Here is a 134,393-nt window from a genome sequence, read left to right as displayed (position 1 = left end):
CTAATGTGCTGTTCCTTTTTTGTTCAGCCTACCATTGACTATGTACAGACCCAGTGTTCGACAGAGCTTCACGAGCTGTACTCCATTTTTGTTTTTCAATTTGTCATAGTTGTTTCTGTGGGGGTATGTGGGGAGGGAAAGGTTGTTGCTTCCTGGTAGGTGTTTATCCCCATGACTGTTAATAGTGTCTTGTTCTTCTGCTGTTCTAGCATTCAGGTCTCCACAGACCAGTACGTTGCCTTGGGCCTGAAAGTGACTAATTTCCCCCTCTAGAATGGAGAAACTCTCTTCATTGAAGTAGGGTGACTCTGACGGGGGAATGTATGTGGCACAGAGGAAAACGTTTTTATCTGTCAAGATAGCCTCCTTGTTGATTTTTAACCAGATAAAGAATTCTCCTGTTTTGATCAATTCGATTGAATTAATTAGTTCAGATTTATACCATATTAGCACTCCCCCTGAGTCTCTGCCCTGTCTGATTCCGTTTAATTTAGTGGGTGGTATGATTATCTCCCTATAACCTAGTGGACAGCCAGTGGAAACATCACCTCTGCACCATGTTTCCTGTAGTACTACAATATCAATATCATCAATTTCTTTCAGGAAGTCTGGGTCTCTGCTCTTTAGCCCAAAAGCAGAGGACTTCAATCCTTGTAAATTCCAACATGCAACGTAAAAATATTTCCTAACTTTTTTTCTTTACCTTCAAAAAATGAGACAAACACTCACAATCCAACAAGAACTGTTAAAATAGGATTTTTCAATTAATGTAAACTCTTATTATGCAAATGTGATTTGTTTATCATTTGAGATAGCATTTGTGTCGTGCCACTTGGGTGGATGTAGTGTGAGGATGGTGGAGTTCTTGTGCTCATCTTACCATGACCCTCGGCCTATCACATGTGAGCATAGTAGACTCAGCATTTGTCACTCATTTCATTGGTGGGGCCTGGGCCAGTTGCTCCTCTCACAGCCTGTGCGTAGCTCTGCCTGCTGGGCTGTGGCTCCTCCAAGTGTGGGTCTGCGGTGGGGGGCAGGGGGTTGGGAGGCCTCGTCTGAGTGAGTCTGAAGCTGGGCTGGGGTGGTCTGTGCTGCGCTGGCTGTGGTGGGCATTGAGGTTGGTGGTGCTGTGGTCGTGGCTGGGGGTTCCAGGGTGCTGGTCCGGGGTGTTGCCTCGGTGATCTCGGCGGGGTGGAGATTGTTCCGCTGTTCCTGGGTGGAGAGGTCGGGCTGCGGTTTAAAGCGACGTCCTTGAGAGTCTTGGCAAGGATGGGGACTGTCTCCCTGTACAGGTGAACATGGTCATAGAGACAGTCCAGATTGAGGGTGGGATGGTGGGCCAGGTGTACAATGGGTCACAGGGCACAGTCCCGAGAGAGGCTGGCGTTTATTCTTTGGATTGTGGCAGGGTGGAAGTCCTTCCTCTGTAGAAGGGTTGACACCACGATTCTTGAGTTGGGGAAGATTGCGGAGGCCTTCTCAATCACTCCCCGTAGTGAAGTCGCCACCTTCTCCTGCTGAGCACGCAGGTCGTTGCTTCCGGTGTGTATGATTATGTGGCTTGGCGACCCAAGATGGGCCTTATCAAGCAGCTTCATGCCACTCTGCGTTGTTGGGCACCACACCTTTCTCGTTTTGTGTCTAGGGAAAAGTTTCTTCTCCTGAACAAACTTCCCATTTGAGTCCATCAACAGGACGATGTCAGCCAGTGTTTATTCTGGACTGGAGGGGGTAGAGGGGGGGGCTCGTGGGTGTTGGAGCTGGGGTGTGGCTGGTCTGTGCCGGTGCCACTGTCAGTGGGAGGCTGTTCTGTGGGCTGGGGAGGAGGCATGTAGCAAGCAGGGCTGGGGAGGCCTGGCTGGTTGAGGTGGCCTCTGCTGTGTGAGGGCAGGTCATAGGGTGGTGATCTAGCTGCTCCTGCAGCCTGTCCTCTGTTCTCTTTCTCTCCTGCAGCTCCTCTCTTAGTGTGGTCAGATCCTTATTACTGCTCAGCCTGTCTTTTTGGAGCTCTTTCACCTCCTTTGTTAGATCAGCCAGCTCTCTCTTGAGTCCGTCTCTCTCTTGCTGAACCTCTTTCAGTTGTGTTGCAAGGCTGCTGTCCTGCTCTATCCGCACCTTGGTTAGGAGCTCCTCTAAGGTGTGGTTGTCTGGTTGCTGTTTGCTCACGCTCTCCCTGAGCAGGACCACCTCCCCCTCCAGTTTGGTGAACTCATCCCTCATGGCAGCCATGGTGGTGAGGAGGGCCTGAGCCTGCTCTGCACTGAGGGGGTCGCTCTCCTCCTGGGGCGTGTCCTCCTCTATGGTGGGAAGAGAGGTGCTGGATGCGCCTTTTTGGGTGGGGCTAGTAGGGGTGAGGGTGGTACTGGTGGAGTTTGTCTTGTGGGAGGGCATGTCACTGGTGGTGTCCTTCTCTCTCTCCGCTATCTCCTTAATGGTCTGAAAGTCTGTTTCAAACAGCCTAAGATTACCTTGCACCATGACAGTCCCAGTCTTGTAGAGGTTGATTGTTATCATGGTGCTGTCAGGGTCGTCTTTCTCTTTGACTTTCAGCTTCCACCCATTACAGATTCCCTCTTTCTTTATGGATGGGTAGTGAGAGCAGACTGCTGAGCGCCATGCATTTGGCTTGTCAGTGAGAAAGATGAGATGACTCACATCACCGTTTTTGTAGTGGTCTGTGAAAAGGGTTTCTGGCCTCCTCTTTAGTAGTTTCTGTTTAAAAGCTTTCCTCGTTGTGTCATTTTTGACCTCTGGAGGGTAGAGAATGGATTCAGTGCTGAGGGGAAGTGGGGACATGGTGCCTGTGGGCTCTGTTTTGCTGCTCTGTTGCCATAGCAACCGGTTTGTTTGTTTGCTGCTGTTGCTAGCTAGCTCTAATTTAGTTTTTAAAAAACAGCAAAAAGAGTGACAAAAAACAGAAGATATGTTTAAAGTTAGTCCGTAATCCTTTTTGGTTTACTCACTCAGTTTGGTCGTTTGATGTAATTGTATTAGCTCCCCTTGCTAGGTTTGTTCCAGCTTATTTCTTCTGGCTAGCTTGTTAGTCTGTTGGCTAGGTTTTTGTTGTGTAGCTAACGTTAGCTAGCTAGAGTCAAAACTTCTTAACTTGAGGTGCAAAGTTACTTTTTTTCTAGTCTGAATGAGTAGAGTTGTTGTTGATCACTTGTCTGGAATTCTTTTTCGATTAGAGTGTTTATCTCATTCTAAAAACTAAAAAAATATGAAATATATCAGGAGCTCATATTGAGCATGTCTTCGCAGAGTACGACCCTGCCTCACGCAGGAAGCGGCGCAGGTCCTAATCCAGGCACTTGTCATCTCCCGTCTGGATTACTGCAACTCGCTGTTGGCTGGGCTCCCTGCCTGTGCCATTAAACCCCTACAACTCATCCAGAACGCCGCAGCCCGTCTGGTGTTCAACTTTCCCAAGTTCTCTCACGTCACCCCGCTCCTCCGCTCTCTCCACTGGCTTCCAGTTGAAGCTCGCATCCGCTACAAGACCATGGTGCTTGCCTACGGAGCTGTGAGGGGAACGGCACCTCCGTACCTTCAGGCTCTGATCAGGCCCTACACCCAAACAAGGGCACTGCGTTCATCCACCTCTGGCCTGCTCGCCTCCCTACCTCTGAGGAAGTACAGTTCCCGCTCAGCCCAGTCAAAACTGTTCGCTGCTCTGGCACCCCAATGGTGGAACAAACTCCCTCACGACGCCAGGTCAGCGGAGTCAATCACCACCTTCCGGAGACACCTGAAACCCCACCTCTTTAAGGAATACCTAGGATAGGATAAAGTAATCCTTCTAACCCCCCCCCTAAAAGATTTAGATGCACTATTGTAAAGTGGTTGTTCCACTGGATATCATAAGGTGAATGCACCAATTTGTAAGTCGCTCTGGATAAGAGCGTCTGCTAAATGACTTAAATGTAAATGTAAATGTCTGTCTGTCTCTCTCTCTCTCTCTCTCTCTCTCTCAATTCAAGGGGCTTTATTGCCAAACCAACTGAAATGGATAAAAAAAAGTGAAATAAACAATAAAAAGTGAACAGTAAATATTACACTCACAAATTTCAAAATAATCTCTCCCTCTCTCTCTCTGTCTACTGTGTTATAAGTGGCCCTAATTCCCATGTATTTATGCTGGAACAACAACAATGGGCCTTGTTACACCCAGATGTTCTTACATCAGATTAGCAACCCCAGTATTTCTGTTGTAAACACAATCACTTCATGTCCTGTATAGTTATGTGTTGGTTATGATGCTCTGTGGACACCTTAAGGGTCATAGAGGTTTAACACAAGATGAACTCTTTAATACTGTTTCCCTGAACTACTCAACTGTGTGTGTGTGTGTATGCATGTCTCCCCACAAGCCCTCATAAAAGGCTAGCGATCTCTTTCATCCTGACCGCCACACACGCACGCGCGCGCGCGCACACACACACACACACACACACACTGGAGATCAAACACAATGACCATTCCATATGAACAACTTTTTCCTCAGTTTGACCTTTAGTGGACCTTTCATGAGGGTCAAAGAGCCTCCCATCAAACCTTCTTCTGTAGGTGTGTGTGTGTGTGTGTGTGTGTGTGTGTGTGTGTGTGTGTGTGTGTGTGTGTGTGTGTGTGTGTGTGTGTGTGTGTGTGTGTGTGTGTGTGTGTGTGTGTGTGTGTGTGTGCGTGCGTGCGCAGCCAGGTCACCCATGATATAAGACAGTATTCAACGTCCATCCATGTCTGATGCCGTTGGGAGATGACGTTAAAACTGGCAACTGGGGTAACAGTTAGCGCTGTTACCTTCAAGTAGGTTTCTGTTTGGCTAGGGTGTTATGGACAGGGATGGTGGATAGGTTGAAAGTTGTTTTTAGAATGTGGGTTTGATCCTATCCCAAACCTTAACCCTTACCTCAACCAATCAGAGTTAATGTCTTAACTTAATCCTAACCTTAAAAATTCGGAGTTAATGCTTAAACTTAACCGTAAACACTTACACATTTTTTGGAACAACTTTGAAATTTGATGATTGAAAAACATGGATAAACGTCTAATTCTAAGAATGTGGCTTTGACTCTTGAGGTGTACCTCATAATAACATTGAGTGATCACATCAATGGAGTACAAGTAAAACCAAGGAGAGCTTTGTCCATAAGTACAACTACTTAACTAATTCCTGGCTTACATTTAGAAACATAGTAAGTTTTACAGCACTGAATACGTGAAACATGACAATTATGTCAGCAAATAAGTGCCTATGGTAGGTTACTAATCCTATTACTCAACTCTACTCCACACATATGCATATTAGGCTACGATGCAGCATATCATTCATATTTCATTCATCGTTCTCTACCACTGACTATAGGCCTACCTCCTTTTGAAGTCTCTGGTGTAGTTGGTGCATGGATGGGAAGGTTATAAGTGCATGCCAATCAGGATTATTTATTTTTTTAATTGTCTTTTAATTTATGCAGTAGCCTATATTTCAGACTAGTGGAATGATCAAAATACCCAAATAAATCAAAATAAATATACAATGTTCTTCTATTACAGACTGGAAATCCATATGCAAATGATGAATAGGCATAACGGAATAAATGCATGCCTACCTTTAAAGGTCAAACTACAAAACACAACTTCTTTGGTGTTGCGGTTCATTTAAAGCTAATGTCGATCTTGCTGCTTCAGAGTTTTGTAATAACTGTGTCTAAGTGGCCTTGCGGAGGCACCAATGATCAGAATAAGTGCACCTCTATTTTACCACCAGCAGCACCACCGCAGAAATCAAGGTAACGCCCATTTACTATAAATCGGATTAATTAATGAAGAATTCAATGATGCCCCCATGTGGAGTGAAGTGGTATTACAGGTGTGCAAAGCACAGGTAGGCTGGAATGGATTTCCGCAATGCGGAATAAATCGTTGTGCATCTATGGTTGAATATCCCAAAAAGTCAGAGTCTTTTCAGATCCTGAACTCCCTCCACTCAGGCTCGTCCGATTTACTACCAGTGTTTGTAGAAACATACCCCGTCGATCAGTTTATAATTGGGTAGGAAAATTCCCGAAAACCAGGGGTAAGCTATCACGCCAGAAAAGGTTCAACAGTAAAGGGTCATTGGAAGATGGACGATAATCCAGCTGTCACGCAGCTGTTGCGCTGCTCAAATTCCCATCCCAGCTGCAATTGTGTTAATTCCACTCATATCGTGCATGTCAGCTGCATCCACTAGATGGCGATACTTGACTATGGAGTAAATGGTGTGTCTGGCGAAAGCACAACACATTATCCACAATGCCTAATATCTGGATGCAGATACTTAAACCACGTGGGTGTGGAGTGGGAGTTATGGGGGGGTGTAAATATGAGGTTTTAGATATATTTCAATGTTGTCTTTTACTTGACAAAAACACTTGAAAGAAGGCTATTCTATCACTGGTACAAATGACTGTTAGTTGTCTTCCGCCCAGCCTGTTAGCCTGTTAGTCATGCAAACCAGTTCTCCCACTCTCTCCAGCCTGCGTGTTCAGCCCAGTCAGTCTCTGAGTCCGGAGATAGGAGATAAGAGAGATAGCCAGGCTGGTCTGTGTGACTCCCCTACTACAGCCAATGCCATGCGTAAACACAGTACTGCGCTGGCAGTTTCATATCCATTTCTTCTGTTGTTCGTTAGTCATGCTATTGTTATGAAAACCCTGCACAACGTCATATACCTTTTCTTTTTAATTTCCTATGACGTACTCTTATGGTGTAGGACATGGGAAAGGTCTCTCTATATCTCTTTCTCTCTCTCCATTTGTCTGTGGTATAACAAGAGATAGATTCTTTGGAAAAATAAAATACGAATAATTCTGCTCTACACTGGTAGTCAATGCCCCTTACTGTTAAACATGATACAGTACACTCTTAGAATAAAAGGTGCTATCTAGAACCTAGAAGGGTTTATCAGGTGTCCCAATAGGAGAACCCTTTGAAGAACCCTTTTGGGTTCCAGATATAAGCCTTTTGGGTTTCTTGTACAACCCTTTCTACAGATAGTTCTACATGGAACACAAAATGGTTCTCCCGAGAACCAAGAAGGGTTCTACCTGGAACCAAAAAGAGTTTTCCTATGGGGACTGCTGAATAACTCTTTTGGAACCGCTTTTTCTAAGAATGTAGACCTATGTCATTTTACAACATCATCATTAATTTGTAATTTCTCTTCTCTTCTTTATTTAATATGACGTAACATCTTGAAAAAAACATCTATTCATTATTAAATTCGTTCAATAAAATCCAAAAGATTCAGCAATTCAGTAGATTCTGTTCGATTGAAAGAGTCTACCTCATCTCTCTCTTCTCTGCTTTTCTGCAGTAGCCTATAGCTGGGGGAATCTATTTTGCATTGCCAGGAATCCTGTTTGCTAGTGACCCAGGTGTGTTAAACCCCTAGAACTCCCTACGCCATCAATGTCATAGTTTCCAGCTAAATGATACAGTCAGAGTTACATTACATGTGGATTTTGATGGAGTCATTTAGCTGACAAGATAGCATAAAACTCCTCAATCCTTTCCCTGTTTAACGATACATTGAATTACCATGTATTAATAAATGGTATTCTCAGAATCTCTCAACCAAAGCCTCACACCAAACTACACTTATTAACATGAACCTATAATGGGGCAACTCTTTCATGTGAGCAAATCTCTCTTTGAGTATGTGAATGAATGGGCAAAGAAATTATGCCTAGTGTGTGAGTCAGTGCACAGCAGTACGATAGAGCTATATTATCGACATGAGGAGAGTAAGGATGGGAAGATGGAGGACAGAGAGAGAGAGAGAGAGAGAGAGAGAGAAAGAGGGGAGGGGAGAGAGAGCAAGAGCGAGAGAGTGAGACAGAGAGAGAGAGACAGAGAGAGAGAGACAGAGAGAGAGAGACAGAGAGAGAGAGACAGAGAGAGAGACAGAGCGAGAGAGAGAGGGGAGAGGAATAGAGAGAGAGCGAGAGAGAGAGAGAGAGAGAGCGAGAGAGAGAGACAAAGAGAGAGAGAGACAGAGCGAGAGAGAGAGAGAGAGAGAGAGAGAGCGAGAGAGAGAGAGAGAGAGAGAGAGAGAGAGAGAGAGAGAGAGAGAGAGAGAGAGAGAGAGAGAGAGAGAGAGAGAGAGAGAGAGAGAGAGAGAGAGAGAGAGAGAGAGAGAGAGAGAGAGAGAGAGAGAGAGAGAGAGAGAGAGAGGAACGTGTGTGATTTCAAAGTGTTGTTCCTTTGTACGGCTCACAGATACGGTACTGAGGGAGCCAGCCTGTACCTCTTTTACACACGTTGCCATGGAAACCAGCCCAGCAGCCAACCAGCAGCTGTATGAATCCCAAGAAATTCCTCCACACATTCTCCCCCATACTACCCCACCCCCATGCACACACACATACATACCCCCACACACATTTCCCACCACATACACACATGTAATACACACATAAACATCTCCCCCCATCCACAATTAGGGTTTCACTAATCCGGTAACTTTCCCCAAACCCAGTAAATATCCCCAAATTCCCTGGTTTTCCAGAAAACAGGGTTGGAAACATTCCGGAATCTGGAGGGAATAAGCAGGAAATCCGGAATCCTCCAAGTAGGTTTCTGGAAAACCTGGGAATTATGGGAAACTTTTTTGTAACCCTATCCACAGCGCATTAAATTACCTTATTTAATAGTAAGCCCTCTATAGCAGAACCCCTGTAAAGGCTCTAGTAACCAGGGGCGCACCTCTATTAACCAGGGGCACACCTCTAGTAACCAGGGGCACTCCTCTAGTAACCAGGGGCACACCTCTATTAACCAGGGGCACACCTCTAGTAACCAGGGGCACTCCTCTATTAACCAGGGGCACACCTCTATTAACCAGGGGCACACCTCTAGTAACCAGGGGCACACCTCTATTAACCAGGGGCACTCCTCTAGTAACCAGGGGCACTCCTCTAGTAACCAGGGGCACACCTCTAGTAACCAGGGGCACACCTCTATTAACCAGGGGCACTCCTCTAGTAACCAGGGGCACTCCTCTAGTAACCAGGGGCTACCAGGGGCACACCTCTAGTAACCAGGGGCACTCCTCTAGTAACCAGGGGCACACCTCTATTAACCAGGGGCACTCCTCTAGTAACCAGGGGCACTCCTCTAGTAACCAGGGGCTACCAGGGGCACTCCTCTAGTAACCAGGGGCACTCCTCTAGTAACCAGGGGCACACCTCTATTAACCAGGGGCACTCCTCTATTAACCAGGGGCACACCTCTATTAACCAGGGGCACACCTCTATTAACCAGGGGCACTCCTCTAGTAACCAGGGGCACTCCTCTATTAACCAGGGGCACACCTCTATTAACCAGGGGCACTCCTCTAGTAACCAGGGCCACTCCTCTAGTAACCAGGGGCTACCAGGGGCACTCCTCTAGTAACCAGGGGCACTCCTCTAGTAACCAGGGGCTACCAGGGGCACTCCTCTAGTAACCAGGGGCACTCCTCTAGTAACCAGGGGCACTCCTCTAGTAACCAGGGGCTACCAGGGTCACTCCTCTATTAACCAGGGGCACTCCTCTAGTAACCAGGGGCACACCTCTAGTAACCAGGGGCACTCCTCTAGTAACCAGGGGCACACCTCTATTAACCAGGGGCACTCCTCTAGTAACCAGGGGCACTCCTCTATTAACCAGGGGCAATCCTCTAGTAACCAGGGGCACACCTCTATTAACCAGGGGCACTCCTCTAGTAACCAGGGGCACACCTCTAGTAACCAGGGGCACTCCTCTAGTAACCAGGGGCAATCCTCTAGTAACCAGGGGCACACCTCTATTAACCAGGGGCACTCCTCTAGTAACCAGGGGCAATCCTCTAGTAACCAGGGGCACACCTCTATTAACCAGGGGCACTCCTCTATTAACCAGGGGCACACCTCTATTAACCAGGGGCACACCTCTAGTAACCAGGGGCACTCCTCTATTAACCAGGGGCACACCTCTAGTAACCAGGGGCACACCTCTTTAACCAGGGGCACTCCTCTAGTAACCAGGGACACACCTCTAGTAACCAGGGGCACACCTCTAGTAACCAGGGGCACACCTCTATTAACCAGGGGCACTCCTCTATTAACCAGGGGCACTCCTCTAGTAACCAGGGGCACACCTCTAGTAACCAGGGGCACACCTCTAGTAACCAAGGGTACTCCTCTAGTAACCAGGGGCACACCTCTAGTAACCAGGGGCACACCTCTATTAACCAGGGGCACTCCTCTATTAACCAGGGGCACACCTCTATTAACCAGGGGCACACCTCTATTAACCAGGGGCACTCCTCTATTAACCAGGGGCACTCCTCTATTAACCAGGGGCACACCTCTATTAACCAGGGGCACTCCTCTAGTAACCAGGGGCACACCTCTATTAACCAGGGGCACTCCTCTAGTAACCAGGGGCACACCTCTATTAACCAGGGGCACTCCTCTAGTAACCAGGGGCACACCTCTATTAACCAGGGGCACTCCTCTAGTAACCAGGGGCACACCTCTATTAACCAGGGGCACACCTCTATTAACCAGGGGCAATCCTCTAGTAACCAGGGGCACACCTCTATTAACCAGGGGCACTCCTCTAGTAACCAGGGGCAATCCTCTAGTAACCAGGGGCACACCTCTATTAACCAGGGGCACTCCTCTAGTAACCAGGGGCAATCCTCTAGTAACCAGGGGCACTCCTCTATTAACCAGGGGCACTCCTCTAGTAACCAGGGGCACTCCTCTAGTAACCAGGGGCACACCTCTATTAACCAGGGGCACACCTCTAGTAACCAGGGGCAATCCTCTAGTAACCAGGGGCACACCTCTAGTAACCAAGGGTACTCCTCTATTAACCAGGGGCACACCTCTAGTAACCAGGGGCACACCTCTATTAACCAGGGGCACTCCTCTATTAACCAGGGGCACACCTCTATTAACCAGGGGCACACCTCTATTAACCAGGGGCACTCCTCTATTAACCAGGGCCACTCCTCTATTAACCAGGGGCACACCTCTATTAACCAGGGGCACTCCTCTAGTAACCAGGGGCACACCTCTATTAACCAGGGGCACTCCTCTAGTAACCAGGGGCACACCTCTATTAACCAGGGGCACTCCTCTAGTAACCAGGGGCACACCTCTATTAACCAGGGGCACTCCTCTAGTAACCAGGGGCACACCTCTATTAACCAGGGGCACTCCCCTCTAGTAACCAGGGGCAATCCTCTAGTAACCAAGGGTACTCCTCTAGTAACCAGGGGCACTCCTCTATTAACCAGGGGCACTCCTCTAGTAACCAGGGGCTACCAGGGGCACTCCTCTAGTAACCAGGGGCACTTGGTCACACCTCTATCTGAGTTTGTAGTTCAAGGGTATGTGGTTGACCTGCTGCTGCCTGCTGTGCTCATAGGCACAGGCACAGGCACACACACACACACACACACACACACACACACACACACACACACACACACACACACACACACACACACACACACACACACACACACACACACACACACACACACACACACACACACACACACACACACACACACACACACACCCTTAAGGTGCATAGAGAGCAGCAGATGCTTGCACTGTGACCATAGTTGTGTGCAGGGCCGTAGACAAGGTCATTTACTGCATTTATATACAATTTTAAAACACTAACATGCTATTAGGAGGAGAACAAAAACAAGCATAAATGACCCCAGCCATTATGACCTTGGCTGCTGTGGCTTCATTTACCACAGTCCATCTACAGACACATAGCCTATAAGCTATACAATTAGCCACTATACATTTCCTCAGCACAGGGACTAAAATCTATAATTCAACACGTACAGCGGAATCTGTTAGCAGAAATGAGCAGTTTTACAGCTAATTTACTGCAATTCTACCTATTTTGCCATGCGGTGGAAAGACATTTTAGCCGTTTTAAAAGCTAGTTTCCTGCAATTCTACACATTTTGCCATGACTTACGCCATGTTAATATGATATCTGAGTGAGAGTGACTAACAAAATCAGTGGGGGACCCCTGGAGGTCAAGGCCCCTTGGCAAATGCGCTGCGTGCCCGGTCGGTAATTCGGCCATGATTACTACATTTAGCTAGCTGGCTAGACTAACTACACTAATGAATCCAATCTAAAGAGTTTTAACTGACATGGTGCTAAATGAGAGACTGTCAGTGAGTGGCACATAACAAGAGGAAGACTGCTGATGCACAACCATATGTTGAAATTGCACCTTGTGTATTCTACTATTCTAACTCTCAATAGTAAGATGAGACCCCGACTGAGTACCCCCCCCAAAAATGCTCAAAATAAAACTGAAAGCTGCGACCCACAGACCTACAATGAAATGCACAGCGAGAACAGAGAGAGATAGACAAGCAAGGAAATGATTCAACAACGACAGAGAAAACAAACCGCAACCTTTGACTTCAGGGAAACCACTACCATCTAACCACGTTGCCTATGAGCAAAGACAGACCAATTAAGTACTTTCATTACTGTCATTTTCCACATGGAATGAAAAGTTACAAATGCACTTACAGTACTAGTCAAAAGTTTGGACACACCTACTCATTCAAGCGTTTTTCTTTATTTGTACTATGTTCAACATTGTAGAATAATAGTGAAGACATCAAAACTATGAAATAACACATATGGAATCATGTAGTACCCCAAAAAAAATTTAACAAATGAAAATATGTTTTATATTTCAGACTTCAAAGTAGCCACCCTTTGCCTTGATGACAGCTTTGCACACTCTTGGTATTCTCTCAACCAGCTTCATGAGGTTGTCACCTGGAAGGCATTTCAATGAACAGGTATGCCTTGTTAAAGGTTAATTTGTGGAATTTCTTTCCTTCTTAATGCGTTTGAGACAATCAGTTGTGTTGTGACAAGGTAGGGTTGGTATACAGAAGATAGACCTATTTGGTAAAAGACCAAGTCCATATTATGGCAAGAACAGCTCAAATAAGCAAAGAGAAATGGCAGTCCATCATTACTTTAAGACATGAAGGTCAGTCAATGAGGAAATTCAAAGAACTTTGAAAGTTTCTTCAAGTGCAGTTGCAAAAACCATCAAGCGCTATGATGAAACTGGCGCTCATGAGAACCGCCACAGGAAAGGAAGACCCAGAGTTAATAAGAAGAGACTTGCTTGGGCCAAGAAACACGAGCAATGGACATTAGACGGTGGAAATCTGTCCTTTGGTCTGATGAGTCCAAATTTGAGATTCTTGGGTTCAACCGCCGTGTCTTTGAGAGACGCAGAGTAGGTGAACAGATGATGTCCACATGTGCGGTTCCCACTGTGAAGCATGGAGGAGGAGGTGTGATGGTGTGGGTGTGCTTTGCTGGTGACACTGTCTGTGATTTATTTAGAATTCAAGGCACACTTAACCAGCATGGCTACCACAGCATTTCTGCAGCGATATGCCATCCCATCTGGTTTGCGCAAAGTGGGACTATCATTTGTTTTTCAACAGTACAATGACCCAAAACACACCTCCAGGCTATATGAGGGCTATTTGACCAAGGAGAGTGATGGAGTGCTGCATCAGGTGACCTGGCCTCCACAATCAACCGACCTCAACCCAATTGAGATTGTTTGGGATGAGTTGGACTACAGAGTGAAGGAAAAGCAGTGCTCAGCATATGTGGGAACTCCTTCAAGACTGTTGGAAAAGCATTCCTCATGAAGCTGGTTGAGAGAATACCAAGAGTGTGCAAAGCTGTCATCAAGGCAAAGGGTGGCTACTTTGAAGAATCTCAAATATAAAATATATTTTGATTTGTTGAACAATTCTTTGGTTGCTTCATGATTCCATATGTGTTTTTTTAATAGTTTTGATGTCTTCACTATTATTCTACAATGTACAAAATAGTAAAAATAAAGAAGAACCCTGGAATGAGTAGGTGTGTCCAAACTTTTGACTGGTACTGTAGGTACTGTGCGTACGCACCGACACACACATGAATGGAACATGTCTTGTGTTAAACATCTGGGCTGATTACTCCAATAGGATACAATACTGAGCAGCATGAGAGGGAAATGGGTTCAAAAAGGAACGTGGGAGAGGGGGATGAGATGGAGTAGAGGAAGAGAGGAGAAAAGAGGAGAAAAGAAGAGTAGACGCTCTGTAATGTCCTGTCAGCTCTCAGTCTTGCAGGCTTTGAATTTCACTGACGCAGCGTGAAGCCTTAGTGATCACCATGAACACTATGGCCTTAGAGGGACGGACAAAAACCTTCAACAGAGTTTGTCCTCCACTGTCCTTCTCCACTGGGTTCCATTGTATTGAGTTTGAAGCCTCCTTGACCTTCTCTGTGTATGATTTTATTTTATTGTTAGAGCTGAGGAAAGATGTGTTTGATATTTCTAATAATGGAGTGATGTATTTTTTTTGCCCCAAGAGGCTCACGACTCGTCTCTTTTCTCTGCTTGCTTTGCTTGGCTGGTTGGCAGTCAGCGGCGCATTAATAAATGATAATGGAAATCAAAGGCTTACCAACAGCATGATTGGATATCATTTGAGAATATTATTTTTGAAAAAAGATTCTACCTTTTTAACGCGTTTAATAAAAATTCACTTTGGTATGAAAGTCTAAAGACAAGCAGTGAAATTGAAATCCTTCTGACGCTTTCTTTCTTTCTTTCACCTTTACTACACTTCCCCCCTTCACACACACACCTCCCTCCCCCTCTAACACACTTCTGTTGTGCTTCTCTGCTAATTATTTTTCAAAGGAGCAATTTATTTCAATGTTTATCATTTCATCCATTCCCCCAAAGATAACATCAGTGAATTCATTATCTTTGAGAGAGAGAGAGAGAGATGATGGGGTCCAGAAAAAGATTCATATTGCATCTCTCTCTCTTTCTGTTTTCCCCATTTCAGATGCAACCTTCACTTTGTAAAGGCATATGGAAATGGGAGAGGAGCAGATGGTGATTTTGTCCCACGGGCAGTACAGATGACTTATGAATAATGAAGAATAGAGAGGAAATTGTTTGGCTGGTTACACAGAGGTGTGATGTTATAGATACAAAGTCGTTCCACACAGATAAACCTTAATCAATAGTGAATCATTTCTGAATGAGGATGCACCCACAGCGCCACTTCATATCTGTCTGCTTGAACTACTTGTTTATCAAATGGCTTCGTGACAGACAATTAACGGAAGACAAGGTTCATTTGAATTGCGCTGTTTTAAAAAAAAAACAACTACTGTAATGTACAAAGTCTATTCCCTTTGGAAAAGTCCATTACTTCAGCTTTATTGAGTGTGTATTTGACTAAATATTTACGTTTATTCAATCAAAACAAATCAAAATTGTATTTGGCACGTGCACCGCATACAACTGGTGTAGACTTTACTGTGAAATGCTTGCTTGCTTCCCAATGATGCAGAGTTTAAAAATACAATGAAATAGTAACACAAGAAGAATAAAATACATGAGAATGGAGCTATATCCAGTACCAGATCAATATGCAGAGGTACGAGGTATTTGAGATAGATACACTCTATGACCAAAAGTATGTGGACACCTGCTCGTCAAACATCTCATTCCAAAATCATAGCCCCTTTGCTGCTATTACAGCCTCTGCTCTTCTGGGAAGGCTTTCTACTAGATGTTGGAGCATTGCGTCGGGCACTTACTTCTATTCAGCCACAACAGCATAATGAGGTCGGGGACTGATGTTGGGCGATTAGGCCTGGCTCGCAGTCAGTGTTCCAATTCATCCCAAAGGTGTTTGATGGGGTTGAGGTCAGGGCGCTGTGCAAGCCAGTCACGTTCTTCCACACCGATCTCGACAAACCATTTCTGTATGGACCTCGCTTTGTGCATGGGGGCATTGTCATGATAAAACAGGAAAGGGCCTTCCCCAATCCATTGCCACAAAGTTGGAAGCACAGAATCGTCTAGAATGTCATTGTATGCTGTAGCGTTAAGATGTCCCTTCACTGGAACTAAGGAGCCTAGCCGAACCATGAAAAACAGCCCCAGACCATTATTCCTCCTCCACCAAAGTTTACAGTTGGCACTATGCATTCGAGCAGGTAGCGCTCTCCTGGCATCTGCCAAACCCAGATTCGTCCGTCGGACTGCCAGATGGTAAAGCTTGATTCATCCCTCCAGAGAACGCGTTTCCACTGCCCCAGAGTTCAATTGGGCCGAGCTTTACACCACTCCAGCTGACGCTTGGCATTGCGCATGGTGATCTTAGGCTTGAGTTCCGGCTGCTCGGCCATGGAAACCTATTTCATGAAGCTCCCAACTTAGTTCTTGTGCTGACGTTGCTTCAAGTGGCAGTTTAGAACTCATGCTGTGTTGCAACCGAGGACAGACATTTTTTTCAGCACCTGGCGGTCCAGTTCTGTGTGCTTGTCTGGCCTACCACTTCATGGCTGAGCCATTATTGCCCTAGACGTTTCCACTTCACAGTAATAGCACTTACAGTTGACCGGGCCATCTCTAGCAGGGCAGAAATTTGATGAACTCACTTGTTGGAAAGATGGCATCCTATGACAGTACCACATTGAAAGCCACTGAGCTCTTCAGTACGGCCATTCTACTGCCAATGTTTGTCTATGGAGATTGCATGGGTGTGTTCTGGATTTTATACACCTGTCAGCAACTGGTGTGGCTGAAATAGCCAAATCCACTAATTTGAAGGGGTGTCCAAATACAGTACACTATATAAACAAATGTATGTACATAAAGGCAGGGTAAAGTGACTAGGCATCAGGATAGATAAGAGTAAAATAGAGTAGCAGCAGCAAATTGTGTAAAACTGTGTGTGCGCGCGCGAGTGTGCGTAATGTGTATGTTGTGTCGTCCTGTGTGTGTGTGGGCGTATGTAGTTTACGTGAACGTGTGTGGGTTTTGTGTGCAAGTGTCAATGTAGTGTGTGTGCGAGTGTGTATCTTAACCAAGACGTTTACTGAAAACGGTCTAGCCTAATAATTCTCTCATTTGATCGTCGTCGCTCTCGCCGTCTTTATCTTTCTCTCTGAACGACCAGACCAGTGCTGTCGTGACCCAGATATCGGCCTGCTGCAATGGGATTGCTGTAGTGTGAGAGCACAGAGAGGTGGTTAACCACAAACACACATGGTTAACTCTTCTTCCTCTACGTGTTCTTTCCCAGGCCTGTACAGTCTAGCACAGCTGAGTCCTGACGCACAATACTACTGCTCTATATGAATGGAGTTACGTAGGTTAAGACATGGAAAAGATCAAAGCCATTTAGAAGATGACAAAATACTGTAGTTGTCTGTAGTTGCCAGCTCTTACGCTTAATATTGGGCTATTGTGTTCTCAAAAGATTTCCTGTTACATTCACTGTTAAAATACATTAAAATCATTGACTGACTTCAGAAGATCGCCTGAAATTGCCACTTGTACATGAGTTTAAACAATTCTGCATTTTTTTATTTAAACCAGGTAAATGGTTGTTTACTCCTCTGCAATCAAAATGTATCCCGTTTGTTTTCAGATACAGCTGGGAAAAGGGAAAATCATGCAAAACAGACGTTAGAAATTGGGTTGCCAAGCAACCCTTTGAGGTAGCAGTTGATTAAACTGCTTTTCAGACCGGCTCAATCGAAAGTGTCAGAGTTTGTGTGTGTATGTGCTATTAAATTAATTCAACTGTGCCGTAACAGAAAATTGGTGAAGCACGACTGGTCTTACTGCTGTGCAATACTCTCAACTGAATATGTACTGCCTGTGTTCAATTAAAAGTATATTACATTAAGAACATGCTACAGTCTTGGAAATACAACAGGCTGTATGAAGAAACAACAAAATCCAATCAGTAATGGAATGGTTATTACTACCTATGTACAGTACGTCCTGTGAGTTTATACATGGTTAAAAATAAAAACACACGCCTTGATGAATTCTTCACCTCTATATAAACACTAGAAAACAAAGCGTCATTACAAAAATCTGTAGAAATTTATTTTCTTATCAAAAATATCTTCACCGCATTTTGCATAGATGGTTACAATATATTTTACACGACTGCTTACATGATTGTTAAAACAACTTATTCAAAAGTGAAAAGGGTAAAAAGCTAATTCAGGACTTTGGTCACATTGTAGATACTATCAACAAACTATCTATTTCTAAGCAACAGACTATCTGTTGATAAGCAACTGCTTGCTAAGGTTACGGTTAGGGTAAGGTTTAGTTAAAATGTTACTGATAGTCCATCTGTAGATGCTCTACAGGCTATCCAAATAAAGTGTTACCAGGATTTTTTACAACAACAAAAAAATGCAGCGGACCTACTATTTCGCCTATGCACACAAGAAAAAAACAGATCATTTAATAACAGGACTAAATTACTATTGACTGGAATAACTCAAGAACATCCTTAAATACATATTTGAAACCAAAGACTTGAACATTTCAATCAACTCTAAATATATTTTTCGTACATCCAAATAAGATATCTATTCAATAAGAAATACAATAAATATTGCAAATATATTATTGTAGGTTACTAACCAATTTTCGTTAATCAAATATATTAACCTAATTCACTTAAATATAACAAAGAGGGAAAACATTGAACAAATATTTAATAACATTTGTTCATAACTTAAAACGCTGTCAGGGCCATTAGTCTCAAACAGCATGTAAAAAAAAAAATAGATTTTCCCAAAAAATAATCCTTGATTTCAAAATGTTCCAAGAAAATAATCCTCAATTTCCATCAGTTTCTTCACAGATCTGTATTCCATATGGATTGACTCATATGTATCGTACTCAACTATTCACAGTTGACTGATCCTTCCACACAGTACTATGGAAATCTGAACCTTCCAATCCATCTCTGCCTGTTGTCGCAGATGATGGTGACGTCCTGAGCTCCGTATGTGGGTAGCTCCTCCTCTCCTTCCTCTGACGTCACTTCCTTCTCTATGTGACATCAGTAATCCACGGAGAAGTGGCCAGGTAATCCTTGTCCAGAATTTAAGAATTCCTAAGCAACAGCATTACCAGTTTTCCCACTTTCCGCCCAGCCTTCCAGACCAGGTAATCCCAGACTTGGGATTAATCGAAATCATCTCTCCTCCTCTTCCTCAGATGAAGGTGTACTGGGTCATCTCCAGACAGCCTGTGCCCTACAGGGTAAAGGTGCCAGGTGAGATGCCCAGGATCAGTTGGCGTACTGGGCATAGAAGGCCACCTTGACCCTCTCTATCTGGTGACACAGCTTGATGGCTGGACCCAGCTTCAGCTCCATACACTCCTGGACTGTGGGCAGGGTCAGCAACAACAACGCCTGGCCATCTATGTCCTGCAGAGAGAATGTGAGAATAAGATAAGAAAGAGATAACAAGCAGAGAGACAGATAATACGGGCAGAGAGACAGAGAGAGGAACGGATGACAATGTTAACGATAATGTGAAGAGAGTCTGTATATCAAACAAGAAAGTGTGTTGTTTCGGGGACGTGTGTGTGTCTGCATGTATTTCAGAGCCTGGCCTGCTGAGGAGTGACGGACTCCATCCTAGCTGGAGGGGTGCTCTCATCATATATATGAACATAGTCAGGTCTCTAACTCCTCCAGCTCCACAATGAGAGAGGGTGCAGGCCAGGCAGCAGGCTGTTAGCCAGCTTAATGGAGTCTGCCACTAGCACAGTCAGTGTAGTCAGCTCAGCTATCCCCATTGAGACCGTGTCTGTGGCTCGATTTAGGTTGGGCAAAACTAAACATGGCGGTGTTTCGCCTTAGCAATCTCACTAGGATAAAGACCTCCTCCATTCCTGCCATTATTGAAAGAGATCGTGATATCTCACATCTCAAAATAGGGCTACTTAATGTTAGATCCCTCACTTCCAAGGCAGTTAGAGGCAATGAACTAATCACTGATCATAATCTTGATGTGATTCGCCTGACTGAAACATGGCGTAAGCCTGATGAATTTACTGTGTTAAATGAGGCCTCTCCTCCTGGTTACACTAGTGACCATATCCCCCGCGCAGCCCTCAAAGGGGGAGGTGTTGCTAATATTTACGATAGCACATTTCAATTTATCCCCCCCCCCCCAAAATGACTGTGTTTTCATCTTTTGAGCTTCTAGTCATGAAATCTATGCAGCCTACTCAATCCCTCAATACAGCATTCCTCACTGAGTTCCCTGAATTCCTATCGGACCTTGTAGTCATGGCAGATAATATTCACATTTTTGGTGACTTTGATTTGGAAAAGTCCACAGACCCAATCCAAAAGACTTTCGCAGCCATCATCGAGTTAGTGGGTTTTGTCCAACATGTCTCCGGACCTACCCACTGCCACATTCATACTCTGGACCTAGTTAAATATTGTGGATCTTAATATTTTTCCTCATAATTCTGGACTATTGGACCACATTTTATTACGTTTGCAATCGCAACAAATAATCTGCTCAGACCCTAACCAAGGATTATCAGAAGCTGAGCTATAAATTCTCGGACAACCCAAATATTCTTAGATGCCCTTCCAGACTCCCTCCACCTACCCAAGGATGTCAGAGTACAAAAATCGGTTAACCACCTGAGGAACTAAATTTATCCTTGCGCAATACCCTTGATGCAGTCGCACCCATAAAAACAAAAAACATTTGTCATGAGAAACTAGCTCCCTGGTATACAGAAAATACCCGAGCCCTGAAGCAAGCTTCCAGAAAATTGGAACGGAAATGGCGCTACACCAAAATGGAAGCCTTCCGACTGGCTTTGAAAGACAGTACCGTGCAGTATATCGAAGAGCCCTCACTGCTGCTCGATCATCCTATTTTTCCAACTAAATTGAGGAGTCCAAAAGGTATTTTTGATACTGTCGCAAAGCTAACTAAAAAGCAGCATTCCCCAAGAGAGGATGGCTTTCACTTCAGCAGGGATAAATTCATGAACTTCTTCGATGAAAAGATCATGTTCATTAGAAAGAAAATTATGGACTCCTCTTTAAATCTGCGCATTTCTCCAAAGCTCAGTTGTCCCGAGTCTGCACAACACTGCCAGGACTTATGACCAAGGGAGACGCTCAAGTTTTTAAATGTTATATCTCTTGACACATTGATGAAAATAGTCACGGCCTCTAAACCATCAAGCTGCATATTGGACCCTATTCTGTGCTTGGCCCTCCTATGTTGAACATAATAAACTGCTCCCTACCCACCGGATGTGTAGCAAACTCACTAAAAGTGGCAGTAATAAAGCCTCTTGACCCAGAAAATAATTTTAAAAAACGAAACATCGTCCTATATCGAATCTTCCATTCCTCTCAAAAATGTTTGAAAAAGCTGTTGCGCAGTAACTCACTGCCTTTCTGAAGACAAACAATGTAAACGAAGCGCTTCAGTCTGGTATTAGACCCCATCATAGCACTGAGACTGCACCCGTGAAGGTGGTAAATTACCTTTTAAATCGCGTCAGACCGAGGCTCTGCATCTCTCCTCGTGCTCCTAGATCTTAGTGCTGCTTTTGATACCATCGATCACCACATTTTTTTGGAGAGATTGGAAACCCAAATCGGTCTACACGGACAAGTTCTGGCCTGGTTTAGATATTATCTGTCGGAAAGATATCAGTTTGTGTCTCTGGATGGTTTGTCCTCAGACAAATCAACTGTAAATGTCGGTGTTCCGACAAGGTTCCGTTTTAGGACCACTATTGTTTTCACTATATATTTTACCTCTTGGTGATGTCATTCGAAAACATCATGTTAACTTTCACTGCTATGCGGACGATACACAGCTGTACATTTCAATGAAACATGGTAAAGCCCCAAAATTGCCCTCCCTCAGACATAAGGAAGTGAATGGTGGTAAATGTTTTACTTTTAAACTCGGTCAAAACAGAGATGCTAGTTCTAGGTCCCAAGAAACAAAGAGATATTCTGTTGGATCTGACAATTAATCTTGATGGTTGTACAGTCGTCTCAAATAAAACTGAAGGACCTCGGCGTTACTCTGGACCCTGATCTCTCTTTTGACGAACATATCAAGACTGTTTCAAGGACAGCTTTTTTCCATCTTCGTAACATTGCAAAAATCTGAAACTTTGTCAAAAAATGATGCAGAAAAATGAATCCATGCTTGTCACTTCTACAGTTCAATTAGACTACTGCAATGCTCTACTTTCCTGCTACCCGGAAATAAACTTCAGTAGGTGCTAAACACGGCTACTAGAATCTTGACTAGAACCGAAAAAATGTATCATGTTACTCCAGTGCTAGCCTTTCTACACTGGCTTCCTGTTAAGACTAGGGCTGATTTCAAGGTTTTACTGCTAACATACAAAGAATTACATGGGCTTGCTCCTACCCATCTTTTTCCGATTTGGTACTGACGTACATACCTACACGTACGCTAAAGTCACAAGACGCAGGCCTCCTTATTGTCCCTAGAATTTCTAAGTAAACAGCTATAGAGCTACTATAGAGCTCCATTTTTATGGAATGGTCTGCCTACCCAATTGAGAGACGCAGACTCGGTCTCGACCTTTAAGTCTTTACTGAAGACTCATCTCTTCAGTAGGTCCTATGATTGAGTGTAGTCTGGCCCAAGGGTGTGAAGATGAACGGAAGGCACTGTTGCGACGAACCACCCTTGGTGTCTCTGCCTGGCCGGTTCCCCTCCCTCTACTGGGATTCTCTGCCTCTAACCCTATTACGGGGGCTGAGTCACTGGCTTACTGGTGCTCTTCCATGCCGTCCCTAGGAGGGGTGCGTCACTTGAGTGGGATGAGTCACTGACGTGATCTTCCTGTCTGGGTTGGCGCCCCCCTCGGGTTCGTGCCGTGGGGGAGATCTTCGTGAGCTATACTCGGCCTTGTCTCAGTAGTAGTAAATTGGTGGTTGAAGATATCCCTCTAGTGGTGTGGGGGCTGTGATTTGGCAAAGTGGGTGGGGTTATGTCCTGCCTGGCTGGCTCTATCCGGGGGTATCGTTGGACGGGGCCACAGTGTCTCCCGACCCCTCCTGTCACAGCCTCCAGTATTTATGCTGCAATAGTTTGTGTCGGGGGATAGGGTCAGTCTGTTATATCTGGAGTATTCCTCCTGTCTTATCCGGTGTCCTGTGTGAATTAAAGAATCTTCCCTCCAATTCTCTCTCCCCCTCTTCTCGGAGGACCTGAGCCCTAGGACCATGCTTTAAGACTACCTGGCCTGATGACTCCGTGCTGTCCTCAGTCCACCTGGTCGTGCCGCTGCTTTAGTTTCAACTGTTCTGCCTGCGGCTATGGAACCCTGACCTGTTCACCGGACGTGCTACCTTGTCCCGGACCTGCTGTTTTCGACTCTCTCTAACTCTGAGTGATCGGCTATGAAAAGCCAACTGACATTTACTCCTGAGGTGCTGACCTGTTGCACCCTCTACAACCACTGTGATTATTATTATTTGACCCTGCTGGTCATCTATGAACGTTTGAACATCTTGGCCATGTTCTGTTATAATCTCCACCCGGCACAGCCAGAAGAGGACTGGCCACCCTCAGAGCCTGGTTCCTCTCTAGGTGTATTCCTAGGTTCCTGCCTTTCTAGGGAGTTTTTCCTAGCCACCATGCTTCTATGTCTGCATTGCTTGCGGTTTAGGGTTTTAGGCTGGGTTTCTGTATAGCACTTTGTGACATCGGCTGATGTAAAAAGGGCTTTATAAATAAATTTGATTGATAGTGTGTACCTGCTCCTGGAAGATCTTGGCGAGAGCAGCACAGTCAGTGGAGGTGATGAACGTGACCACGTCTTCTACGGACCACTCCAGAGGGTTCCTCTCCAGCACCAGCTGACACTCCGCCTCACTACACTCCACCTGGAGGACCACAGGACACATGGCCACAAAGATCAATCTACATACAGGACCTTTATCGACTTGATATGACACCCGGACGCCATTCACTGGCCATATCTGGGCCACCCGGCCTCCAGGGAGCCAAAGAACCCATCAAATACTAAATCACATCTTAATTATTGTGGGTCTGTGTGTGTGTCTCTGCGTGTAGCATTCTCTCTCACCTGCATTTCCTGTCTCTTGGGTGGGTGGTACTTGCTCTCCTGGTTATATGACAGGGACCGAGTGCTCCGCCTCCTGCTTTCAGGACCCTCGCGGCTGCTCGAAGCTACGCCGGTATGGGTGGCCCTGCGTAGCGTCACGGCGCGCCGCGGCCGGCTGCTAGCCACCTCCACAGAGGACGTGTCTGTGTGGTCCTCGCGCGGCTCAGAGCTGGTGCCTTCTTCACTGCCCGACTGCAACATAAGATCATCTTCATCCTCGTCTTCATCACTGTCCTGTAGGGAGTTATAGGGTCAATCTTAGTGCAGTGACAATCAAGTCCATTCTATAACAGAGAGAAAGACACACGAAGAGAGAGAGCGAGAAAGAGAAGAGACACGAGAGAGACAGAGAGAGAAAGAGACACAGAGAGAAAGAGAGAGACACGAAGAGAGAGAGAGCGAGAAAGCAAAGGAAAAAGAGAGGGGGAGGGGAACACAGCCTTCACTCTTATACACAAGAGAAAGAGAGACATGGAGAGAGCGACAGACAGACCGAAATAGAGGGAGAGCTCCGTCAGACCTGTGGTGACCCTGCAGGAGTGTAGTCCACTGCAGACGAGCGTCGTTTCTTCTGGACAAAGATGGCCTTCCTCTTCTTCCTGCGTCGTGTGGGTTTGGCCTCCAGACTCTCCTCTCCTCCAAACGGCTTAGACAGCTTCTTCTTCTTACCGTAGTAATACGCTGGGGACACAACACTCAACACAGTTCATATGGGCTCAATTCTGATGCAGGTAAGCTATTCATTTAAAGGGGGTTTAATCAAACAATTGGCTGTGTGTATTTTCGTGTGTGTGTGTGTGTGTGTTTTTTGTGACAGACACACAAACTCACACTTGTAGAAAATTACTGTATTTGTTCGCGCACGCACACACCAACCTACAAACATATATGAAGTTGATCTTAGTTCCCATCAACAGAAACCCACACATGAACACACAAGTAGAGTAACCACACCTACACACACACTCACTATATTTGGTCTTGGTCTGCATAGAGCAGTTCTCAGGACACTGGTCTGTGACTTGAACGGGGCTGAAGAGGTTGGGACAGCACTGCAGCTTCACACACACTTTGCGACAGAAGTCTGGGATCTGCTCTGCCAGACGCACGATCCGGATGGACGATCGATACGTCTTCCCTTTGTATCTAAGGAGCGGAGAGAAACAGTGTCAGCTGATGTGGCTTGTCTTGTGAATTAAGTTAAAAATGGGTCCTAAATTGTCGCTCCAATCCTGGTTGAGCTCCTCCAGGTGGGACTCACTTGGCTTTGAGGGTCTCCTCGTGGCAGTCCCAGTGCTGGTCTTCCACATCCTGTAGTTCCCTCAGGACACGCCCAGGCTTGTAGGCCGCATTGATCAACATGCTCAGCACCTGCACAGGGACACACAGGAGAACACACTTTCTTTAAAAAAAAAACTTTGTCATTTTTTTTCTCCCTAGTCGTGAAGTGAATTTTTTTAACCTTTATTTAACTAGGCAAGTCAGTTAAGAACAAAAACCAGTAGAACACAAACACACGAACCCTCAAACACACTCAAATGAGCAAGGACACACATTCACACACTCTCACTAGGGGGTATCTAGGGAAATTAAAGGCTGTTTTTGCTGAGTTACTGTGTGTGTGTGTGTGTGTGTGTGTGTGTGTGTGTGTGTGTGTGTGTGTGTGTGTGTGTAAACAGAAATGACTGACAGTTCACATTAAACTGAAGCTGCTGCTGAGAGACCGCAGGTGGTTAACAAGACATTTCCTTCTCTCCTCCCTCCCTCTCTCTCCAGTCCTTTAATTAGGCATATGCCTCTCCACCTCCTCCAGAGTCTGTTGTTAGTTTTTCTGATCCCATAGGACTCTGGCCAACAGTCGTGGGAATAGATTTGGATGCAACCAGTATGTTGATGTTTCTCTACTTACCTCTTTGAGGACCAGAGTGCATTTCCCCGGCCCTACAGCCTGGGGCAGCTCAGCGATGCGCCCCTTGTTTAGGTAAGGGCCAGAGAAACAGCGGTGGTTCACATAGATCCTGGAGCAACAGTATCTCCCATTGGCTGAGCCTGGGGAGGAGAGAGAGAAGCATCATGGGACATCAGACAATCCTCCAATGACAGACAGGTATAAGATTGTCAGGCAGCCTATCAAGTTCAATCTCTTGATAGGGAAAAAAATAATTGGACTTCCAAATAGTCTATCAGAATTGAGCTGTGTTTAGACAGGCAGCCCAATTCTGATAGGTTTTCTTACTAATTGGCCTTTTGACCGATCAGATCAGCTCTGAAAAAGATCTGATGTGACTGTTCAAAAGACAAATGAGTGGGAAAAATATCAGAATTGGGCTGCCTGTGTAAAAGCAGCCCAACACTTACATTATGAATGACTTGTTCTAAAACTCCACTGGCTTGTTAATGAGGCCTGTATTAGAGGTGTGCTGCACATAACAATGTAGTGTGACGCCACACCTCAGTTTACACTTTGTTACTCATACACCTGGAATTGCACAGCTCCGGTTGAATAGTAATTAGACAAATGATAAATATGCATGAGCGGAACTTAGAAGGACATGCGTCTCTTCTGGACATAATGCTGGTGCACCTCCCCACACACACACAATAAACAGAACATTGGCCCACAAACACACACTTAAAAAATAAACAGAACATTGGCCGTGTAAAATGTTGAGAGGACTGCTAACAGAAGTGTTACATTGATTCATATGTAGAAGTTTGTTAGACCGCTACACTTTTCTGAGACAAGCTGTGAGGTATCAATCAGCGATTGTGAAGAGCAACTGTTAGACAGACGAATGTTGTTTGCTCATCAATATGAATCTGCTTTGAAACAGGTGTGGCTAACGCGCACACACACACACACTCTCTGTTTACAGGGCTTTTCCATGTTAATCATTAACTCTCATTTTCATTAATAGCTGTAAAAAATTCATCACATACAGTTGAAGTCGGAAGTTTACATAGACCTTAGCCAAATACATTTAAACTCAGTTTTTCACAATTCCTGACATTTAATCCCAGTAAAGATTCCCTGTTTTAGGTCGGTTAGGATCACCACTTTATTTTAAGAATGTGAAATGTCAGAATAATAGTAGAGAGAATGATTTATTTCAGCTTTATTTACTTCATTTGCGAACAAGCTTTAACTTCCTGACTGATGTCTTGAAATGTTGCTTCAATATATCCACATCATTTTCCTTCCTCAAGACGCCATCTATTTTATGAAGTGCACCAGTCCCTCCTGCAAGCAAAGCACCCCCACAACATGATGCTGCCACCCCCGTGCTTCACGGTTGGGATGGTGTTCTTCGGCTTGCAAGCATCCCCCTTTTCCTCCAAACATAACGATGGTCATCATGGCCAAACAGTTCTGTTTTTGTTTCATCAGACCAAAGGACATTTCTCCAAAAAGTATGATCTATGTCCCCATGTGCAGTTGCAAAACGTAGTCTGGCTTTTTTATGGCGGTTTTGGAGCAGTGGCTTCTTTCTTGCTGAACGTCCTTTCAGGTTATGTCAATATAGGACTTGTTTAACTATGGATATAGATACTTTTGTACCAGTTTGCTCCAGCATCTTCACAAGGTCCTTTGCTGTTGTTCTGGGATTGATTTGCACTTTTCGCACCAAAGTACGTTCATCTCTAGGAGACAGAACGCATCTCCTTCCTGAGCGGTATGACGGATGCGTGGTCCCATGGTGTTTATAGTTGCGTACTATTGTTTGTACAGATGAACGTGGTACCTTCAGGCGTTTGGAAATTGCTCCCAAGGATGAACCAGACTTGTAGGGGTCTACAATTTTTTTCTGAGGTCTTGGCTGATTTCTTTTGATTTTCCCATTATGTCAAGCAAAGATGCACTGAGTTTAAAGGTAGGCCTTGAAATACATCCACAGGTACACCTCCAATTGACTCAAATGATGTCAATTAGCCTATCAGAAGCTTCTAAAGCCATAACATCATTTTCTGGAATTTTCCAAGCTATTTAAAGGCACAGTCAACTTAGTGTATGTAAACTTCTGAACCACTGAAATTGTGATACAGTGAATTATAAGTGAAATAATCTGTCTGTAAACAATTGTTGGAAAAATTACTTGCGTCATGCACAAAGTAGATGTCCTAACCGACTTGCCAAAACTATAGTTTGTTAACAAGACATTTGTGGAGTGGTTGAAAAACGAGTTGTAATGACTCCAACCTAAGTGTATGTAAAATTCCGACTTCAACTGTATTTGAATTATGAATCGTGTTTACCTGTATCCATGGCAACGGGCTCACAGAGGTTGAGAGGGATTGTCTCCACGGGTTGTGGCGGAGCCAACCTACAGACGGAATATCAATCAATCCATGAACCAATCAATCAAGTGAACAGCCAAGCCATCCAATCATTCAATCAACGATACAGCTATTTAAGACTATTTAAGATCCGATTTAGCTTAGTGTGATACATGTGCTTCCCTTAACACAACTGAACAACAACGGAATGAGGGATTATTGATGAATGAGTCCCTTGGGTGAGAGATATGGTAAAAGAGGTTAGACGAGAGAGGTTGACAAAGTGTTACTGAAAGCCTCATATGTCGTCTCTGAACGACCACTACCCTGATCCTTCAGAGCTGCGTTTCCCAGCCGCGACTGAAACATGTCATTTGTCAATATAATAAATCTGTCCGCTGGAGAAAAAAAAAAAGGCCATTTCCAAGTGAACAGCTAGCTACTGTTCCGGGGGGGAAGGCTATGGTTTGAGAGAGAGGGGCCTTGAGGCTTTTTAAGGGTATCTACTTGAGTGTGTTCTCCATCTAGGAGGTTGTACTGTAAAGTATAGGCCATGCATTTCTGTGGCTGCTGAAATGGCTTGGCAATGAATTGATTTGTTTTTAGAGTGGAATAGCAATCTGTGTGATGGAACTGTTAAAGTGCTGGATGGGGCTTTTCAAGAAGGGAATGGAACAGTGAGGGTTTTAAATTGGAGTGGTTCTCTGTAGTTTTGGAGCATCAGCGAACTTACTGCTTCTCTGGCTGGACGACGGCTATCTTCTTCTGCTGCTGGCCTGCAATCAACACAAAATAATAGGGTTTGCACTGTGTGTGTGTGTGTGTGTGTGCGCGCGTGTGTGAGAGAGCGAGAGATGCGGGGATACTTACAGACAGGCTTCAGTGGAGGAGTCAAGAGGTAAGCGTTGGTCTCACACCATCCTACAGGAAAGATGTCCATGGACTCCACGTCCACAATACATTCAGGGACGGACTTAGGCAGGCCTGGAGAGGGACAAAAGAGCATGGGTTAAGACAGCTGTCCGCACACACACACACACACACACACACACACACACACACACACACACACACACACACACACACACACACACACACACACACACACACACACACACGTCTCACCTTCCAGTCTGAGCCACAGCAGGCGACCCCTGACCTGTGTGATCTGAGCCACACACACCTCGGCGGGCCTGACAGGGTTAACGGCCTCCAGCCACATGTCTTTAGCGAAGCCTCGGCTCTGCCACGCCTACACACACAGACAGACAGCCAGCCAATGGGATAAACAGTAGACATAACAATGGATCTTTCTGACACGACTTAAGCCACACACGTTGTCTGTATAATCGTTCATTTAAAAAGGTGCAATATGCAGAAATCGCTCAACCATTTCCTGGTTGCTAAAATTCTAATAGTTCACCTAATTTCATTTTGTGACAAAACAAGCAGTCATTGTGTACAGAATCATTGTACCATCTAAACCATTGTGAAATATATAAAATATTGTCTTTTCAGCTGTTTAAAGCTGGTGTAAAAAAACGAAAGCTGTAAACACCAGTGCACATAGAACAGACCCAGGGCTTCTTAGACTTGCTTTCAATGATATTGACAGATCTATGACTGACATTTCTATGTGAATTTGGTCGGGTCGTCTAAAAAGTGACATAATGCAGCTTTAAGGGGGGTGGGCACAGGGACGACAAGATGGAGGAAGAGAGGGGAGGAGAGGGATGAGAGAAGGATGAGGACAGCGGGGAGAAGAGGCATGGAGAGAGGGAAGAGGAGAGGGATGGAGAGAGAAGGATGAGGCGAGGAACTGAAGGAGGAAGGAAGCAAAAGTATCTTACGTCGGGGAAGCATGCGTCGGGGGCGGTCTCAGTCCCGCTCTGTTTCAGGTAGTCCGCCCAATCAAAGTCCTGGCTCAGGTAGCCCCTGGGCCGCTCTAGACCAATCCCGTTCTTCAGACACCACTGGACGGGGAGGATGCCCGGCGACTCAGAATGGCACACCAGGGACAGGGGTGTGGCCTCTTGAGTGAGGTCATCCACTGTGACCTGGAAGTAGTGCTCATTGTAGACCTACAGAGAGCCATTATTACCATGGCTGCATTAACACATCAAAACACTTTTAAGGGTATGGCTAGGTTTGATACTGTTTGATGGGGTTTGATACTGTTTGACGGGGTTTGATAGAGTTGGCTAAGGTTTGAGATGGTCAGGTAGGCCCACCTGTGTGACAGATACAGGACAGATGTGGAACGGTTCCGACGGCGACACCATCTCCAGCTTCATCCCCGCCCGGAAGGAGTGCTTGGTCAAGTCTGCATGGTCCTGAAACAACCGGGTCACCGTGGAAAACACGCACGTCTTTTAATGGTCACTGCAAACTGGCTTTCTTAACAAACACTAAGCAGTGGGACTAGGCTATAACATGAAAATGTTATTACTTTGATATTACTGACTAGTCTGCTCAACCGCCCAAATATGCTCTGAGTTAGATCAAATAATGCCTATGTGAGTCTAACTAATTGTCTGTGACAGGTGGTTTTGACCTATAGGGACAAATAGAGCTAGCTAGCGTGGCCCTTTGAAACCCACTGCCACCGAGGCCATCAGACAGGTCCAGCCAGATCACTTTCGTCTGTACAACAGGTACACACCCAGACTTAAGAGGGGCGTGGGAAAGACAGCAGCTTATCGCCACACACATAATAAAACACCCACACAGTAAACACAACCACACAATAAAACACACCCACACAATAAAACACACCCACAGATAGGAGAGGTGTCTGAGCCACGTAGCATAAACATTTTACAGTGACATTGTAGTTAATTAGCAGACACTCTTATCCAGAGTGACTTACAGTTGGTGCACTCATCTTAAGATAGCTAGGTGAGACAACACATCACAGTTGTAGCAAGTACATTTTCCCTCAACAAAGTAGTTACTCGCAAAAGTCGGTGCTTTTGTTTACCATGGGATTTATTTATGATACTCTTTAAAGTATCATAAAAAAAAGATTTTCTTCCCCCCTTTTTTTTTTCTTTCCGGGAAATGGGCAGTGACTCCGCTGTCCTGACATTAGGGAGAAGCTTGTTTGACCATTGGGGAGCCAGGACAGAGAAGAGTTTTGACTGGGTTGAGTGGAATCTGATAACAACATGATATTGTCTGTTAAATGACTGATCGGTACTCAGGGGTTTGACTACATTGATTAAGTGAGTATTTGATTTGTATAACTGTTGAACCACCAGCCCCACATGGCCTGATAGCACACGCAGTAAGAACGGTCACGGGAACTGACGAACCTGCACTAGAGTACACATGAAGTCGGTTGTGAGTAGAAGCACTTCCTGTGTCACAGGGCTACTTCCTGTGTGGCTGACCCTCACCTTAAACACCTCCAGGGGCAGTGGGTTCTGCTGGGCCTCGCTCCGCGCCGCCTCCAGGGCCTCCTGCCACTCGAGGGCGCTCTTCAGGCCACGCAACTCTGAGACGAGCGAGAGATGACAGTCAGAATATGACTCTCTGAAACTCAGCATCAAATTAAAGACCTTACAAATCTCTCCCAACTGTTTATTTAAAGGGATATATTCAGCAATGGCTCACAAAACTACCTTTAACTTCCTTCAAACTGCATGCAGACATAAAAATGGAGTCCATGGGTTCATCGGACTCTGGGTTAGTAGAAAGGGCTTCATTGCCAACATCTCACACTATCCCTTTAAGAAAACCTCTCCCAGTGTTTCCCAAATGTATTTTTGTTTTTATATCAGATGCCATTTAAAGGAATACGTCTTACAACCACATGACCCTCCCCTTCCCACTCTTGACAAACTGGCTTAACGAGAGCTACAGCTGAGACTGGATACACTGATATGGATTTCTATTGATCATTTGGAGAGGAGATTTCTAAAAGTTTGGTGGAGTTCCATTTTATGTTCGAACAGTCGACCGGTATATGTATGTCTGAAGGAACACATGTGTGTCATTGCAAGTGTGAGTGTGTTGCTATGATTGTGATAATGCGTGTGTCGCGTTCTATGGAAAGGCGTTTTTTGACAAAGTCATCAGTTCTGTAGAAGTTGAAACTGAAAGATCTCGAATATGAACAGAAGCCAACATGTTGAGTCATTCAGAGAGACAGACACAGAGAAAGAGACACAGAGACAGAGCGAGAGACAGCGAGACAGAGCGAGAGACAGCGAGACAGAGCGAGAGACAGCGAGACAGAGCGAGAGACAGCGAGACAGAGCGAGAGACAGCGAGACAGAGCGAGAGACAGCGAGACAGAGCGAGAGACAGCGAGACAGAGCGAGAGACAGCGAGACAGAGCGAGAGACAGCGAGACAGAGCGAGAGACACAGAGCGAGACAGAGCGAGAGACACAGAGCGAGACAGACAGAGCGAGACAGACAGAGAGAGACAGACAGAGAGAGACAGACAGAGAGACGGTGGTTTATGATATTGAACAGAGAGAAGGGAAACTCCCAACTGCTCTGAAAGGTGTAAAACAGTCATAATGGGATATGATTCATAACTAACCCTTAATAATATGTAAATCCAATAGAGTTGGAGAGTCCTGGAAAGTTGCAGGTTTTTATTTCAGCCCAGCACTTAAAACTACCACTACTACAGCTGAATGTGACCCAGAGCCCCTACCTCCATGCAGCTATGACCCCTCACCCTTACCTGCTGGGGGCTCCAGTGACAGACGGTTCTCCTGAGCCCAGCCCAGTGGGCGGAGCCTCACGTCGAGGTAGAACAGCCAGGTGTCGTGGGCGTCGTCTTGGAGACCCACATGGCGCAGGCGGAGCCTCCCACCAACGTTCTGGGTGACGCGGACAGCCCAGTAGAGGGAGGGGTCAGTGAGGTCCCGTACCTCCATCACCGAACCCTCCACAATCAGATCCACTGTGTTCTTCCCCCTCAGAGGCTAGAGAGAAGGATGGGAAGATGGAAGAGGAGAAGAGGGAATTGATGGAAAGTATTCAAATCTGTGTGTACAGTGCCTTCAGAAAGTATTCACACCCCTTGACTTTTTCCACATTTTGTTGTGTTGTAGCCTGAATTTAAAATGGATGGTGTCCCCCAGGGCTCAGTTCTAGGCCCTCTCCTCTTCTCTCTATACACCAAGCCACTGAGCTCTGTCATATCCTCACATGATCTATCTTATCATTGCTATGCGAATGACACTCAACTACTTTTCTCCTTCCTCCCCTTTCTGACACCCAGGTGGCGACATGCATCTCTGCGTGCCTGGCAGATATCTTAGCTTGGATGTCGGCCCACCACCTCAAGCTCAACCTCAACTAGACGGAGCTGCTCTTCCTACTGGGGAAAGCCTGCCGGCTGAAAGACCTCTCCATCACAGTTCCCAACTCCAGTGTCGCCCTCCCAGAGTCCAAAGAACCTTGGCGTGACCCTGGACAACACCCTGTCGTTCTCTGAAAACATCAAAGCAATGACTCCATCCTGCAGGTTCATGCTCTACAATATCTGTAGAGCATGACCCTACCACACGCAGGAAGCTGCGCAGGTCCTAATCTAGGCACTTGTCATCTGCCCAAACTCTCCCATGTCATCCTGCTCCTTCGCACTCCATTGGCTTCAGGTCGAAGCTAGCATCGACTACAAGACCATGGTGCTTACCTACGGAGCAGCAAGAGGAACTACCCCTCCCTAACTTCAGGCTATGCTCAAATCCTACACACCCCAACCCGAGCACTCCTTTCTGCCACCTCTGGTCTCTTGGCTGTCCCACCCCTACGGGAGGGCAGCTCCAGCTCAGTCCAGTCCAAGCTCTTCCAGAGCCAGCATCCCCCTAAAGTTAGGACAGCTGAAACTGAAAGTCCCTGCCCATCTTCTGAAAGCACCTGAAACCCTACCTCTTCAAAGAATATCTTTAAAAAGAAACAGAATAGAGCTAAGCACAGGCAAAATCCTAGAGGAAAACCTGGTTCAGTCTGCTTTCCAACAGAAACTGGGAGACAAATTCACCTTTCAGCAGGACAATAACCTAAAGTACAAGGCCAAATATACATTGGAGTTTCTTACCAAGACGACATTGAATGTTCCTGAGTAGCCTAGTTACAGTTTTGTCTTAAATCGGCTTGAAAATCTAAGGCAAGACTTGAAAGTGGCTGTCTCGCAATGATCAACAACCAACTTGACAGAGCTTGAAGAATTTTTAAAAGAATAATGTGGACAATTTGTCAAATCCAGGTGTGTAAAGCGCTTAGAGACTTACCCAGAAAGGCTCACAGCTGTAATCACTGCCAAAGGTGATTCTAACATGTATTGACTCGTGAATAATTATGTGAATGAGATATTTCTGTATTTCATTTTCAATACATTTGCTAATATTTCTGAAATCCTATTTTCCCTTAGCAATTGTGGGGTATTGTGTGTAGATGGTTGAGAACAAAAATAAATGTAATCCATTTTTGAATTCAGGCTGTAAGACAACACAATATGGAATAAGTCAAGGGGTATGAATTCTTTGACTGCACTGCATGTGTGATTTCCTCTTTGAGAGGGAACTGGTATTATCTGGGGTGAGACTTCAGCTTAACATACAGAGCTCAACAGATTAGCTAAAGCTCTAAATGTGTTGATGGTTAATACACGGGTGTCACCTACGCATACATAGTCTCATTATCTCTCCATCTCGTTCTCCGTCACACTCCCACCGAGACAGTACTCACCCCTTCCAGTAGGTTTGCTGGTGCGGTCCGTGAGCCTGTCAAGTCCTGGATGAGAAAATCTGTCCAGTCACTGTACTTCTCCTTGATGGCTACAAGACAGAACAGAGGGAGAGATAGACGGTCAAATTTACTGTGCTAGCAAAACTATACATGACAATGCATTTACATATATTAGCACCAGGCTAAGCAATGAACAACAGCAGAAAACAGTTAGATACAGAGCCGTCCACATAAACAGGTGTTGAGAGATACAATGGGAGCATGATAGAAAAAGGCAGGCATGAACGAACACACACACACACACACACGTTTCACCCTCTCCAGAGCCATTTAAACGGTTGGTTCCCGCTCATTTGCATAGGACATGTTTGTTTACTCCACTTTCTGTTACCCACAGTGCAACAGTAGTGATGTTTAATTCATGGTGCATCGTGGGTCTTGATTTTACTTTGACTCCACGCTGACTAGTGACTTCCCACAGGCGTACACAGGTCTACCAAAGCCAGCACAGTATGAAGATGGGCAGAAACTGCTACTCCAATAGAAATCGCCAAAACACACTTCTAGGCGATGTCATGGCGACATTATCTAAACTCACGCGTAGAAACACTTCATTGGGTTTAACGGTCGTCTCACACCGGACTGCGTATGTGCTGGCCGTCAAATCAAAGGCACTTCGATATAAAGTTGTTTTTGACTCAAATTAAAACGTTTCAGTTTGTCACTTTCACGAGGTTGGAGAAATAACATGTTAAACTACTGAAGACATTGGCTCGAATCGAGGTTGTGCTTTTAGATTTCAAGAAAATTAACACTTAAGGCAGGTGCGTCCGACTCAAATCAGCGCAAGGGCCATATTGGAAAAAAACTCCCAATGATTTTGCAGGCCATACACTGTCATTTGGCATGCAGCACGTTGGCAGTGCTTGCTGCGACTTGTAGTGCAGCGCATCGCGAGCAGTATGGAAGCGGGCCAAAATGAATTGACAACCCAAGTCATTACGCAGGCCTCGTGTTTGACACATCATTTTTCACTTCACTCACTGACTTCTCAAACCCCAAAAACCGGCCTGGTATGCTTGGTCGGTTTCGCAATTGTTGTTCGGAAGTCTCGCGATGTTTAGAGGCTCTGTGGTTTACAAACTCTGTGGTCCTACTAAATCACACACACACAAATAGAGTAATCTATTTTTAAGTGATGAGTTATCCACCCCTCTCCAAAGACTTCTACATCTAATGCTCTAGGTTTACAGTCACCAATTGGACACAAAGATTCTGAGAATATCTGACTCAATGGGGCATGGTGAGATGAGTCACAGTAGAATGACTAGTGGCCAGCAGTAGCCTAGATCATGGAGGATTACACCGCTATCTGTTATTCTGCCACGCCACACTTAGAAAACAAATAGAATAATTCATTCCTATGGGAGAGAACAGAGGTATTTTCCCCTCATTTTATATTCTCTCATTAGTATATTCTCCTGAAGCCAGATGAGTCCGATTTAGAGAAACAGTCAATTAATTTTCCTAAAAACAAATCACTCTGTCTGTCTCGGGACATCGTGGATCCTTTTTTCCATACATGGTGCAAATACGGTTGCAAATAATGTCCCACTGCCCCAGTGCATCTCTCCACACCACCCCTGGTTAATAATAGTGTTTTTCCCACACACACACACACTCACAGTGCTCCTGTTGATCTCCGGTGTGCAGAAATAGATAAACTATTTTTACAGATCCTCCTAGATTAGTCATCAAGCCATTTAGAATAGGCCACAGAGCAGAATGCAGGCTGCTGCTTCGGCATCTGAACTTCTGCCCATCCCCCTCTCCCTCCCTCTTTCTGTTCTACCTCCTCGGCTCCCTCCGGTCCAGAGTGTAGTTACAGTACTAGTTTGCATGTAAATTATATTTTTTGCTTCCTTTGCCCATCCTCCAGGCGATAGACACTGAGGCAAATCCTGACTTCCACAAAACAATAACTGCATAATTTACTTTGAAGAGAACCCCCTCTCCCCTTTTCTATCTTTCGTCTTCTCCCCTCCCCCAATCCTCTCCTCTCGTCTCCTAGCTTTTGCTATACTGGGAGACATCCAAACAAATATCCAACATACAAAAAAAACATCTGATTTGCATATCCAACAACAAGCCATTGTGTAAACAGACAGTGAAGGCTAATTCAAAAGCGTATTTAAGAGAATCAAAGCGATTACTAAAAGAACAAGTCTGGCCTGTATCATGGCAGGGAGGGATGTTTTCATCTGTGATCACAGCAGTACAGCAGATTCTAATCAGGGCTAATGGGACCAAATTAGACGATTTATTCTCAGTCTCACACAGTGCTTATCTAGTCATTATTATTACAGTGGTATTGTAAACCACACTGAGATACAATGTCTATCTACCACGTCTTCTGGGGGTTCTGTAAGACTGAATTAATAGTAGAACCACAGACCCTATATCAGGGCTTAATATCTACCAGTAACAATCTAATGATCTACTGCTAGTACATAAGTACCCCATTGGTTAACCAGGTGGGTTGGTGACAACAAACTACCTTTTAGAAAAATGCCAAAATACTCAAAGTAGAAAGACAAAATCAACAGCAGAGATACAGGTGCATGTTATTTATACTCAGAACTGTAGCTCAATAGTCACTGAATGACAGCCAACAGGATAGACAGGCTAAATCATGTATAGGCTTTTTTTTTTTTTACGACAAGGGAGACACCCTAGCTAGTGATGTTAATGTTTATTTTATTGATTTATTTCACCTTTATTTAACCAGGTAGGCAAATTGAGAACACGTTCTCATTTACAATTGCGACCTGGCCAAGATAAAGCAATGTAAAGCCATGTTGATGAGAAGTCAGGAGTGAATAAGAGACAGCCATGAAATATGAATTAACTCAGATGTGGTCACAGTAAGTGCGGTGAATTTACTGCCCCGGGACGTAAGGGGTTAAGAGTGTGTGTGAGAAGTGTGTGTAGGTGGGGTGGGGCGTTTGTAAATGGCCGCTATAACGACGTGCATGGCTAAACCTAATATCACCTGGGCTAGGTAGAGAACAAGACTGGCCCACACTAAATACATCCAGCAGTAGTTATATAATCATTATGAAAATGGACAAAAGCAAATGAGATTGGAAGATGGGACTACACCCATCCACACTACACACCAAGTAAATACAAAGCGGTTGCAAATCAGGTGGTGGAGATGGGGACGATGGGTCATTTGAGTATCAAATCAGTCCTGGCCTGCTCTTTCTGAGTGCCTTGTGTAGTTGGCTTGTTTTTGACCAGGTTGATGCGAGTGTGTAGATGCCATCGCCAACTAAGGATTCATTCATGCACTATTAAGGACAGAGGCAGGTCAAGAGTGTTCACACACACACAGAGCTGTGAAGTAGGCCTGAGCCTCATCTCAGCGCCTCCTCTCTAGCAGGTCCTGGCAGGAAGGAGTGAGTCTGGTGAATGCATTATGCAAATGACCTCTGTGGGGTTCTGAGAGGAGCGCTGTTATCACATGACTAAACTTGTGATACCTTCAAAGCTCCTGACACAAACCCACACAGGAACGCAAACAAACATGCACACACGCACACAGGGCTCGCAGATGCAGCCAAACATTTTGCTGTGGGAAACTTGAAATATTGTTACAATTCACATTTTTTCACTGCAATACTGATCTCTGTTTATTACCTATGCATAGTTACTTTAACTCTACCTACATGTACATATTACCTCGACTAACCGGCGCCCCCGCACATTGACTCTGTACCAGTACCCCCTGTAGATAGCCTCGCTACTGTTCTTTTACTGCTGCTCTTTAATTATTTCACTTATTTCTCTTAACTGCATTGTTGGTTAAGGGCTTGTAAGTAAGCATTTCACTGTAAGGTGTATTCAGCGCGTGACACATAAAATTAGATTTGAAACAAGACAGGCTGAAGCCCTCCCCCCCCCCCGTCACTCTACAGGGAGGCAGCAGACAGTTTCTCCACGCCGTGACTGCTTCTCTCAGCATGTCACTCAACAGATTGTTCCAAAACAACAGCGATGCTGCTTTCCACATTGCTTCTAAATATGAATTTTCTCTATTATAATAATAGTTTGTGAATCTTGCCAGTTAGTCTGAAGGAAACTCATCACTAATGCTACCTTTACTTAAAATGCACTAGCTAGGGCAAAGCAAACATTAGCTTTAATACAGGTTGCTACCAGTGTCGGTATAGATCAGCATGTTGATCAGCATGTTGTTTGTTCAAGGGCATGTTCTGAATCAGATAGCCTATTCTAAAAAAGGTAGGTTTGTGGATCAGAAAACCAGTCCGTATCTGGTGTGACCAACATTTGCCTCATGCAGTGCAAAACATTGCTTTCGCATAGAGTTGATCAGGCTGTTGATTGTGGCCTGTGGAATGTTGTCCCACTCCTCTTCAATGACAGAAGTTGCTGGATATTTGCGGGAACTGAAACACGCTGTCGTACGAGTTGATCCAGAGCATCCCAAACATGCTCAATGGGTGACATGTCTGGTGAGCATGCAGGCCATGGAAGAACTGGGACATTTTCAGCTTCCAGGAATTGTGTGTAGATCCTTGCGACATGGGGCTGTGCATGATCATGCTGAAACATGAGGCGATGGTGGCGGATGAATGGCTAGACAATGGGACTCAGGATCTCGTCACGGTATCTCTGTGCATTCAAATTGCCATAATGCCATCGATAAAATGTCCGTAGCTTATGCCTTCCCATACCATAACCCCACCGCCACCATGGACCACTCTGTTCACAACGTTGACATCAGCAAACCGCTCGCCCAGCTGAAACCAGTGGCCATCGAAGGTGAGCATTTACCAACTGAAGTAGGTTACGACACCAAACTGCAGTCAGGTCAAGACCCCGGTGAGGACGACGACCATTTAGATTAGCTCCCCTGAGACAGTTTGTGCAGAAATTCTTCGGTTGTGCAAACCCACAGTTTCATCAGCTGTCTGGGTGGCTGGTCTCAGACGATACCACAGGTGAAGAAGCCGGATGGGGAGGTCCTAGGCTTGCATGGTTACACGTGGTCTGTGGTTGTGAGACTGGTTGGACGTTTATCTAAAATGACGTTGGAGTTGGCTTATAGTAGAGAAATTAACATTATATTCTCTGGCAACAGCTCTTGTGGTCATTGCTGCAATCAACAGGCCAATTGCATGATCCCTCAAAACTTGAGACATCTGTGGCATTGTGTGCACATTTAAGAGTGGTGCTTCTAACTTTAAGTTAGGCGCACCAGTGCTACCAATTAAAAATATAAAGTGTAGAGCCTCCCCCCACACACACAGGTAATTCTGGAGTAGGAATCCTGGTGAATTCTGAGAATGTGTCGTAGAATGTGCCGAGCAGGCAGAGTATCAGCAGTGTCTAGACAAGCTAAGATTCTAGCCTGAGACACCGGCTGTCTAGTGGAAGATTGTCTGAGAGAGTTTAATTCTGGTAATACACACTTGTGGAACAGGAAGGTGATATGCACATCCTAAACTTGAGAATACCGTTGCTAGGATAAAAATAAATAAATGGGTCATTCTTGAATTGTGGTGGTAAATGCTGTCGCTTGACTTTGGCACCATTTAAAAACGATTTAACATGACAAATAATGCATTTGATGTTTTATTTAACTGTTATTTATTAAGAAAACATGCACTCAGTGGCCAGTCTTTTTAGGTACACCACCCCATTCACATAAATGGTTCGCTCCTACAGACAGTGAGTCACGTGGATGTGGCTTGCTATATAAAAGCAGGCAGACAGGCATCGAGGCATTCAGTTACTGTTCGATTGAACGTTAGAATGGGAATAACTAGTGACCTAAGCGACTGAGCGTGGTATGATCGTCTGTGCCAGGCGCACCGGTTCTAGGCTCTCAGAAACAGCCGGCCTCCTGGGCTTTTCACGCACGACTTTGTCTAAGGTTTACCGAGAATGGTGCGACAAACCAAAAACATCCAGTCTGGTGCAGTCCTGTGGGCATCAGCTCGCTGATGAAAGAGGTCGAAGGAGAACGGCAAGAATGGAGCAAGCTAACAGGCGGGCCACAAACAGGCAAATAACGGCGTAGTACAACAGTGGTGTGCAGAACGGAACGCACAACTCGTCAGTCCTCGTCGCGGATGGGCGATAGCAGCAAACCACACTGGGTTCCACTCCTATCAGCTAAAAACAAGAAGCAGCTTCCGTGGGCATGCAATCCCGGTCCCTGTTGCGTCATGCTGATGGCAGAGTCAGGATTTGGCGTAAGCAGCATGAGTAAAAGTAAAGATGCCTTAATAGAAAATGACTCAAGTGAAAGTCACTCAGTAAAATCCTACTTGAGTATAAGTATAAAAGTATTTGGTTTTAAATATACTTAAGTATCAAAAGTAAATGTAATTGCTAAAATATATACTAAGTAAAAGTATAAATAATGTCATATTCCTTTTATTAAGAAAACCAGACGGTAAAAATTACATTATTTTCTTTAGAAATGTAGTAATGTAAAAGTTGTAAAAAATATAAATAGCAAAGTAATGTACTGATACGAAAGAAAACTACTGAAGTAGTACTTTAAAGTATTTTTGCTTAAGTACTTTACACCACTGACAGACACACACGTTCTAAAGTTATATTCTGAACTCTGGCCCCCTTCATCTCTCTCTTCTCCTCCCCAGTTAAAACAGAGCCTATAAACAACAGCGAGATTGACTACCACAGAATGTGTGTGTATGTAGGTATTTTATACTGCAACACATCTATTTGTATGCATTGTAGAAACTACTGGGGGCTAGCAAATTAGTTTGTCCCACTGGTGATGTGTAGAGGTGTAGTGACATGGTTTGGCGATTTAGATAGATAAGCCTATTATTTTGAATAATGAACCAAATGATTTAATATAGTTTATAGATCAACTAGTATAATGTGTGTCCATGAGCATTCTCTCCCGTGGCAAACTGTTATCGGAGGACAGGTCTATATGAAAGAAACTTGTTAGCATATCACACCGTTAGAATGTCATACATTTGAGGATTCCATTAATATTTTGGGGTGTCTAAATCCAAAGTGTCACTTGGTGTTAGTTAATTTAAATGAAAGGAAATAACATGAGTAAAATGATTAATCATATCACAGTAAATATTTTTTTAAGGATTGATGACCATTTGTGGCCTCCATTTAAAAAAATCCTAATTTACCCAAGAAGGTATACTTGATGTTACCAAAATGTCATGCCCAAATGCCACTGTAATTCAAGAACCCCCCTAATAAAGATAGAAGTGACATCTTTCCCTCCAAAATAATAGGTGGGGGAGAGGTGCAGAAATGGGGAAATACAAAGGTGCATGCAGAAAGATAGAGGGTGGGGGGTATACGAGTCAAACAAACTCTGAGGCAACTTCCTGTAAGCTGAGAGGAAGGAGGAGAAGGAAGCACACATGCAATGCTGAGAAGGTTAGTGATATGCAGAATCCTTGGGACGTCCCTACCCTAAGCCTAACCCCTAACCTACCCTTAACCTAACCATAACCAAAACCCTAGCTAACCCTAACAACCGCTTTAAATGTCAACTTCAATTGGGTGACGGAGTTGGACGCCCCAAGGATCCCATTTAGACTTTTCCTTGCTGAGAAGAGCCAGCAGGCAGGCAGGCGAGTTAGTCAGGAAGACTGATAGGGCTGCTTACCTTTTCTTAGGTAAACGTTATCTGAGAAACAAAAAGAAATAAAAAGGTAACTGTAACATAGAAACACACACACACACACACACACGCAGGAATGCATATACGCATACACACACTTTGCTTGGCCTGATGCAAGAGGCTTGATGACAAATAGAAATGAAGAGGAGAATCACTCATTTGAATCACTAAGTATCAAGGAGAAAACAAGAGGAAAGGTTGCCTAAATGTAATCTAATATTACCTTCTCCGCTTAGTGAAAGACACTACAGCCTTCCACTCCCCACCTGATCCTGTTCTGCAAATACATGAGGTCTACCAGCCCTATTCACTGAGCCGCATACAGTAACTAGCAAACACGCATACACTCACACCAACAGTCTGTGTCCACCTCTCATGCAAACACTTATTATAGACAAACCCATAAACGCAAAATCTCTTGAGTCAAATCTAAACGAGAGTGTTTGTGTGCGTGCTATGGTGTGTGTCAACTACCCAGTCCCTTGGGTGTCATCTAACCCACTAAACATGCATGGTTATTACATGCATGGTCCATTTCATTGCCATTCAGTCCCTTCAACCCATCAGCTCTCTGCCAACACGGAGATACTCTATGTGTCTCGTGGCCACTCATGCTCCAGTGTATGTGTTAAAAGGTCAATTAAAGCTACATAAAAATCTAGCACATTTTATCCCCCACTGCTGCAGTTTCTATAGGTCTTTTATTATTATTATTATATATATATATATTTTTACACAGTCTTATTTGTACCCCGGAGCGAGATTTGCCACCAGGTAAAGATTGCGATGTGAAAAAAGTCAGGTAGAAGCAAATTCAGCTGTAGTCTCCTTAACAAAAAAAACCACTCCCAAAAATCTACATAAATACATCAAAGCTCTGTTATGGAGGGTGAGTCATGTGGATGAGATGATCCGGTGTGAAAATGCCTCTTCTAGAACGGCCGCTGAAAGGAGGATCGGATGCTAAATTACAGATGCTAAATTATAGATGGGATTTATTTTTGACACGCTTTGGAAGGGGTGAAACAGAAGGATCAGGGGGTGGAAGGGAGAACGTCAGGTTAGCTAGAGCATTAGAGGTGGAGAAAGGGTGACTTTCTGTATTTAGCGTGGCTAATATTACATGAGGTTAAATTGAGTGTGTGTGTGTGTGTGTGTGTTCAACAAACTAAACAAGCTAAATAAACAATCACTTTATGAGCAACCTTCGTGTTCATCCAAGTCTACCTTGAATTAAAGTTGCTGAATGTATTTGGGTGTTAGTTGTGTGTTTCTGTGGGGAGGTTTGACTGGACAGGGCAGTCAGCTGTTATGTGTTGGCTGACTAGGCAGAATGAGCTCACTCTCTTATTGACACATGGGCTGGGCCAGGGCAGGGCAGGGTAGAGTGTCATAACAGGCTGAGACGTGTGTGTGTGTGTGTGTGTGTGTGTGTGTGTGTGTGTGTGTGTGTGTGTGTGTGTGTGTGTGTGTGTGTGTGTGTGTGTGTGTGTGTGTGTGTGTGTGTTGGTACAGGGTGCACTGTCGGTCTGTGTGAAGAGGTTTTATTGGGGTCTCTACAAGCTACAGGTGTTTTATTATACTAGGAGGTCAGGTAAAGTCCATCTACAGGTGTTTTTTTATACTAGGAGGTCAGGTAAAGTCCATCTACAGGTGTTTTTTTATACTAGGAGGTCAGGTAAAGTCCATCTACAGGTGTTTTTTTATACTAGGAGGTCAGGTAAAGTCCAGCTACAGGTGTTGTACACTGCTCAAAAAAATAAAGGAAACACTTAAACAACACAATGTAACTCCAAGTCAATCACACTTCTGGGAAATCAAACTGTCCACTTAGGAAGCAACACTGATTGACAATAAATTTCACATGCTGTTGTGCAAATGGAATAGACAAAAGGTGGAAATTATAGGCAATTATCAAGACACCCCCAATAAAGGAGTGGTTCTGCAGGTGGTGACCACAGACCACTTCTCAGTTTCTATGCTTCCTGGCTGATGTTTTGGTCACTTTTGAATGCTGGCGGTGCTTTCACTCTAGTGGTAGCATGAGACGGAGTCTACAACCCACACAAGTGGCTCAGGTAGTGCAGCTTATCCAGGATGGCACATCAATGTGAGCTGTGGCAAGAAGGTTTGCTGTGTCTGTCAGCGTAGTGTCCAGAGCATGGAGGCGCTACCAGGAGACAGGCCAGTACATCAGGAGACGTGGAGGAGGCCGTAGGAGGGCAACAACCCAGCAGCAGGACCGCTACCTCCGCCTTTGAGCAAGGAGGAGCACTGCAAGAGCCCTGCAAAATGACCTCCAGCAGGCCACAAATGTGCATGTGACTGCTCAAACGGTCAGAAACAGACTCCATGAGGGTGGTATGAGGGCCCGACGTCCACAGGTGGGGGTTGTGCTTACAGCCCAACACCGTGCAGGACGTTTGGCATTTGCCAGAGAACACCAAGATTGGCAGATTCGCCACTGGCGCCCTGTGCTCTTCACAGATGAAAGCAGGTTCACACTGAGCACGTGAGCACATGTGACAGACGTGACAGAGTCTGGAGACGCCGTGGAGAACGTTCTGCTGCCGGCAACATCCTCCAGCAGACCGGTTTGGCGGTGGGTCAGTCATGGTGTGGGGTGGCATTTCTTTGTGGGGCCGCACAGCCCTCCATGTGCTCGCCAGAGGTAGCCTGACTGCCATTAGGTACCGAGATGAGATCCTCAGACCTCTTGTGAGACCATATGCTGACACATGCACATTTGTGGCCTGCTGGAGGTCATTTTGCAGGGCTCTTGCAGTGCTCCTCCTTGCACAAAGGCGGAGGTAGCGGTCCTGCTGCTGGGTTGTTGCCCTCCTACGGCCTCCTCCACGTCTCCTGATGTACTGGCCTGTCTCCTGGTAGCGCCTCCATGCTCTGGACACTACGCTGACAGACACAGCAAACCTTCTTGCCACAGCTCGCATTGATGTGCCATCCTGGATGAGCTGCACTACCTGAGCCACTTGTGTGGGTTGTAGACTCCGTCTCATGCTACCACTAGAGTGAAAGCACCGCCAGCATTCAAAAGTGACCAAAACATCAGCCAGGAAGCATAGAAACTGAGAAGTGGTCTGTGGTCACCACCTGCAGAACCACTCCTTTATTGGGGGTGTCTTGCTAATTGCCTATAATTTCCACCTTTTGTCTATTCCATTTGCACAACAGCATGTGAAATTTATTGATAATCAGTGTTGCTTCCTAAGTGGACAGTTTGATTTCACAGAAGTGTGACTGACTTGGAGTTACATTGTGTTGTTTAAGTGTTCCCTTTATTTTTTTGAGCAGTGTATTACACTAGGAGGTCAGGTAAAGTCCAGCTACAGGTGTTGTATTATACTAAGAGGTCAGGTAAAGTCCAGCTACAGGTGTTGTGTTATACTAAGAGGTCAGGTAAAGTCCAGCTACAGGTGTTGTGTTATACTAAGAGGTCAGGTAAAGTCCAGCTACAGGTGTTGTATTATTCTAGGAGGTCAGGTAAAGTCCAGCTACAGATGTTGTATTATTCTAGGAGGTCAGGTAAAGTCCAGCTACAGGTGTTTTATTATTATAGGAGGTCAGGTAAAGTCCAGCTACAGGTGTTGTATTATACTAAGAGGTCAGGTAAAGTCCAGCTACAGGTGTTGTATTATTCTAGAAGGTCAGGTAAAGTCCAGCTACAGGTGTTGTATTATTCTAGGAGGTCAGGTAAAGTCCGGCTACAGGTGTTGTATTATACTAGGAGGTCAGGTAAAGTCCAGCTACAGGTGTTGTATTATACTAGGAGGCCAGGTAATTTCCACTACAGGTGTGAGTTCAGTATATGAGTTATAAAGCCACAGATGAAGAGGGTGTGTTTATTCACTATAGGCTAAGATGTGCGTTTTCAAGTGTAAAACGCAAATAAACTCAGCAAAAAAAGAAACGTCCCCTTTTCAGGACCCTCTCTTTCAAAGATAATTCGTAAAAATCCAAATAACTTCATGGATCTTCATTGTAAAGGGTTTAAACACTGTTTCCCATGCTTGTTCAATGAACCATAAACTATTAATGAACATGCACCTGTGGAACGGTCATTAAGACTAACAGCTTACCGACGGTAGGCCATTAAGGTCAATTATGAAAACTTAGGACACTAAAGAGGCCTTTCTACTCACTCTGAAAAACACTAAAAGAAAGATGCCCAGGATCCCTGCTCATCTATGTGAAGATGCCTTGCAGCATGCCTAAGGAGGCATGAGGACTGCAGATGTGGCCAGGGCAATAAATTGCAATGTCTGTACTGTGAGACGCCTAAGACAGGGCTACAGGGAGACAGGACGGACAGCTGATCGTCCTCGCAGTGGCAGACCACGTGTAACAACACCTGCACAGGATCGGTACATCCGAACATCACACCTGCGGGACAGGTACAGGATGGCAACAACAAATGCCCGAGTTACACCAGGAACGCACAATCCCTCCATCAGTGCTCAGACTGTCCGCAATAGGCTGAGAAAGGCTGGACTGAGGGCTTGTAGGCCGGTTGTAAGGCAGGTCCTCACCAGACATCACCGGCAACAACATCTCCTATGGGCACAAACCCACCGTCGCTGGACCAGACAGGACTGGTAAAAAAGTGCTCTTCACTGACGAGTTACGGTTTTGTCTCTCCAGGGGTGATGGTCGGATTCACGTTTATCGTCAAAGGAATGAGCGTTACACAGAGGCCTGTACTCTGGAGCGGGATCGATTTGGAGGTAGAGGGTCTGTCATGGTCTGGGGCGGTGTGTCACAGCATCATCGGACTGAGCTTGTTATTGCAGGCAATCTCAACACTGTGTGTTACAGGGAAGATATTCTCCTCCCTCATGTGGTACCCTTCCTGCAGGCTCATCCTGACATGACCCTCCAGCATGACAATGCCACCAGCCATACTGCTCATTCTGTGCGTGATTTCCTGCAAGACAGGAATGTCAGTGTTCTTCCATGCCTAGCGAAGAGACCGGATTTCAATCCCATTGAGCACGTCTGGGACCTGTTGGATCGGAGGGTGAGGGCTAGGGCCATTCCCCCCAGAAATGTCCGGGAACTTGCAGGTGCCTTGGTGGAAGAGTGGGTCTGTGGAACTTGTTCAGTTTATGTCTCAGTTGTTGAATCTTGTGATGTTCATACAAATATTTACACATGTTAAGTTTGCTGAAAATAAACACAGTTGACAGTGAGAGGACGCTTCTTTTTTTGCTGAGTTTATAAAAGTGTGTGTGATCAAATATCAACTCACCGCTCTCTGTGTCTGTGTGTGTATGTGTGTGTGTGTGTGTTCCCAGGTGGTGTCCCTACCTTCGGGGGGTTGGAGGGTCTTGTTGTTCTGGGAGCACCAGCCTACAGGGTGGAGTTCGGCGGTCATGACATCACACCAGAAGTCAGCCTTACGGTCATCTCCATAGCCACTGAAGCGCAGCAGCAGCAGCTGGCCACAGGTGGTGACGATGGTGGCCACCCAATAGGTGTCCGGGCTGCTCTTATTGGCCACCTCCAGCTTCATCCCCGGCTGGAAGCTGCTCTGTAGGCTGATGTCCACCTGCGAGAACCAATCAGAGAGCACCATGTCATACAATAGCCCATCCTCACTGACAGGTGAGCTTGATTATAATGGGCTTGCACTTAAGAGGTAAATCAAGTGCATTGAGCGAGATAAAGCACATCTATACATTGACATTCTAAAGTAAAATGACATCACAGGCCTACATGCAAAATGAGGGACGTCTGACTGGCTCGCTAAGCCATGATTAACAGAGTAAAACACAGGTGGGCCACAAGTAAAGAACAGGTATGACACAGGTGATTTCCAAAAGCTCCCCACCCACACTGTTTAGGAATCTGTTTGTTCACAAGGGTCAAGGGTCCTTTAACGTTCCCCTGAACTTTCAACCACTTTGAATATCCTAAACAATCTGGCCTTGCGGACAGTGACTCAGAGAGAACATGAGGGAGAGAGAGAGAGAGAGAGAGAACATGAGGACGAGAGAGAGAGAGAGAGAGAACATGAGGGCGAGAGAGAGAGAGAGAGAGAACATGAGGGAGAGAGAGAGAGAGAGAGAGAGAGAACATGAGGGAGAGAGAGAGAGAGAGAGAGAACATGAGGGCGAGAGAGAGAGAGAGAGAGAACATGAGGGCGAGAGAGAGAGAGAGAACATGAGGACGAGAGAGAGAGAGAACATATCTAAAAGGGCTAGTACCAGGAAATGGATAATGTAATGTTTCAACCATAGCCACAGGCTGCACTCACACATATCTAAAACCCATTATATAAAACACAACACACAAATGCACGCACGTGCACACACTGCCTGCGTTACTGGAGAAAAGCCAACATCTTAGAACTAAAAACAATGCAAATGGCCTCATGACTTCCTGAGAAAAACAAATCAAATATGCTGTATCACACTGGATGGCTTATGTAAGAGAGGCAGAGGCGGAGAGAGAGACAGAAACAAAGACAAAGAGAGAGCGAAAGACAAAGAGAAAGACAGCGAGAGAGAAAGACAGCGAGAGAGAAAGACAGCGAAAGAGAAAGACAGCGAGAGAGAAAGACAGCGAGAGAGAAAGCGAGCCCACAAGGAATCCCTGTTTCAATTGGCACTAGGTCTGTTGAGAGCATGAGAGATATTTCACAGAATCACATTTTCAGGGGAAATCATGCTCTTTTTCCTGTGACTCAATCCACTTACCAACAACACTCCCATTCAAATATGATCATCTTTGATGTGTCCAACCGGGCAATCACATCAGCGCACCCCTCACGGACTTCCGTTCACACACAGAGCTTCAGCCCGCTTTACCTGACATCTATGAAATCAGTCAATGCCATTAAACCCACTGAAAGTCTACTTCCATACTGTACGCTCCTTTCCTTCTGCTACATTATGTAGGATTACTTATGCATTCCCTTTTCCCATAGTCCCCTGCAGCTGTGTGGCAGGCCTCCTTAAGATAGACAGCTGTTTCACCAGGCTTCACTACCACTACTGGCAGTCTGACACTACACCAGGCAAGACTGTGGAGTAGTGTAACATTCAAGGCAGGGGTATTCAACTCTTACCCAACGAGGTCCAGAGCCTGCGGGTTTTCTGTTCGACCTGATCATTAATTGCACCCACCTAGTGTCCCAGGTCTAAATCAGTCCCTTAGAGGGGAACAATAAAAAACGGCAGTGGCACTAGATTCCAGGTCCAGAGTTGAGTTGAAGGGATACGTGCCTTTTCCCGTCTTTTTCCAACTTCCATGGACTTGAGTCATCATCTCTGAGTAATTGTGTGGGTTGTGTTCAAAGCTAAATGTCACAGGAATTTACGTGTGTATGACGCCAAAATACACATGCACTATGTACAGCACATTGGGAAAGTGTTCAGACCCCTTCCCTTTTTCCACATTGTTAGGTTACAGCCTTATTCTAAAATTTATTAAATAAATACAAATCAACCTACACACAATACCCCATAATGACATTTGAAAACAGGTTTAGAAATTGTTACAAAAAAAAACATAAATACCTTACTACATACGTATTCAGACCCTTTGATATGAGACTCAAAATTTAGCTCAGGTACATCCTGTTTCCATTGATCATCCTCGAGATGTTTCTACAACTTGGAGTCCACCTGTGGTAAATTCAATTGATTGGACATGATTTGGAAAGGCACACATCTGTCCACAGTTGACAGTGCATATCAGAGCAATAAAACAAGCCGTGAGGTTGAAGGAATTGTCCGTAGAGCTCCGAGACAGGATTGTGTCGAGGCACAGATCTGGGGAAGGGTACCAAAAAAGGTCTGCAGCATTGAAGGTCCCCAAGAACACAGTGGCCTCCATCATTCTTAAATGGAAGAAGTTTGGAACCGCCAAGAAGTTTGGAACCGCCCGGCCAAACTGGGCAACCGGGAGAGAAGGGCCTTGGTCAGGGAGGTGACCAAGAAACCGATGGTCACTCTGACAGAGCGCTAGAGTTCCTCTGTGGGGATGGGAGAACCTTGCAGAAGGACAATCCTCTCTGCAGCACTCCACCAATCAGGGCTTTATGGCAGTGAAAGGACGGAAGTCACTCCTCAGTAAAAGGCACCACAGCCCACTTGGAGTTTGCCAAGCTTGTAGCGTCATATCCATGAAGACTCGAGGCTGTAACCCCTGCCAAAGGTGCTTCAACAAAAGACTGAGGAAAGGGTCTGAAAACTAATGTAAATGTGATATTTCCATTTTGTCTTTGTCATTATGGGGTATTGTGTGTAGATTGATGAGGGGGAAAAAAACGACTTCAATCAATTTTACAATAAAGCTGTAACGTAACAAAACGTGGAAAAAGTCAAGGGGTCCGAATACTTTCTGAATGCACAGACGCAACAATGAGGATGCAGGGTATGTCATCTTTGGTATGCGAGTCTCGGTGAACAGCAGTGACTATGAATATGTAACTATTTTTGAGTGTGGTCTTCAGCAGGTAAGTTATGCCTGAGCCTATGAGCCTAACTACACTGCTTAACATCCTTAGCTAAAGTACATTCTCACTCAAACACATGTTTAAAAGGATTTGAGTGATTGCCACTCATTCAACAACAGTATTTACAAGATGTTGTGAGCGTTACGGAAATGTAAACATGTGGTTTTCACTCACGTGCTTAAAAGCGGTGTGGGGTGCAGCGGTGGCCCCCGTCTCCTCTAGGTACTCCTCCCAATTAAAGTCTGCCTCTTCCTCCATGGAGTCTGCGTCTGATAGGAAGAAAGCCCCGTCAATCATTTTGACTGCCACCAACCCAGTCACAAAACATAAAAATCACCATAAATACAAGCATAACAGCATCACACTCAATAATGACATGTTTTATTGAATTAAATGGCAAAAACAAATCGTTCAGTCGACATTCATACCGGTTATAGACTCTGTATGAATGCAGCTGCCACTGTATTGAAGCCAGTGGACGCAGTTTTCATCATTAATTGCAGGCGATAGGTTCAATACACATCCCTGCATTCTGTATTAAAGTGCGGTTCACACTGTGAACCCGAATGAACACATAAAATAAACACTAGCCCTATAGGCTTTGAGAGCTCTCGTGTGGCTCAGTTGGTAGAGCATGGCGCTTGCAACGCCAGGGTTGTGGGTTCGATTCCCACGGGGGGACCAGCACGGGGAAAGATGTACGCACTCACTACTGTAAATTGCTCTGGATAAGAGAGTCTGGTAAATGAATAAATGTCCAATTCAAATGCCTACGCTGTGTTGTAGGCTTATGTCTCTTCAGTAAATCTGAGCTGGATCTTTTTTCCAGTCTATTCCATTCAAACACCTCGAGCCTATGTGCACGTTGTAAATCAGAATTAAAATCTTAATTGGCTCATTTCAAACTGTCCTTGGTGAGGCGCAATAAACCTGAATTGGGGGATCCTCCAGCATCGTTTAAATCTCCAGTTTGCCAACAGTTTGACTTCCCAGTAGATTACAACGCCGATGGACAGAGAGGTGTGGATAAAACCGTATGTAGCCACGGCTCAACGAGAATAGCCTATGCAGCTGCCAACACCTCAAATATGTTGACACACACGCTGACACCCCCCCCCAGTATACCGGCGCAAGACGGAAACGCAAAGAAACTTAACATCGTCTCACCTCTGCATTCAAGTATTCCTTGGCAGCTGATTCTGACTGGGCCAAAGAAATTACAGGAGTGATAGGTAGACTATGTTTATATTTTTGGAGTCTTTGGTTTATAGCTGCAGATATGCGCCCATTTTTAGTGGTTGATAACAGAGGGATTCAGCACCTCGTGATAGTGCTCGAGCCACGTTACAAACTTCCCTCTTGCACTCGTTTCAGCAAACAGGTAGTACCCCGCTCTATGTAAGCAAGCCAAAGCTTTCAATGAATTGGCCAATGCACACTGTGAAGGCACTTAACAGTGACAGCCCATTACATTACCCCGGAATGGTTGATGTCCCATGCTACAGACAAGCCCTCTTCATCAGAGTCACAACTGTGCATCTGGCACTTAAGGAGGCAGTGTCATGGTGCGTTCGTAACCAAGTGGGAAGTGTTAATTACTAGTGGGAAACTCGTCTATCATCCTGAGCACCCACTTCTCCGACATGGTGACCTCTGACGTCACCTAGTAAGGAAATGGCCTTTAAAACAGTATTTTCTGCAGTTAAAATAAATCCATTATTGTGGTTTTTGAACTCTATAATTTGTTTACAAGCGTGATAGTTGTACTTTCAGTTTATAGTTGACGCAGCTTGTTGGCCATTAGCCCATCTGCCTTTATCAGCGAGTTCAAATAACATGAACGCATCCAACTGGTATTTACGACTTTACAACTGGTACATTTCAACCTCCCACATGGTTACAAATGCAGCATCAAAGTGGAAACTTGACAGGCACAACATAACAATCCCGTCACAACAGACAACGCCAGGAACATTGTGAATGCTGAACATTGAGAATGGCATTTAATTTTCCGCCGTACTGAAACTGAACCGTGACCCCAAAACCGCAATACGTACCCAACTGTGGGTTTGGTGAACCGTTACACCGCTACTTATAGAAGTAGGAGATACCAGACCCGGTCTCAGGGATGGCGAACTCTGGAGAGCCCTTCGATCCCTACTGAGTTGGCTAGATATGCTTTCAGTTATTTTGCACCTTACGTGTGGAATGATCCCCAACGCACTTTAAAACTGGAAGAATTTTTACCTCTAGGGCACTTCAGACAGCTTTTAGGGGATCTGTTTTACTGGATAATGTGTTTTTTACGATTGTGTTTTGCTTTTCATGTATTGTTGTGTAATAAGGTATATTTGAATGTGTATATGGATGTGTAGTTTAATGTGTATGTTGTATTTTTATGTGTATTCAAGAGACCTTGTTCTTAGCATTGATTCTCTGTCAAAATAAAGGTGAAATAAAATGTTTATAAATGACAATGCAGCGGAGAAAAAGCAATAGGACAGGAATAATGTTGTAAACAAAACTGTATATTTCCTCAGTCCCTAGCGAAAGAGTCGAGTGGAATACAGTTTGCGTGGAGTGGGAAAAAAATGTGTACGCCTTCATTCTGCAACGATCAAAGTCACCGTGTAAACAGATACCTCATAATAAGCATAAACAAAACATATGGATTTAATGAGACGAGACCTGAAGCAGGGCGAGATCTGATCACACCAATGTCATTTCTCGAAATCTATGGGGAAGGAACTTTATAAACACAGCAGGAACCAGCTGAAATGAAGTTAAGTCTCTTTTCAACCATTCAAAATTAGGTCACTTGAAAATGTATCTCATCTTTAGTGAGTTTCATGTGTGTGTGTGTGTGTGTGTGTGTTCCAGGTCTTACGTAATGCCACTAATGTATCTCCTCAAGGTGAGAACTGTTTAATTTGCCCGTGGGAGACTATTACTTGGACAAGGTATAATGTGTCTTCTGTGTGTGTGTGTATGTGTGTGTGTGTGTGTGTGTGTGTGTGTGTGTGTGTGTGTGTGTGTGTGTGTGTGTGTGTGTGTGTGTGTGTGTGTGTGTGTGTGTGTGTGTGTGTGTGAGAGAGAGAGAGAGAGAGAGAGAGAGAGAATCTGCATCTCTTGTTCCTGCTGTGTGGTTTCTCCTCTCTAGGCTGTGTCTCATGGGACTTAGTGTGTGGGACTTAACCTGCACTAATGAGAGAGAAGAAACTACCGGTTGTTGTAGTCGGTGGCTTTCTGAAAAGAATCTGCTAGGCTTGCTCTTCTCCCTTACACATAGCAGTGTGTGTGTGTTCACACTCCCCATCCCCAGACCTTTACAAAGGCTATGACGTCATACCTTCCACTATCCATCTCAACCTGATTCAAAGGGGTCACGTTACGAACGCTGCTTTTAACAAAAAGTAACCTTGTCATTCAAGCGTATTTGAGATTTAGAAAAGCACTTTAAAAATCCTTTAAAATATGTTTTATAATTAAAAACATGTCAGATCAACCGTGGTGTTGAGAAAACGCTCCTAGGTGAGTTGTATTTCCTCTTTCCTGTCCGCCCAACAAAACTTTCCAGTTTTCTATTTCTTTTAATCCGAGTTCCACTTTTCAAGTCTGTTTATCTGATAAGAAGCACCTTGTAGGGCTGAACAGAACAAGGAAGTGAAGACAGGAAAACCCTGACAGAGAAACTAACTATGACTCCACAGTCAGCTCATACTTCCCCACACCACTGACCAGGTAAACTGGACCAGATTCTCTCACAGCTTGACACAGTGGCTGCTGCAGATTCATGCTGAATAATCCAAACCATAAAAAAAATAGCCCTGCACTACACGCATTCTGAGACCTTGAAGGTCAATAATGGTGTGGCATGTAAAAAGGAATGGGAAAAATTGGAAAATGGCTGCACAACCCCCTGTTGTGATTGTGATACAATGGAGATGAGTGGTTGTGCCCTTCACGTGTCATCAAAACAATGGAAGACAAAAAATGAGGAAGGGATCCAAGATTTAAAAAGCGTAGGTAAAACCCCTCACCTGAGTGCACCCGTTCTTCTCTCCCATTGGTCGGGCTGTGGGATTTCCCCGCGGAGAGAGCCAACGGCCTGTCCTGTGGGCGGGACTGCATCCTGCTCTCTCTTCCTGGTAACCTTTACCCTTTTACCCTTTGTCCGTCTGTCTTCAGACTCCCCAGTCTTCACTGCATCTCCCTCATTCCTCCACTGTGTCACACAAAGGAGGAGTTAAGTAGGAATGGAGCATTAAAATCCATATCATGTCCATCTAAACAATGACCACTATAACGGAAGACAATACGGGCATTTATTTCAGACCATACAGATGAGAAAGAAAGAAGAAACCCGCACACTGCTCTTGATATCATCACTGCTCGGTATTAAGCTTTACGCACCGGCCTCACGGCCTTCGTCAGGGCTTGTGAGTTTTTTACATTTTTATTCGCACCCTTATGCAGACATAGCTCCACCCACATTCGTTTCAGGCATCGAATGGGGTTGGAGTCGAACAATGTGCATTTCATAAATATTGTAATAAATTGTGTACATAGAACGCATTTAACACGTCTGTAAAACCACAATGAGCACATCAACTCACCGAGCAAGTTTTCATAAATCATTGGGTACAGTGCAAGAAAAACAGAGTAATCTGAAATAGGGGACATTAATTCATGTTCACAACATATATAGGTATTTAATCATTAAGACCTTTTGGGAATGTCTGGAGGGTGAAAATCCCAAAACATTCTCTTTTGCTCAGAGTATTATTTATATCACCTCCTCTGTCTGATATCTTAACTTTCACTATGCCACAAAATCTAAAAAAAAGGTAGAAATGTCATGTTTCAGGTCATTAAAATGTAGTGCGACTGGATAATCCCTGTCGTTTCTCCTGATTGAACTTGTATGTTCACTAATTCTCTGTTTGAGAGAACGAGAGGTTTTACCTACAGAACAGCCCACTATACAGAAGGGATAGCCTCTGTTCTACTAATTATATTTGTACAGCATAGAATACCTGCTCAGCACAGTGCATTTCTACTGTATGCCTCTGCTTGGTACAGTCTGCGAGAGCAATGTGCACTTTCTGCTGTCGTGGATTTGCATACCTCAGCACAGCTCTTCAGCCACAAGAGATAACCAATCACAGTTGAAATAAGGTAGAAGAACAGGACTGACACAGCAGAAGCTCATAAACCCATGCCACAGAGATCAGCGTTACATAAACCATTACGGAAGAAGAGGTTATTTCATATGGCTTGATTCGCTCGCATAGGAATCATAACACTTAGTCATCATTTACTCATACTTTTGTTTTATCTAAAAGATCTTAGAGAAAAACAAACTAAATATGTTCCTATTGTTTTTCCACTCTGTCTCTTTCCCAGATCACATGGTTACATTTGGGATATTTTGGGATAACTGCCATTTCGCTCAGCCTCCGCAATGACTCACTGTAACTGCACGCACTTCCATCAAATGTTCAATTAACACTGATTCATAGAGCAGATTCATACCAATGCCCTTCAATCAAACGAATACACAAAAACAACTCTCTGCAGACTTCGCAAATTTGCCTCAGCATTCAAATCCCCATTCAAAAGAGCAATAGGCAATGTTATGTGCTTGTCATCAGGCGTTTTTTTATACCATGAGGAACATAATTGGCAATGCATTGAAATCAACTCGTTGCTTCATTGCATAGCAGTGTCCTTTCACGACATGTAATCCTTCTGAATGTGTCCTCCGTCACGCAGGGATCCAAACACACATCTATGCATAGCGTAAACAACAAGCTGGTCTAATTGGACTCACATGACGCTGCCCCCTGTCCCTCTCCACTCAGCCTGATAGTCCACATCCTCCGGGACGCAAACATAGGATCCATCTACTGACTTCAGACCAGAAACTATCAGAGATCACAGGCAACAAGGTCCATTAAATAACTAAAATGTAGTATAAACCACAATGTCTAGGACACAAATCAGAGAAAATCACAGATTTAGAGAACCGAGCAACTTGTCTCACAGAGGGTCACTTATCCCAGAAATGTTCTCACTGATTTAAATCGAAAATGTTCACTATTATAGCATTCCATCAGGAGGATCTAAGGCTGCATGTACACAGGCAGTACAAATCAGATTTTCTTCTCTCCCACAAATAGTTTTTTTTGGACCAACAGCAGCCTAACTAAACCACTAAATGAAAACATATTGGTCCATACTGGTCCCCAGCATCCCAGTGAGCAGCCCAGATTGGATCCTGGGGATTAGGCTGATCTGTGTGTTAATCTGAGACGCAGGTCTTTCCTGGTTAAAGCCTCATCAGATTGAGATGGTGGGGGGGTGGTGTTGTGGGTTAGCCCTGATGAGTCCAGTAGGCACCACACGCCGTCCCTTAGCTGCCTTTCTCTAAAACCCCAACCGGGACAATAGAAAGACATAATGGGGAATTAGCAGATTAACTAACACTATTTGGGCTGGGTGTGTCCTTCCAAATCACCCGTCAAATTTTTGTTTGTAGGTATCAAAATGACACAATTTATCCTGTGAAGATTCTGTTTTATCACTCACTATGTAATCTACAATATCACATCCAACGAAAGATTTAGTGATTTATCAGTATCTATGATGTATTAGTATAATATATCAGTAGAATATAGTGTCTTGTCTCTATGGCTCATCTAGCCTGGTGTGTTCCTTAAACAGCCTGTGATGCTGTGTGAGATCAGCTGACTGAGATATTTAAAAGACTGAAGAGCAAACAACTGCCCCAGGCAGACAGACAGACAGGCCACAATGCACAGAGGCAATGAGAAAACATACTAATGGGCAGCCTAGTGCCTAAAACAGCAGCTTCAGGCAACTTCTCCAGCATCAAGCCATTGTTTGAGTAACATCACACCAGAAGGGCTATGATTACTTTTCTAAAAACTCAAAAATAATCTAAAATAGATGGAAATGGATCTTGTTTGATCTTAATCCAAATTTCATGTTGTATAATATATCTTTATCTTCTTTGAAGAAAAAACATCCGATGTAGGCCAATCATTGGACACTTTGCGCAGAGCACGTTGTGTCTGTTATGATGACTTATGCCACGTGACTCATTATCTCTCCTTCAGACATTGAGTTGCTCATGATCGGGTCAAAAAAAAAAAAAAAAGGTTTTTAAACCTCTGTGATTCATTCATCCATACACCTCACTGAACTCTTAGTGGAGAAAACGAAATGTGTCTTTCTTTACATTGCAATTAATCTAGTCAGAAAAGCACTTCCCATGAGCAATTAGCTTGGGAATGTGGTTACCTTGCCATTATTTAACCTGAAACTATAGCAGACACCTTTGAACTGACGATGTCAAGTCACAACCTTGACCTGATGACCTAATACATCCGTTTTCCATATCACGTTGTTATGTAAATCTCCGCGAAAGATGAGTTAGTAATGTAAGTTGTTCTTGGCTAATACAATTCTCTGTCTTCACTCACAAAGCAGAGCCAATCCATCAATGTTTTATCTGTTCTTCCTTTAGAACCTTATCAGGGATTTACATACAATGGCATGTGCTTTCAAAAGATCGATTATGAACGGCGCTGAGGAGTACATGAATAAAACCATCAATAACCATGCATCCTTGATCATCTCTACCCCTATACCGGATTCCTGGACACTTCATAGGGTTTTCCTGTAAAGAGGCGAGATCTTCTCCGTGATGTTGCTTGCTTCCATTCCATCTAGGCTACACCAGTACCAAGGCAAAACGATCTCACATGAGAGTCACCGACGGAGAGCCCCCGACCTGCCGTATGTTTTAGGGTTTTATGGCAATAAGCAGCCTGAATACGCATGAGAGTGCACATCACTGTTCATTCGGTAACGTGGCTTTATTTTTACATTCATTGTGGAGCCAAATGTAATCCCGAAGAGGGATCATCAGAATAATGCGCAGCTAAACTCCGGATTTGCTGACCGCCCGCAATAAACAAATAAATAATTAAATGGATATATGCGCGGTTTAACCCAATTAGCAACTTCGTCATACAAATTTGGCATAACGTCGGATTGGGAGAATTACCTCGTGCAATTTTACAATCATCAAGATTGGATGTTAAAACCTTGATGGATGATTAAAAAGACAAATGGAACCGTTCATCAGACCATTATTCTATGTCTACTAAATAACGATAAAAAAATAGATTGTAACTGCTAATGCGGATAAAGTGAAACAGGAAATGTAGCTTGGCGTACTGTGCATTTGTGGGATACGGGTGTCGCCGACGTCCTCTCCGTGCGTTAACACAGTCAGGCATTTGTATATGACACTTCGCTAATGTACTTTGTACACAAAGTATTGCAGCGGAAAAAAACTCTAACGGTATTGCTAAACGTCCACTTCCAATTTAATTCATTAGAGCTTGTTAATGCGCATCAAAAGAAACTGAAACTGGACGTTTACCTGTAGTAATTTTATTTTTTCCTCATTCAAAGATTTTACATGCAGTTTTACACACCAAAACCCGCCATGTTGAAAGTGGTTTGACATATTGGCAATGTCCGGTATTTTCCGATGCCTTTGCGCACCTATGTGTGGAAAAAAACGTGACACACCTACACGTTTAAACTGTAAATATGAACATTTAAAATTAAGTCAGGGGTGTGAATTTATGAGCATTTCACTATTTTATCGTTTTTAGTGGAAAGCAGACCGTTAGATGGAAATTCATTTATCAGGCTTATTGAAATGTGTTTTTCCTACGCACGGCAAGCATTAAAATAAATGTTTATGTAACCAATTTATTTTTGCATCAAGGTTTATATTAAATAAAGAAAAACAATCATACTAACTAAATTGAAAGTGCCACGAAGCGACGTTCTAACCGCATGTGAAAACTATAATTACGCACGTAAAAACACTTTGAACAACTTGGCTCCTGAATGCGCCAGTATTTATGTTTCTAGAGAAACAGCCTCGAGTAGGAATGGTTAAAGGTTTTAGCCAGGAAAAACCTTTCACGGTAGATATTTCGTCGAGAAAACGACGGCTCCAGATTAGTAACCTACATAAATATTTAAAGAAGCGTCAACCTGTCACCTGTCTTACCTTAATGATGTTTTTTTCGCGTCTAATTTGCGAGCCTTTTTCGCTCGGTGGAAGCCAGCGAGCGACGTCTTTCAACTGCACAGCACAGAGCTCGTTCCAATATGGCATCCCACATCTGCGCATGTCCAAAAATCTTCAGATTATTTTCAAGCCAACTCCTTCAATGACCTTTAGTGCAGTTACGATTTTTTTTCTGACAATTATAAATAGAATGCCGAAGTAGGCTACCCACCCCCATATTTTAACCCCTCGGTCTTTCATAGTTTAAATACACAACACATCGATGTTGTTACCAGTGTGTTTACACAACGATGAAGCCACTATTTTTACACTTCTAAACATTTTATTTTATTTTATCTTTATTTAACTAGGCAAGTCAGTTAAGAACAAAATCTTATTTACAATGACGGCCTACCACGGCCAAACCCTAACCAGGACGACGCTGGGCCAATTGTGCGCCGCCCTATGGGAATCCCAATCACGGCCGGTTGTGATACAGCCTGGAATCGAACCAGGGTCTGTAGTGACCCCTCTAGCACTGAGATGCAGTGCCTGCATCTGCGCTACTCGGGAGTCCAATTCATGATAGATGTAATGACATTTCCGAATACGTTGTTTATTGTCGAAACTAATTGTTTCATTGTTTTAAAAATGGGAATATAGGCTATATTCTATTAAGGTTGTTTTTACATGTGAAATATAAGTGTCCAATACACAAATCCCCAAAGAAGCCAATAGGCATACTGTATAGTCAAAGAAAAAAAGCTGTTTAAGCCTTGAGCCAAAAATGCTTGTCTAACAACTATTTGACTTTCAAATAAATGAACGAACGTATAGGCCTATGCATGTGCTACCCCCTTCTTTGAGAATTACATTGCCACTGTTTCTGACTGTTACAGTCGTGTCTTGACATACTAACCTTTTTCTTTCGGTTAATTGTGTGTTTTTATAAAAAATTATGCTATTCAACATGTAATGAAACGTAACTCAATGTTCAGTGTGCACGAGAGACAGTCTTACTGATTACAAGGGAATTCAGTGTCACATACTGCACAGAAGTCGTATTTATTTAATGGTATTGATTTAAAAGATAAATTAAAAGGGTATCGTTTTTTAACAGCTCAATTTGTGTTGTTTTTGTAATGTTAGTGCATAAAGTCGAAACTGTTTCCCGCTTGACTGAAAACTGAAAACGTTTATGCACTTTATTAGAACACTTAGAGCAGCCTACATGAGATAAAACCATTAACATTCATTGATAAGCAATGCATTGATAAAGGTGAGTATCTCATGATCATTCTCTCCGTCAACCAAACCCTTGTATTCATGGGGTCCAGAAGCAAATTGGGGTATAAGGGCTTCACATGGTCCCAGTTCGGCCCATGTCTCCAAAGTCCCGAATTGAAGGCAACTCAGCAAGGCATTAACATTTTAAGTTTCCATTAATTGAATTGTATTATCAACCAATATATGATCAGGGTATCATCTTCATGACTATGTAACAAAAGCATCGCATTCAATGGATATTGCATTAGAAGCAGGCCTATTGTCCTGTCACATTTTTGGAATGTGCCTCATGTACTGAAGTGACTGTCATCATGTTATTGCTCTTACTTATTGACACATATTTAACATGGCTACTCTATTTGGAAGATTAACCATTTCATCAAATAATTGTTATAGCGTTCAAGCATTACTGTAGTCAATACTATCCTCTAGTGGTAGAGCGTGTGTAAGCCCACTCGCCAACTGAATGGGAATAGACAGACATGATAAGGATATAAAATATAACACATTTTAAACTGTCTTGAACTGGGTATCATATTTCATGAGGATATTCTTTTGACGAAATAAATGTACATAAAAAATATGTATGATTGTTTGAAAACTATAGTTACAACAGTGTATTGTGGAGGTTTTAGGCCTGTAAAATGTCAGGCTATAATGTTTGGTATAGACTGTGAGTAAATCAATTGTTTTAAATTGCGGAACAATAATGCAAAATCTAAATTGCGCAATATAGACCTACTTGTTGGATAATGATTTTGGGAAACCCTGCAACCTCCTTCAGCTGTCATCATCCCATAACAGTGCTAGAATGAATGAGCATCATCTTCTACTTGCAACTCAAAACAAAAAGGCAGGCAGTCACTCAGATAGGCCTACCGAATTGTCTGAGTTGCCTAGCCACCACCGGCCTCATCCACACTCTGGTGAAGCGAATGCCCCTCGGCGGCTTCGCGCCTCCAGGTCCATCCCCGTGGAGGGAAGTGTGCGTGTGCACGTGGTGGTGAGGTGCTGGTAACAGATGGTTGGTTAGAAACGCGCGGTTTAATCTGCCAGAGAAGAGGCTTTAACAAGTGCGCGGGGGAACGGATTATCCCCCACGTGCGACGCATGCATTGTACGGGCCACTGCCCTTTGTCTGTGTGCCAGTCAGAAGAAAAGTGATGGTTTGTCTCTACAACTCAATAACTCCCAAATTCATCTAGCCTGCCTTGACAATGACCATGGAGTAGGCCTATCATAAACCATTGGATTGAATGAAATGCCATAGGCCTATTGCAAACCCATAGGCTATGGCTATTGATTTAATAAGTAATTAATCAGTAATTAATTAGATGCCAACTTCCTCATCATTCCATAACTGGACAATAGTGGCTTCATGACTAGGCACTAATGCACACAGCCCCTTAATCTCCAACTAAAGGCCATTCAAAATCCGTTTTGCTTATTAACACTTGAAAGGCTTTGAGGGATCCCACTTTGAGCCAATGAGCAGTTATTCTGACTGAAAAATAACAGTCTTATAAATACATTTCACATACTATTGCACAAATAATCATTTGGTTGTGTGTTATGAAGGCTTGGGTAACATTAGAGTATTTTACCCAATAAAACAAATCAAAGAGCATTTTCATCGGTTTATGTTAGTGTAGGCTATCTGTGGTGAACAGTTATTCTTGGAAAAGGTGATATTTTGAAATAGAGATAATCTCTTACATTTTTTTTTGTTATTTGGCAAAGGTAAGTGTTTTGGAAACCTCAGAATCTGCTCTTTCTGATAGTATATAGAAGTCAAAGGGTCTCACCTGCATGTAACTCTGTAGGAGCCTCAGAGGATTTGAAAAAGTCACTTTTTGGTGCTCTGTTTCTCTGCCTCTGTGTCAATTCCAACTAAACTGCAATGTCTCTTCATATTCAATTTGACAATTGACAATATTGTCACCCATCAGATTATTGCCAATTTGATTTTGTATTTAGACTAACTCTATTATTATATTTGTGAAATAATTTTCAATTTAGTTTAGGTGTAGTTTAGATGGGCCATCATCAGCTGAGCAGGCTGACTGCTGGTGAATGAGAAGAAGAAAGACCTTTAAAAACCTTTAAAAACTGGATATGACACAAATTCTGTTTCTGATCTCGAAATTCTAAAAACAAATGCATGTGATAAATATACTTACTTAGGAAAAGTAAATGACGGAGGGTGGCATTAGTTTAAAAACGGCAGAGATATTTCAATATAATTAACATGCAGTCTAAATGACTACCTCAACGCTTCGACTATTGTTGTCTCTCATCATGTGTAGGACACATCATCTGACTGCTGTAATTACAGATAATTCATATTACAAAGGTTGTCCATTCAGATTAAATTATAGCCTAAACTCTATAGCCTACATGTGATTAGAACGTGGTAACTGTTAAAGAGTATTTCAAATGGCGCTTGGGACATTGGATGGCCCCCTACTGCGGAAACTGTGGCGCGTGACTGCATTAACAAAAGGAACAAAGACCGCCTGCGCTCGCAGAGAGATCCAAGGAATTCAACAGCAGGAGGTGACGTCAGAATCCCGCAATTTGCGGTGTTGTTGCTTTCAAAAACATTTGATATGGAGTAGAACAATTAACCCTGTTCCGAACTTTAGTTTTCGCATTTTCGGGGACTTTTTATTTCGCCAAATACTTTTGTTTGTAACTTCACGAGAGAGACATTGAGCAGTGACAGCATGGCAAATACGTTGTTTTGTTTTTCTTGAGGATATACGGAATTTCTCCTCGCAAACAACAGGGGAAGTGCCCCCTGTCCTTTGTCTGCCACGGGTGTTTTTAAAGTATTCGACATGGACATTTACGGATACAATGGTGTTTTCCTGGTCAAAAGACTATTTAATAATGCAGCTTTTGAGATTTCGAACATGTCAGACATTACGAAGGCGAATCCTCGGGGATGCGATAACGGGGCTTTGACAAACAGATTCGGAGTCTTGATTCAAGGGTTGCTGGCAATAGTTGCCTTCAGCACATTGATGGGTGAGTATCTTTCAGGAGAGAACGTAACAATTTTTCAATTGTTTATAATTGTTTAGGCTAACCTATTGTTTCGATATAGCAGATCATGTTTCAAATAAAATACTTAAAAATCACTTCTGAAGGGAACGTCAAGGGTCTGCTCAGCCAAGCACCGCACTGGTATCTACTGCAGAGCTACACTCTCCATCTATGAGCACGTGGCAGTTTGTTTGTTTATGCTATTTGACGTTTCTATCCGATAGGCTGCTGTTGCACTTTATAAGGCTGATAATACATATATAATTATATTATAATTCCATTTAAATAGTATATTATAAGAATGTTTCCCATATCCTTTTATGTGCCAACTATAACATATTAAACGCCGCTGGTAGCCATCATCAGTGGCACATCAACACAAATGTAAACGATCTCGAATGTATCATATAACTATTAGACTATTGTAGACTTATAAACTACTTGTAAACAATCTATAAACCCGTTTCATTTGTATTATTCTTATTATTGAAATGCCTCTTCAAGACGGGGGTGAACGTTTATGCTGTATGATGGAACATTTTTTTGAGAGGGTGGTCATAAAATCATAAAATCATACAGAATACATCCATGCCTTTCTGAATATAAGAGAATAGGCTCTCAGTCTATATCTCTATCTACAGTGAGATGACATTTTGTAGTCATGTACTTTACAAAAGAGGGATTTATGAGAGAAAGGGGTCAGACTCTAAAGGTGAGTGGAGGATCAATTAGCTTTGACCTCCTCACAGTTACTTATTAGTTAGAATATCAATATTTAGCCAGCAGTGCGTGTGTATGCATGCATGTAAGTACTTTATCAGCCAGAGTACCCAAGTCTGAAAATCAAGGGTCTACTCAGCCAAGCGCTGCACTGCTATGCACTGTAGAGCCATACTGTCCATCTCAATGCCACTCCTCCGCTTGCCAAGATGCGTCCATCTTTGTTTCGAGTCCTCTTCCTCTTGGCTATTTTGGTGACTTCCTCCCATTGACAGACCACTGGCCCCACCTTTTGCGCGCCAGAGTTCTTGGATACAGTTGCTATCATTTTATGCCAGGCACCAACTGTGGCTTTGCATTCTAACCTTCAGATAGTTTTTGGGTGATAATGAGTCAAACTGCAGCCACAACATGATGATTGGTATGTGAACAGTCACACACTCAGACCTTGTGTTAGATGGGGAGAGAGGAACAGTGGGTTCCTGTTAGACACGTAGCCCTGAGCTACCAGTGTCCTGATGGGGGTGGGTGGTCTGAGGGAGCATGTGGTTCTGACTGTGCCATTCTTTATCCATCTCTCCTGGACCCACAGAGGACATGTACACACACACAAATATAGCATTTTTCACTCTTCTATGGCTGTCTCTCTCTCACTGCGTCTCTCCATCTCTCTCTATCTACAGTGAAGAGGTTCCGTGAGCCCGTAGGGATCAGAAGACCATGGAGGATCTGGTAAGAGTGGTGTTTTTAATTTCTATTTCTTATCAGAGTCTGTATCAAACCCCAGGGAAGAACAGGAGACCGTCGGTTGATTACATGGCTGAGGATCATAGATTCTATTAGATTTAGAGATGTCCATGTTTTTTGCTTGACTCTTATGTATCTGGCTATTACAAGTCACCATGGTGATGACCATCCGAAATTTCACCCCATCTCTACAGGTTTTACGACACGTCCAAGCAGGCCATTGGCGCTCTCTTCATTCACTTCGCCAATGTGTTCCTCTCCAACCTCACAGAAATGGACCCTTGTTCCCTGTGAGTCCATAGCTGTGATTGGACAGGTTGGCAGAAACCACCTGCCAATCTAAAGTCTCAACCAATCATTATGATAAATAAATAAGATGTTCTGTTGTCACATACAGCAGATGGGTGCAGTGAAATGTGTTGTTTTACACGGTCAACCATAGTAGTATGGTGCTCCTAGAGCAAATTAGGTGTTAAGTGCCTTGCTCAAGGACACATTGACAGGTTTTTCACCTTGTTGGCTCGGGTATTCCAACCACTAACCTTTTGGTTACTTTCTCAATGCTCTATCCGCTAGACTACCTTTTGCCCCATGTCAAATAATTGACTGGCTTCCTGGTGGGTTTCCACAGGTATCTGATGAACTTCTTGCTCGATGCCACGCTAGGCATGCTGGTCATCTGGGCGGGGGTCAAGGTTGTCTCCAGGATCGTGGAGTACAAGCAGTTCACACTGCTCACCTTTGGAGAATACGGTGAGTCTCCTAGACATTTGTTTAGGTCGTGTCAAATGTTTGGAGGTTGACCAAAGTACAGACAACTACTGTTCTGTGCGTTGGAGAGGGTTGTGCCAGTTCATTTTCTGATTATTTCATGAAGTTTAACACTTCTTCCTTTCACCACTGGAGGCCGCTGTAGACTCATGAGAATATCGCATGAAAAACATCCTCCGATGGGTGATGGTGACAATAGTGTGGGATTAAGTTCTAGCCAATTGCTGCACTGGTTCCGTCCATAAATTTGAATCGGAATACAGAACCAAAATAAGATTTTAAATGTTAGTCTGTTAATCTACTGTATTCCACAAGGTCATTTTTCTACTGTATCTGCACATGGTTCTGTTTCATGCTGGTTTTTCCATTGACTATTATGATCCACCGGATTGTAAATGCAGCTGTGCCTTGAGCACTGGCCAAATATTTTAGTGGGCTTTAGTTTCCATCCGATCTGTATCACGCTCTCTGTGTGCTGACCTTTTCCCCAAAAGCCTGCTAGAAATACTCTCTCTCTGTCATAACTATCAGTCCTGAAAACTAAACAAATAGTAAGACATTTAGCAGTTTGTGTAAACCCACTCTGTCCTCTTAAAGAGCTGAACAACAACAACATGCAATCATGTCAGGCTTTGTCTTTTGCCTGTTTTTTCCCGCAGTTTCTCTTATACCTTTCTCTCTGCTGTCTCACTTCTCTTTCTCTCTTGTTTGTCTCAATCTCATTTGTCTATCTGTCTGTCTGTCTCTGCTATGTTCCCAGGCATACAGTGTTTGTTAATGACAGAGACATGTCCCTGTCTGTGTACGCTGAGATGAAAGAGAGACGCAAATAGTACACGTGGGACGTGTTTAGACCAGCACACTGAGTTTGTGGGTTTTTGTGTGTCTGTGTGTATGAATGTGTGGTTGTGGCAGTCTGGTGTCGTCCTCTCTATGGCTGATCTTCCCTAGGTGACGATCTGAGTCCGTTGGTCAGTGTATATAGTTGCAGTGTGGTCATTTAAGTAATGGTCTGTTCCTTCTCACCAGGTGACCCTCCCCAGGCTGCAGCATGGCTCGGTCAGTGTGGTGTCTACCTTCTCATCATGGTCCTGGAGAAGAGTGTAGTCAGCTTGGTGCTGCTCATTCCTGGATGGACCGACGTGAGTAGGCCCACAGTACCCACAACCACCTGCTCCAGGGACATGGGCTAACCCAGATCCTGAGAGAGCTGAGAGACTACCCAATCGAGAGAGAGAGCAGAAGTGTCAGCCATGTTCTTTCTTCTCGGTTCTGTGTTTGAAATCTCTGGTGACAATTCAAAGTCAACAAAAAGTCAAGCCTGAAAAACAAAGGGAGGATGAAAGGTTTTGGAGAGAACAAAGAGAAAGAGTTGTCCTTTGAACTGAATGGGAACATTGACCTTCAGCCAAATGAATATGGGACTAGGGTCTTGTTTGGTTGATTATTTGTTTGAGGCTGTGGATCACCTGCTCAAACCTCCTTTGTGTTTTAGGGTCATTGTTGCTCTGTACACATATATATATTTTTTCGACACTGGGGATTTTTCTCAGGGGAAAAAGGTGGGGGGGCAGCGGCAGCCCAAACTGTCATTAACATAGCTCATCCCAGACAAATCGAATACTTAGAGCATTTTTCTGTCTCTCTCTCTCTCTGACATGGTGAATACCACATAATCATCACATTAGCTCCAATCTCACTCGTGTTACACAGTAGAGAGCCAAAGAGATGCTCCTTCTATTATAGTGCAAAACATTGACGATCTAAATGGCATTGGATGACAGTCGCTTGTGTAACGCGCCTGTTATTTTGCCCTGCCCAAATTGAAAGTGTGTATGTGTGTGTTGTGACGCTGTGTTTCTCTGTGCGCTGCTGTTTCAGCTGCAGTCTGTGTTGCTGGACTACATCCCTAACCCTCAGGTGGAGCTTGTGTTGGTCATGCTCATTGTGCCCTTCATTGTCAACGTGAGTCTCACATTCAGTCTCAACCAGTGTGCACTAACACATGCATAATGTTGTGTATATCTCACAGGAGGCTGCTGAGGGGAGGACGGCTCATAATAATGGCTGTAATGGAGTAAATTGAATGGTATCAAACGCATGGAAACCATGAGTCTGATACCGTTCTAGTAATTTTATTATGAGCCGTCCTCCCCAATTACGGTACCACAAACCTCCTGTGGTATATGTAGTATCCCAGACAGTGCATAAAGCTTGTATTTTTGGATAGAAAACCTGCATAACGTTTACAGTATGCAGGCTTACTAGGCTACAGTGATCACTCTGCGTCCATCACTGCACCGGTTGTACTGACTGAGTTTGTTCTCTGTGTGACCCTCCGTAGTCCATCATGTTCTGGGTGGTGGACAGTCTGATGATGAGGAAGTACAAGACTTTGAAGAGCCTGGTCGACTCCTGCGACTCCTCGACCAAGGTCGCCTCCACGGCGCCATGGGTTACCGGCGACGAGTCACGGGTGAGTCAGTTAACTAGAGATGTCCCCGACCAAAAAAAATAAATAATAAAAAATCTTGGTAGACCGAAAGCCATCTGTTCTTTCGACCAATTTTAAAACGTGTATTTTTCCATGTATAGAAACACCCTATGTGTTTTTAATAAAATCATATATACTGTATATATGCATTGAGCTTGTCTGATGCTTTAAGATCACTGTTTGATGAAATAAGACACTGACTGAAGAGGGAGCCAGAGATCAAGATAACCAGAAGAAAAAAACCTTAGCCTGTCCCGACCCTCCTCCTCCCGCCCCTAATAGCTTCCGCAGGTTCTGCCGTTACTCGCCGGAAGTTGCCGGTAATAGGCTACATGAGAAGTCGGCAACATTTCTCATGTGGAATGCCAATTTCTTACCATTTCTACCAATCTGCGTGCAAGTTATGGTTTTCAAATGCACATTTTCGTGGAACAGTTTCATTTATAAAAACGTCTTTGTACCTCAAAATCATTGTCATGTGGTTAATCAAAATTCTATCCAAATCTAAATGAAAATGATACAAACATAAAAAGTAACTTCTATTGCCATTGCCATCTATGTAAAAATAGCCTAAAAAGCCAACAAATAAAAACATTGCTGCCTGCAGGTAAGAAAATGTCCTGATTTAAAAAATAAAATAAAAATCCTATAAATCACATTGGCTACTCATAACCTGTCTGCAGCGAACTTGCAACATTGTATAAACTATTAACTTGGGTCTGGCCTGAAACTCCTTGCAACATTGTATAAAATATTTTGGGCCCTCAAAGTTGTCCATGCTAGTGAGCTTGGAAGAGACACAGCTGTAGGCTATTTGCGTAAGGGATAAGAAGTAATCGGGTTGGCCTATTTTTATGATGTTTCCACTGGGTCAGAGCATGACATTTTTCCCTTTCACGCTGAGTGGTTATTGAAAGGGAGAGAGCTGGAAAGATTTTTTTAAATACATTGAGGAATTGCCATTTTCAATGGATGTAAAAACATACATTGTTTGCTTGCTGTTTGAGGTGAAGAAAACATTACTTTGAGAAGCTCTGAAGCTCATTAGTGATGGTGCATTAAACCAATCAGAAATACTATCAGATCCCCAAATGGGCACATTTATATGCCTACATTTGCATGCAGGCTAGGTAGCCTGTAGACCTACTTCTATGCATAATCAGGTGTACGTCCTTACTCAACATTGACAGGTGCGCTCCAAACAAAACACAATGAAAATGTAATGACGTAAACCAAAATTTGTTTCTCACAAGTGTAGCATAGGTTGTGCGCTCTGCAAGCAACGTGTCCACTCCAACAATGAGAACGGTAAAAGTCTGAAATAATCATATTTTGAATGCATTAACAGACATTACCGTAACCAAACCAACTTTGTAGATGATAAATTATAGGAATTAACTGTAAATGTACTACTGGTGATATACGTATGTAATGGGGAATTGATTGAAACTAACAGTCAAATGCAAGTTATGAAACAATGAATGTACACAAATTGGGAGGGAGCCCATTCTGGAGAGAGACGTGCATTGTGCAGCCACACTCCTCCTCTTCTTAGACTGTGCCACCCCGCGGCCTCTGCAATGGATTAGTCTCGGCCTCTGCAATGGATTAGTTCACTGAGATGGGAGCGAATAAGACCGGTGTCTCGTGTGCCATAAAAAAATAAAATATATATATATTAGTGGATTCGGCTATGTCAGCCACACTTGTTCGAGCACACAGCAATGCAATCTCCATTGACCCGTAGTGAAGAGTTCAGTGACTTTCAACGTGGCGCTGTCATAGGATTCCACCTTACCAACAAGTCAGTTTGTAAAATTTCTGCCCTGCTAGAGCTGCCCTGATCAACTGTAAGTGCTGTTATTGTGAAGTGGAAACTAGCTCAGCCGCGAGATGGTAGGCCACACAAACTCACCGAACGGGACCGCAGAGTGCTGTAGTGTGTAAAATTCCTCTTTCCTCGGGCTGCAACACTCACTACCAAGTTCCAAACTGCCTCTGAAAGCAACGTCAGCACATAACTGTTCGTCGGGAGCTTCATGAAATGGGTTTACATGGCGCACATAAGCCTAAGATCACCATGCGCAATGCAAAGCGTCTGTCGGCTGGAGTGGTGTAAAGCTCGCCGCCGTTGGACTCCATCTTGCAGTCCGACGAAATAATCTGGGTTTGGCGGATGCCATGAGAACGCTACCTGCCCCAAAGCATAGTGCCAATTGTATAGTTTGGTGGAGGAGGAATAATGGTCAGGGGCTGTTTTTCATGGGTCGGGCTAGGCCCCTTAGTTCCAGTGAAGGGAAATCTTAACACGACATACAATAACATTCTAGACGATTCTGTGCTTCCAACTTTGTGGCAACCGTTTGGGGAAGGCCCTTTCCTGTTTCAACATGACAATGCCCCCTTGCACAAAGCGAGGTCCATACAGAAATGGATTGTCGAGATTCGTGTGGAAGTACTTGACTGGCCTGCACAGAGCCCTGGCCTCAACTACATCGAACACCTTTGTGATGAATTGGAACGCTGACTGCGAGCCAGGCCTAATTGCCCAACATCAGTGCCCGACCTCACTAATGCTCTTGAGGCTGCTGCGGGTACTTGCTTCCATTCAATGTTCCAACATCTAGTGGAAAGCCTTCCCAGAAGAGTGGGGGCTGTTATAGCAGCAAAGGAGGTACCAACTCCATATTAATGCCCATGATTTTGGAATGAGATGTTTGACTAGCAGGTGTCCATATACTTCTGGTCATGTAGTGTATATTTGCTACTGCTCGACTAAAAAAAATCTTGGTTGCCAGCCTATCGCCCAAACAATCGACGATGTCAAATAATTGGAGCCAGCCCTATAGTTAACCATAAGAGGGGACTGCAGATCTCTGAGTGCTACTGCTCTGTGGGGTCATGAAGGGATACCGTTTGATGATAAAACATTAAAGCCCATGGGTGTAAGAGAGACTTTCCCACCAAACATCACCGTAACACTCCACATCCCCATGGGACACTGGCTCAAGACGTCTGTGTTTGTTGAGAAAGAAAAGAAACGGAATGTGTGTGAGAGTTATGATAGATGTTTATAACAGTGATTTAGCCTGTCTGCACCTGTTTTATGCGTCAATGTCCTACCTGTCCCGGTTGTTCTGGAAAATACTAGTCTGATTATCACAGCGATGTTATTGACATTCCTTGTTTGGTAAGACACGAGTGATGGATGTATGGAGCTAGATCGGCCTGACAGTTGTCACGTCGTTGAGTCACGTGTCTTCTGTGTTGTAGAGTTGCTCCTCATCTGTTGATGTAGTCTACCGTAAGTGTGTGATCATCTTGTTTCATTGGATCCATTGTGAGAATTGTATTTGGTGGGAGAACAGTTAGTATGTGGTGAATAGTGATGTCATTATGATATTAGTTAACTGTCTCCAGTGGGTATATAGTGTTCCATTTGAGTGGCTGTGAAATCATGTAGTGTATATTGGAGTAGTGAGACTGTCGACAGAAGCCTTCTGTGTTGGGTAATCAGACAGAATTGACCTCCTACACAGCATTCAATGTGTTACTGTACACTCTCTCGATCTGTCCTCTCTCTTTCTCACCCTCTCTCTGGAGTCACAATGATTATGACAGACTGGCAGTGTTTCTCTCTCCCTCCTCGTCCCTGGTACTCTGCCAAGCAGCAACAAATCATCCCTTCATCCCGGGAATAAAAGTGACATTTGGAATTAATTTCCAGTCATTGATGTCATGGAAAGAGGAGGGGAAGAAAGAGGGAGAGAACTATGTCCATGGGAGAGAGGAGGGCATTGATTAAGGAGAACTGTTGGAGTTTGGTTGGGCAATAGTCTGTGCAATGGGTTTGATTTCAGTTCCTGACACGGTCTGTAGAATAGTGTTGGGGAATGATTTCATCCATGGTCAGCTGTGGCCATGTGGTGTTCAGAGTGGGCTGTTTTACTTTTATCATAACAAAATGTTTGAGAAACACAGACACAGCATCAATAGTCTGGCCTCTTGGTTTGAGTGTATCTGAATGAAGATGTATTTGGGATTGGCCTTATATTGGGGAGCGAGGAAGGCTGGGCAAGCCCCCTTTCTGCCTCTGCTTCTCCCATTACTATAATCTCATCCAAGATGTCTGCATTGTGCACACACACTCGCACACATGCATGCACCATAATCTCATCCAAGATGTCTCTGTATCCAGCATACAGTGCATTTGGAAAATATTCAGACCCCTTGACTTTTTCCACATTTTGTTACGTTATAGCCTTATTCTAAAATGGATTACATTGTTTTTCCCCTCATCAATCTACACTAGGGTTGCAAAGGGTCAGAAACTTTCTGGTAAATTTCAATAATTTTCCCATGGGAAGTTAAGCCTGGGAATTTGGGGGATTTTGCTTAAATTCATCAAAAAAGTTAGCTTATGAACCTTTTTTTGTGGTGTGTAAAAATCGTCTTTCCTCGGGTTGCAATACTCACTACCAAGCCTGGGAATTTAGCTTAAATTCATCAAAATATAACAGTGAACCTTTTTTTGTGGGATACACAAGGCAATTCTAGGTCTTGTGGCATATTTTGGTTAAACTATCCCCAATTCAATGGAATTGCAACCCTCTGCATGCACAGTGCATTCTTCCATCACATGTACAGCTGATTCTCAAGATCTTTCACACTAATGAGATGCTATTGAGCCTACACTACTACACTGTCTGAGCTAAGGACTACATGCTTTCTGGTAAGTTTTGATTACAATACTGGACGGGGTGAATATATTTTATATGACATACATTCTTTTTTTGTTAACTAGTAAATAGTAGCCTACAGCAAAGTGTGTTTAAATCATTTCTAACTTGTTAAAAATTTCTGCTATTTAGTTTTTGCTACCATGTGTGTTTTAGCTTGCTTGAGCCTGCTAACTGAGGAGTGTTAATTCACCTGTTTCCATACATGTTTCATTTTAAAACATTTATCTTACAAAGGGGTTGTTTAATCTAACTGCTTAACTATTTATCTGTACATGGAACTGTATTTTTTATTTTCTACACATTTCTTTTACAGGAAAATGCCCCAGGCACTATCCGATGTATGGAGACATTTCACTGCAGCTAATATAGAAGGAAAATCTGTGTACATTTGCAAATACTGTGCCAAATCATATGTGAAGAATGCAACAAAGATGCAGAATCATCTGACCAAGTGCATAAAGTTCCCTCAGCGCTCACAACAAGCAACCTCTGACAAAAATCCCTCTACTTCTATTTGAGGTGAAAATGATTAATCAGACACCTTATTGATAGCAACAGCTCATGGACCTCCTGGAATCATGCGTTTTTTTGTCTCAATGGAGGAACATAGTCAGAGAAATGCTGATGAATGTCTTGCTCGAGCTGTGTATGCAACTGGTTCACCTCTGATGCTCACAGGCAATGTGTATTGGAAGAGATTTCTGGGATGTTCTTCGCCCAGTATACACCCCTCCAACCAGACATGCTTTATCTACTAATTTTCTGGATGCAGAGTTCAACAGAGTTCAAGTGAATGTCAAGCAAATCATAGAGAAAGCAGACTGTATTGCAATCATCTCTGATGAGTGGTCGAATATTCGTGGGCAAGGAATAATTAACTACATCATCTCCAACCCTCAACCAGTATTCTACAAGAACACAGACACAAGAGACAACACACACACCGGTCTCTACATTGCAGGTGAGCTGAAGGCAGTCATCAATGACCTTGGACCACAGAAGGTATTTGTACTGGTGACAGACAATGCTGCGAACATGAAGGCTGCTTTGTCTAAAGTGGAGGAGTCTTACCCTTACGTCACACACCCATTGGCTGTGCTGCTCATGCATTGAATCTGCTCCTCAAGGACATAATGGAACTGAAAACAATGGATACACCCTACAAGAGAGCCCAGGAAATGGTTAGGTATTTGAAGGTTCACCGAGTTTTATAGCAGCAATCTACCTCACCAAGCAAAGGGAGAAGAATAAGAGCACCACATTGAAGCTGCCCATCAACACCTGTTGGGGCGGTGTTGTCATCATGTTTGACAGTCTCATGGAGGGGACAGAGTCTCTCCAAGAAATGTCCATATCACAGTCTGCTGATATGGACAGCGCCCCATCAAGAGGATCATCCTGGATGATGTATTATGGGAGAGCGTGGTAAGCAATCTGAAACTCCTGAAACCTATAACAGTAGCCATTGCACAGATTGAGGGAGACAATGCCATCCTGTCTGATGTTCAGACTCTGCTTACAGGTTTAAGAGAAGAAATCCGTACTGCCCTGCCCACTTCACTGTTGCTCCAAGCAGAGAAAACTGCAGTTCTGAAATGCATCAAAAAGCGTGAAGACTTCTGCCTGAAGCCCATACATGCCACAGCGTACATGTTGGACCCCCAAGTATGCTGGCAAAAGCACCCTGTCTGGTGCAGAGATCAACAAGGCCTATGGTGTCATCACTACCATGTCTCGCCACCTTGGCCTGGATGAGGGCAAGGTTCTTGGCAGTCTGGCGAAGTACACTTCCAAACAAGGGCTTTGGGATGGATATGCAATATGGCAGTCATGCCAAAATATCTCATCAGCCACCTGGTGGAAGGGACTTTGTGGATCTGAGGCTATTTCCCCTGTTGCCTCCATCATCGGGCGGCAGGTAACCTAGAGGTTAGAGCGTTGGGCCAGTAACCAAAATGTTGCTAGGCCGTATCCCTGAGCTGACAAGGTAAAAATCTGTCGTTCTGCCCCTGAACAAGGCAGTTAACCCACTGTTCCTAGGCTGTCATTGTAAATAAGAATTTGTTCTTAACTCACTTGCCTAGTTAAATTAAAAATAAATAAATATAAAATTCTCCAAATCCCACCAACATCAGCCGCCTCAGAGCGCAACTGGTCCTTGTTTGGGAACACACACACCAAAGCACACAACAGGCTGACCAATACAAGGGTTGAAAAATTGGTGGCCATCCGGGAAAATTTGAGGCTTTTTGAGCCTGACAACGAGCCATCCTCAGCAAGGTTGGAAAGTGACAGTGAAGATGAGGCCTCAGACTCTGATGTTCAAGAGGTGGACATTGAGGAGGTCCAGGGAGAAGACATGGAAGCCTGAGAGGAAGACAACCAAAGCTTTAGTTTCTTGACTACCATTTTACAGATGCGATGGATCATTGGGGATCATTCAATATTCCCTTTTGTTGTTCAGTGAAATCATCCCATGTGAAGAGTCAACTCATTTAATCAAAATTCAATTCATAACTAAATTGTTTTTTTTTTCTATTGGAAGGATTTAATCATTTGCGATTATGTCTACGTATGTTAAGGTAAAAGGTTTGTTTCTGTCTCCATATGATATGGTAAATACAGTGGCAAGAAAAAGAAAAAGTATGTGAACCCTGTGGAATTACCTGGATTTCTGAATAAATTGGTCATCAAATTGTATCTAATCTTCATCTTTAATCGCAAATTAGGAAAAAAAATAGTGTGCTTAAATTAATAACAAACAAATCATTGTATTTTTCTTGTCTATATTGAATACATCATTTAAACATTCACAGTGTAGGTTGGAAAAAGTATGTGAACCCCTCGGCTAAGGACTTCTCCAAAAGTTAATTGGAGTCAGGCGTCAGCTAACCTGGAGTCCAATCAATGAGATGAGATTGGAGATGTTGGTTAGAGCTGCCCTGCCCTGTAATAAACACTAACAAAATGTGAGTTTGCTATTCACAAGAAGCATCGCCTGATGTGAACCATGCCTCCAACAAAAGAGATCTCAGAAGACCTAAGATTAAGAATTGTTGACTTGCATAAAGCTGGAAAGAGTTGCAAAAGTATCTCTAAAAGCCTTGATGTTCATCAGTCCACGGTAAGACAAATTGTCTGTAAATGGAGAAAGTTCAGCACTGTTGCTACCATCCCTAGAAGTGGCCGTCCTGCAAAGATGACTGTAAAAGCACAGTTCAGAATGCTCAATGAGGTTAAGAAGAATCCTAGAGTGTTCGCTAAAGACTTACAGAAATCTCTGGAACATGCTAACATCTCTGTTGACGAGTCTACGATACGTAAAACACTGAACAAGAATGGTGTTCATGGGAGAACACCATGGAAGTTGAGTTGTTTGGAAGGAACACAACACTGTGTGGAGAAAAAAAGGCACAGCACACCAACATCAAAACCTCATCCCAACTGTAAAGTATGGTGGAGGGAGCATCATGGTTTGGGGCTGCTTTGCTGCCTCAGGGCCTGGACTGCTTGCTATCATCAATGGAAAAATGAATTCCCAAGTTCATCAAGACATTTTGCAGGAGAATGTTAGGCTATCTGTCCGCCAATTGAAGCTCAAGAGAAGTTGGGTGATTCAACAGGACCAAGGACCCAAAACACAGAAGTAAATCAACAACAGAATGGCTTCAACAGAAGAAAATACGCCTTCTGGAGTGGCGCAGTCAGTCCTGACCTCAACCCGATTTTGAGATGCTGTGGTATGACGTCGAGAACAATTCACACCAGACATCACAAGAATATTGCTGAACTGAAACAGTTTTGTAAAGAGGAATGGTCCAAAATTCCTCCTGACCGTTGTGCAGGTCTGATCCGCAACTACAGAAAATGTTTGGTTGAGGTTATTGCTGCAAAAGGAGGGTCAACCAGTTATTAAATCCAAGGATTCATATACTTTTCCCACCCTGCACTGTGAATGTTTACAAGGTATGTTCAATGAAGACATGAAAACGTTTAATTGTTTGTGTGTTTAGTTTAAGCAGACTGTGTTTTGTCTATTGTTGTGACCTAGATGAAGATCAGATACAATTTGATGACCAATTTATGCAGAAATCCAGGTATTTTCAAAGGGTTCACATACTTTTTCTTGCCACTGTATATCCAATGCAAAAAACAACTACATTTAAATGGTATTAATATTCATTTGCATATATTTCCGTTAGTTCTCATATATTCCCATGAATTTCCGTGGAAAGTTTCCACCTCTGAATATTTCCCGAAATGTGCAACCCTAATCTACACACCATACCCCATAATGACATAAGTATTCAGAACCTTTACTCATTACTTTGTTGAAGCACCTTTTGGCAGTGATTACAGCCTCGAGTCTTCTTGGATATGACGCTACAAGCTTGGCCCACCTGTATTTGGGGAGTTTCTCCCATTTTTCTCTGCAGACCCTCTCAACTATGTTGGGTTGGATGGGGAGGGTCGCTGCACAGCTATTATCAGGTCTCTCCAGAGATGTTCAATCGGGTTCAAGTCCGGTCTCTGGCTGGGCCACTCAAGGACATTCAGAGACTTGTCCCGAAGCCACTCCTGTGATGTCTTGGCTGTGTGCTTAGGGTCATTGTCCTGTTAGAAGGTGACCGTTGCCTCAGTCTGAGGTCCTGAGTGCTCTGGAGTAGGTTTTCACCAAGGATCTCTCTGTACTTTGCTCCGTTCATCTTTCCCTCGATCCTGACTAGTCTCCCAGTCTCTGCCACTGAAACACATCCCCACAGCAAGATGCTGCCACCACCATGCTTCACCATAGAGATGGTGCCAGGTTTCCTCCAGACGTGACGCTTGGCATTCAGACCAAAGGTCAACCGACCAGAGAATCTTGTTTCTCATGGTCTGAGAGTCCTTTAGGTGCCTTTTGGAAATTCCAAGTGGGCTGTAGTTTCCATCTGGCCAGTACCATAAAGGCCTGATTGGTGGAGTGCTGCAGAGATGTTCCACAGAGGAACTATGGAGCTCTGTCAGAGTTACCATCTGGTTCTTGGTGACATCCCTGACCAAGGCCCTTCTCCCCGGTTTGCTCAGTTTGGTTTTCAATGCTGCAGACATTTTTTTGGTATCCTTCCTCAGATCTGTGCCTCAACAGAATCCTGTCTCGGCGCTCTACGGACAATTCTATTGACCTCATGGCTTGGTTTTTGCTCTGACAGGCACTGTCAACTGTGGGACCTTTACATAGACAATGTGTGCCTTTCCAAATCATGTCCAATCAATTGAATTTATCACAAGTTGACTCCAATCAAGTTGTAGAAACATCTCAAGGATGATACATGGAAACAGGATGCACTTGAGATCAATTTAGAGTCTCATAGCAATACTTATGAATAATTATGTAAATAAGATACACTGCTCAAAAAAATAAAGGGAACACTTAAACAACACAATGTAACTCCAAGTCAATCACACTTCTGTGAAATCAAACTGTCCACTTAGGAAGCAAAACTGATTGACAATAAATTTCACATGCTGTTGTGCAAATGGAATAGACCAAAGGTGGAAATTAAAGGCAATTAGCAAGACACCCTCAATAAAGGAGTGATTCTGCAGGTGGTGACCACAGACCACTTCTCAGTTCCTATGCTTCCTGGCTGATGTTTTGGTCACTTTTGAATGCTGGCGGTGCTCTCACTCTAGTGGTAGCATGAGATGGAGTCTACAACCCACACAAGTGGCTCAGGTAGTGCAGCTCGTCCAGGATGGCACATCAATGCGAGCTGTGGCAAGAAGGTTTGCTGTGTCTGTCAGCGTAGTGTCCAGAGCATGGAGGCACTACCAGGAGACAGGCCAGTACATCAGGAGACGTGGAGGAGGCCGTAGGAGGGCAACAACCCAGCAGCAGGACCGCTACCTCCGCCTTTGAGCAGGAGGAGCACTGCCAGAGCCTTGCAAAATGACCTCCAGCAGGCCACATTTCACAGAAGTGTGATTGACTTGGAGTTACATTGTGTTGTTTAAGTGTTCCCTTTATTTTTTTGAGCAGTGTATTTCTGTTTTTTATTTGTAATAAATGTGAAAAAATGTCTAAACCTGTTTTCGCTTTGTCATTAGGGGGTATTGTGTGTAGATTGATTTGTAGAAAAATTATTGAATCAATTTTAAAATATGGCTGTAATGTAACAAAATGTGGAAAAAGTCAAGGGGTCTGAATACTTTCTGTTTGTGGATTTATTATGGCATAAAGGCCTTTCCATAAACTGTATGAAATTGGAATTCCGCTCTGTTGGGATTATATGTGGTGGAGCAGTGGTCTGGACAATATTCCAGACTGGGAATAAAGTGGGATTTTACAGCCTTGGAGTGGGAATAACAGCACACCAGACCTGGAGACATCACCTCATCTTGGCCGACAGCTGCTCATGTGTTTATGTGACGGTGTCTCTATGTTTGTGTATCTGTTCTCTGACGTGTTTCTCCCTCATCCAGGTCCTGTTGACAGTCGAGACAGACACTGAGGAGGATTGTTCAACAATGGTCCGAGGAGGGTCCCACTCTAGCCTTCCAGTGGTGGGCATAATACCTAGCTGGGTGGAGGTGTAGCTCTGGTATCCTTCTCTACAAGACCCTGACACATACGCTGGCCCGCGCCACACACAAACGCGAGCACGGATGTGTGAATGTACGCTCCTTCCAGATCACACAGATGAGCTTTTTTTCATTGTACACATCCCAATGATGTCTTTGATGACTTGGCTGTTATGAGGATGAAGAGAAAAAAAGTCCTTCACCCATGCAGTCCCTGTTCACTGAAACAACAAGCTTGGTGGGGCTATACAGTGTCTCGTAATGGAGATAATTAGAGGGCACAGTGTGAGCTTGAGGGAACACGACAGTGATGATGAAAGAGTAAATCTGTCCTCTCTCTCTCGGGGGGATTTTGTGAAAAGGGTGTTTGTTGATCTCCAAAGAGCTCGTTGACAGTACAATCTGCTCTGTTTTCCTTCATCATACAGATTACTGCTTAGTTCAAACCTTGACATACAGCGTCTAATGGTCTGTAATTAAATACGTCTAAAGTCTGTTTTGGACCTGTAGTATTTAGTAGAATCCACTACTAGTGTCCTTGTCTCTTTTCCTCCTTCGCCACTAACAGGTGGAAGGGCTGGATAGTTTCAAACATTGATTTCACCTATCACGTCCACTCAGATCAGTTGTCAGACTATTGTAACTCAGCTGGAGGAGTTGGACCTTAAAGTTGGAAATGTTTTATCTCTGAGTTGGACTGTAGTAGTCTGGTCTTGAACAGTTCTTCACACTATCTCCAGAAGATGTTTAGCAAGGCGGAAAATGGTATTCTATGTGGAAAATGGACCACATTTTATATACCTCATGGATGTCCATTTGGGATTGATTTGGACTTATACAAATATTTGCAATGTTTCTACTATGAACTAAAGAGCTTAGTGCTATGGAGTGATTTTGAACATTCTAATGTATTTTCTTATTTTTCTTGTTGTCTATTTTACATATTTTACTGTTCATATTACTTGGGGTTAAACCTGTGGTAATGACATGTAATGGGGGATTTCCAAGTGGTATCACAGAAATGATCACGGTCAATTCAGAGATTACCTGAGATACCAAAATAGTGTTCAGTTGATCATTGTATGTTCATTCTTATAGATCACATTCCTCAATCATTGAGCTGTTAACTCTAACATGAAAATACACTACTGCCATTTTTGCATTAATTGAATTATGTTCCTGGAACCATTTAATGTCTTAGTGATGTGAAAGATTCTGGTTGTGAGACTGTCATTTCACGTGACCTCAAATGGGTAGAACAGCTACGGTGAGGACCCGCACCACTACATTTATGCTAATTATTCACTGTAAAAAAATTACTCACATGCTCTGTCTGTAATATATATTGTATTTAGCGTTACTCCAATCCGTCATGTATGTGTTTTGTGGAAACAGAATTTTGAATTGTGACTGAATGTTTAATGGATATCCACTTGAAAGTGCCATGTTGCTATAATATATTCATGATTCATTTATGATACAACAAGAAAAAGGTCTTTGTCTTTTGTCTTAACTGTTGTCACTATTGTTTGTATTATAATTTCAATTCAAGTAAAATTGTATAATAAAAAGTGTTCAACAAGTGTTGAATACCTTTGGTGGCTCGGGTCAACCCGGTGGCCCCTGGGCTCGATGACAGACACCTGAGCGGGACGCAGAGTAGTACACCTGTGTGTGGGAGGCCAACAGGCCTTTGACCCCAAACTGATGACAGGAGGGGTGAGGGGGGCGGTTAGAGGGGGAGCTAGTCATTGGCACAGGGACTGGTAGAGGAGAGAGTTAGTTAGGGGGGTGTCTGGTGTGACCAGGTGTGATCCTAAGCAGAGTGTCGCCACTTGAGCTTGACCAGGTTTACTTGTTTGCTCTCCCAGTGAGCACCTAAACCTAGCATGCAAAGAGCCTGCCTTCCTGCAATGACTAAGGCCTGGGTTCAGTCCCAATACGAGTTGTAGACAATGGGGCTGTTAAACGCAATTCCCGATTGAGCAGCGTTTACCGTGAATATGAGCTCTAAGAACATGAGGACATTGCCTTTAAAGCCCTGATGGGATTAACTCAGTAGGATGGAGCACAGTACTAGTTTTGGGTGGGATTCCTGCTTGGGCCACATACAGCACATACTTATACTAAATGTTTGTGTTAACTGTTAGTTACTTTCATAGAACTGTTTACTTTGTAATGTTAGTATTATGTTTCAAGTGTTCTCACCATCTCGAACTGTTCAGAAAAAAGTTGGATCTTTACAAATATTGTTTTTATGTTTTACTTCCTTTACACACAAAACGTTCATCCGGTTCAATAAAGGTTATATTTACAAGTACAAAATTACAGTATAAAACGATACACGTTAAACAATGTCCTTATTACATTTATATTAAAAATAGTAAAAAAATATATTCAAGAATAATGATGGTTGGTTATTCAGTGCAGATGCTCCTGAGGAAAAAACAACAGGAAGTAGGCAACAGGAATTGGATTGAAAGACATGGTTGGAGGGGGATGCGTGGATGGGGTAGTAGCATAGAAAATGATAGAGGCCTCTAGTAGCCAAAAGGTCATGTTAGAATGGGCTGTGCTATTGAGAGCTTCCACCATTTTAATGTAGTCAACTGGGTAGGACTTCCAACTTCATTAGCTGATTCCTCCTGGTGACCCAGTTGGAGTCATGTCCTACTGGGTCATTAGGAGGGATCAGCCAATTGTGAAGAAGAAAATTGACTACTTTAAAATGGAGATAGCCTCAATGGCACTGCCCATGATGTCACAGACGCAACAGTTGAAGTCGGAAGTTTACATACACCTTAGCCAAATAAATTTAAACTCAGTTTTGCACAATTCCTGACATTTAATCCTAGTAAAAATTCCCTGTCTTAGGTCAGTTAGGATCACCACTTTATTGTAAGAATGTGAAATGACAAAATAATAGTAGAGAGAATGATTTATTTCAGCTTTCATTTCTTTCATCACATTCCCAGTGGGTCAGAAGTTTACATACACTTAATTAGTATTTGGTAGCATTGCCTTTAAATTGTTTAACTTGGGTCAACATTTTGGGTAGCCTTCCACAAGCTTCCCACAATAAGTTGGGTGAATTTTGGTCCATTCCTCCTGACAGAGCTGGTGTAACTGAGTCAGTTTTATAGGCCTCCTTGCTCACACACGCTTTTTCAGTTCTGCCCACACATTTTCTATAGTATTGAGGTCAGGGCTTTGTGATGGCCACTCCAATACCTTGACTTTGTTGTCCTTACGCCATTTTGCCACAACTTTGTAAGTATGCTTGTGGTCATTGTCCACTTGGAAGACCCATTTGCAACCAAGCTTTATCTTCCTGATTGATGTCTTGAGATGTTGCTTCAATATATCCACATAATTTTCCTTCCTCATGAAACCATCTATTTTGTGAAGTGCACCAGTCCCTCTTGCAGCAAAGCACACCCACAACATTATGCTAACACCCCCGTGCTCCACGGTTGGGATGGTGTTCTTTGGCTTGCAAGCCTCCCCCTTTTTTCTCCAAACATAACAATGGTCATTATGGCCAAACAGTTCTATTTTTGTTTCATCAGACCAGAGAACATTTCTCCAAAAAGTACGACCTTTGTCCCCATGTGCAGCTGCAAACCGTAGTCTGGCTTTTTTATGGCGGTTTTGGAGCAGTGGCTTCTTCCTTGCTGAGCGGCCTTTCAGGTTATGTCGATATAGGACTTGTTTTACTGTGGATATAGATACTTTTGTACCGGTTTCCTCCAGCATCTTCACAAGGTCCTTTGCTGTTGTTCTAGGATTGATTTGCACTTTTTGCACCAAAGTACGTTCATCTCTAGGCAACAGAAAGCATCACCTTCCTGAGATGTATGACGGCTGCGTGGTTCCATGGTATTTATACTTGCGTACTATTGTTTGTACAGATGAACGTGGTACCTTCAGGCGTTGGGAAATTGCTCCCAAGAATGAACCAGACTTTTTTATCTGAAGTCTTGGCTGATTTCTTTTGATTTTTGCTTGATGTCAAGCAAAGAGACACTGAGGTTGAAGGTAGGCATTGGAATACATCCACAAGTACACCTCCAATTGACTCAAATAATGTCAATTAGCCTATCAGAAGCTTCCAAAGCCATTACATCATTTTCTGGAATTTTCCAAGCTGTTTAAAGGCACAGTCAACTTAGTGTATGTAAACTTCTGACCCACTGGAATTGTGATACAGTGAATTATGAGTGAAATAATCTGTCTGTAAACAATTGTTGGAAAAATGACTTGTGTCATGCACAAAGTAAATGTCCTAACCGACTTGCCAATACTATAGTTTGTTAACTAGAAATTTGTGGAGTGGTTGAAAAACAAGTTTTAATGACTCCAACATAAGTGTATGTAAACTTCCGACTTCAATTGTATATGGCACAGATAGAAAGATGAGTCCTTTATATAACTCTATGGGTAGTTGAGTAGTGTTTGGAGTGTGAGTATGTGGGTCAAAAAGAAAGCTGATTTAGAGGTTTAGCGTCAGAGGGTATGAAAAGAGCATGTTGGCTACTATAGCTGTACCTGGGGTTATAGTTTATGTGTGGGCGGGACAAGTTCATTGCTGGCTCCTTATTGGCTCCTGTCTCAGGCTCCGTTACTTCCGTGGGGCCAATCGCCCGTGTCGAATAGGTGTGACACCACATAATCTTCATACTGTCCGTCGATCAGCTTGGCTGCGTTGTTCCTGGCGAACCAGCAGTCCACGCTCTGACGTCCGCTGTAGATACGCCGGGTCTTCTGGACCACCGGCACTGAACGCCCTTTGACCTTCAGGATGTGTGAACGTTCAAACGTGCTGTTGTCTCCTGTTGCCGTGGCATTGGCAGGAAGCTCTGCGAGTCCCACTTCCTCATACAGGAACTGACCTGGAAGTAGAATCACAGAGGGTCAGAATGAAACAGAACCACAGAGCTATAGGCAAACCAATGGTAATCCTCACTAGGGCCTAATTCCATTTCGGCTCAAGACCCCTTCCCCCAAATCCTACCTCCAACTAGTAGTTTCTGATACCTACCCAGTAGTCCATGACAGTCATGTGACAGCCCTTTGCTGTTGGAGATGTAAAATCCCAGGTGGTTTCTCTGATAGGGAGCAGGGTTCTTGTACTGATGCACCAGTATGACGAAACTAATAGTTCTTCCTATGGTTACGGTCACGGTGGACTTTCCCACTATCGTCACCGCAAGCCCACCACTCTCCACGGAGACTGTGGTGTCGCAGGGCAGGACCAGGCGGTCACGTCCATCCAGAATGACCTTCTTGGGGGTGACCTCGATGTAGGAACGTTTGGGTCGGTTCACCACGATGGTAAGGGTGCTGAAGTATGTCCTCTGCTGTTTGTGGCTGCCCGCTGGCGCTGGGGCGCCTATCAGCTTACCGTTTACTGTCACACCTAGACTCACATACACACGCACGATCACACACACAAACAGACCACATGAATCATATGAAAACACATAACCGAACATCAAACATAAAGTCAGAATCTCTTGAAGACAATCTTACCAGAGTGCTTGTGGTCAGATACCATTCTGAGAATGTGTCCTGGCTCTCCGTTGATGTTGAAACACACAGTCAGTTTACTGAGGGGGAACTCAACCACAAAGTGGGGATCGCCGTCCGCTGTGGCAAGGGGGTTGGTGTGTGAGAGATGGGATATAGAGACACTGGTATTGAATATGAGGGAATATGAGGAAATAGTACATCTATGCATACCTGGATTCAAATACATGTGTATTGCAATACATTTTGTAATACATTTTCAAATACACATCCAAAACAAGTACTTTTATTTGAGTATCTGAATGATTATTTGTAAAATCAAATAGTCGACCAAATTGTATTTGAAAGGTATTTATTTAAATGTTTTTTTTAAATACCTGGGTTAAATGCATGGGAGTCAGTGTATTTGAGGATATGAATACTTTTGGGGAAATAGTAGTTGAAATACATTCAAACGTATTTGAATCCAGGTCTGATAAATATACTTTCCTGTATATATCTGTGGGTCTGAAGCACAAATGACTATACCGTATGTATAATCAGATATTACCAGATACCAGTTTAGGCTGTAAATTGTAGGCTGTAAATTGTAGGCAGTTAGTTGTTGGCTGTTAGTTGTAGGCATTTAGCTGTATTCAGTTAGTTGTAGGCAGTTAGTTATAGGCAGTTAGTTATAGGCAGTTAGTTGTAGGCAGTTAGTTGTAGGCAGTTAGTTGTAGGCAGTTAGCTGTAGGCAGTTAGTTGTAGGCAGTTAGTTGTAGGCAGTTAGCTGTTGGCTGTTAGTTGTAGGCAGTTAGTTGTAGGCAGTTAGTTGTTGGCTGTTAGTTGTTGGCTGTTAGTTGTTGGCTGTTAGTTGTAGGCAGTTAGCTGTATTCAGTTAGTTATAGGCAGTTAGTTGTAGGCAGTTAGTTGTAGGCAGTTAGTTGTAGGCAGCTAGTTGTAGGCAGTTAGTTGTAGGCAGTTAGTTGTAGGCAGTTAGCTGTAGGCAGTTAGTTGTAGGCAGTTAGTTGTAGGCAGTTAGTTGTAGGCAGTTAGTGTCGGCAGTTAGTTGTAGGTTGTTAGTTGTTTCCTGCTTTGAGTGGGCCTGTGAGACCTGAGCTAAGTGCAAAATCAGGAGATGAGAGAGCAGGAGTAATGACAGGGTCATTGATGTCATCTCACGTGTCTTCTTCAGTCTACTGACCTCTCTCTCAGTCTCTGTGTGTGTGTGTGTGCGGTTTAGTTTGTGTGCACGCACATGTGTGTGTATTCCCGTGACTGTGTGTGTGTGTGTGTGTTTGTGAGTACCTCCCAGTACCAATCCCAGGCCCAGTGCAGATACTTCAATTAGCCCCTGTAACATTCTGTAGTTCAGGGTCAGAGTAAATAGACATCTCCGACCCCTTGACTGTCTGTAATGAGTGCTGTGTGTCTGACTGGGCTCCTAACTTAAAGTCGGCCCACACAGAGTGTAGAGAGAGTCTACTGTAGCTTTCTCCAGTCCCCCTCCCTCTAACAGAGCCTCAGAACCACTAACCTGATGTTTTGGAGATGGTTACAGATTTTTGGGCTGGCCTCTTCAAAACTTCACCTATAGACAAAACAGACTTTGATTTGTACAGGTCATATGTTTTCAATAGTCCAATACTTCCTCTCAGTTTCTATTTGTTGGCATTGGCATCGATAACAGGAAGCATTTGATCCAACGGATTAAGTTAGAAACAAAAGCCTCAAGCCTGCTAACCCGTTGTCTTGGTAACTGTGGAACTCTGTCCAACCTGCTGGTCTTTCTTCAAGTGCAGGCTCTGGGCTGTGTCTTCCTCTCCTTCCGTCTCATCCGACAGCTCATTGGCTGAAACAGCCTTCTTATTTGTCTCTGTGGTTACAGGGGTGGGGGTGGGTGTGTCCTCGGCCATGGTTCCGTCGGCCAGCACCTGAGGTTTTTCCACCACCAGGGAGGTGAGGGGCGTGAGGAAGTGGTATGTCAGGGAGAGGTCAGTCGCCTGCTGGGTATGTCCCTCTCTCTCCCTGCTGGTCTGGCTCTTCAGCCTGGACCTCAGCCCCTCCTTCACACTCAGGAAACCCCATACACGCTCCACGAAATCATCCGCCACTGACCCTGTCGTGCCCGCCCCTGTAACCCCTGACCCCACCCCGGCCGCCGCCTCCTTCACGTGCCTCTCCGTCTCCACCTCCCTTTGCCGTAACGCCACGTCTGTCTCCAGGACGATGCTCTTGTCGCTGTTGCTGGCGGTGACCTGGACGTGAAGGGAGTCTGCACTTTGATTGGTCAATTTGCCGGCGATGACAATCTCTGAGCCGTTGAAATAGTTGGTGAAGAGGTGCTGGGTGACGTACTGGACCGAGTCCTCTGTGTAATTCACCCTGATATCAGAGAGCAGTGGAGTGCCTATCTCATCATAAAACCTAGAGGAAGAGAGAGGGAGGGAGGGACATGGAGGGAGAGAGAGAGATATGGAAGAGTGAAAGAGGGAATAGAAGTAACATCCAATGTTATAATATGTGTTACCATGTTATAACATGTTGAGAATCTAGCGCCCAGTAGAGTTCTATACCTCAGCTACTTCACTGTATCATGGACACAAGAATCAAGACATTGTGTGTGCTACTCTCTTATATGCTCTAGGGGCCTCAAATGTCTGTGTGACTGTGCACACACACTCACCCCCCCCAGAGATCCGGTTAGGGACGGTGATGTATTAAGGAGAGCATGCATGCGTCCCAAATGTCACCCTGTGGTTCCTGGTCAAAAGGAGTGCACTATGTAGGGATTAGGGAATGGGGTGCCATTTTGGACACAACCAGTGTGTGTTTGTTATGTGTTGGTTTTCCAGACAGGCCTTGGACCGTAGCACAGTAAACCTCCTCACCTCTTTAACTGTGTGTTGGCTCAGCTAGGTCTCGCCTCTGTTATTATCTCAGGAGGCTATCAATTAACCCCTCAGACATACCCAGACGGCCCTTTCACAACACACAGTCACACACATTCAACCTCTCACTACTAAACAAACACTTCAGAAAAGTGTCCGGTAAGACTGTCGCCGCTGTCGTGTGTTTGGTTTGGTTTGAAAGATTGCAGTTCAAGAAGAGCCTTCTCTCAGTATGTCTATCATTGGTTATTCTTTCACTCATTCCTATTCCTTTATCTCACCCCTTGACCTTCTCTATACTATTTGATTATAATGGATTATGATGAATCAATTCTAACCACTTCTGCCTTCTCCTCTGTACTAGCTGTCTACTGAACATCTCTCTCCTCTGTACTAGCTGTCTACTGAACATCTCTCTCTCTCTCTCTCTCTCTCTCTCTCTCTCTCTCTCACACACCCCCGTACCCTTTGAGCATGGTGCTGGCATCTGAATCCTCATGTATCCTCCTCATCATCCCACAGTTTTCCAGGGCCATGCGTTCCAGAAGCCTGTAGTCCACATCGTTCCCCATCCCGATGGTGAACACGCAGAACTGCTCCTTCACCGCTGCCCGCGCGTTGCTTAGGATGCTGGGAGACTGCAGCTCGCCCACCGTGGGCCGCCCGTCTGTCAGGAAGATGATGAGAGACACACTGTTGTGGTTGGCGTCGGGATCGGCGTTCAGGTAGCCGCTTAGCAATGAGGAGCCCGTCTGTATGCCACCATTGATGTCAGTGCCTGGTAGAGGAGAGATGGAGAGAGATTGATCTTGGGAAATAGTGGTTAGTAGTGATTCTCAAACTAAGAGTGTATAATTGTGACCTGTCCAATGGGATATGAGAGAAAGAAAACAGTCATATCGGTTCAGCCAAAAATGGGGGTTGGGTAAGAGAAAGAACTCCATAGGGGCGGCAGGAAACCTTGAGGTTAGAGCGCTGGTCCAATAACCAAAAGGACGCTGGTTTGAATACCAGATATATATGTGACAGTGCCCTTGAGCAAGGCATTTATCCCCAATTTCTCCAGCGGCGCTGGACAATGGTGACGCTGACGGTGACCCCATTCCCTAGGGCTGTCTCAGGGGAAGTTGGAAACGCAAGAAACACACTTCCATTACACCCTGGTGCAGGACAGGACAAATGTAATCACCCCTAAATTATTCTGGTTAGGCCTATCAGTGAAATAACTAATCTCCCTCTATCCCAGAATGCACTGCTGTGTCTCTATCTCTCTCACCTCCAGTGGGTTGGAGCATATAGATGAACTTCTTGGCGTCTCGGACGTTGAGAGGCGTGACGGGGACCAGGCGGTTGGGCTGCCACACCTTGATACGGTTAGAGAAGCTGACAAAGTTAAACCGGTCGCCTGGACGCAAGTCCCTCAGGATAGTGAACAGGGCATCCTTAGTCTGAGAGAGAGGGAGGGAGAGGGGCGAGAGACAGAGAGAGAGAATTTTTGGTTTTGCTTTCATCAATACAACAAATGATATCATTGTAATACCTTTGTCTTTGTGCAAAATCATTCTATTCAGTTGTGTTCACACGAGCGAACCAAACAGGCCTGGAAAACTTTGCCCCAACGGGAAGAGACACCTTCTACTATAGGCTATTATAACACACATGGTCATGGTTTATGTTAGCACCAATATCGTGGTAATTACCTAGATGTAATGTTTTAATCATGGTTTTTGTGAACAGTGTTGTTGTCATGCTAACTCTGTAATGTTGGGCTTAACCTGCCACTGCCACTCAAAGACCCAGCCCTTTGAAACAGCTGTTCCGTTCCTTAGTTCAGAAACTGTTTCTATCACCCCCTCACACACACACACATGCACGTAAACACACACATCCACGTAAACACACACACCACAACTATTTACCATATCCATGCTACAGCTTGTTTCTCAACTGTACTGGGGTTTAGAAGTTGCACAGAACGAAGAGCCTACCAAATGAATAGTGCATATGAAATCTGTAGTTGAGTGGGTGTGATAGAGTTAGAGGGGTTACCAGATGCCTGTAGACTGTAGGGGGCAAGAGTCAGAGCCATAGACAGACTGAGTGTTCTATTGTAGGGAGAGATCAAAGCCCACTTGTTCACTACAGAGTGGTCCACTGGGGGTGGAGGGAACGGGGAAGGGATCACTCCAGATGATGCTGTCATCTGGAGTGTTTAAATGATGCCAAAGACAATGACGCCTCTCCTCCATAGCATTCAATTCAATACAACTACAAGAGTGAACGTTGAGCACGTTTCCAGTTTTTCAGAGTGTGCATGAATCAGTTTCTCTTTTCTGTTTTTGCCACTCTAAGTCTTTGGGTTTCTGGATCTGCAGTGGAGCAGCTGCTCAGATGAAGTATCAGATGATACCAGAGGGATTATAACGCAATCTCCCAGAAGGAAGGATCTGATTTTGATATTACCTGACCAGTGTGGGAGTATTGCGCCAGAGACCGGAGAGGGGGCGGACTGGGGGTCGTATTCATCATACGCTGCTTCACTAACTCAGGATCTCTCAGGATCTTTAAGGCTTGATCACAGAGATGTGAAGGACTAAAGTAAAACTAAAGTTGACTCCACTTGGAATTTATTAAAACCCACAGATTCCCCATAAGCTATACAGTATATATGTGTGATCATTGTATTCAGAAGGAAACCATGTTTAACAACAACAAAAAGGAGAAGGAGAGAACAAGATATCTTGACCCTATCTAGTAAACAGTGGATGAGAAGGGTTTGACCGTAACCGCTTACCTGTCTGATCTTGGTGCCCAGCATAGAGGCGCTGGTGTCGATCACAAACACCACGTTCTTGGGCACCACCGGCAGATCCTTGGGGGCGAAGTAGTGCACAAAATGGCCGTTCAGAACCTGAGAGAGAACCAGAGAAAAGTTAGACAGTTCTCAGTAGCCATGAGCAGTAAAACAGCCCACCAACACAGTGTCCACAGGGCTGCTGGACTGACGGTGTGGTTGTAGAGTGACCCGGGAGGGGTTGGATATGGTGCTGGAAAATGAATGTGTTGACGGTGGATGAAGGCAATGGGACCAGGATGTGTGAGAGTGTGTGTGAGAATCAGAGAGATGAGCATTTGTCCCGTTTGATCCTTGATTAATGCATGCAGTTTTCATGTATACTATTAAGTGGAGATACATGGTTTAACATGTTTCTATCTACCATGTTCATGGCATGACACATTTACACTAATAGCGGGAGCGTTGGATGTGTGTGTGTGTGTGCGTGTGTGTGTTTTTGGTGTGTGAAATCTGACCTGTATGTCTCCTATCCCCAGCTCTCTCTCCACGTCATAGTGCACCACAAACTCTCCCAGCATGCCGCTGGTGGTGATCTTAGCCTGCTGAACGATGTTGGGGCTGAAGGTGATCCTACAGAACGTCTTATTTTGTTTGATCACCGTGGAAACAGGAAGAGCAGGCTTGGCTGGTGGGAGGGAAACAGTAAGTGTGCGTGAGATAAAGCTGGGAATTGTGTGTGTGTGTGTGTGTGTGTGTGTGTGTGTGTGTGTGTGTGTGTGTGTGTGTGTGTGTGTGTGTGTGTGTGTGTGTGTGTGTGTGTGTGTGTGTGTGTGTGTGTGTGTGTGTGTGTGTGTGTGTGTGTGTGTGTGTGTGTGTTTGTGGGGAACGGTGTGCTAAACTAGAGATGCTTAACATTGTCCATAGGAAGGTTAAATAGATTAAGTTGGAATCTGAACATTTTTCAGAGGTGCCAATATCGCTGCAGAACTATTTCTAATGTTAGATACAGTGCATTTGCTTAATATTCAGACCCTTTGACTTTTTCCACATTTTGTTACGTTACAGCATTATTCTAGCATGTATTAAATTGTTTTTTCCCCCTCATAAATCTACACACAATACCTCATAATGACAAAGCAAAAACAGGTTTTTAGAAATTTTTGTAAAAAGCTGAAATATCACATTTACATAAGTATTCATACCCTTTACACAGTACTTTGTTGAAGCACCTTTGGAAGCAATTGTATTCTCTTGTATTCTCTTCTTGGCTATGATGCTACAAGCTTGGCACACCTGTATTTGGGAAGTTTCTTCCATTCTTCTCTGCAGATCCTTTCAAGCTCTGTCAGGTTGGATGGGGATTGTCGCTGCACAGCTATTTTCAGGTCTCTCCAGAAATGTTTGATCGGGTTCAAGTCCGGGCTCTGACTGGGCCACTCAAGGACATTCAAAGACTTGTCCCGAAGCCACTCATGCGTTGTCTTGGCTGTGTGCTTAGGGTCGTTGTCCTGTTGGAAGGTGAACCTTTGCCCCAGTCTGAGGCGTTGAGCAGGTTTTCATCAAGGATCTCTCCGTACTTTGCTCCGTTCATCTTCCCTCGATCCTGACTAGTCTCCCAATCCCCGTCGCTGAAAAACCTCTCACAGCATGATGCCTCCACCACCATGCTTCACTGTAGGGATGGTGCCAGGTTTCATTCAGACGTGACACTTTGCTTTCAGGCCAAAGAGTTCAATCTTGGTTTCATCAAACCGGAAAATCTGGTTTCTCATGGTCTGAGAGTCCTTTAGGTGCCTTTTGGCAAAGTCCAAGCGGGATGTCATGTGCCTTTTACTGAGGAGTGGCTTCCTTCTGTTCACTCTACCATAAAGGCCTGATTGGTTGAGCGCTGCAGAGATGGTTGTACTTCTGGAAGATTCTCCCATCTCCACAGAGGAACTCCTGAGCTCCTCTTGGTTTTTGCTCTGACATGCACTGTCAACTATGGGACCTTATATAGACATGTGTGTGCCTTTCCAAATCATGTCCAATCAATTGAATTTACCATAGGTGGACTCCAATCAAGTTGTAGAAACATCTCAAGGATGATCAATGGAAACAGGATGTACCTGAGGTCAACTTCGATTCTCATAGCAAAGGGTCTGAATACGTATGTAAATAAGGTATTTCTGTTTTTAATTTTAATACATTTCTAAACATTTCTAAAAACCTGTTTTTGCTTTGTCATTAAGGGGTATTGTGTGTAGCTTGAGGAGGAAAAATATTTATTTAACCCCTTTTAGAATAAGGCTGTAACGTAACAAAATGTGGAAAAAGTAAAAGGGTCTGAATTCTTTCAGAATACACACCTAGTGTGGACAAAGCACAGACTCAACACATCCCACACTCAAACTGTACCAGGTGTCTTCGCTGCACTGGCCCCCCTGGCAACTGCCGTGTTGCTCTTGCCGTTGCGCAGTGGCAGCACCTCCAGGTGGGTGATGGTAGAGTGATCCACAATGGTGACGTCCACACTGAGGCGGCTGACCAGCTGCAGGGGTCTCAGGCTGGTCACATGCTCATACCTCCCCAGCCTCCGCTGGAGCAGCTCCTCATAGGTCAGCATGAACATGGCCCGGTTACGACCTGGGATACTGGCCCCCATCCTGAAGACCTCCACCTCTGGTTCGCTACTGAGGGAGAAGAGAGGAGGAGAGAGGGGAGAAGGAGAGAGAGAGGGGAGAAGGAGAGAGAGAGGGGAGAAGGAGAGGGGAGGGAGGAAGATAATAATAAGAATACAGAGGAAAGAAAAAGGGAGAGAAATAGTTGGGAAAGAGGAGGAGTACTGAATGAGTCATTCCAAGTAGTGACATCGTCAGTGTGGAAGGGCAGTGACTGCCAGGAGCTCTCCTCACGGGACTCAGCCTCTGAACTAACCAATAAACATTTTCATTCCTCTACTTATCCATATCTCTCCCTCCTTCTTTATTTTCTCCCTCCTGTTCTCCTTTACCCTTTCTATCACTCTCCTCTCCCCTTCCCTCTCTGTGAAATGTGAATACCCTCTCTGTAAATCTGATTTCATCTTAAAGGTGTCATTTTATGGACTGGAAAGTAGACTCATGATGTAATTTATTCCTATCAGAGACTGGTCACAGATTTATGTGACAATAATTCTTCATTTCCAGTCTCTGGAGCTATGATCCAGCCCTGCTGCTCAACTCCAGGCAGGTCAGAAACACATGTTCTGTGGTCAGGCTGGTGTTTAAGGTCGCACCCCAGTCTCCTTTTCACCTCATTTAACTTAAGAAAAGGCACAGAAGCCTTTCCTCTTTGGTTCTCTATTGCTCTATTGTTCCCAAAAACAAGGTGGAGGCCGATGACATCAGACGGCACCATCAGACCAACTCATTGAATGGCCTTACTCCATTAAGTTTACACTTGTGTCTAAAAAGATTTTTTTTTACCCCAAGTGTGTGTAGATTACTATATTTATATGTGGGATATTGTTTTTCAACAGGAACAGTTCAATAAAATAGTTTTTTAGATGGGATATAAACCTGTTTCTACTGGCAGAGTAGTAGCTAGTGACTCTAGAGGACTCTAGAGGTTGTACTGGCAGACAAGGTTAGACACTGGTGACTGGCCACACACACACAAGAACACGCACGCACGCACGCACGCACGCACGCACGCACGCACGCACGCACACACACACACACACACACACACACACACACACACACACACACACACACACACTTTACCTCTGTTCACCTGCCTCCTTGTTCTTGGGTTTGGCCTCACCGCCCTTCCCCTGTTTGACCTTCTTCTCCTTGGGCCTGACCTCACTGGGGTAGACACGCCCCCCAATGATCCTGTGTTCAGGGTAGAGGTCAGAGGTCAGGGGTTAAGAGTGGAGGTGATGTTAAGGACCACCAGAGTAAGTAAACCATCCATGGCAAAACTCTGTCAAAGAATCACTGGAAAACCCCTAATTTCATTGTGGTTAGGCGTATATTACTGTGATACATAAAAGTATACAGGCAAACATATCAAAGACATATGTTGCAATTCACAGGCCTCTTCAGAGGCTTCTGGACTATACTGTCTCTCATAGTCCAGTGAACAATCTAGTAAATGTAGATGAATGAAGGCTTGTGACCACAACACAGTAAATGACCTTTGCACCATTGAACAGTCACAGCCCCCACACTAACCTCTCCCATAGCAACAGAGCCCTCATAAACCCATACAATGATTGATTGGCCACAATGGCATGCCATGGGAAGAGGGAGAAAATGGCAAAGAGGAGTAGTAATCACACAACAATAAACTGAGAAAATAAATAAGACATCAAAATCAATTGAGGGGGAAAAGATCCATTGTAGTTCACTTCCAACCAGTGTACACAGTCTGAACCACATTAGACTCAGAATGACATGCTCTATTACCCAGAAGCATCTATCTAGGCTACAATAAAAATACCAATGCGCAATTACGCATCTGTTGCGTTTTGGCGCTTACATGGTAAAGTTCGAGACATAGGCGTTCTTGGGAATCAGGAACTGGAAGACGCCCTCGGCGGCAGCGGAGTGCCGGTTGAGCATGGTGCACGACACCGCCGTGAAGGCGTATCGGGAGATAATGGTGGTCTTCACCGACAGCTCCTGGATATGCGGTTTGGTCTCCTACACGGTTGGACATCAACATGTTAGGTTCACGTGTATTGCTTACACCTTAGGTTTGATTGGTTTGTAATACATTTGGTTAATTTAAATCTGGCAGTGATGGATGTTTTTCATGTCTCGTATAATGGGACAGCACAGCACTGCGTCCACGCACACACACATGCTGCGCTTTGGCCACTAATCTATTCCGTTCATTTCCAGTGAGATATCGTTCCAAACTCCTTATCACCACGTTGGCGGGATATTTTAAAATATTTTGTAATCAAATCAAATCAAGTTTTATTTTATATAGCCCTTCGTACATCAGCTAATATCTCGAAGTACTGTACAGAAACCCAGCCTAACCCAGCCTACGTAATGTATTTCTGGATAGATGTCCAGCGATTTCCACTTATCTGGCGGACAGCCCGGTGCGCTTGGCAGGTCTCTGCGTGTCACACCCCTGCGTGTCACACCGGAGGAGAGTTTTCGAGGATGACAAACTGCAGAGCTGAACTACCCATCCCTCTACTCTGCTTTCACGAAATACTTTTTGTGACATATTCTTCAATTGTTATCAATGAACCACAGTATGCAGCATGCAGATCTCTTTGAGAATGAATGTGGTTGATATTTAGTCTACAGTAGCCTAGGCTACACACAATGACGCACAAGAAAAATATGCTTAATAAGAGCAGAAATGTTCAAGACATTAAACGTTGTAATCTTTACCTTAGTAAGCATGGATTTCACCTGGCGAGGCACTCTACGGGGAGACTGAGATGGGAAACAAAATAGATTTGTTAAATAGTGCTCTAATGAAGCCCTCAAAATATATATCAATGTTGCCAAATGAAATAGTTCAGAGTTGAAATGACACTCACAATATCCAAATCAAAGTCGGTCAAGTCGGGAGAAAGATCATCCTCAATATTATTATCCTCAAACAGTCCAAAAACATACGGATTGTAACACATCAGTAACGTCAAAAACAGCATGTTGACGTCCATTCCCATTCACAGTAATAACGAATATGAGCGCATATTTCCAGGGTGCAGCGCACTGAGTCTGCGGGTCGTTCGGATCAGAGTGGCCGAATTTATGAGACGATGGATGACTGAGGACACTTGACTCGCAACGGCACGCCCACCAGCAGAGAGATGCAGAGTCTTCCCCCTGGACTGGATTAGACGCGTCGGGGGCTAGGGAAGAAGCGCCTGACCCGGGTCACACACACAGGCACACAGCTATTACAATGTGCACGGCACTCCAAAGGCCATCAATTACCTCTATAGTCTTCGTTCACTACTCGCCTTGAAGTTGACCCCACTTCCACTTCCACCCCAACAAATCACTTCAAGGGCAATGTGATTCATTTAGCCAAGTGTCACTGTCACGTTTGAACTCTCAAAACTGCATTTATAAATACAAATTGCGTACACTTATGCAGTATGACACAAAGTCAAAATTATTTAAAGGCAAAATTATTTAACCTTAAAAGGGCAAACTGTGGTAAATTTAGCAAAACCACATAATTTCAAAACAGGTTTTTTATCCTTCTGAAATGTTAGGACTTTGTCACGCAACTATTTACAGACAAAAACACTATTTACTATGATTTCGGTGTTAATATGGAGGAATGGAGAAATGTATACTAGTGGTGTGGCTAAGCTGAAAATGTACAGTCATGGCCAAAAGTTTTGAGAATGACACAAATATGAATTTTCACAAAGTCTGCTGCCTCAGTTTGTATGATGGCAATTTTCATATACTCCAGAATGTTATGAAGAGTGATCAGATGAATTGCAATTAATTGCAAAGTAATTCATTAATATTAATTAATAGTAATTATTCATGTTAATTTTCACAGTCTGCTGCCTCAGTTTGTATGATGGCAATTTTCATATACTCCAGAATGTTATGAAGAGTGATCAGATGAATTGCAATTAATTGCAAACTGAATCTCCCCAAAACATTTCCACTGCATTTCAGCCCTGCCACAAAAGGACCAGCTGACATCATGTCAATGATTCTCTCGTTAACACAGGTGTGAGTGGTAGCGAGGACAAGGCTGGAGATCACTCTGTCATGCTGATTGAGTTCGAATAACAGACTGGAAGCTTCAAAAGGAGGGTGGTGCTTGGAATCATTGTTCTTCCTCTGTCAACCATGGTTACCTGCAAGGAAACATGTGCTGTCAACATTGCTATGCACAAAAGGGCTTCACGGGCAAGGATATTGCTGCCGGTAAGATTGCACCTAAATCAACCATTTAAAGGATAATCAAGAACTTCAAGGAGAGCTGTTCAATTGTTGTAAAGATGGCTTTTGGGCGCCCAAGAAAGTCCAGCACGCGCCAGGACCGTCTCCTAAAGTTGATTCAGCGGGGCACCACCAGTACAGAGCTTGCTCAAGAATGGCAGCAGGCAGGTGTGAGTGCATCTGCACGCACAGTGAGGCAAAGACTTTTGGAGGATGGCCTGGTGTCAAGAAGGGCAGCAAAGAAGCCACTTCTCTCCAGGAAAAACATCTGGGACAGACTGATTTTCTGCAAAAGGTACAGGGATTGGACTGCTGAGGACTGGGGTAAAGTCATTTTCTCTGATGAATACCCTTTCTGGTTGTTTGGGGCATCCGGAAAAAAGCTTGTCCGGAGAAGACAAGGTAAGCGCTACCATCAGTCCTGTGTCATGCCAACAGTAAAGCATCCTGAGACCATTCATGTGTGGGGTTGCTTCTCAGCCAAGGGAGTTAGCTCACTCACAATTTTGCCTAAGAACACAGCCATGAATAAAGAATGGTACCAACACATCCTCTGAGAGAAACTTCTCCCAACCATCCAGGAACAGTTTGGTGACAAACAATGCCTTTTCCAGCATGATGGAGCACCTTGCCATAAGGCAAAAGTGATAACTAAGTGGCTCGGTGAATAAAACATTGATATTTTGGTTCCATGGCCAGGAAACTCCCCAGACCTTAATCCCATTGAGAACTTGTGGCCAATCCTCAAGAGGTGGGTGGACAAATAAAACCCCACAAATTATGACAAACTCCAAGCATTGATTATGCAAGAATGGGCTGCCATCAGTCAGGATGTGGCCCAGAAGTTAATTGACAGCATGCCAGGGCGGATTGCAGAGGTCTTGAAAAAGAAGGGTCAACACGGCAAATATTGACTCTTTGCATCAACTTCATGTAATTGTCAATAAAAGCCTTTGACACTTATGAAATGCTTGTAATTATACTTCAGTATTCCATAATAACATCTGACAAAAATATCTAAAGACACTGAAGCAGCAAACTTAGTGGAAATTAATATTTGAGTCATTCTCAAAATTTTGGCCACGACAGTAGACTCAATTGGGCACTTTGTGATAGAAGCACCACATTTGGCGCAGAGGCACATTTTTTCATTGTTTTTAATTGAACCTACCAGGGAACAGTGGGTTAACTGCCTTGTTCAGGGGCAGAATGACAGATTTTTACCTTGTCAGCTCAGTGATTCAATCGAGCAACCTTTCGGTTACTGGCCCAACGCTCTAACCACTAGTGTACCCTGGGAAGATATAGATATGGAGCCGCCCCAGATTTTGCCCCTGGGGACGTGGCAGACACTAAAATAAAAAGTAACTCCAAAATGTGGTGCCAGAACGACTCAGAGATAGCCTATAGGCCAATGCAGCAGTAGGCCTATAACTTCCATCGTCAACTAAGTAAAATACATAGACCTAAAGATGACAAATAAAAACATAGAAGATATCCTGATTAAAATTCAGGTTTCAATCACATGAATTCATCTCTCCACTCCTTTTCTATATGTCTTGACTTGAGCTATTGCTAGTGAAGTGCAACGTTGTATCAACTCAGAATGTTGGCGTACTTAGGCGCTCACACTCCCTCAATGTTATTAGGACAGAGAAACAAAAATTGACAAAACTCCTAGATGATTCAGATCAACTTTATTATCCCACCAGGGGGAAATTCATTTGGTCATGTGCTTAAAAAGACGCTACATAAAACATGAAAACACAGAAACTACACAATATAATTCATTCAAAGTGCTATAGCCACACATTTAAAGTGAAAGTGCAATATGCTATATACTCGAGGGACCAACAGACTAATGACCTAATGGCTGTTGGAATAAAAGAGTCCCCATAACTATCTGTTTTAATTTTCTTTCGCCTTGTCCGGCTGCTTCTGTGACTGAATTTTGAGTGAAGGGGATGAGTACTTTCCTGTAAAATTCTTTCAAGTTTTAGGTGGATGAGTTTCTGTGTACAGCGCGGAAGCGTTTCCAAACACGCATATCAAACCAAAGGACAGCACACTCTGCAGGACAGATTTATAGAACATTTGTAAGATGTGGCGGTTTACATTAAAATTATTCAGTTATTTATTTAACTAGGCATGTCAGTTAAGAACAAATTTCTATTTACAATGACGGCCTAGCCCGGCCTAACCCGGATGATGCTGGGCCAATTGTGCGCCGCCCTATGGGACTCCCAATCACGGCTGGTTGTGATACAGCTTGGAATCAAACCAGGGTCTGTAGTGACACCTCTAGCACTGAGATATAGTGCCTTAGACCGCTGCGCCACTCGGGAGTCCTAAGCTATGAAATCAACCAACCTGTTTCACACAAGTGTAGCAGGTTGTGAATTTTGCAAACAACATTCCACTCCGAGATTGAGAACCGTAAATGACTGTAATCCATGCATTACGAGTAATTAATGTAACCAAATGACGGAGATTGATGGTACATTTACTAGCTTACTGGTTACATATGTAATGGGGAATTGATCAAAATAACCAATCAAAGGGAAAACAATTCACAAAATTAAACAAAGAATGTGCAAGAATTGGCAGGAGACAGCAGAGCACATTCTGGAGAGCTGAGTGCATGTATTCTGGAGAGCTGAGTGCATGCATTCTGGAGAGCTGAGTGCATGCATTCTGGAGAGCTGAGTGCATGCATTCTGGAGAGCTGAGTGCATGCATTCTGGAGAGCTGAGTGCATGCATTCTGGAGAAAGATGCTCATCTCTTCACCACACACCCCTCCCCTTCTTCTAGTTGCAACATTTAAAATTATACTCAAGACACATTATCTTCACACATTGTGATCTGTATATAATTACGAGATGCTCATGTCTCCGTCCTAACAATGCGAGTCATTGTCCCAAATGGCGGGACTGCAGGTAACAAGCTTAGGTCTGCATATTATGCCCATAGAAACGCATTGGGCTTATTCAGGACAGATTTTGGCTAGAGTGAGCCTTCTCACTTCGCCTCATCCTCTCTGCTGAAGCTAGCGCGCAGAACAGCGCCCCTCTGTCTTGCCATATGTAGCCCATGTATCTGATGCTGTCTGGTCAGAAAAAGTATGACATGCCATTCATCTTTTGTCCAGATAGCTTTATATAAATGGTCTCCACATATGGAGACAGAGGGGCGCTGTTTCGCTAGCTCAGATGTTTTATGTGAGATTGATGCGTCTTTCTATCGGTGCGTGTTTTGGTCAAATAAAGGATCAATATTTACGTATTTTATTGGTACGGGCAAGGAGGTGCAGTAGGGCGGGCTAGGCCCCCTAGGGCCCGCCCATAATGTTGGCCCAGGACACAATTACATTGGATTAACACAAAACTCTGTCATTATCATTACTCAGACTGGAAATGCTGCCATTCTGTCATTTCACCTGAGACGTTACAGGATGTTTTAGGGGCTGTTTATTTTCTGAGCAATACTTTTTTGGGGTTGGCATTGTAGTAGGCTTTGCTGTGTGTGTGTGTGTGTGTGTGTGTGTGTGTGTGTGTGTGTGTGTGTGTGTGTGTGTGTGTGTGTGTGTGTGTGTGTGTGTGTGTGTGTGTGTGTGTGTGTGTGTGTGTGTGTGTGTGTGTGTGTGTGTGTGTGCGTTTGTGTGTGTGTGTGTGTGCGTTTGTGTGTGTGTGTGTGTGCGTGCGTGCGTGTGTTCAATCAATTTCAATTGGTTTTCTATGTCTCTTTTTCAAGTGCTTTTTTTCCTCCAGAAATGTGCATTTACATTTCTTAATGAGTGGAAAACATTTCCGAACGCATTTCAGCAGACATTGAAGTTGAACTTTAAAGAACATAAAACAGTGGTGAGATAAAGCAGTGTATTCTTGACATTTAGTCCTTAGGTACATGTCTTAGTTTTTGGATTACACAGTTCCTCTGTAGTTCTACAGGAGTTGTGACTGAAGAACTGGTCACATCAGATAGGGCGGTTCATCTCCCAGTACAGCCAGTCAGCACCTGTCAGGGGACGAGAGGTCCGCACTGGTCGGTATACAGAGGGAAATCAGGCTCAGAGCTCTGATTTTCATGAAACTGTCAGACAAGCAAAAGCCCCTCATGGTCAGGGAGCCCCGTAAAACATGGAAGAGGCCAGGAATTGGAGCATGTGAAGGCACCCCCACGGGGCAGGTGACATTTGACCTCAGAAGACCAGTTGGCAGCAGCCATGACCATCCTGTGTCTTTCTGATTGATAATGTGATTGAACTGTGCCTACCAGGGTTGAGGACAATTCCATTTTAAATCAGTCGATTCAGGAAGTACACTGAAATTACAATTACAATTACAACTCCAAGTTATTTTACAGAAGGCAATGAGGAAAGTTGAAATTGAATTGGAATTTCAGTTTACTTTCTAAATTGACTGAGAAAAAAAGGAATTGACCACAACCCTGGTGCCTATACTGCTCATAATTAAATCAAAACGATAAGATCAGATTACTATTTTAATACACATTTAAATATAATAAAAAAACTGTGGTGTGTGTTTTTTTAATTGAGATTTATTTATGGAAAATATTAATGTATATGCACATTTTCAAAGATTTGTGTACTGTATAATACTGGGAAAATAAAAATATGTAATAAAGTAGCATTTGATATTGCTATGTGACAGTGGTGCATGTCTGAGACAGAGGTCTGGATAGTAAGGTGTGTCCTCTCAGATGTAGTAGTCTCAGCACCACACTCCCTCAAAAACTAAACCCAGTTGCATGATTCCCCCGGAGAGCTTGCGAGAGACTCCCTATGATTGGTCAATTAGTCATTCAGGAAAAGTGTTTCCACCTTCAAGGAATAATCCACTCAAAAACGTTTTTTAAAAATGCATTAGTCTCAAAGTGTTTTGGGTGTCAGCAGTCAAGGAATCAAGCGATTTGCATTATCATGATGAGGTGGCAAGTTACAATGTGCTTTTTGAAAGTCTCATATCTTGAAAATTTAATTGCTCACATGCAAAACATTTTGGGACTGAATCAACAGTGGACTACAAATACCAAAATATTGTTTTTTAGTGGATTATTCCTTTAATGCAGTGCACACCCAGCATGGTGACAAAGGTCAATAGTCCCTTTTCCCTCTATTTCTGTTTTTATTCTATTGTTGTTGCACAGCGAAAAGGGAATTGATCTAACCTCACAGTGATTGCCATGCAAAGTGGCCAAATTTGGCACCAAATGGAATGTTTGAACTCTGTCTAAAGTCCAAACGTTACCTCCACTGCCACGTGGCCAATCCACAGGTATTATTATGATCACATAGAGAGAGGAAACTACTGCTACAGCATGCCAGCGTTTAAATCTGTACATACCAGCATTGGAAACCCAGTTCTGATTGTCTGTGCGTGTTGCAGGCTTCAGGCCTGCATAAATCAAAGAGAAAACCAGGCCAAAACCGAACCTGTACGATCCCAAATATGCTGTATTTACCCTCCTACACGACAGGTCAAGTTTCAAAGTTTCCCTCTCCGGGTTACGTGAAACACAACAAATATTGACTGGGGCCAAGCGTCTATCAACACTCAGTGGATTTTTAACCCTCATTTTGGGATCTTTCTGCTCCCTCTTGGGTCCCGGCTGAAGGACTATATTTGGGAGTGTTAAACCTTAGGCAACACATACAGGCCTGGAACCATGAGACGCCTGGCTCTCCTCCTAGGCCTGCTGGCCCTACACCAAACCCACTGCTTTGAGTTTGTGGTAGAGGGAGAGTGGGAGACGGAAACGGTGAGTTGATATAGTTCAATGTCGACTGTTATACGAGAACGAGATTTGTTTTATAGATGTGTCTTAATTGCTTAAATGCTGCTGGACCCCAGAATGAGTAGCTCCTGCCTTGGCAGCAGCTAATGTGGATCCTTAATAAATACAAATGTGTGTAGATACAGCCATCTCTCTGTCAAATGTGTTTTTTGATAACGTTCCTTTTGCAGAACTATATTTTATGTGACGTCCATGTGATTGATTAATGTACAACTTTTATTCTCTATTTTACAAACGGCCCTTTTGTTCTACCAGTCATTAGAGGAACAACATGGACGATTTAAGGTGAGATGAAACTCTTCTTTTCTTTTTTCAAACAATTTGTCTGAACTAATGTTATATAATGTCATAGTTTGCTATTCACAATCGTTAATAATGTGCATTTCTTATATTCAATATTACATTGATTCAATAATGCAACATATTATGAGGGAATTTATCCTGTCTTGAGGTGGGTTTTTTGTTTTGCCCAGTTACAGAAATAGAATACCAACAACATGTAAAAGCAAGCAGTCTGCTTCATTGACCTCTGAACTATTGATAAAGGGGTTACGTAGAGATCAATGGATTGAACCTAATGAAAGTCCTATACATGTGGTCAATATAGGCTTACTGACAATTCAAACATTTAATTTAGAATGTCTATAGAATTGTTATGTCATTTTCACCTAACTATAAATACTGTTACGTATGAAACATTTTCTCTCTGAGGGCAGTATGGGACAATACAGATACTCCTGCATCTGCATTGCTTTCTTTTTGGGGTTTTAGAATGGGTATCTGTAAAGCACTTTGTGGCAACAGCTGATGTAAAAAGAGATTTATAAAATGCATTAGCTTGATTGATTGGTATAGAGCTCATTGTTTCTGTGTGTTCCCAGAGGGCAATATTGACCAGTGAGGAGCAGGAAGACTTTGAGGTAGGTTTCTCTCTCCGGTCTCTGCTTGATGTTCGACCCCTCTGTCCACTGTGACAGAGTTTAGTCCTCTTATCTACTAATCAATGGTCCTGTTTGAAGAGAATCCTCTGACAGACAGGTTATTGACTTCCCTCTGCTACATCCATTTAACGTTTCTGTGGTAAAATGTGTCACTTTCTTTCTCAGAATTCACAGCCTGCTATACACTGACTATACCAAACATTAGGAACACCTTCCTATTATTGAGTTGCACCTCCCCTTTTTGCCCCCAGAACAGTTTCAATTCGTCGGGGCATGGATTCTACAAGGTGTCGAAAGCGTTCCACAGGGATGTTGGTCCATGTTGACTCCAATGCTTTACACAGTTGTGTCAAGTTGACTGGATGTCCTTTGGGTGGTGGACCATTCTTGATACACACAGGAAACTGTTGAGCGTTAAAAACCCAGCAGCGTTGCAGTTCCTGACACCTACTACCATACCCCATTCAAAGGCACTTAAACATTTTGCTTTGCTAATTCACCCTCGGGACGGCACACACACACAAACCATGTCTCAATTGTCTCAAGGCTTAAAAAGCCTTCTTTAACCTGTCTCCTCCCCTTCATCTATATTGATTGAAATGTATTTAACAAGTGACTTCAAAAAGGGACCATAGCTTCCTCCTGGATTCACCTGGTCAGTCTATGTCATTGAAAGAGCAGGTGTTCTTAAGGTTTTTTATCATCAAGTAGATACTCCAAAGAAACATGTTTCATATCCATTTTTCAGTCAGATATTTTGATTTGTAGATTTAAAAAAAATAATTCTGTGTCCCGAAACCAGTTGTTTTATGTGGTTTATATGTAAAGATGTAGAGAGCTTGACTCATAATTCCTATGCAACGGCACTCGTCCCTCGTTGATGACATCACAGCCAAAGTCAGTCTCACGCGCTCCACCTCTCTCTGTAGGCCATCCGGGGTGATGACATCACAGTTAAGAGCTACAAGGTGGAGAGCCGCATCACGTCGCGGTTCTGCCACACCACGGTCAAGAGCTCTGTGGTCAACTCTGGTCCAAATGCCCAGAGCATTGGCTTCAACGTCCAGATCCCCAAACGAGCCTTCATCACCAACTTCACCATGTGAGCCAACCGTCTCAATCACAATCAAAATCACAATCTCAATTCTCAATCACAATCCCAATGTCACAATTGCAATCACACTGCAATACCACCCTGAAATGAATGGAAAGAGCTGTGAACTATGTTGTGTCCTGTTGTTAGGAATGTGAATGGGATCACGTTTGTGGGCTCAGTGAAGGAGAAGACTGTGGCTAGGAACCTCTACGCTCAGGCTAGAGCCAGAGGGAAGGCCGCAGGTCTCGTCAGGTACCGTACAGCCCACAATGCACCATGGCTATGGTTTAGTGTAGCTATACTGAAGAATGACATCTTGGACAATACAAGGAAATGGGTTCCCACCCATTTTCTGACCGTTATGAATCCTATGCCATTCATAATGGTCTATACCGTGTATAACAAACATTGTTGTTACATAAGACCTTTCTAGTGTCCTGTGACTGACTATAGAGCTGGTAATGCTACACCACAGGGCTAACTCCCAGGACATGGAGACCTTTAAGGCGGAGGTCCACGTGCCTCCCGGCAGTAAGATAGAGTTTGAGTTGCACTACCAGGAAATGATGCAGAGGAAGCTGGGCTTCTATGAACACTCACTATACCTGCAGCCTGGACGACTGGTGCCTCAGTTCCAGGTGAGAGAGCCTACGTTTGTGCGTGACTAAGTGTGGTATTTAACGACTGTATTTGATAGGTCAGTGCTGATGTGTCAGCGTATGTGAACCTTCTCCCTGTCTCTCTGCAGGTGGACGTGTATATCTATGAGCCCAGCGGCATCGCATCTGTGGAGACACCCAGCACCTTGGGAGAGCATTTCAGCGGCATGGCCAAACTCACCTCCTCGAAGGACAAGGCACACGTGGTGTTCAAGCCCTCGCTCCAGCAGCAGAGGAAGTGCGAGAACTGCACCACCAGCGCTATCGATGGCGTCTTTACCGTCAAATACGACGTCCTGAGAGACAGTAACGCCGGGGAACTACATGTGGGTACACACACTGACAGAAACACACGCAGTAACACAGTCTTTGTGTCACTTTACTTTGTAACAGAAATGTAATACAGAAAGTATGGGTCACTGCTATCTTACTGTTTCTCCTAGGTTTCTGACGGGCATTTTGTGCATTTCTTTGCCCCGGCCAACCTCTCCCCCCTTCCTAAAAACATTGTGTTCGTCATTGACGTCAGTGGATCTATGTGGGGCGTCAAGATGAAGCAGGTGTGTGACGTAACCATAGAAAAACTCACAGGGGTCAATCTGTGCCCCATCAGGGTCGTACATCTCTCTTCTCTCACAACCGGCAGAGCCTGCCTGCCAAATGCAACACTGCCCTCATGTGGGTATTCTGTGAAACTGCACTTAATTTACTCTCCAATGTCATTTATGACTATCTCTCTCTCTTGCTCTATAACTCTCTCTCTCTCAGACTGTGGAGGCTATGCAGACCATATTGGATGACCTGACCATGGATGACTACTTCAGCATTGTTGACTTCAACCACAACGTGCGCTGCTGGAGTGAGGAGCTGGTTCCAGGCAGCACCATACAGGTGGCTGAGGCCAAGAAATACATCCAGAACATCAAACCCAACGGAGGTGAGAGAAGGGGGGAGAGAGAAGGGAGGGATGAAAGAAAGAGAGCGACAGAGAAAGAGAGAGATGTGGAGTATAAGGAAGTAGAGAGTTGGATGGAATTAAGTCATGGGGAGAGACAGAGGAAAGAGGAAGAGAGGAAAGAGTGGTGGATAACGAAAGGTTGTCTGGATATGTATCTGATTGGCTCTCGCTACCCTTCGACCCGATTCAGGCACCAATATCAATGAGGCATTGATGAGGGCGGTGCAGATGCTGGTGAAGGCGTCCAATCAGGGCATGATCGACCCACGCTCTGTCTCCATGATCATGCTGGTGTCTGATGGAGACCCCACTGTCGGTGAGACATCATACCGCTGCTGATCCCAAAACTGACAATGACTGACTTTTCATCCCCACCTCATACCACTTCATCCCCCCCCCCCCCCCCCCCCACCCCATCTAATAACCTCTAGTGGTGTACTGCCCTTCATATTATTGTGCTACCGTCATCCACCATCTCCCCCTCTCTGCGTAGGAGAGATCAAGCTCAGCGCCATCCAGAAGAATGTGAAGAAGGTCATGAGGGAGGAGTTCTCTCTCTTCTCATTGGGCATCGGCTTCGATGTCGACTACGACTTCCTGGAACGCATCGCCATGGAGAATAGGGGCGTGGCCCAGAGGATCTACACCAGCCACGACGCCTCAGATCAGATACGGGTACAATAGACCCCTCTCCCTAATCCTGCATCCAGTTGTATCACTACTCTTCCTCCATCCCCTCCCTCCGCTCTCCCCCTTTTGTATGACTACCTCTCCTCTGAATTCCCCTCCTATTGTTGTATAATCACTCTCTCACCGCCATATCTGACCTCTGGGAACTCATCGCCCTCCTCCGTTCTCCCCCTGCAGCGGTTCTACAGCCAGGTCTCGTCTCCCCTCCTGAGGAAGATCACGGTTCAGTTCCCAGAGGACTCTGTCTCTGACGTCACCCAGAACCACTTTGACAAGTATTTCAGTGGCTCAGAGCTGGTGGTGGCTGGGAAGGTGCTGCCCTCTGAGTCCACTACTCTAAACAGCTTCACCACTGCATCCGCTGTGAGTCATACATACACATGCACGCATGCACACTCATGCACATACAAAAAAAAGTACCCAAAAGTCATACTTGAATAAAAGTAAAGAAAATGACTCAAGTGAAAGTGAAAGTCACCCAGTAAAATACTACTGGAGTAAAAGTCTGAAAGTATTTGGTTTTAAATCTACTTAAGTATCACAAGTAAAACTAAAAAGTATAAATCATTTGAAATTGCTTATATTAACCAAACCAGATAGCCATGGGAAAACTCCAACACTCAGACATAATTAACCAGATATGAGGCAGTAGCGATGACCAGGGATATTCTCTTGATAAGTGGGGGAATTTTCCATTTTCCTGTCCTGCTAAGCATTCAAAATGTAAAAAGTACTTTTGGGTGTCAGGGAAAATGTATAGAGTAAAAAGTACATACTTTTAGTAGGAATGTAGTGAAGTAAAAGTAGTCAAACATATAAATAGTAAAGTACAGATACCCGAAAAAAATGACTTAAGTAGTACTTTAAAATATTTTTTACTTAAGTACTTTACACCACTGCATACACACACACACACACACACACACACACACACACACACACACATACACACACACACACACACACACACACACACACACACACACACACACACACACACACACACACACACGCAGCCGTGTCCTACCCTCTCTCTGTCCACCTCTTCTTCCCAGGATCGTCTGGACCTGTCCCTACAGACTGAAGCAGACTACCTGGAGCTAGACGCTGCGTTGGCCCAGCAGCAGCATGCCTTCACTGGCTTCGCCAGACAGATGTGGGCCTACATCACTGTCAACCAGCTACTGGCCGAGAGGTGAGAGAGGGAGAGAGAGAGAGAGTTTAACACATCTTTATTTTCAATTTAAGGAGTGAATACCAAGCTTGTGCTATAATTTGCCAGCCCTTCGATACAGAATACAGAGCATAAATAAACACACAGAGTAACATTTTGTGAATGTTATATCCCTGTTCCCTGCAGGTCCCTGGCCCCCACTGCTGGTCAGAAGAGGAAGATCACACAGAGGATCCTGACCCTGGCTGTGGAGCACCAGTTTGTCACGCCCCTCACTGCCCTACTGGTGGAGAGTGAGGATGCCAAGGAGAGGCTGCTCGCTGACTCCCCTAAGGACCCCAAACAGGGATGCTGTGCAGGTGCCTGATCAAAATCACTAGAGTCCCCCATTTTGGGTCTTGTAAATGTACATGAGGGCAAGAGAGTGACTAAAGCTTTCCCAAACTCGTTGTGTGTGTGTGTGTGTGTGTGTGTGTGTGTGTGTGTGTGTGTGTGTGTGTGTGTGTGTGTGTGTGTGTGTGTGTGTGTGTGTGTGTGTGTGCGTGTGTGTGTGTGTAGGAGGATCTCTTGGAGGAAGGACTCCAGTGCAGATGGTTCACAGCATCCCCCCCTGGGTCCAGATGACCACCCCTGCCCCCCCTAGCCACGCCGAGAGGCCCCTACCAGATCACATCACCATAGGTGACAATAACAACACACACACACCTCTATAGCACAGTATAATGCTTCTCTACCTGTCCATATCACAATACGTAGAAACACACACATAGCCATTCACTGTGTTTTAGAAAGGGGCAGTGCGGACAAAACGTGATTTCCCTGTGTTGTATATATATTTCCACACTATGAGGTTGGAATAATGCTGTGAAATTGTGAATATTATGATAATGCACTGTGTAAGAGCTGTTTGAAAAGTTTGCCTGAAATTTCAGCTTGTTTTGCTGTGTGGTGTTTTTGGACTGCCTCGTGACATCACCAGGCGAAATAAGTTAATAGACCAATAACAAAGAGAGTTTGCACACCTCTCTGCCTATAACAGCTAGTTTTCAGGTTACACATCTCTCCCATTAGGCTCCTCCAATTAGGCCCCTCTCTCAGACCAGTCCCAGACAGTCCTAGCTACATTTTTGCTTGAGAAATTGCATTTTGCTAAGAAGCTATTTTTTTAAACTTCAGTGTTGTGATGCAAAAATTCTAACAAAGTGTATTGCGCTCAGAATTAAAAAGGTATAGTGGGATATTATTCATCCTAATCAGACAGTTTTTTTACATGGACGACACATTGGAGATAATATAAGACAAGTACGGGAAACAATAGAACACTATGCCAAATCTGGGAAACCAGGCCTGATTTTCATAATTGACTTTGAAAAGGCTTTTGATAAAGTACGACTGGAATTTATATATATATATATATATATATATATATATATATATATATATATATATATATATATATATATATATATATATATATATATATATATATGCCTGGAATATTTCAATTTTCAACCCTAGGTGTAATATTAAATAATGTCTACTTCTCAGAAAGTTTTAAACTGTCAAGAGGAGTAAAACAAGGTTGCCCACTATCGGCATATCTATTTATTATGGCCATCGAAATGTTAACTATTAAAATCAGATCCAACAATAATATCAAGTGCCTAGAAATCCAGGACTTAAAAACAAAGTTTAATTGTAAGCTGACGATTCATGTTTTATTTTAAATCCACAATTTGGATCCCTTCACAGCCTCAAAGAGGATCTAGATACTTTTTTAACCTCTCTGGATTACAACCAAATGATGGTAAGTGTACAGTGCTACGTATTGGATCACTAAAAAATACAACTTTTACATTACCGTGTAATTTACCAATAAAATGGTCTAACGGTGAAGTGGACATGCTCGGTATTCATATCTCGAAAGAAAGAAATTAGCTCATTACAATACATTTTAATGTAAAGTTAGCAAAAATAGATAAGATCTTGCTACCGTGGAAAGGAAAATACCTGTCTATTTGTGGAAAAATCACCCTCATTAACTCTAGTCATATCCCAGTTTACCTATTTGCTTATGGCCTTGACTACTGTACACCTAGCGACTTGTTTTTTAAATTATATGAACAAAAATATTAGATTTTATTTGGAATGGCAAGCCAGACAAAATTAAGCGGGCCTATTTATATAAATAATATGAATTCGGAGGACAATAATGATTAAATATTAAAGCATTAGACCTCTCACTAAAGGCTTCAGTCATTCCAAAGTTATACTTAAATCCAAACTGCTTCTCGAACAGATTAGTAAAGATGTCTTACCCCATGTTCAAGAATGGCCTTTTTCTCTTTATTCAGATTACAGACTCTCACTTTCGGTTATTTGAAAATGAAATAATCTCCACAATATCACTATTTTAAAACAAGCCATAGAAAGTTGGTTGCAATTACAGTTTCATCCACCAGAAAAATAACAGAACAAATATTACAACAAATATTATGGTTAAATTCAAATATACTAATTGATTAAAAAAACAATATTTTTGTAAGGAATGTTTAAAAAAGGTATAATCTTTGTAAATGATATCCTAAATAGGACTGGCGGAGTTGTCACACATGCAGCTAACAAAAATATATGGAAATGTCTGCTGTACTCAAAATGTAAAATGGTAGAGGCAAGTGGAAGGGGGAGAAAGTAAGGAACTTGTCTGTCGGCCCTGCATTAAAGACCAAAATTGGCTAAAGAAAATTGTGATAAATAAAAAAGTATATCAGTTTCATTTAAGAACCCAAAAAATAACAGCTGTGCCATATATATTTGCAAAATAGTCTGGAAGAGATTCTCGATGTATTGATTCCATGGCATATGGTTTATGAACTGATACAGAAAACAACGCTGGATATACTATACAAAATTCTTGCAACTAATAGAATGTTATAGATATGGGGGATACAACTATCCCAGTACTGCAGATTTTGCTGCAAAGAGACAGAATCAATAGATCATTTGTTTTGGTACTGTCCACATGTAACTATTTTGGTTTATTTTTGACCATTTTAATTTCAAAACAATCACAGTAAGTTACTTAATTGTTACCCAGAAATGATTTGATATTGAGATAAAAACAGCTGCATTGGGCCATCAACATCGCCTACCTCCCTACCTGGCAATTTCTCAGTGGGTAATATTCTTATGTCCATTGTGCCACTATAGTAACGGTTGTTTGTCTGTGTGTTTTCTGTGTGACAGTGGAGAACGACCCCCACTTCATCGTCCACCTGCCTAAACACAATATGGACGTCTGCTTCAACATCGACTCAGAGCCTGGACACATCCTCAATCTGGTGTCAGACCCTGGTGCAGGTATGCGTGTGCGTGCAAAATTGTGTGTGTCTGTGCTTGTGTCCTCTTACCTCTATTCTCCGCCATCTTTGTCCTCTAGGTGTGGTGGTGAATGGCCAGTTGGTTGGCTCTAAGAGGGTGGGGGTGGAGGAGAAGGAGAAGGTGAACACGTACTTTGGCACCGTCTCAGTGTTCTACCAGCCTGACAGCATCAGGGTGTCAGTCAGCACCGACCGTATCGACCTGACCTACGGAAGGAACAATCACTCCTTCACCTGGGGAGCCACGGCCGACATCACCCAGGACAGGTAGGAACATGCACACACAGACACACACAAACCGCTGGTCAGGCACCATCAGCCTATTTTACTGTGGGAAGGTAAAAAAGTACATTTCAAAGTACACGGTTCCCTGTTTTAACCACATGCTATGATCTCTGTGTGTTTCAGGGTGAAGGTTTCCATAGTGAAGGACTCCAAGGTGATGGTGACAGTGGATGACAAGATCACTGTGATGGTGCTGCTACATCGTGTGTGGAAGAAACACCCAACCCACGTGGACTTCCTGGGCCTCTATATCCCCAACAACAACCAGTACTCCTCTCAGGCCCACGGCCTTATAGGTAGGTCACCAATTGGACTCAAGTGTTACCCTGTTACTGTACTGTTACAATAATGTTATAATCTAATTGAATTATTTTACATATAGTGGCAAGATACCCTACGTCTCCCTTAAAGTGAATCCTGCAGCAGTATCCCTATATTTAATCACAGCCTACTTCACTAGGTTTCACTGATCTCTCTCTCTGTGTGTGTGTGTGTGTGTGTGTGTGTGTGTGTGTGTGTGTGTGTGTGTGTGTGTGTGTGTGTGTGTGTGTGTGTGTGTGTGTGTGTGTGTAGGTCAGTTTGGCCAGGAGCCAGAGGTGAGGGTGTTTAACATGCACCAGGGAGCTGACCCTCTGAAGAAGGAGGCCACCATGGAGGTGAAGGGCAACAAGCTGGTCGTCACCGGGTAAGAACACACACTCTCTCATGCACATCCCTGCTGCCAGGTAAACCACACACCATTACAGGAAAAACATCAGCACACGTCACACATACTCAGTCGGTAGACTTCATCTCTGTTCAGGTAATCCTTCCACCATATCACACAGTGGGACAAAGTGCATGTGAGTGCGAACACGGTGAGGACTGTAGATGAGGTTGTAACTATTCGATGTGTGTGACAGGGGCTGGCAGAAGGACTACAGACAGGATAATAAACGTGGATCTGACGTCTTCTGCTGGTTCATCCACAACAGTGGCAAAGGCTTCATCGACGGCCATTACACCAACTACATCGTCCCGCGACTCGACAGCTTCCTGCCGCTCCCACTCTGAGTGACCAATTGCAAGGCACACAGGGGTACCATGTAACCCAGGCAGTCAGAGACAGGGCGTAGTTATAAGGGATATCCTATTCCTCAGGTACAGGAGACACACATATGCAGCCAATCTGACTACACATATCTGTTATTACCTGTTTTCATATCACATCTCTGTCTGACATCTCTCTCTCTTCATAAAACATTATAAAAAGCAGTATCAGTATGTATAGCAGTGTGAATGTTTCATTATTTTCATGAAGACTATGCTGCCGGCTTTGAACTTCATGTGCACTTCTTAACCAGAACATTCCAGTGACTGTTGTATTTCTCAGACCTCATCTTACATGGCAAAATCCAAATGTTTTTCAATCAACCATTGTATCAAACAATTCATAGGTCAAACTTTATTCAATAAGTAATATTACAACATTAAATGTATTTGTAGAGAACCATTTGAATAACAATACAAAATAAAAATAAAATGTTTCCCCCCCCATAATCATTGCTTGGCTAAGTCAGGAAGAGATACGTCCATAGAAAATGCATTCTGGGATATTTAGAGAAAGTAACTCTGACACAGTAGAGTCTCTCGGCTGATGGGCCTCAGTGGTAGGGGCTCTTGGGTTACGCTGTCATGTAGCAGAAGTCATGATAGATCAGGCCATTTTAGAGAAATCCTCATAGGCAATCCCGTTCACCCTCCTCCCTTTCATCCGACCCTGAGGAAGAAAAAAAACACACCCTTGTATGAGAAAATAAGAACCATTCATATCATCCCAAAGCAGTTTCTATACCAAACATCTATTCCACCACCAAACGGTAGAAACTGATGCATGACGAGAGCCATTTTGTGCCTGGTCCTTACCGAGTCAAGTGTGAGGGTGGCACTGAACTTTCTCTCGTCTATTGAGTCCAGTAGGGCCTCTGTGTCTCTGTACACACCGTTCAGAACCAGGACCCGTTTACCTGTGGGACAGATGGGATAGATTTAATTATTAGATTTGGTGAAATAACAGGTCAGATTATAGATAAAGTAAAAATGTACAGTTTGCAAATCATCAATTTCCTGTGGACATGTGTGTGTGTAACCGTGGCGAGAACTAGGTTACCTGGTGCAGGGATGACGGTCTCCAGGTGACTCTGGTCTAGTTTCAGTTTGTCCCCTGAGTCAATCATCTTCACTACGGCCGTGTATTTATCCTGCACCTCCTACAACACACAACTGTTAGCCTAAATACATATGATATTCTTCTCAATGGCCGCATACTGACTATAAACCTCTTATAAGCTACTTAGAACACAAAACTGTCCCAATCAAACATATTGGATATGATCACGCATGTGTGGAACTAGTGTTACCTTGACGACTCCTTTCTTCTTGTGGTACTTCTCCCCCAGTCTCTTGGTAACAACTTTGATTACGATGCCGGGGTGCAGCCAGTGGTCCGCTCTCACAGACCTCTTCTTCTGCTCCTCCATCTGAACATAACACAGTTCACAAAGGGTTACATGCGCCCGTGTTAAACACAGAGTTAACTTGACAGTGCATCAAGTCAGATCTGAGTGGGAGAACTGGAAACACTACCGTACCTCCATGATCTCACCCAGGGCTGATTTCTTCTTCTCTTTGGCTTCTGAGGTGGAGGGCGCATCTTTCCTTTTCCCTGAACCTGCTGCCTTCAGGGCACTGGGACCCAGGGCCACACTAAGGGGAAGAGGTAGACACAGTGTTAATCTGAGTGAAAGAGTGAAATCCCCACAGTCATTTACTTTTGCTGTTTTGCATTGCTATTGATGAAGGTGAGTCATTCTTACTGAGCTTCAGCATACTGTACCTGGCTTTAGATAGGCCATCCGCAGAGGAACAGGAGCCCTTGGCCAGATTGAAGGTAACTGAAATATAACCCGAAATATAACCAGCGAGAGATGAGCGGACAAAACGGTGTAATCGGTATAATTTCTGACCAAAAGAGTTATCTATAAAAAAAAAATTTAAAACATACTTTTCTCTTCTTCACTTTCTCGTTTCAACTCAGTGAAAACCGGTGCTTCCTGAAAAAAAGAGGGACAGATTGTTTTGAGTCCATAACATGTCATAGGTAAACAGTATCTTTGCTGAACAGTAGGGATGTGAATCTTTCCTTTCAAGCACGATTCGATACGATACAGGAACAAAACTTTTAGTTTGAAATAAATCTGTGTGATTTGGTTGAATTATTTTCCATTCTAAATTAAAATCTGATACTGATGAAGTCTAGGAGCGGGGCCTCTGAGCTGGATCTGTCGGAGATGACTTCTCTGAGCTAGCTCTGTGTGCGTGAGAATGATGTATGGTGTGTGTAGGCGCCTGAGCTTAGCCAGAGGTCAAACTGAGCATCTACCACTATCTGATTAGGAGGGGGGGGGGGGATTTATGCTTTTTGGCCCCTCACTTTTGAAATCTCATTCACCTACTGATTATTTTTTTAAATGTCTGTATTTATCTTTAGAAATTAGCTAAAATAGCAAATTAATATAACGCAGCTTTGGATTTCACTCCCGTCTCAAAAGCGAATGGTTGTGAACTTTACGGAGGAGAGCTGCTCTTCTCCCGCTCCGACCACAGGATTGCAAAATGCTTGTTATGAAATTACAACTTTAACCTGTTCATGTAAAAATGACCAAATGCACTGATAGTTTTGGTGGTTTTGCTTTAAACAATTTGTTATGGTGAACCTGGCAATCGAAAAGCCTCAATCAAAAGTTAGTTGTGCAATCAGAAAGATGTGAGTTGTGTCCAATCCAGTAGCCTATACAACTCCAGTAAAACAACAACCAGTAAAAAAAGAAAAGTTCAGTGCATTTGTTAACAATGACCCAGAAAATTACATTTATTTATTTTTTATTTTTATTTTACCGTTATTTTACCAGGTAAGTTGACTGAGAACACGTTCTCATTTGCAGCAACGACCTGGGGAATAGTTACAGGGGAGAGGAGGGGGATGAATGAGCCAATTGTATGAGCCATTGGTTGTCACCCAACTAATAAAGCCTAAGATTTGACATTGCGAGAGCCATTTTACAAGCATTTGAATGCTGATTGTGCCGCACAGATGTATGAATATTAGATCAGGGATAGGCTCTCGTGGGTGCGAGCTGCTCTGTGCGCAGTTGTTATCTGACTTGGAGATCAATGACTGTCATATGAATTGACATGCTTAGTTAGATAAGCTACTGAAGGAAAGGACACATAAATTCAGTCACAAAAGATTTGAGGTCTTTTTGGAAAAACGTTAGTGAACTGGGGGTTTGTAAAAAAAAACGTAAGTGAACTGGGGGTTTGTAACTTTTGTTATTGATTTTCTGACCAATATATGCTACATTTTGGGCTCCCGCGGATCAATGCACTTGTATCTTAAACATTTGTACCGGGTGCCGATGCGTACCAGTGAATCGTTACATCCCTAGTAAACAGAACCCTTGGCCAGTCCTTGTTCAGCAGACAGAGTGTAATATGTCCTCCTAGTCAGAGGAGGGCAGTAGTGGTACTCTCTCACCTCTGGCTCCCTGCCCCCTTGGCCCCGGCGGACCTGCTCCTCTATGAACTTGGCACTGCGCTCCTGGTCATCAAGGTCCTGCTTCTTCTTCCTCTCCAGCTCCTCCTGCCTCCGGATGGTCTCTGGGTCGCGGTCGATGTACTGGATGTACCAGCCTTTGGGCGTCTCATCCACCTTACAGAAACCTGGTAGAAGTCATCAGACACAGCAATGTCAGGGATCAGACAGACACAGACAAACACACATAACCTCCGTTCTAAGAGAAATGAGCGTGAAAGTACCCTCTTTCCCCAGCCACTTGGTGAATTCAGTGAGAGTCTCCCACTGGGTGGAGTTCATATGGACATGCTCTCTGTCATTGATGTACTCGTTATAGACAATGTTGTTTTGCACTCGCTTGGTTCCTGGAGAGAGAGAAAGACATTCAGTCAGGTTGAGGTTTATCCTACGGTCTCTTTATAAGTAGCTAGTGTAATATTGCGTGCACATATATAGATTCAAAAGAAATCAAATATTACCAAAGCGTCTTTTAATCAGCTCAATAAAGTCATTCTTGAACTCCCTTGGTGAGAGGAAGAGTGGAGCGGGGAAGAGCGGAGAGAGGAGAGAGGAGAAAGCAAGTAAGTCCACTGGTGGAACATCTCCCCTGGCTCATCATCACACCATTATTGACACGTCATTTTAACATTTATTGGAGACAGTGTTACAGAACACACATACCAACAGCCAGACCTAAGCAAATGCAGATTGACTCACTGTGAGAAGTTGTCCATGATCTTGTTGGGGTCCTCCGAAGCCAGCAGCAGTTGTCTCTGGTGGGACTCGGACATGCAGTGGCATTTGAAGCCATTCTATGGGCAGAAAGGGAGAGCTAGTTAAACGTTCTGTATTGTATTAACTAGCTCTTGTCCCGGGCGTTACCGTTAGTGCGCAGAGCCTAACTTCTGACATGCCTGATCAAGATTTAGCTAACGTTACTTTCCTGAGGACAATACAGTCTATCTAACTCGCTAGCTAACTTACATGGTTAATTTACATTATGTCCCAATGAGGAGGTCGTTTATGACGCGTGCAACATTTGGCTTGCACCTATTAGCAAATATGCCAAACGTCACGCTATATAACGTTAGATAGCTAACTTAGCTAGCCATCTTTCTTACCTCGTCTCGACATTGTTTCTGGCACATTTGACAATACCATCGCAATTTTTGAAGACCTTTTGCTTTAATCCTATTCCCGATCGCCTTTGGGCTTAGAAAACCCTCTTTCCCCATTTCAAATAATAATCGTCTACATAAACATATGCAAGACAATTATTTAAATTCGAAATAATCCTCGAACACGTTCAAATGTTGTTATGCTCTTCTCCTTCCTCATAAAAATCTGCTGCTTCCGTGGGTATTTCGTCATCAATTTACGTGCACTTTGAAGTAACGCGAGGTTTGTTTTTTCGTACACATGTTGCCATTTACGTGCGCTTGCGCAGTCCTGTGAGTCTGACCTTCATCGAAGTAATCATGTTCGCCAGGACCAGCGCGTTGGTGTTCCTCCCACAATGGTAATGTTTTATTTGCAAAATTCCGTATTTTTGACAACATGATTTTGAGCGTTGTGCTGTCGTACACATATGACAAGTATGTACGTCGTATGTGTTGATGAGCCATGTAAAACATTGCAAGGGCGCGCTAACCCGGTGTAGGCCGCAGATGGTGTGTGGTGCACTGGGAATGGCCAAGTTCAGCCGGTGCGGTGGCTAAGATGACATTAGCTTACTAACTAACTAGCCATGTCATTGAATTGTGTGACAGCTAACTAACGTTGGTTAAATGGTTCTTTAGCAACGCCAGATGTTTTCAGAACAGTGTTCAGCTCTTGTCAAATTCACTGTCCCTCCCACTAACTAAGTTAGCATGCATTTTCTGGATAAACCTAACATGCTAACGGTAGCTAACTGTTAGCTGGTGACATGGACTCTAGGATAAGGTTAAGTGATTGCTAGTATAGTTGTACTAACAACATTTATTCGCTTATAGGTAGCTAGCTATTTGTATTGGGAGGCAAATCCCCTAAACGTGGACATGCTCAATATGTTGCGAACTTGCAATGATAATGTTTCTAATTTACCTAGCTAATTCTGTTTGTTTTGTAGTGGGCAGGTCAGGAACATGGTTACCTTGAAGGACAGTAAGTATTTACCTTGCCATCCCTTTAACTACTCTGTATTACATAACATTCACTCTTGAGCTTCCTCTTTAAAGTCTTATGCACAAGTGAAACTTTTAAATCATGATATTGTAGCTGTGTTTCAATGTTTTTGAACCTCAAATGTTTAGTCAGTTAGTGGCATCCATCTTTCCCATTCTAGTCACCATCCGTTTGAAGTCCATCAAGAACATCCAAAAGATCACCAAGTCCATGAAGATGGTGGCCGCTGCTAAGTATGCCCGCGCTGAGAGGCAGCTGAAGCCCGCCCGTGTCTATGGAAACGGCGCCGTGGGTATGTCATTGCTCGCTCTGCATGATCTCTATACACACACACACACACACACACTAAAGTCCAAGGGAATGGATGATTTCTATGTGACGGTCATGACTGTCTGTTATTGTGGTCCTCTATTAAGACTATAGTAAGAGGGCAGGGGTATTTCAGGGCCTTTATTCATAAAGTCTCAGAGTAGGAGTGCTGATCTAGGATCAGTTTAGCCTTTCATATCACCATAAATAAGATTACATGGACAGAGGGGACCTGATCCTAAATCAGCCCTGGTACTCAGCCTCTTCTTGAATATCATCCCTGTACTATCAAGGTTGTTTCACACACACTTATTGGGAAGGCTTTTGTGACGTTTGACCGGGGTGTTCAACAAACCTGTTGATGGTCCCTCTTCTCTTGCCTGTGTGTCCTCCAGCCCTGTACGAGAAGGCTGAGATCAAGGCCCCAGAGGGAGTGGCCAACAAGCACCTCCTGATTGGTGTGTCGTCTGACCGTGGTCTCTGTGGCGCCGTCCATTCCAACGTGGCCAAGGCCATCAAGGCCAAGATTGCCACCCTCACCGGTGAGGGCAAGGAGGTGATGGTAGTCAATGTGGGGGACAAGCTGAGGAACATCCTGCAGAGGTACAGAATGATAATGAAGAAGTACAGCCACGTCAGCTTTACTTTACTGTATGATGCCCATGGCAACAGGTCCACTTTAGTGGTTCCCTTTGGAATTTAGTTTATTACCATGACAACAGTATTCCCTCCCCGCCACCCAGGACACACGGCAATTACCTGCTGCTCAGCTGCAAGGAGGTGGGCCGCAAGCCCCCCACCTTTACCGATGCTTCCATCGTCGCCACAGAGCTGCTCAACATGGGCTACGAGTTTGACCAGGGTGCTGTCATCTACAACAGATTCAGGTATGGATGGACTCCTTTCACAGCCACATCAGTGTCTTGTCTCCTCCAAATGTTTTCTTAGTTGAGACAATATTGGTATGGGAAGATTCACGTCAAGGATAGTCCCATCCTTATCCTTCAAAGTACATAGCCCATTATCAGAACAAGTCTTGAATGGATGTTATTTTTACCCCCTCATTCAGGTCTGTGATCTCCTACAAGACTGATGAGAAGCCCATCTTCTCCATTGATACTGTTGCTAATTCAGGTACAACACCATTGGTTTGAAGGTCGCTTTAATTCTTTAGTCTAAGTTGTCGGGGAGGGGGGTGCAGCTAAGCTGACATATGGAATTGTTTTAAGATGGTTATACTATGGATCATTTAGCTATTTGATTAAACATTTTAAGGCCCCTTTAAGTTTTAAAACAATATATACATATATTTGGCCTTTACTATTAAAGACCATGGAAACACATTGAATAACACATTCATACATGGCAAAAAGGACAGTCCAAAAAGAAATCATAAGCAACTAGGTTTTGAAGTGTCTGTCCTAAATCTAGGAGGTATATAAAAATATCACACACAACATGTGTACACACATTTAACCCCTTTTTGGGGGGGTAGGCACAAAACGACCTTTATATTTCCATTTGTAAAAAAAAAAAAAAAAAAACGGTACCGGTTACCTTCAGATGAGTCCCGTGACGCTTGTGGGGGTTGTAGAGCAAAACAGAACACCATCGGGTTCTAGTTTATAGCCCAAATGGTTCGCTCCTTCCCAAACAGAAGTTGGCACATGGACAGTACCTACTTCAGACGAGTCTCCTGACATTTGTGGGGTTGATCGAGGAAAACGAAGACACCGTTGTGTTTGTGAGCGTCCCCTTTCCAGAGTGGTCATAATAGTTTTTAGGCCAAACCGTTTGGACGCTACAGACGTTTTTACGAGAAGATCGATGTTTTGGGATGGCTCATGGTCTGCCACCTTTCAGCGCAGATGTGGAAGTGCTACATCGGCGGATGTGGTGGCTCCCAATGCAAAAAAACTTACTCACAGATTTTGATGTTTTTTTGTTTGTTAATTAGGTTGATGCGGTTGTACGTCAATCGACTCTAGGGGGGGGTTAGATGTATGCCCCACAAAATGGCCAACTGATATCATACGTCTTTTTCCTCTCCTGTAACAGAGAACATGGGCATCTATGATGACATTGATGCTGACGTGCTGAGGAACTACCAGGAGTTTGCCCTGATCAACATCATCTACTTTGGCATGAAGGAGTCCACAACCAGCGAGCAGAGTGCCAGGATGACCGCTATGGACAGCGCCAGCAAGAACGCCTGTGAGCATCTCCTCCTCAGCCGCTGCCTCTAACAACTGGCTGACTACTCATCCTCACTTGTCTATTAAGTTGTAGTCGTCCTGCCTCCCTCATAGCACACACAGTAGCCGTAGTCCTTTGTGATCATCTTCCTCAGTCTCCCTCTACTGCTTGATTGACCTAGTGTAATGCCTCTAGGGTTGCCGTTGATATTACAATATCAGCTAATCTGGTTGCCAGGTCTGTGTGCCTGCACTGTGAAGGCTTTGTTCTCAGATTCATATCAACCCTGGCTCTGTTCTCTCCCCTCCAGCTGAGATGATTGACAAGCTGACCCTCACCTTCAACCGTACCAGGCAGGCTGTCATCACCAAGGAGCTCATTGAGATCATCTCCGGAGCTGCTGCCCTGTGAGTACTGTTCACACGGTCAGCTTCTTTCTGCCCATCTCCCTCTCGCTTGCTCTGTTTCACTCTCTGCCCCTCTCTCTCCCTCACACATTAGTTGTCTCCCCTTGGTGTTTGATCTGTCCCTCACAGTAATGTTTTTCTTCATACACATTCATCCCCACTCATTCTTAACCTTGATTAGTTACCTAGACCTTTGAAAATATCCCCAACTTGACTCCTTGCATGAGCCCACCCATTGTCTGTCATTATTAAATATTTAGACTTCTTTTTAAGTTTGTTGACTAATCATTATTTTCTGTCTACCTTATTACTCCAATCCCTCATGTTGATACCAGGACATAAATCATGTGATTGTAGGTAACAGCCCCTAGGGTACATGTGCTATGCTATGCTCAAAGGAGATAGTTGCAAGTGCTTTTTAGTCCAGGACTATGCTTAATCTGTGTCCGGAAAACCGTCCCACTGTAGTCTTAAAATGGAATAGTTCCATCTAGGGCCTAGTGTGTTCAATCATGTATCCTGTGTTTTTAGAAACCCTATTATTCCCCCACATTTACTGTGACATTTTGGTTGGGTGTTTTGATTTCATCTTGTTTTTTCTGAATGTGTTTTCTGTGTGGTTTCAGATAAATGGACAAGGTCCTCCTGCCATCATCGCCTGTGGTTCTGGCATACATGCTTCCGAGTACTTCAAACGGCTGTCGTCGAGAGTTTTATGAACATTTGTGCTTCTATTTGTAAAATATACGGTAAAAAATAAACCTCTTACAGAGAAACATGTTTTTTTCATATGTCCTCCTAGTTCTACTCACAATAAATCCTACTTGTGACCATGAAAAGAGTGATGTTTGAGCATAATGCTAGGCTACAATTTTACTTTGCTATTATGTTTTCCTTCTGTCTGAAAAATGCTAATCCACTGCCAAATATAGGCTGTTTATGGAATGTATCACTCCAAAAGGTTATCATTGCACTCAATTCCTTTGAAATAATAGTTATGGTATTTGGCACAACTCTTAGTATTCTACACTAATGAAATGTATAAATGCAACAGTTTAAAGATTTTTCTAAGTTACAATTCATATATGGAATTCAGTCAATTTAAATAAATTCATTAGGCCCTAATCTATAGATTTCACATGACTGGTAATACAGATATGCATATGTTGATCACAGACCCTTAAAAAAATAAAAGGTATCAGGAAACCAGTCAGTATCTGGTGTGACCACCATTTGCCTCATGCGGCGAGACATCTCCTTCGCATAGAGTTGATCAGGCTTTTGATTGTCTCTTGTGGAATGTTGTCCCACTCTTCAATGGCTGTGTGAAGTTGCTGGATATTGGCGAGAAGTGGATCACGCTGTCGATCCCGAACTTGCTCAATGGGTGACATCTTGAGTATGCAGGCCATGGAAGAACTAGAACATGTTTAGCTTCCTGGAATTGTGTACAGGTTCTTGTGAAATGGTGCTGAGCATTAGCAGGCTGAGACATGAGGTCATGGCGGTGTATGAATGGCACAACAATGGGTCTCAGGATCTCATAAAGTTATCTATGGATTTAAATTGCCATCGATAAAATGCTCTTTGTTGCCTGCAGCTTATGCCTGCCCATACCATAACCCCACCGCCACCATGGGGCACTCTGTTCACAACGTTGACATCAGCAAACCGCTATCCAACATGACACCATACACGCTATCTGCCATCTCCCTGGTACAGTTGAAACTGGGATTCATCTGTGAAAAGCACACCATTCCAGCGTGCCAGTGTCCATCGAAGGTGAGCATTTGTCCGCTGAAGCCGGTTTCACCGCTGAACTGCAGTCAGGTCAAGACCCTGGTAACGAGAACGCAGATGAGCTTCCCTGAGACGGTTTCTGACAGTTTGTGCAGAAATTCTTCTGTTGTGCAAACCCACAGTATCATCAGCTGTTTGGGTGGCTGGTCTCATGATGCTGCAGGTGAAGAAGCTGGATGTGGAGGTCCTGGGTTGGCGTGGTTACACGTGGTCTGTGATTGCGAGGCCGGTTGGACATACTGCCAAATTCTCAAAAACAACATTGGAGGCAGCTTATGGTATAGAAATTAACATGAAATTCTCTGGCACCAGCGCTGGTGGACATTCCTGCAGTCAGCAAGCCAATTACACGCTCCCTCAAAACTTGAGACATCTGTGAAATTGTGTTGGGTGATAAAACTGCACATTTTAGAGTGACCTTTTGTCCCCAGCACACGGTGCACCTGTGTAATGATCATGCTGTTTAATCAGCTTCTTGATATGACACACGTGTCAGGTGGAGAATGCTCACTAACAGGGATGTAAACAAATTTGTGCACAAAATTTGAAAGATATGTTTTTTGTTCGTATGGAAAAGTTCTGGGTTCTTTTATTTCAGCTTATGAAACATGGGACCACTTTACATGTTGCATTTATACATTTGTTCTGTATAGATCTATATTTTTCAACGCGTAGATATTCTATGTAACAAAGAAACAATGAATAAACTGGTTATTCAATAAGTTTGTGTGATATCTACTGTATATCCCACCTGCATCTTATCCAATATTGTTATTCCACTGTCCAATGAGAAAATAACTGTTCTGTTAAATACAGTCAATGGTAATGTTTATGTTGGTCATTTTGTTGCAGAACTTGATTCTACGACTGAAATGGGATGAAAGGTTAAGTACGCTTTTCATTGATGGTACCATCTGTAACCCGAAGCAGATTTGAGGGCACAGCCAAGCCACTCTCACATCCTAACATTATATCCATCTGTGACCATCTCTGTCTGCATAATTTTCTGTCATCTGAACCAATTAAAACAAGCCTGAAGTCATTTTTACCCATGCTTTTCTCTAAAGATTCTCAATTCTGCAACATTTCGTCAGTTCATTTATGAACAGTGGAGCCATACACAGTGGAGCCATAAAAATGTACTCGCTATGTAACCAATGAGTTATTTCAGATTTATAAACCGTCTATACTTGTTATTAACCTATTGCTATAAAACCTGTATAAAGGGTTCTCATTATTCCTGTTATTTCAACAGTTTTTGTTGTTTCTGTAGTAGGCCTTGTAAGCAGTGTTAGTTTAGTGATATCAGATGACTCCTGCTTAGCAGCAGAGTCTCAGCCCAGCGTCTTAGAAAAATAAAGCCTGATGCTATTTCTTGTCTGTGTTATTGTTACACCACTAAAACAGAGTGCAAAAGGTGCTCTTAAGAGCTTAGCGCCAACACTATGCTAACACATACAGAAGAGTTTATATTCAACGCTGTGTGTCTCTATACCGTCTTTACTGAGTGTAACCTAATCTGAGTGGGGCTGCTGTGTCTGCCTGTCTCGGTCCAGACAGGGCTAACCTGTGTGTCACTGCCTGCCGTGTGTAAGTATGTCTGTGTATATACCTGTCTGTGTATACCTCTCTGTGTCCATGAGTGGTCTGATGTGTATAAGGAGGAGAATCCAGATGCAGCACTTGGAGTATTTGTCAAATTATTATTGCAAATTGTTGACAAACATGCATCTGTTAAGGAACTAACTGTGACAACTGTTAGAGACCCCTGGATCAATGATGAAATGGAAAATTGTGGTTCAAAGAACCTATGCAAAAAAGCTGGCAAACAAGTCAGGCTGCTCAGCTGATTGGTTGACATACTGTCAATTGAGACATTTTGTGACCAAGAATACATTGTATTACCAAAACAAGATAAATGACATAAAAAAACAATGGATTTTCTTTGTAATGATATTATGGTCAGAAAGCCAAATTCATCTCCATCGTTCATTGAAGTTGATGGGTAATTTATAAGAAAACCTTTTGATATAGCCAATCATTTCAATGACTATTTCACTGGTAAAGTGGACAAACTGAGAAGTGAAATGACAACATTGAACAGTGAACCATTATATTGTGTATTGAAGATATAATAATGAAAGTGAAGGATTGCTGTTTTTGAATTCGGTCAAGTTTGTGTGGAAGAGGTGAAAAAACTATTGTTACGCATCAATAATGATAAGCCACCGGGTATAGACAAACTAGATAGGAAACTATTGAGAATGGTAGCAGACTGTATTGCCAACCCTATTTGGCATGTCTTTAACCAAAGCCTAAATGAGTGTTTGTGTCCACCAGCGTGGAAGGAAGCTAAAGTAATTCCACTACCTTAAAATAGTAAAGCCCCCTTTTCCTGGTTCTAACAGTCGCCCAATCAGTTTGCTGCCTGTTCTTAGTAAACTGATGGAGAAAATTGTGTTTGAACAAATACAATGCTATTTTCAAAGAACAAGTTACCTACTGACTTTCAGCATGCATATAGAGAAGGGCACTCAACTTGTACTGCACTGACTCAGATGTCTGATGATTGTCTAGAAGAAATTGATAATAAGATAGTTGGAGCTTATTGTTAGATTTCAGTGCAGCCTTTGAGGTTTTAGTTATAATTTGTTTTTGAGAAAACTCACTTGTGTTGGCTTTATATCACCTGCCATCACATGGTTGGACAGTTACTTATCCAATAGAACTCAGAAACTGTTCTTCAATGGAAGTTTCTCTAATATCAGATATGTAGGGTGTGGTATCCCTCAGGGGAGTTGCCTTGGGCCATTACTCTTCTCTATTTTTACAAATGATTTTCCACTTGTCTTACACAAAGATAAAATGACTATGTATGCCGATGATTGCACACTCTACACATCAGCACCTACAGCCAGTGAGCTCACTGAGACTCTTTGCAAGGAGTTACAGTCAGTGCCAGAATGGGTAATTAACAATAAACTGGTTTTAAATACATCAAAAACCAAAAGCATTGCATTTGGTTCAAAGCAGTCTCTTAGACCTAAACCTCAACTGGAGCTGTGCGTAAAGGGTGTGACCATTGAACAAGTTGAAGAAGCTGAACTCCTAGGAGTACCATTGGGTGGTCAGTTGTCCTGGTCAAGTGATATTGACAAAGTTGTTGTGAAGTTGGGGAGTGGTATGTCTGTTACAAAAAGGTGTTCTGAGTTTTTGACACAAAGATCAACTGTATTAGTTGTTCAGGCTGTGGTCTTGTCCTATCTTGATTACTGTCTGGTAATATAGTCAGGTGCAGCAAAGAAAGACCTAGCAAAGCTGCAGCTGGATCAAAACAAAGCAGCACGCCTTGCCCTTAACTACACACACAGAACTAACATCAACAACATGCATGATAGTCTTTCATGGTTGAGGGTTGAGGAGAAGTTGACTACTCCTCTTCTAGTCTTTGCGTGTTGAAAATACCTAACCACTTATATAATCTATTTGCATACACTTCAAACATACACACATACTGTACATACACATGCCACTATGGGTTTCTTCACGGTACCCAAACCAAAAACAGAGTTAATGGTTCGTTCAGTTATTTATCGAGCCATGTCATCGTGGAATGCTCTGCCACCAGAAGTTATTCAGACAAAAAACAAGTATAGCTTTAAAAACAGATAAAGCACCTCTCTTCTTTCTAAAGCTCTAATCTAACTGCACCGTATATACGAATATGAATATGTAGACAAGGCCTTCAGAAAGTATTCACACCCCTTGACCTGTTCCACATTTTGCTGTGTTACAGCCTGAATTTAAAACGGATTAAATTGAGATTTGTCGGTCACTGATCTACACACAGTATCCCGTAATGTCAAAGTGTAAATCTAAATTCTAAATTAATTAAATATGAAAAGCTGAAATGTCTTGAGTCAATAAGTATTCAACCCCTTTGTTATGGTAAGGATCAATAAGTTCAGAATTAAACATTTGCTTAGCAAATCACATAATAAGTTGCATGGACAGTGTTTTAACATGATTTTGGAATGACTACCTCATCTCTGTACCCCTCACATGCAATTATCTGTAAGGTTCCTCAGTGTGAATTTCAAACAGATTCAACCACAAAGATCAGGGAGGTTTTCCAAAGCGAAGCACAGGCTCATTCCTAGAGGAAAACCTGGTCCAGTCTGCTTTCCACAAGAAACAGAGAGATACATTTACCTTTCTGCAGGACAATAACCTAAAACACAAGGCCACATCTACATTGCCGTTGCTTACCAAGAAGACAGTGAATGTTCCTAAGTGGTAGGGTTACAGTTTTGACTTAAATCTTCTTGAAAATCTATGGCAACACTTGAAAATGATCAACAAGCAATTTGACAGAGCTTGAAGAATTTTTAAAATAAAATTTGGGCAAATGTTGCACAATCCAGGTGTGGAAAGCTCTTAGAGACTCACCCAGAAAGACTCACAGCTGTAATCGCTGCCAAAGGTGCTTCTACAAAGCATTGACTCAGGGGTGTGAATACTTACAGTACGTAAATTAGATCTATCCATATATTTTTTTTTTAAATACATTTGCACAAATTCCTAAACACATGTTTTCACTTTGTCATTATGGGGTATTGTGTGTAGATGGATGAGAAAAAACATAGATTTAATCCATTTTGAATTCAGGCTGTAACACAACAAAATGTGGAATAAGTCAAGGGGTATGAATACTTTCTGATGATACAATACATGAATAGTGTGTAAACAGTATTTCTGTTGTCTCTTGGTGTCTTTCCAACACATAACTATTATAAAATGTCATATCTTATGTTGCTCTTGTCTACACCGGTTTTGCACTTTGTCATGTATTTGTACGTTTTATGTGGACCCCAAGAAGAGTAGCTGCTTCACGTACAGTATCTGACGAAGATCCTAATAAACGAAACTGAACTCCCCACGTCTCCTTAAGTAAAGAAAGTAAGCCTTGTGCGAGTTAGAATGGCACACATGTCCTTAGGGTGGGCATTATAGCATGGTTGTGTGAAGTGTAGGAAGAGGATGTTTGTGTGGTCTTCTCAAGTTCTGATTTGCCAGGATGCCACACAGCAGGATAGAGAGGTGTGGTATTGTTGGTGGTGGGGGCCCAGTCCAAACGGACAGAAAGGTGTGTGTTATGTGTGTGATGTAAGAGGGTGTGGTCCAGACTGGCAGGATGGCAGACAGGGAGAGTTAACTGGGCCTGGAGCCAGAACTCAGCTGGGTGTCTCTCTCTACTCTCCTCCACTTCCACTGCTCTCTGACTGCACAATTCAACCTCCTGCAGTTCAGACAATGTCCAGCAGTTGGCGCTATTTGATAACAAATGCATGCCTTCCAGAAATGTATAGAAGCCAGTTAGTAGATCTCTGATTCAACAAGGTTGTCAGTAGCACCAGAGGGGCATGTTGAATTGTAGTACCAGGGACAAAAACAATCGTAACAACTGAACCTAGATCAGTGTTTTTTTTCTCTTCCTATTCAACCCACAGCTGTTCCTCATAACAGCTGATCTAAGTTCAGCGTCTGGTACATCCGTTACTAGAGCCCTAACCTTGACAATTATAAGGGACAGACCACAAACCAGTTAAGAGGGCTTAATGTACTTACATACATCTGTGACCTGTGTGACGTTAGTGAGCCTGGATAAATGTTTCTCCTTAGCTTCACATTTGTGTGTGTGTGTCTGTGTGTCTGTGTGTGTGACTGTGTGTGTGTGTGTGTGTGTGTGTGTGTGTGTGTGTGTGTGTGTGTGTGTGTGTGTGTGTGTGTGTGTGTGTGTGTGTGTGTGTGTGTGTGTGTGAGTGTGTGTGTGTGTGTGTGTGTGTGTGTGTGTGTGTGTGTGTGTATGTGTGACTGTGTGTGTGTGTGTGTGCCCCCAGCAGGTCTTGTTTGTCTATTGTGTTTGAGCTTGTTATTGTTTACTCCTGTGGGAAGGAGGAGCGATAGCATCTGAACACTGAAATTACAGCGATGCCAGTCCCTGATAAACGAGGAACACAGCCTCACATCTCCCCTCGCAGGCACAGCCCAACGGTCCCAGATCACATAGGAGGCACTCTGAAATTCCGGTTTTGGGAATTTTGGTACCGCATTGGGAATTCTCCTCCTCCTGCCTGGGCTCAGGGTTCTGGGTGTGGAATAGAGGTAGGGCTTATAACTGCTGGGATGTGTAAGGATCTATAGTTGTTTGTCTCACGCTACAAAGACACACAGAACATTGACATTTACCACCGTGTGTGATCATTCAGATATTTTTATTTTATTCTTTTTATTTCACCTTTATTTAACCAGGTAGGCCAGTTGAGGAGAAGTTCTCATTTACAACTGCGACCTGGCCAAGATAAAGCAAAGCAGTGCGACAAAAACAACAACACAGAATTACACATAGACAAATGTACAGTCAATAACACAAAAGAAAAGAAAAATAGAGCCATCTGTGTACAGTGTGTGCAAATGTAGAAGAGTAAAGAGGTAATAAATAGGCCCTAGAGGTGAAATTAATTACAATTTAGCATTAATACTGAAGTGATAGATATGCAGATGATGATGTGCAAGTAGAGATACTGGGGTGCAAAAGAGCAAGAGGGTAAGTAATAATATGGGGATGAGGTAGTCGGGTGTGCTATTTCACATGTCTTGATTAGCTCGGTGTGAAGGGGTGTGTGTATGTATGTGTGTGCATGCATGCGTGTGTGCTATGTAGAACCTGCATGTGACATAATTATATGGATGAATATCCATGTGTCTGAGTGTGTGTGTGTGTTTGTGTGTGTGTGTGTGACGGTGTGAGTGAAGACATCTGAACGTTGTTCGGGGCCCTGCTCCTCTCTCTGTATTCAATTCATCCTCGTTATCATTATCACCCTCGTCTCATTGTGGCGAGACGGAGGAAAATGATTAGAGGAACAGGTGACAATGGAGGGAGAGACTTCTGCCGTTACCCCGGGCCCTGGCACTGTCAGGTGCAGCAGCATTACACTCACCAGAAGAGAGAAGAAGAGAGAATGAATATAAAAGGGTCTCTTCAGAGAGGAGAATGGCTTTCGTTGGAGCCAATCGACTTTACATCTCTCCCTCCCTCCTTTCTTTCCTCCCCCTCTCTCCTCCCTCCCCCCATTGCTGGCTCAGGGGCAATCACAGAGGTAGAGGGAAAGAGCTTAGTGTTGATAATACACATCGAGGAGAGAGAGAGAGACTTCGCCATTCCTCTCCTCTCATCCTCCCTCTTACCTATCCTTTCCTCCTTTCCCCTTCCTGCCTCGCTATTCTTATCCTCTGCCTCCCCTCTTCCCCTTTCCTCTCTGCTCCTTTCCTCTCGATTTCCCCTTTTCTCCTCCTCTTAACTCCGTCCCTCCTCCTCTCCATCCCGCCCTCTCTCTCCCCTATGGCCAGACCCCATGAGAGAGAAAGAAGGAGAGATTCAGGACTGGGCTGGTTCCCATGGCGACAGATGGTGCTAGCCTGTCTGTGTGTTTGTGTGTGTGTTTGCGGTTGTGACACTGACTCTGATGTAGTAATGCCAGAGCATTATCTCATTCACCCCGTTATCTCAATGCATTCCCCTCCCTCCCCCACGGCCCTACACAAAGCTATCTGCTCGCCGGACTTTTCGGACTATTTATGTCGGACAAGGTCACAATCGTTTAAACTTGCCTGCCTCTCTCAAGCCCTGCAGATGAGATAGCAGGGGAAGAGGAGGAGGGAGACATCGATCGATCCACCCCACTCAGATTTATCCCTTCTCCGTTTGGTTTTTTACTTTTACCATCGCCGTGGTAACCGGGCCTTATAATTGAGGCTCCTGCGGCGGCTGCCCCATCAGTCTCTTTAACGTGGTGCGACGTGTGAGAAAACACTCAGGACGTTTAAAATACAGTAGCGCTTTTAAACGGGCCACTTTTCTCTGCCTCTCGCCCAGTCCAAATGAGAGAACCTTCACATCAATCTGAAGGTTATGTTACCGTCCTGGCTCTGAATAGTGAGGTCTGCTCAGAGACTCATTGAGCTGTCAGAAGAGAGAGAGAGAGAAAGATAGAACAAGTGAGAGAGAAAAGGGGAAAATCAGTCTTTTAGTGGTTTTACAAACTAAATCCAGGATCATGGTAAAGACATGGCTGTGGAATGGCTGGTGAGGTATGCTTGCGACTGAGGGTGTCTGTAAGTGTTTTAGAAGGTATGCGCGCGCGTGTGTGTGCGTGTGTGTGTGTGTGTGTGTGTGCGTGCATGCGAACATGTGTGTCTGTGTGATTCCTGTCACTCAGGGCTTGGGTTACTGTGTTCTGGTTGTATGATAGATGGGCCAGCCCAACCTCAGCGCCCCAGCCTCAGCCACAGGAGATCATGTCACGACCAGTTTCCGCTCACTCTGTCCGCTGCCTCACTATGTGTGTGTGTGTGTGTGTGTGTGTGTCTACTCGCGGGGTGGTGGGATGACCCCCCACTGCAACAGGATAGGTGGGTTAGGATGGGCTGAGCTGTGTGTATTTGTGTGTACTTGTGTGCTAGTGTGTGTGTGTGTGTGTGTGTCTGAGGTGAGCTGACCTGGGCTGTGTCCTGCCGAGTTTGTGTTGGCCCCAGCCCCAGCCCCTTCCTGTCCAGACCACACTGCTAACCAGAACCCAATGTGGTGGTGTTACACCCCACACCACAAGATGTGGTTCACTCATTCATATTTCTCTACCTTTCATCTCTCTCTCTCTCTCTCTCTCGGTCTCTCTCTATTCCTCTCTTCACTCTCTCTTTCTATATTCCTCTCTTCTCTCGCTCTCTCTTTCTCTCTCGCTCTCTCTCTCTCTCTCTCTCTCTCTCTCTCTCTCTCGCTCTTTCTCCCTCTCTCTCGCTCTCTCTCACAAACCTTTCTGTCTGTCTGTCTGTCTGTCTGTCTGTCTGTCTGTCTGTCTGTCTGTCTGTCTGTATTTCTTTCTCGCTTATGATTTTATGTTCTTCCATTTTTCATTTGTTCTCCCTCTTTTCCTCTTTTCCTGTTAAT

At 43.8% G+C, this 134,393-nt stretch overlaps 7 protein-coding genes across 9 annotated transcripts in view; 3 read left to right on the top strand and 4 right to left on the bottom strand.

The window, feature by feature from the left end:
• Positions 1-5,713, bottom strand: part of LOC129865195 (protein kinase C theta type-like) — a 24,550-nt gene extending 18,837 nt beyond the window's left edge. Inside the window, exon 1 of the mRNA XM_055937758.1 lies at positions 5,607-5,713. The gene's annotated coding sequence lies outside the window, so the exon portion shown is untranslated. The remainder of the gene's footprint in view (positions 1-5,606) is intronic.
• Positions 5,714-17,994: 12,281 nt separating this feature from the next.
• LOC129865194 (scm-like with four MBT domains protein 2) lies at positions 17,995-60,515 on the bottom strand. Of its 2 annotated transcripts, XM_055937756.1 has the most exons (21): positions 60,412-60,515; positions 55,331-55,515; positions 51,465-51,559; positions 48,137-48,377; positions 42,797-42,817; positions 35,092-35,180; positions 33,077-33,320; positions 31,777-31,874; positions 30,610-30,711; positions 30,229-30,459; positions 29,504-29,630; positions 29,249-29,362; positions 29,112-29,154; positions 28,358-28,425; positions 26,013-26,152; positions 25,365-25,474; positions 25,074-25,249; positions 24,624-24,784; positions 24,065-24,337; positions 23,733-23,861; positions 17,995-19,364 (listed from the first exon to the last, which is right to left on the bottom strand). In XM_055937756.1, exons 2-21 carry the CDS (start codon positions 55,419-55,421, stop codon positions 19,224-19,226), a joined length of 2,694 nt encoding a protein of 897 aa, XP_055793731.1. In that variant the 5' UTR covers positions 55,422-55,515; positions 60,412-60,515; the 3' UTR covers positions 17,995-19,223. The 2 variants fall into 2 exon arrangements, with proteins under 2 accessions (XP_055793731.1, XP_055793732.1); XM_055937757.1 differs by lacking the exon at positions 42,797-42,817.
• Positions 60,516-64,240: 3,725 nt separating this feature from the next.
• On the top strand, positions 64,241-82,276 carry LOC129865193 (store-operated calcium entry regulator STIMATE-like). The gene is made up of 8 exons (XM_055937755.1): positions 64,241-64,728; positions 66,150-66,198; positions 66,408-66,503; positions 66,845-66,966; positions 68,014-68,126; positions 68,866-68,949; positions 69,329-69,460; positions 80,686-82,276. The coding sequence occupies exons 1-8, from the start codon at positions 64,539-64,541 to the stop codon at positions 80,797-80,799; spliced, it is 900 nt and encodes a 299-aa protein (XP_055793730.1). The 5' UTR covers positions 64,241-64,538; the 3' UTR covers positions 80,800-82,276.
• Positions 82,277-83,033: 757 nt separating this feature from the next.
• LOC129865192 (inter-alpha-trypsin inhibitor heavy chain H5-like) lies at positions 83,034-97,734 on the bottom strand. Its single transcript, XM_055937753.1, is given in 15 exon segments — positions 83,034-85,428; positions 85,430-85,676; positions 85,826-86,203; positions 86,317-86,433; positions 87,830-87,883; positions 88,037-88,719; positions 89,649-89,961; positions 90,460-90,631; positions 91,978-92,094; positions 92,496-92,665; positions 94,378-94,652; positions 95,727-95,837; positions 96,487-96,650; positions 97,362-97,406; positions 97,514-97,734. Coding segments are annotated over 15 exon segments (3,147 nt in total). The 5' UTR covers positions 97,646-97,734; the 3' UTR covers positions 83,034-85,259.
• A 6,670-nt stretch (positions 97,735-104,404) lies between these two features.
• LOC129865189 (inter-alpha-trypsin inhibitor heavy chain H2-like) lies at positions 104,405-115,157 on the top strand. The gene is made up of 20 exons (XM_055937749.1): positions 104,405-104,671; positions 104,963-104,992; positions 105,589-105,627; positions 106,578-106,750; positions 106,892-106,996; positions 107,220-107,382; positions 107,493-107,729; positions 107,847-107,963; positions 108,172-108,340; positions 108,552-108,677; positions 108,855-109,036; positions 109,229-109,414; positions 110,107-110,246; positions 110,412-110,584; positions 110,784-110,906; positions 113,472-113,585; positions 113,665-113,872; positions 114,014-114,186; positions 114,464-114,575; positions 114,793-115,157. Exons 1-20 carry the CDS (start codon positions 104,579-104,581, stop codon positions 114,941-114,943), a joined length of 2,814 nt encoding a protein of 937 aa, XP_055793724.1. The 5' UTR covers positions 104,405-104,578; the 3' UTR covers positions 114,944-115,157.
• A 162-nt stretch (positions 115,158-115,319) lies between these two features.
• Positions 115,320-119,878, bottom strand: LOC129865190 (DNA/RNA-binding protein KIN17-like). The gene is made up of 12 exons (XM_055937750.1): positions 119,627-119,878; positions 119,223-119,317; positions 118,985-119,028; positions 118,748-118,870; positions 118,467-118,651; positions 116,934-116,982; positions 116,766-116,823; positions 116,521-116,635; positions 116,290-116,409; positions 116,040-116,139; positions 115,796-115,896; positions 115,320-115,649 (listed from the first exon to the last, which is right to left on the bottom strand). Exons 1-12 carry the CDS (start codon positions 119,738-119,740, stop codon positions 115,587-115,589), a joined length of 1,167 nt encoding a protein of 388 aa, XP_055793725.1. The 5' UTR covers positions 119,741-119,878; the 3' UTR covers positions 115,320-115,586.
• A 37-nt stretch (positions 119,879-119,915) lies between these two features.
• LOC129865191 (ATP synthase subunit gamma, mitochondrial-like) lies at positions 119,916-124,359 on the top strand. 2 transcript variants are annotated; one of them, XM_055937751.1, is made up of 9 exons: positions 119,916-120,024; positions 120,616-120,650; positions 120,832-120,963; positions 121,376-121,583; positions 121,724-121,867; positions 122,050-122,114; positions 123,039-123,194; positions 123,487-123,583; positions 124,210-124,359. In XM_055937751.1, the coding sequence occupies exons 1-9, from the start codon at positions 119,984-119,986 to the stop codon at positions 124,211-124,213; spliced, it is 882 nt and encodes a 293-aa protein (XP_055793726.1). In that variant the 5' UTR covers positions 119,916-119,983; the 3' UTR covers positions 124,214-124,359. The 2 variants fall into 2 exon arrangements, with proteins under 2 accessions (XP_055793726.1, XP_055793727.1); XM_055937752.1 differs by lacking the exon at positions 124,210-124,359 and having other exon boundaries at positions 123,487-123,587.
• The last annotated feature ends 10,034 nt before the right edge of the window (positions 124,360-134,393 follow it).

Source organism: Salvelinus fontinalis, chromosome 11 (genome assembly GCF_029448725.1).
Source record: "Salvelinus fontinalis isolate EN_2023a chromosome 11, ASM2944872v1, whole genome shotgun sequence".
NCBI classification, from domain to species: domain Eukaryota; kingdom Metazoa; phylum Chordata; class Actinopteri; order Salmoniformes; family Salmonidae; genus Salvelinus; species Salvelinus fontinalis.
This window is presented reverse-complemented; position numbering and strand designations above follow the sequence as displayed.

Bases quoted from the DNA above. Each gene is read 5' to 3' on its own strand.
- LOC129865194 (XM_055937756.1), bottom strand. From the start codon at position 55,421: ATGCAGTCCCGCCCACAGGACAGGCCGTTGGCTCTCTCCGCGGGGAAA. The intron at 48,378-51,464 runs GTGAGTGAAAAC...TGGTTCTCGCAG, and splicing joins CCCACACCGCTTTTAAGCAC to GTGGACATCAGCCTACAGAG. The intron at 24,785-25,073 runs GTGAGTGTGTGT...TTGTGTCCCCAG, and splicing joins GCAGACCAAGACCAAATATA to CGTATTACTACGGTAAGAAG.
- LOC129865190 (XM_055937750.1), bottom strand. From the start codon at position 119,740: ATGGGGAAAGAGGGTTTTCTAAGCCCAAAGGCGATCGGGAATAGGATT. The intron at 116,410-116,520 runs GTACGGTAGTGT...TGTTATGTTCAG, and splicing joins CCCTGGGTGAGATCATGGAG to ATGGAGGAGCAGAAGAAGAG. The intron at 116,140-116,289 runs GTAACACTAGTT...TGTGTGTTGTAG, and splicing joins AGAAGAAAGGAGTCGTCAAG to GAGGTGCAGGATAAATACAC.
- LOC129865189 (XM_055937749.1), top strand. From the start codon at position 104,579: ATGAGACGCCTGGCTCTCCTCCTAGGCCTGCTGGCCCTACACCAAACC. The intron at 110,585-110,783 runs GTGCCTGATCAA...GTGTGTGTGTAG, and splicing joins CAAACAGGGATGCTGTGCAG to GAGGATCTCTTGGAGGAAGG. The intron at 113,586-113,664 runs GTATGCGTGTGC...TTTGTCCTCTAG, and splicing joins GGTGTCAGACCCTGGTGCAG to GTGTGGTGGTGAATGGCCAG.
- LOC129865191 (XM_055937751.1), top strand. From the start codon at position 119,984: ATGTTCGCCAGGACCAGCGCGTTGGTGTTCCTCCCACAATG. The intron at 120,025-120,615 runs GTAATGTTTTAT...TTTGTTTTGTAG, and splicing joins TTGGTGTTCCTCCCACAATG to TGGGCAGGTCAGGAACATGG. The intron at 120,651-120,831 runs GTAAGTATTTAC...TTCCCATTCTAG, and splicing joins CATGGTTACCTTGAAGGACA to TCACCATCCGTTTGAAGTCC.
- LOC129865193 (XM_055937755.1), top strand. From the start codon at position 64,539: ATGGACATTTACGGATACAATGGTGTTTTCCTGGTCAAAAGACTATTT. The intron at 68,950-69,328 runs GTGAGTCTCACA...GACCCTCCGTAG, and splicing joins TTGTGCCCTTCATTGTCAAC to TCCATCATGTTCTGGGTGGT. The intron at 69,461-80,685 runs GTGAGTCAGTTA...TCCCTCATCCAG, and splicing joins TTACCGGCGACGAGTCACGG to GTCCTGTTGACAGTCGAGAC.